The sequence below is a fragment of the Rhinoderma darwinii genome, chromosome 1, assembly GCF_050947455.1.
Source record: "Rhinoderma darwinii isolate aRhiDar2 chromosome 1, aRhiDar2.hap1, whole genome shotgun sequence".
NCBI classification, from domain to species: Eukaryota; Metazoa; Chordata; class Amphibia; order Anura; family Rhinodermatidae; genus Rhinoderma; species Rhinoderma darwinii.
This window is the reverse complement of record NC_134687.1, coordinates 235,417,148-235,561,326: the sequence shown is the minus strand read 5'-3', so window position 1 is coordinate 235,561,326 and position 144,179 is coordinate 235,417,148. Positions and strand designations below refer to the sequence as shown.

General features: G+C 44.6%; 1 protein-coding gene across 4 annotated transcripts; it reads left to right on the top strand.

Annotated features, from left to right (window-relative positions):
• Window positions 1-84,123: 84,123 nt before the first annotated feature.
• On the top strand, window positions 84,124-143,672 carry FZR1 (fizzy and cell division cycle 20 related 1). 4 transcript variants are annotated; one of them, XM_075862775.1, is made up of 15 exons: window positions 84,124-84,271; window positions 90,737-90,900; window positions 115,097-115,222; window positions 118,868-118,931; window positions 120,823-120,950; window positions 121,183-121,265; window positions 121,382-121,442; window positions 128,617-128,682; window positions 130,147-130,249; window positions 131,452-131,636; window positions 131,741-131,974; window positions 140,057-140,161; window positions 140,985-141,077; window positions 142,224-142,272; window positions 142,633-143,672. In XM_075862775.1, coding segments are annotated over exons 2-15 (1,368 nt in total). In that variant the 5' UTR covers window positions 84,124-84,271; window positions 90,737-90,831; the 3' UTR covers window positions 142,635-143,672. The 4 variants fall into 4 exon arrangements, with proteins under 4 accessions (XP_075718890.1, XP_075718862.1, XP_075718880.1 ...); XM_075862747.1 differs by having other exon boundaries at window positions 121,382-121,565; XM_075862765.1 differs by lacking the exon at window positions 90,737-90,900 and having other exon boundaries at window positions 121,382-121,565.
• Window positions 143,673-144,179: the final 507 nt, after the last annotated feature.

Below are 144,179 nucleotides of genomic sequence, written 5' to 3'. Positions count from 1 at the left end.
ATCCTGCGTTGTCACCGCCAATCCTCTGCAGCTTAGAAATATCCCTCCAGGGAGAACTTTTGTTCGGTTGGCAGACAGAAAAAGAATTCTCCGCTGGGGACACAGTTCTAAACTAGCTGGGCACGCCGGTGTCCGTAAGACCCAAGACCTGATCGCTCGTCACTTCTGGTGGCCCACGCTACCTAAGGATGTTCTGGACTTTGTCTCTGCTTGCACGGTGTGTGCCTCTAACAAGGTGGCTCACAGCAAGCCTGCCGGCCTGCTTCAACCCCTGCCTGTACCGAGTGCCCCCTGGCTGCACATCGCTATGGACTTCGTCACGGACCTTCCTCTCTTAGCAAGATGCAACACCATCTGGGTGGTGGTAGACCGGTTCTCTAAGATGGCACATTTTATCCCGCTGACCGGCCTACCCTCTTATCCTCGACTGGCAAGCTTCTTCATTCAGCACATCTTCCGCTTGCATGGCTTGCCTCTTCACATTGTGTCCGACCGGGGGGTTCAGTTTACCTCCAAGTTCTGGAGAGCCCTCTGTAAACTCCTGGATGTGAGTTTGGACTTTTCCTCTGCCTATCGCCCCCAGTCCAATGGGCAAGTTGAGAGGATCAACCAGATCATGGAAAATTATCTCTGCCACTTCATCTCTTCACAGCACGATAACTGGGTACAGCTTCTACCATGGGCGGAGTTTTCTTATAATAACCACACAAGTGAGTCCACCACCTCCACTCCGTTTCACATCGTGTACAGTCAACATCCCAGAGTTCCTCTTCCAGTGTCGACTTCATCTCAGGTACCCGCTGCTGACTCTGCATATGGGGACTTCCTGCAAATCTGGCAACAGACCCGGTCCTCTATTTTGCTGGCGGTAGATCGCATGAAGCGTAAGGCAGATACCAAAAGAAGAGAGCCGCCTCAGTATCTTCCTGGGACTAAAGTCTGGCTGTCCTCTCGAAACATTCGCTTGAGGGTGCCTTCATACAAGTTTGCTCCCAGGTTCCTTGGTCCCTTCGAGAGCCTGCAACAAATTAACCCTGTTTCCTATAAGCTGCGGCTGCCCCCTGAATCCCTAACTCCTTCCATGTGTCCCTTCTGAAACCAGTGGTCCTGAACCGCTACAGCAAGACCTCTAGTTCCACAGTTGCTTCCAGCGGTCCTTCTGATGTATTCGAGGTAAAGGAGATCCTGGACCGCAAGAGGGTAGGAGGAAGGACTTTCTATCTGGTGGACTGGAGAGGGTTTGGTCCTGAGGAGAGGTCCTGGGAGCCAGAAGAGAACCTCAGCGCCCCTACTCTTATTAAAAAATTCCTCTCTCACTCTGGTCCCAAGAAGAGGGGGCGTAAGAGGGGGATACTGTAGCGTCCATGGCCGTCGGGTTCACTCACCTCCCGACGCCCGCAGCCATGGATCTGTGAGCGCTGGCCTCCGTCTCCCTCCTAGGAGATGCCAGCACTCACTTCCGCTCCGTCCGGCTGGCTCCCGTAGAGTGCGCGCGCACGCTCGCGCCCGCTCTTAAAGGGCCAGCGCGCGCACATGAAAACAATGATCATTAACCCACATGATTTCCTGCTCTATAAGAATGCCCACGCCCTTCTGATCCTTGCCTGAGCGTTGTTAGTCTTTCCCAGTCTGTCTCGCAAATGGTCCCTTAGTGTCTCCCGTTCCAGCTGTTACCCATGCCCTGTTACCGTTCCTGTATTTCGCATTGTTCCTGTGCCTACCCGTGTTCAAGTGTCATCTGCCACGTCAAGTGCCATCTGCCACGTCAAGTGCCATCTGCCACGTCAAGTGTCATCTGCCATGTCAAGTGCCATCTGCCACGTCAAGTGCCATCTGCCACGTCAAGTGCCATCTGCCACGTCAAGTGTCTTCTGCCACGTCAAGTGCCATCTGCTCATCGGATACTGCCCGCCACGTCTGGGGCCACTTTCCGCACCTGCCTCCATCCGTGCTGAAGCCACGGCCACCGTCCAGACTATTTCAGGTAGCTAAGCATTACTGTCTGCCATCTTACTTTCACATACACTGTGACCTGATCAGCTGCCTCCCCGCTACGGCGGAGCGGCCTAGTGGGTCCACAAACCCAGTGTCCGTGACACAGTCTAAGGATGCACATGGCCAAGTCACAAGAACGGAGCGCATTCGGCTAGTTACTACAGAGTTGCAAGAATGCTGCTAGTGGAGAATACTTTTGTACGTACGGCATCCGATGGAACATGCCACAATCTCTGTTGGATTCATATGAAATTAGACAGAAAAAACCCTCTATGTGCTTTTGTAAAAAACTGGAGGCATATGGAGTTACAGTGGAGGCCCCAATCACCGCTATAGGAGCCCTATTACAGCTCCGTAAAAAATGCAGCCGTGTGCATAAACCTTAAAGGGTATGTGTCGCTAGAAAAAAAATGTTTTCTTTTTTAGTTAAACAGTTAGTCTATAAGTGATTAAATATTGTTCTAATTTTTTTAATTTTTTCACGAGTCAGGAAATATTATAAATTAGATTCTAATTTATAACATTTCCCAATGCTGGTCACTAGATGGAGCAATTTCCAAAATTGCAGCATTGGCATGTGGTAAAGCAACCACATTGCTTTATGCTGCAAAATTTGAGAAAACTCACTCGCTCTAGTGAGCTCACAGAATCCCCCCTCCTTTATCCTGGCTAGTGCCAGGAGAAAGGAAGGGATTGAACGGTCAAACCTCCTACACTGTGTGTCGCCATTTTTTGAGCTAACACACAGTGTAGTAGGTTTACATACAGTAGTAAACACACAGTAAAACACGTACATACACAGACCTAACTTACCTGCTCCTGCCGCCGCCGCTCCCTCCGTCCGTCCGCTCAGTCTGCTCCCTCCGCTCCAAGTGCACAAGTCCGGAAGTAGTAATCTTACTGTCCGGCCGCGGCTTCCGGTCCACAAGAAAATGGCGCCGGACGTCGCTCGGCCGAAGACCTTCAATTTGGACTGTGTGGGAGCGGCACATGCGCCGTTCCCACACAGACGGCGTACAGCATAGTGGATGGAACGGGCCACGTTCGCATTCACTATGGGGCTGTATGTGCCGTATTCCATGTCTGTATGTGTCGTTAATCGACACATACAGAGATGCAAAAAAAAATGGCAGCCCACATAGACAAGAAAAAGTTAAAAAATAAAAAAAAGTAAAACACAAACACACAAATAAATAAATCATGTTTTAATAAAACACTAAAAGCAAATTGATATAAAAAAATAAAATTTCGTGACACTGGTCCTTTAAGGCTATGTTCAGATGTAAGATAAATTTTCCTTTACGTATTTTGCTGCAAATGTGCAATGAAAAAGCATATTTTAAATGAAGTTTTGGTTGCGGATTTTGCTGCAAATATGTATCGCAAAAAAGTGAAATCAGCTAAAGAATTCAGCAACAAATCCGCAACACATACGGCTTGCATGCCCTAAAATCACTAACAAATCTACCTTGTCTTAAGAATATTAAACCTTAACCAGTTCAGGACCGGGCTATTTTGCACCTTCAGGACCAGACACTGTTTAGCCCTTTTTAGCACGTGTTAGTTAAATGGCTAAACGACCTTTGGGGAACTTTATATATATTTTTTCTTTCTTTTACACCATGTTTTTCAGGGGAAATCAGCCCTCTCATAGTGACGATTGTCACTAACTGGGCTGTGCTGGGTCTAGTAAGACCCAGCAGCAGTCTGTCAGTAACGGCACCCGGCGATCATGTGACCAGTCACATGATCACCGGGAGGAATGGAGACAGCGCCGCTGCTGCTTTCTCTATTCCTATACACAGCGTTCATTGAACGCTGTGTACAAGTCATCAGAGAAGACAGAAGCAGCGAAAGCTGCTTCTATCCTCTCCTCAGGGTCCCCGGCAGTCACTGACAGCCGGAGACCCGACATTCAGCTGCCCGATCGCGCGGGCAGCAAGTTAAAACCCAAGCCGTAAAAAGTCTATGGCTCGGGTTTTAAGGACCCTGACCGCTGGCCGTAAAAACACAGCCAGCGGTCGGGAAACAGTTAAAAATACTTTTACAAAGATCTGCTAATACCATTCACAAATGTGTACAGTATGTAAATTCTACTGGAAGTGTAAAGGATTTGCCTGACAGGAGTGGGAGAACCTATCACAGCCTGGCCAGACGGTTCTAGCTCCCACCCTTGGTCTATGTATACCTGCATTTGCTGCTTGTCCTGTGCCTGTGATTCTCTCTGGTTCCTGGCTCTGCTGTTCCTGCTACTTACAATTGACCTGCTTCATATCGACCCTGGCTTGATTGACTGACTATTCTTCTGCTCTGCTTTTGTTACGACGTACTCTCCTGGTTTGACTCGGCTCGTTCACTACTCCTGTTGCTCACAGTGTTGTCGTGGGCAACTGTCCCACTTCCCTCTCTTCTGTGTATCCTGTCTTGTGTTGTCATATTGAGTGTAGGGACCGTCGCTCAGTTGTACGCCGCCGCCTAGGACGGTCCGTGCAAGTAGGCAGGGACTGGGTTGCGGGTAGATTAGGGCTCACTTGCCCGTCTCCCTTCCCCGTCATTACATAATCACAGGCCCATATACCTTTTCTACCCTGGTCCCTGACACACTATGGACCGCCTTGAGGCCCTGGCTCAGCAACTGCAGGGTCTTTCCGTACAGGTCCAAGACCTGGCTCAGAGGTGCAATCAGCGTGATGCTACCCTGGTAGTGCCCCCCACCTCACCTCTTGAGCCCCACCTCAAGTTGCCTGACCGGTTCTCAGGGGACCGGAAGACTTTTTTCTCCTTCCGGGAGAGTTGTAGGCTCTATTTCCGTTTAAGGCCCCACTCCTCAGGTTCTGAGAACCAGCGAGTGGGTATAATTATGTCCCGGCTCCAGGACGGCCCCAGGAATGGGCCTTCTCCTTGGCTCCTGACGCCCCTGAACTTTCGTCTGTTGATTTGTTTTTTTCTGCTCTCGGGCTCATCTATGACGAGACTGACAAGACTGCCTTTGCCGAGAGTCAGCTGGTGACCTTACGTCAGGGTAAGAGACCCGTTGAGGAGTACTGTTCTAACTTTAGGAAGTGGTGTGTAGCTTCTCGGTGGAATGACCCTTCCCTGAGGTGTCAGTTTAGATTGGGTCTGTCGAACGCCCTGAAGGACCTGTTAGTTGGCTATCCCACCTCTGACTCTCTAGATCAGGTTATGGCTTTAGCGGTAAGTCTTGACCGACGTCTCAGGGAACGACAACTCAAACGTTTTTGTGCCTTCTCCTCTGACTCCCCTATGATGGCTCTAGAGGTTCCGTTGCTTCGTTCTTCCACAGAAAACTCGGATGAACCTATGCAACTCGGGGCCTCGGTGTCTCCCCAACAACGTAGAGAGTTCCGCGGGAAGAATGGTCTCTGCTTCTACTGTGCAGATGACAAGCATCAAGTTAACGACTGTCCTAGGCGTAAGAAAAAGCAGCCGGAAAACTTCCGTGCCTAAGTGACCATCGGGGAGATCGCTTGGGCGCACAGGTATTTCCCGTAAATATGAAGCTGAATAAAATCTTGCTTCCCTTTCAGGTCTCTTTTGGTGGTAGGTCTGCCACTGGCAGTTCCTTCGTGGACTCAGGGTCTTCTGCTAATATTATGTCTGTGGAATTTGCTATGTCTCTAGCTATACCATTGATTGATTTGCCTAAACCTGTCCCGGTAGTGGGTATCGACTCTACTCCACTTGCTAATGGTTATTTTACACAGCATACCCCTGTATTTGAACTCATGGTTGGCTCCATGCATTTGGAGCAGTGTTCAGTGTTGGTGATGCAGGGATTATCGTCCGATTTGGTTTTAGGCCTTCCTTGATTGCAGATGCATAATCCCACTTTTAACTAGAATACGGGGGATCTTACTAAATGGGGTAATGAATGCATGACTTCCTGTTTTTCTATTAATTTGGTTTCTCTCGCTGAGGAGGTGAACACTATACCTGAGTTTATTCAGGACTTCGCTGATGTTTTTTCTAAAAAAGCCTCCGAAGAGTTACCTCCTCATAGAGAGTATGATTGCACAATCGATTTGGTACCAGGAGCTAAGCTCCCTAAAGGTAGGATATTTAATCTCTCTTGTCCTGAACGTGAAGCCATGAGAGAATATATCCAGGAAAGCCTGGCCAAGGGTTACATCCGCCCCTCTACTTCTCCGGTAGGTGCTGGCTTTTTCTTCGTAGGGAAGAAGGATGGTGGTCTTAGGCCATGAATCAATTACCGGAACTTGAATAATGTCACTGTAAGGAACCAATATCCCCTTCCTTTGATTCCTGATCTCTTGAATCAGGTTCAGGGGGCCCAATGGTTCTCTAAGTTTGATCTTCGCAGGGCATATAACCTTATCCGAATCAGGGAAGGGGATGAGTGGAAGACTGCATTTAACACGCCCGAAGGTCTTTTCGAATACCTTGTCATGCCCTTTGGGTTGTGTAATGCTCCCGTGATCTTCCAGAATTTCATAAATTAGGTTTTAAGAGACTACCTGGGGGTATTTCTTGTAGTGTACCTTGATGACATACTTGTGTTTTCCAAGGACTGGTCCTCCCACATTGAGCATGTCAGGTAGGTGCTCCAGGCCCTTAGGGAAAACAAACTCTTTGCTAAAACTGAAAAATGTGCGTTTGGGGTGCAGGAGATACCATTTTTGGGTCAAATCCTCACCCCTAACGAATTCCGCATGGACCCTGCCAAGGTTCAGGCTGTAACGGAATGGGTCCAACCTGCCTCCCTGAAGGCTTTACAGTGCTTCTTGGGGTTCGCTAATTATTACAGGAGATTTATTGCTAACTTCTCGGTCATCGCTAAGCCTCTTACGGACCTTACTCGCAAGGGTGCTGATCTTCTCCACTGGCCTCCGGAGGAAGTTCAGGCTTTTGAGGTCCTTAAGAGGTGCTTTGTCTCTGCTCCAGTACTGATTCAGCCAAACCAAATGGAGACATTCATCGTGGAGGTTGACGCCTCCGAGGTGAGAGTGGGTGCTGTCTTGTCCCAGGGTACTAGGTCTCTCACCCATCTCCGACCCTGTGCCTAATTCTCCAGGAAGTTCTCCCCCACTGAGAGTAACTATAACGTTGGCAACCGCAAACTCTTAGCCATTAAATGGGCATTTGAAGAGTGGCACCACTTCCTGGAGGGGGCTAGGCACCAGGTAACGGTCCTTACCGACCACAAGAATTTGATTTTCCTAGAATCTGCCCGGAGGCTAAACCCGATGTAATGGCAGGAATGAGGTGAAGGGAAAGTGAGCCCTAATCTACCCACCGCCCTGTCCCTGCCTACTTGCAACGACCCACCCTAGGCGACGGGGTACAACTGGGCGGCGGTCCCTACGCTGTCTAAGTGCACGGGAGAACAAACAGGGAACACGCAAGGGAAGGGGCAGTAGCCACGGGCAGTAGCCACGGAACGCCGCGAGGAAACGGCGCGGTGAATGAGTAGTCAGGACCAGGATGAAGTGGAGTATACCAAAGTGAGCATGGAGAAGGAAGCAAGCCAGGGGAAAAGCAAAGCAGGTTAAGTGGAACTGCAGCAAGGCAGAAGCACGGCAGAAGCAGGCTGGAGCAAGCAGCAGTGAGGCCAGGAATCCAGAAGAATTACAAGCACTGAGGAAGAGAACACGGCAGGTAATAAAGGACAGGGGGCGGAGCTAACTCCGACTGACCAGGCCGCGATAGGCTCTCCCACTCCTGAGCCTGCCACCCTGGTTGTCAGTCGAACAGGTCTGGCCTCAGGTGTGGATTGATTAATCCCAGGAGTATACCTAGACGTAGTACCTGGCAGATCCCTAACAGTACTCCCCCTTTTATGAGGGGCCACCGGACCCTTACTAAGAGGACCCGGTTTAGTAGGGAAGAGAAGGTGGAACCTCCTGATCAATACCCCAGCGTGAACATCACGGGCAGGTACCCAAGTCCTCTCCTCCGGCCCGTATCCTCTCCAATGGACCAGGTACTGAAGGGAGCCCTGGACCATCCTACTGTCCATAATCTTGGCCACCTCGAATTCCACCCCCTCAGGGGTGAGAACGGGAACAGGAGGTTTCCTCGAGGGGGACCAGGACGGGGAGCAGCGTTTAAGGAGGGAGGCATGGAAGACGTCATGTATGCGAAAGGATGGGGGCAGCTCCAGACGGAAGGATACAGGGTTGAGGACTTCAATGATCTTATAAGGTCCAATAAATCGGGGAGAAAACTTCCTGGACGGGACCTTAAGGCGCAAGTTCCTGGACGACAACCAGACCAAATCCCTGACACACCGGGGGTTAGCAGAACGTCTACTATCCGCCTGAATCTTTTGTGCGCTCTGGGACGCCTCTAGGTTCTTCTGAACCTGGGCCCAGACAGTGCACAGTTCCCGATGAACATCCTCTACCTCAGGATTATTGGAACAACCAGGGGAAACGGAGGAGAACCTTGGGTTAAACCCGAAATTACAGAAAAACGGGGAGACCCCTGACGAGTTACTGACCCGGTTATTCAGGGAAAATTCAGCAAGGGGAAGGAATGAGACCCAATCGAATTGACAGTCAGAGATGAAACACCTTAAATATTGTTCCAGGGATTGGTTCGTCCTTTCCGTTTGGCCATTAGTTTCGGGATGGAAGGCGGAGGAGAAGGACAGATCAATCTCCAACTTTTTACAAAAAGCTCTCCAAAATAAGGAAACAAATTGTACCCCTCTGTCAGAAACGATATTGACTGGGGCCCCATGGAGACGCAGGATGTGTTTCACAAACAAAGAAGCTAACGTCTTGGCGTTAGGTAGCTTCTTAAGGGGCACAAAGTGGCACATCTTTCTGAAGCGGTCTACTACCACCCACACCACCGACTTGCCCTGAGATGGAGGCAAATCGGTGATAAAATCCATGGAGATATGGGTCCAAGGTCTCTGGGGAATGGGCAAGGAACGTAGTAGGCCCGCAGGTCGGGACCTAGGGGTTTTGGACCTAGCGCAAACCTCACAAGCGGCGACGTAAGCACTAACGTCTTTAGGCAACCCAGGCCACCAATAGTTTCTGGTAATGAGGTGTTTGGTGCCCAAGATGCCAGGATGACCAGATAGAGCGGAGTCATGGTTTTCCCTGAGTACCCTTAGCCGGTATTGCAGGGAAACAAACAGTTTGTCCCCAGGGACGTTCCCGGGAGCTGCACCCTGATCAGCCGCGATATCAGAAGCTAAATCAGAATCCGTGGCAGAAACGATTATACCAGGGGGTAAAATACAAGCAGGATCCTTCTCGGAAGGAGGATTGGCCATGAAACTACGTGACAGAGCATCAGCCTTAATATTCTTGGACCCAGCCCTATAGGTAACCAAGAAATTAAATCTGGTAAAGAATAGTGCCCACCGAGCTTGTCTAGGATTAAGCCTCCGGGCCGATTCTAGGAAAACCAGATTCTTGTGATCCGTAAGGACCGTTACCTGGTGTCTGGCCCCCTCCAGGAAGTGCCGCCACTCTTCAAAAGCCCATTTAATGGCTAGAAGTTCGCGGTTGCCAATATCATAGTTACTCTCCGTGGGCGAAAACTTCCTAGAGAAGTAAGCACAGGGGCGGAGATGGGTGAGGGAGCTGGTACCCTGGGACAAGACGGCCCCCACTCCCACCTCGGATGCGTCAACCTCCACAATAAATGGCTCCTCTTGGTTGGGCTGAATCAGCACGGGGGCCGAGATAAAGCACTTCTTGAGGGTCTCAAAGGCCTGGACGGCCTCAAGGGGCCAATGGAGGACATCAGCACCCTTGCGAGTAAGGTCCGTAAGAGGCTTAGCGACGACCGAGAAGTTGGCAATAAATCTACTGTAATAGTTGGCGAACCCTAAAAAACACTGTAACGCCTTAAGGGAGGCAGGTTGGACCCATTCCGCCACAGCCTGAACCTTGGCAGGGTCCATGCGGAATTCATGAGGAGTGAGGATTTGCCCTAAAAATGGTATCTCCTGTACCCCAAAGACACATTTTTCAGTCTTAGCAAACAGATTATTCTCCCGAAGGACCTGGAGCACCTTCCTGACATGCTCCACGTGGGAGGACCAGTCCTTGGAAAACACCAGTATGTCATCAAGGTACGCAACAAGAAAATTACCCAGGTAAAATCTCAGGATTTCATTAATAAAATTCTGGAAGACAGCAGGGGCATTACACAACCCAAAGGGCATGACCAGGTATTCGAAATGACCCTCGGGTGTGTTGAACGCAGTTTTCCACTCATCCCCCTCTTTGATGCGGATAAGGTTATATGCCCCCCGTATATCGAGCTTAGAAAATCATTGGGCTCCCTGAACCTGATTAAAAAGATCCGGAATCAAAGGAAGTGGGTACTGGTTCCTTACGGTGACCTTATTCAGGTTACGATAATCAATGCACGGCCTAAGACCACCATCCTTCTTCCCCACGAAGAAGAAGCCAGCACGTACAGGAGAAGTCGAGGGGCGAATGAAACCCTTGGCCAGGCATTCTTGGATATACACCCTCATAGCTTCACGTTCAGGACATGAAAGATTAAATATCCTACCCTTAGGAAGCTTGGCACCAGGCACCAAATCGATGGCGCAATCGTAATCTCTATGGGGGGGGCAACACCTCGGAGGCCTCCTTAGAAAACACATCGGCGAAGTCCTGAACAAACTCAGGAAGCGTGTTTACCTCCTCCCGGGGAGAAATTGAGTTAACAGAAAGACATGACATAAGACATTCACTACCCCATTTGGTGAGATCCCCAGTATTCCAATCAAACGTGGGATTATGCAACTGCAACCAGGGAAGACCTAATACCAGATCAGACGATAATCCCTGCATCACCAGTACAGAGCACTGCTCCAAATGCATGGAGCCAACCAGGAGTTCAAAAACAGGAGTATGCTGAGTAAAATAACCATTAGCAAGGGGAGTTGAGTCGATACCTACTACAGGGATAGGATAAGGTAAATCAATAAAAGGCATCTTTAGAGACATAGCAAATTCCACAGACATGATATTAGCAGATGAGCCAGAATCCACGAAAGCACTGCCCGTGGCAGACCGGCCAGCAAACGAGACCTGAAAGCGAAGCAACATTTTATTGCGTTTCACATTAACGGGAAATACCTGTGCGCCCAAGTGACCTCCCCGATGATCACTTAGGCGCGGAAGTTTTCCGGCTTCTTATTCTTGCGCCTGGGACAGGTGTTCAGTAGATGCTTGTCGTCCCCACAGTAGAAGCAGAGACCATTCATTCTGCAAAACTCCCTACGTTGTCGAGGGGACATGGAGGCCCCGAGTTGCATAGGTACCTCCGAGTCCTCCGTGGAGGGGCGAGGAGACGGGACCTCGGGGGGGATCGCAGAAAAGTCAGAGGGGAGCACATTGAAGCGTTCAAGCTGACGTTCCCTGAGACGTCGGTCAAGTCGTACTGCTAGGGCCATAACCTGGTCAAGGGAGTCAGAAGAGGGGTAGCTAACCAGCAGATCCTTCAGGGCGTCAGATAATCCTAACCTAAACTGGCACCTTAGGGCCGGATCGTTCCACCGAGAAGCTACGCACCACTTTCTAAAATCAGAACAGTATTCCTCAACCGGTCTCCTACCCTGACGTAAGGTCACCAGCTGACTCTCGGCTAAAGCAGTCCTGTCAGTCTCGTCGTAAATGAGTCCGAGGGCAGAGAAAAAACGATCAACAGAGGAAAGTTCAGGGGCGTCAGGAGCCAAGGAGAAGGCCCACTCTTGGGGCCCTTCCTGGAGTCGGGATATGATGATACCCACCCGCTGGTTCTCGGAACCTGAGGAGTGGGGTTTTAGGCGGAAATACAGTCTGCAACTCTCCCGGAAGGAGAGAAACGTCTTACGGTCCCCTGAGAACCGGTCAGGTAACTTGAGGTCGGGTTCTTGAGGTGAGGTGTGGGGTACTACTAAGGCAGCGTCACCCTGGTTGACCCTCTGGGCCAGGGCCTGGACCTGTAGGGAGAGGCCCTGCATCTGCTGGGTCAGGGTCTCAAGGGGGTCCATGATAGCGTCAGCGTAGGAGAAATGGTAGACTAGGTAGCGGCAGGAAGGAGGTGTAATGGCAGGAAGGAGGTGAAGGGAAAGTGAGCCCTAATCTACCCACCGCCCTGTCCCTGCCTACTTGCAACGACCCGCCCTAGGCGACGGGGTACAACTGGGCGGCGGTCCCTACGCTGTCTAAGTGCACGGGAGAATAAACAGGGAACACGCAAGGGAAGGGGCAGTAGCCACGGAACGCCGCGAGGAAACGGAGCGGTGAATGAGTAGTCAGGACCAGGATGAAGTGGAGTATACCAAAGTGAGCACGGAGAAGGAAGCAAGCCAGGGGCAAAGCAAAGCAGGTTAAGTGGAACTGCAGCAAGGCAGAAGCACGGCAGAAGCAGGCTGGAGCAAGCAGCAGTGAGGCCAGGAATCCAGAAGAATTACAAGCACTGAGGAAGAGAACACGGCAGGTAATAAAGGACAGGGGGCGGAGCTAACTCCGACTGACCAGGCCGCGATAGGCTCTCCCACTCCTGAGCCTGCCACCCTGGTTGGTGGGAGATGGTGTCAGTCGAACAGGTCTGGCCTCAGGTGTGGATTGATTAATGCCAGGAGTATACCTAGACGTAGTAGCTGGCAGATCCCTAACACCCGAGATAAGTTCGATGGGCGTTGTTTTTTACTAGATTCAACTTTGTGGTCACCTATAGGGCCGGGTCTAAAAATATTAAAGCTGATGCACTGTCGCGTCGTAGCTTCATGGCCAGCCCTACTCCTGAGGAGGATCCTGCTTGTGTTTTGCCCCCAGGCATAATCATATCCTCTGTTGATTCTGACTTAGTCTCCGAAATTGCGGCTGATCAAGGTTCAGCTCCCGGGAACCCTTCTGAGAACAAGCTGTTTGTGCATCCTGGGTACCAAACACCTAATTTCTAGAACCTATTGGTGGCCTGGGTTGATTAAAGACATTAAGGCCTACCTCGCCGATTGTGAAATGTGTGCTAGGTCCAAGACTCCCAGGTCCCGACCAGCGGGATTACTATGTTCTTTGCCCATTCCCCAGAGACCTTGGACCCATATCTCCATGGATTTTATCACCGATCTGCCTCCATCCCAAGGCAAGTCGGTGGTGTGGGTTGTATTAGATCGCTTCAGCAAGATGTCCCACTTTGTACCCCTCAAGAAACTACCCAATGCCAAGACGTTAGCTACCTTGTTTGTCAAACACATCCTGCGTCTCCATGGGGTTCCTGTCAATATTGTTCTGACAGAGGGGTACAATTTGTTTCATTGTTTTGGAGAGCCTTCTGTAAGAAGTTGGGGATTGATCTGTCCTTCTCCTCGGCCTTCCATCCTGAAACTAATGGCCAAACTGAGAGGACTAATCAGTCTCTAGAACAATATTTAAGGTGTTTTATCTCTTACTGTCAAGATGATTGGGTCTCCTTCATTCCCCTCGCCGAATTTTCCCTTAATAACCGGGTCAGTAACTCGTCGGGGGTCTCCCCCTTTTTCTGTAATTTTGGGTTTAATCCACGGTTCTCCTCCGTTTCACCTGGTGGTTACAACAATCCCGAGGTAGATGTCGTTCATCAGGAACTGTGCACAGTCTGGGCCCAGGTTCAGAAGAACCTTGAGGCATCCCAGAGCATCCAAAAGACTCAGGCAGATAAGAGACGTTCTACTGGCAATTTGTTTGTGGTCGGGGATCTGGTGTGGCTGTCCTCAAAAAATTTGCGCCTTAAAGTCCTGTCCAAAAAATTTGCTCCCCGGTATATAGGGCCGTACAAGATCATTGAGGTTATTAACCCTGCCTCCTTGCAGCTGGAGTTACCCCCGTCCTTTCAGATACACAATGTGTTCCATGCCTCCCTCCTGAAAAGATGCTCCCCGTCCTTGGCTACCTCAAGGAAACCTCCTGTCCCTGTTCTCACTCCTGAAGGGGTAGAATTCGAGGTGGCCAAGATTGTGGATAGCAGGATGGTCCAAGACTCCCTCCAGTACCTGGTCCATTGGAGAGGATACGGGCCTGAGATGAGGACTTGGGTACCCGCCCGGGATGTCCACGCCGGGTTATTGCTCAGGAAGTTTCATCTTCGGTTCCCCAACAAGCCAGGTCCACCTAGGAAGGGTCCAGTGGCCCCTCATAAAGGGGGGGGTGTACTGTAAAGGATTTGCCTGACACAGCTTCTGTATCGACGCCCGTGGTTAATCAGCCTGCATCTGTGCCTGGGCTCTGCTAGAGTGACTCGTTCTGCTACCACTCAGGCTGGTAGGCTGAGGAGTGGGAGAACCGATCACAGCCTGGCCAAACGGTTCTAGTTCCTGCCCTTGGTCTATGTATACCTGCATTTGCTGCTTGTCCTGTGCTTGTGATTCTCTCTGGTTCCTGGCTCTGCTTTTCCTGTTACTTACAATTGACCTGCTTCATATCGACCCTGGCTTGATTGACTGACTATTCTTCTGCTCTGCTTTTGTTACCACGTACTCTCCTGGCTTGACTCGGCTCGTTCACTACTCCTGTTGCTCATGGTGTTGCCGTGGGCAACTGTCCCACTTCCCTCTCTTCTGTGTACCCTGTCTTGTGTTGTCTGTCGTGCACATCTTGGGTGTAGGGACCGTCGCCCAGTTGTACACCGTCGCCTAGGACGGGCCGTGCAAGTAGGCAGGGACTGGGTTGCGAGTAGATTAGGGCTCACTTGTCCGTCTCCCTTCCCCTTCATTACAGGAAGTTACTAGAATTTGGGATATGTGAGATAAAGTAGTGATCACCGGGACAGACCTGTTGTTTTTTTGCTTCCTGTAAGTAGTCCGACATAAAAACACAGCAGTCAGCTTCTCCCTAGCATGAAATGACAGGTCCATGATGAACTACAGGCATATTTTATTTCATGTTGTCATTAAAGGGTAACTAAACGTTCAACAAACTTCTGACATGTCATAGTGATATGTCAGAAGTTTTGATTGCTGTGGGTCCGAGCACTGGGAGATCCCCACCAATCGCTAAAACGAAGCGGCAGAAGCGCTCTTGTGAGTGCTAAGCTGCTTCGTTTCTGTTTGGCCTTTTCCGGAAATGAATGTAGCGGTTTACGGGCTCAATAGAAAGTCTGAGCCCCTACTCCGATACATCGGCTTTCCGGAAAAAGCAGAACAGAAACGAAGCGGCTCAGCACTCACAATTCTGCTGCTTTGTTTTGGCGATTGGTGGGGGTTTCAGTGCTCGGACCAACACCAATCAAAACTTCTGACATATCACTATGACATGTCAAAAGTTTGTTGGACGTTTAGTTACCTTTTAAAGGAAAATTCCTGAGATGTCATTGATGGTTCAGTGTGCTCTAACTGTGAAACCATTATTCTTTCCAATTATAATCAATTATCACAAATACGGTGTTTCAAAGTGCTCACCCCCTAAATAAAGTCCAGGCAGTGTTTATCCCTCGTTGCCACTGGACACGTCCTCCAGTAGTTCATGACTCGCCTGTTGAGCATGCACTATTCCTTACGCCTTTCTTTCTTGATGTGAAGGTTTGGATAACATTGCCGCTGATCCGTGCCTGCACGGTTTGCTTGTCCTAACTGCAAAGGGCAGACTTTCGCTTAGAAGACCGCTGTGTCTGACTGCTCGCTTGCATCCCCTGTATTCACTATGTGCCGCTCGGCTATGTGACAGCTGATTGTGTGCAAAAAAACATACACATTAACCACGAATGAAAAAAATGTAAGTAAATAAACATAATGCATTTTTCAAATTTAGCCCATATCCCATATTTATTACATGGTGCGCTGCTCCTGTTGCCACAGAATACCAATGAAACTTTAAGAGGCAATGTTGGGAGTGCACAGGAGAAGGGGGGGTTCATGAAGATGAGAGGAGACGTGGGGAGCTTCTGGTAACTGAAGTTTCTCAGAGGCAAACTGTCAGGTGTTATGCCAAATGGACGGCCCATTTGTCTTTATGTAGAAAGCAGCATGAATGGGAAATAAGGGATGCCAGTAAATGGAAGGGGTGCACCGAGTAAATTAATTTTGGCATGGGGAGACTCTTTCAGATGGTATTACTGTACTGTGTAGCGTCCATGGCGCGGGCCGTCGAGTTCACTCACCTCCCGACGCACGCAGCCATGGATCTGTGAGCAGTGGTCCTCATCTCCTTCCTAGGAGACGCCAGCGCTCACTTCCTCTCCGATCCACTGTGTCCCATAGTGTTCTAAAAGGGCCAGCGTGCGCACATGAAAATCATCATCATCAACACACATGATTTCCTGGTCTATAAGAAGGCCCCAGCCCTTCTGATCCTTGCCTGAGTGTTGTTAGTAGATCCCAGGTCTGTCTTGCAAATGGTCCCTTAGTGTTTCCCGTTCCAGTTGTTACCCGTGCCCTGTTACCTGTTATTGTATCCCGTGCTGTGTCCTTGTTCCTGTGCCTAGTAGTGTTGGAGTCGTGTCCTACTGCAAGTGCTGTCGTTTGCCACGTCCAGTGTCTTCTGCCACGTCCAGTGTCTTCTGCCACGTCCAGTGTCTTCCGCCACGTTTTGTACTGCCTGCCACATCTGGCGCAACCTGCTGCGCCGACCTCCATCCGTGCTGAAGCCACAGCTACTGTCTGGACTAGTTCAGGTATCCGAGTGTTACGAACTGCTGTAGCCTTTCATATAGACTGAGACCTGGTCAGCTGCCTCTCCACTACGGCGGAGCGGCCTAGTGGGTCCACATACCCTGTGACTGTGACAGTACGCTCAGGCCATAGAACCCGCTGGCCAGCCCAAGACCGCAGTCCAGAAGATACAGTCGGAGATGCATGACCTTCGCACACATCAGGATCAACTCCTTGAGGCTGTAAATTCTATCATGGCCCATCTGGATCTACTCACTGTTCCACCTCCGGTTCTTCGTCCTGAGGCTGTTGCTGTGCCACTGCACGTTGCTCCTCCTGTTTGTTCCGGATCCACAGTTCCTCTGCCTCTTCCTCCCCGCTATGACGATGATCCCAGAGCATGTAGAGGATTTATTAACCAATGCACGGTTCATTTTAGGCTATGGGCTCATCTCTTCCCCTCCGAGGAGGCCAAAGTAGCATTTATCATCTCCCTTCTTGCTGGCAAGACCCTCGCATGGGTGAACCCAATCTTGGAGCAACAAGGACCTGTATCCTTGGACCTAGCCTTGTTCCTGCAGTCCTTTTCGTGCCGTGTTCGAGGAGCCGGGTCGAACATCCTCTGCCGCAGCCACTCTGTTGACCCTCAAGCAAGAGGATTCCACAGTAGGAGAGTATGCTATCTCCTTCCGTTCCCTAGCAGCCAAGCTGGCATGGAACTGGTGGCGACCTTCTGGCAGGGACTGTCTTCTCACATCAAGGACGAACTGTCGGCCCGCGACCTTCCTTCTACCTTGGATGCCCTCATCCTGTTAGCCACATGGGATGACATGAAAATCCGGGAGCGTACTCAAGAAGTTCGACAGGAGAGCCGGGTCCACAGACCAGCACCCTGGGTCCAGAGACCACTATTGCCTTCCCCTAGTGCGCTACCTGAAGAACCCATGCAGGTAGACAGAGTCCGGTTGTCTGAACAAGAGAAGCAGCGCAGACGCTCCTCTGGACTATGTATGTATTGTAGCCTTAAGGGTCATTTTGTGCGCCAATGCCCACAGAAACCGGGAAACTCCAGCACCTAGGGTTGGTTGGAGAGGCAACTCTAGGTGGGACGTCTCCAAACGTTAAAACCTCTTCCAAATTATTGATTCCTGTGGCCATCGTCTCCGGAGAGACGTCACATCCCTCCTCCGCCTATCTTGACTCCGGAGCAGCTGCTAATTTCATCCAGCAGGATCTAGTGGATCGTTTACATCTACCCACAGTTCTTCTAGAGAGACCCCTGGCTGTTGCCTCTGTGAATGGTCTACCATTGCCCAATCCGATTATGTTCATCATGGAGCCGTTGACACTACGGGTCGGAGCTCTTCACTCGGAGCAGATTGCCTTCCTTGTACTACCTAAGGCTATCAATCCTATCCTGCTGGGTCTGCCATGGCTTCGCCTACACGCCCCGGTTCTTGACTGGAGTTCCGGAGAGATTCTTCAATGGGGTTCCAGATGCCATAGCCATTGCCTGTCACAAGTTCGTCCTGTTATGCCCCCTCTGCCTCAGTCACTCTACGATCTACCATCTCAGTATGCCAGTTTTGCGGATGTCTGTCCCATTGAACTGGTTCAAAATGCTTCTCTTCCCCGTGGACGAGTATATCCTTTCTCCTTGCCAGAGATTTTATCCATGTCAGCCTATATAAAGGAGAATTTGGAGAGGGGTTTTATACGAAAATCTTCCTCCTCGGCTGGGGCCGGCTTCTTCTTCGTTAAGAAGAGAGACGGATCTCTTCGACCCTGCATTGACTACCGTGGTCTCAACCAGATCACGGTCAAGAACAAATACCTGTTGCCACTTATATCCGAGTTGTTTGATCGCAAACGAGGAGCCCAAAAATTTTCTAAACCAGACCTGCGGGGGGATTATAACCTAATCCGGATTCGCCGGGGTGACGGATGGAAGACGGCATTTAACACCCGTGACGGACACTACAAATACCTAGTGATGCCCTTCGGACTGTGTAACGCTCCCGCAGTCCTTCAGGAATTCGTCAATGATATCTTCCGAGATCTCCTCTATATGTGTGTTGTAGTTTATCTCGATGATATTTAGATTTTCTCCCCAGATCTGATGACCCATCGGAGGCATGTCCGTCAGGTTCTTCTGCGACTACGGGAGAATCGCTTATATGCTAAGTTGGAGAAGTGCGTCTTTGAAAAGAGGTCTTTGCCCTTTCTGGGCTACATCATCTCGGATCAAGGTCTTAAGATGGATCCTGAGAAACGAATGTCTGTCCTGGAATGGCCACGTCCTCAAGGCCTGAGGGCCATACAGCGGTTCCTGGGATTCGCCAATTTCTACCGGCAGTTTATTCCAAACGTCTCATCTCTGGCGGCTCCCATCTCTACCCTTACCAAGAAGGGTGTGAACGCAAAGGTGTGGACTCCAAAGTCTGCGTTTATTAGTCTCAAGAAAGCCTTCACTTCAGCCTCGATCCTCCATCATCCTGACGTGTCTCGGCAGTTCTCATTGGAGGTGGACGCTTCCTATGTTGGTGCAGGTGCACTTCTGTTCCAGAGGAGCTCCAAAGGAAAGGCAGTAGTATGTGGCTATTACTCGAGACTTTTTTGTTCTGCAGAGCCCAATTACTCTATTGGGGATCAGGAGCTACTGGCCATCAAATTGGCTCTGGAGGAGTGGAGACATCTTCTAGAGGGCGCAGCTCACCCCATCTTGGTCTGCACCGACCACAAGAACCTTACCTATCTTGAGTCCGCTCAACGACGAAATCCCCGTCAAGCCAGGTGGTTGCTGTTCCTCACCCGTTTCCAATTTGTGCTCCACTACCGTTCCGCTGACAAGAATGTGAGGGCCGATGCCCTGTCCAGGTCATTTGAGACGGATGACACGGTAGAGTCCCTTCAAACTATCATAGACTCGCCCTGTATTGTCACTGCTAATCCTTTGCAGGTTAGAGAGATCCCTCCGGGGAGGACTTTTGTTCGGTTGGCAGACAGAAGAATTCTCCTCTGGGGACAGAGTTCTAAACTAACTGGGCACGCTTGTGTTCGTAAGACCCGAGACCTGATTGCTCACTTCTGGTGGCCCATGCTACCTAAAGATGTTCTGGACTTTGTCTCTTCTTGCACGGTGTGTGCTTCTAACAAAGTTACTCCAAGCCTGCCGGCCTGCTTCAACCTCTGCCTGTACCCAATTCCCCCTGGCAGCACATTGCAATGGACTTTGTCACAGACCTTCTTACCTCAGCAGGATGCAACAGTCTGGGTGGTGATGGACCGGTTCTCTAAGATGGCATATTTTATCCCGCTGACCGCCCTACCTTCTGCTCCCCGACTGGCTAGTCTCTTCATTCAGCACATCTTTCGCTTGCATGGTTTGCCCCTTCACATTGTGTCCGACTGGGGGGTTCAATTTACCTCAAAGTTCTGGAGAGCCCTCTGTAAACTCCTGGATGTGAGATTGGACATTTCCTCAGCTTATCACCCCCAGTCCAATGGGCAAGTCGAGAGGATCAACCAGATCATGGAGAATTATCTCCGCCACTTCATCTCTTTACAGCACGATAACTGGGTACAGTTTCTTCCATGGGCCGAGTTCTCGTACAACAACCACACAAGTGAGTCCACCACTTCCACTCCGTTTTACATTGTGTACAGTCAACATTCTAGATTCCCTCTTCCTGTGTCGACTAGATCTCAGGTACCCGCTGCTGACTCTGCATTTGGGGACTTTCTGCAAATCTGGCAACAAACCCGGTCCTCTATTTTTCTGGCAGTTGATCGCATGAAGCGAAAAGCGGATACAAAGAGAAGAGACCCGCCTTAGTATCTTCCGGGTACCAAAGTCTGGCTGTCCTCTTCGAACATTCGTTTAAAGGTGCCTTCATACAAGTTTGCTCCCAGGTTCCGTGGTCCTTTTGAAATTCTGCAACAGATAAAACCTGTCTCCTATAAGCTGCGGCTGACTCCTACCCTCAGAATCCCCAACTCCTTTCATGTGTGTCCCTCCTGAAACCTGTGGTCCTGTACCACTAACGCAAGACTTCTAGTTCCACAGTTGTTCCCAGCAATTCTTCTGATGTGTTCGAGGTGAGGGAGATTCTGAACTGCAAAAGGGTAGGTGGAAGGACTTTCTATTTGGTGGACTGGAGAGGGTTTAGTCTTGAGGAGAGGTCCTGGGAGCCGGAAGAGAACCTCAGTGCTCCTGCTCTCATTAAGAAATTCCTCTCTCGCTCTGGCCCCAAGAAGAGGGGGCGTGAGAGGGGGATACTGTAGCATCCATGGCCGTGTGCCGTCGGGTTCACTCACCTCCCGACGCCCGCAGCCATGGATCTGTGAGCGCTGGTACCCATCTTCTTCCCAGGAGATGCCAGCGCTCACTTCCGCTCTGGTCCGCTGTGTCCAGTAGTGTGCACGCGCACGCTCGTGCCCGCTCTTAAAGGGCCAGCGCGCACACATGAAAAGTGGTTTTCCCACCAAAATAGATTAAGAAGTCCGTCGGGGTATTATCAATGTGTTGGGATTATTGTGGTGGAAAAGCTGCAATTCTGCCGTAAAAATCACAAATAAAAAAACAACCATTTTGTGGTTCAAAATTAATTAAACGGAATGGGGGCGTGGCCGGATGTCTGCCTGAGTAGACATGCTTCAAAGTGCTCCTGAGCTCCCTGACTCCTTATCCTGCTGATATCCTTGCCATCCTGCGTTCTAAGTTGCCCAAACGGGCAGGACAAGTGCATCTCTCACCAGTGTATCCTTACATGTCGGTAGTTTTGGGGTCTGGTGCCATGGGGCCCTCCTGGAGAGAGAAGCTGGTCAGCCGGCGGCACTTCCGGTGGAGCACGAGGCGGGCGGAAGTGAAAGGCTGTCTGCAGGAGTCTGGCTCTGTGTCGGTCGCTGCTGCTGGAGGCTGGTGTTGCTGATTGCTGACGGCGGGCCTGTGGATCGGCTGGGAGGCAGAGCTGTGCAGCGGTGTGTGGTGGCTGTCCCATTGCAGGCAAGAGGATCCATCTAAGGAGCGCTTCCCAGGTATTTCACTGGACTGAGCTAGCTGTTCAGGCTCACTACTCACCCTGCATTGGGCCTGGCACTGGGTCCCCAAGATACCTTGCACCCTTAGCTTGTGGACTTGCTCCGTTTGGTGTATCAGACACCCTCCCAGTTCCTATTTATCCTGCATCCCTCCATTTGCATCATGGGAGGCAGTAAGGCTGGAAAGAAGGGAAAAAACGAGGTCCACGCAGGGCAGTTATATTCCCCCATCAGATGAGGAATCACTGGATGAGATGGAGGATGGAGCCTCTGGCTCGGCCCTGGCCAAAATCAAGGCTAATGCAGTAAAGAGGCTGGAGCAATTTACTAGGCCTGAACACCCCCCTGGTTCTCCGGACCCATCTTTATCCCTGTTTGAGGGCTCGCTGAGTCCTCCAAGACCAATTTCGCCACAGGACCTGCCTGTTTCTTTCTCTCATGTGGATACGAAATTTGCTGAGTTAATGTCTGCAATTACCTCCTGTCAATCCTTGTTGGTTACTAAGGTTGATGAACTCCGTCAGGACTTTGTTATCCTGAGGCATGATGTGCAAAAAGTGCGGGAACGTACTGCAGAGGCAGAGCGCAGGATATCGGAGGTGGAGGATATTCTACACCCTATTCCAGCTCAGATCGCTGATTTGAGGAGACAGGTGGAGACCTCGGTCGAACGGGCTGATGATTTTGAGAACAGATTACGCCGGAACAACATCCGCATAGTGGGGCTGCAGAAAAGTCAGAGGGTACAGATGCTGTTTCTTTCCTGGAAAAGTGGCTGAAGGAAACCTTTGATGACACTGTGTTTTCAGCATTCTTCACAATTGAACGGGCTCATCGGGTCCCTGCTAGGCCCGGGCCGCCGGGAGGCCCCCCTCGGCCTATGCTGGCGCGACTGCTGCATTTCAGGGATAGAGATGCTATTCTTCAGGCGGCAAGACGTAAAGGCTCTATCTTACATGGCTCTCAGCGGATCTCCATTTATCCTGATTTTTCGGTCACGATCCAGAAGCAGCGTGTGCGTTTTACAGAGGTCAGGAAGAAGCTCAAAGAAAAGGGGTACAAGTATGCGATGTTATACCCTGCTAAACTGCAGGTGGTTGATGGGCCGAATGCAAGATTTTCCCTTTCCCCTAATGAAGCCTTGGACTGGGTGGCTGCCGCTCCCCGAGCCCCAGGAGTGAACTTCCCCCCATGATTGCTGTGATCCCCTGCTGGGGTAACCCCCCTGATGTTTAATTTGTTGAATTTTCTCTCTCTCTCTCTCGTTGAAAAGTAATTCCTGCACTGATTGGGTTGCTGATTACCTGCTGTACTTACACTGTTACTTAGGAGAGATTATGTGATATGACTGATCTACTGCTTAACCATTTTGTCACTTGTCTTTCACTGTTTAATTTTTATTTCTTTTGCTGATTACCTGCTGTACTTACACTGTTACTTAGGAGAGATGATGTGATATGACTGATCTACTGCTTAACCATTTTGTCACTTGTCTTTCACTGTTTAATTTTTATTTCTTTTGCTCCTTTTCCCCTCTTAATGGGGTCAGGTCTCAGGGCTGTGCTGCTGTTGTAGCTTTTAGCTTAGTCAGGGACCACTGTTCTCAGTTGTAGTTCAGTTAGTGGGTACAGGTCTGCACTAGAAGTCTGGTGCTTGACAGGGACGATTGGGGTTTGTTTTACTGTATTTCAATGTACGGTTATATGTGTTATATGTGGTGTGTCATGAGTGTGTGTGTGAATGTTTATGTATTCTTATCCTCTCCATTCCCATCATATACTAGCTATGGGTCTCCTGCTGTTTTTTGCTCTTCAGGCGTACCATGGCTGTAATTAAGGTCTTGAGCTGGAATGTCCGTGGGCTTAATTCAAAATTTAAACGGTCTCTTGTGTTCAACTTCCTGCAGAAACACTCGCCTCATGTTATCTGCTTACAAGAGACGCATTTAACCGGACAAAAAAATCTGGCCCTTAACCCCTTAAGGACGCAGCCTAGTTTGGGCCTTAAGGCTCAGAGCCCATTTTTTAAATCTGACATATTTCACTTTTTGTGGTAATAACGTCGGAATGCTTAAACCTATCCAAACAATTCTGAGATTGTTTTCTCGTGAGACATTGGGCTTTATGTTAGTGGTAAAATTTGGTCGATATATTCAGTGTTTATTTGTGAAAAATTGCAAAATTTAGATAAAAATTTGAAAAAATAGCATTTTTCAGAATTTAAATGCATCTGCTTGTAAAACAGATGGTTATACCAGCCAAAACAGTTACTAGTTCACATTTCCCATAAGTCTACTTTAGATCGGCATAGTTTTTTGAGCATTATTTTATTTTTCTTGGACGTTACAAGGCTTAGAACATAAACTGCAATTTCTCATATTTTTAAGAAAATTTCAAAAGCCTTTTTTTTAAGGTACCTGTTCAGTTCTGAAGGGGCTTTGAGGGGCCTATGTATTAGAAACCACCATAAAACACCCCATTTTAAAAACTAGACCCCTCAAAGTATTCAAAACAGCATTTGGAAAGTTTTTTAACTCTTCAGGCATTTCACAGGAATTAAAGCAAAGTGGAGGTGAAATTTGCAAATTTAATTTTTCTTTCTGAATTTCAATTTTATTCCATTTTTTTTCTGTAACAAAGAAGATTTTACCAGAGAAACACTACTAAATATGTATTGTCCAGATTCTGCAGTTTTTACAAGTGCCCCACTGCGCTTGTGGACTAAAACACAAGCCCCAGAAGCAAAGAAGCACCTAGTGCATTTTGATGCTTCTTTTTTATTAGCATATATTTTAGGCAGCATGCCAGGTTTGGAGAGGTGTTGAGGTGCCAAAACAGTAGGAATCTCCCAAAACTGACCCCATTTTGGAAACTGCACCCCTCAAGGAATTCAGTTATGGTTATTGTTACCATTTTGACCCCGTAGTTTTTTCACAGCGCGTATTTGAATTGGGCTGTGAAATTAAAAGAATGACAATTTTTCCAATAAGATGTCATTTTTGATCAGAATTTCTTATTTTCACAGGGAACAAAATGCCCCATTTTGTTGCCCAATTTGTCCTGAGTGCGGCAATACCCTGTTTGTGGTGATATACTGCCGTTTGGGCCATGGGAGGGATCAGAAGAAAAGGAGCGCTGTGTGTTCTTTGGAGCCCAGATTTTGCTGGATTGGTTTTCGGGTGCCATGTCGCATTTGCAGAGCCCCAGAGGTATGAAAGCAATGGAAACCCACCATAAGTGACCCCATTTTGGAAACTACACCCCTCAAGGAATTCATTTATGGGTGTTGTGACCGTTTAGACGCCACAGTTTTTTCACAGAATTTATTTGAATTGGGCTGTGAATTTAAAAAAAATTTAATTTTTTAGGCTCAAAATTTCTTATTTTCACAAGGAATAAAATACCCCATTTTGTTGCCCAATTTGTCCTGAGTGCGGCAATACCCCAATTGTGGTGATAAACTGCCGTTTGGGCCCATGGGAGGCCTCAGAAGGAAAGGTTTTGCTGGATTGGTTTTCGGGTGCCATGTTGCATTTGCAGAGCCCCAGAGGTATCAAAGCAATGGAAACCCACCAGAAGTCACCCCATTTTGGAAACTACACCCCTCAAGGAATTTATTTATGGGTGTTGTGACCATATAGACCCCACAGTTTTTTCACAGAATTTATTTGAATTGGGCTGTGAATTAAAAAAAATTAAATTTTTTCCAATAAGAGGTAGTTTTGGCTCAAAATTTCTTATTTTCACAAGGAATAAAATATCCCATTTTGTTGCCCAATTTGTCCTGACTGTGGCAATACCCTATTTGTGGTGATAAACTGCCGTTTGGGCCCATGGGAGGGCTCAGAAGGAAAGGACCACCATGTGGCCTACTGGGAATTTTCTGGTGCTAAGTCATGTGTGCAGAAGCCCCTGAGGTATCAGTACAGTTGAAACGCCCAAGAAGTGACCCCATTTTAAAAACGACACCCCTTAAGGAATTCATCTAGAGGTGTAGTGAGCATTTTGACCCAACAGGTATTGTGTAAAAGATAATGCGCAACAGATGGTGCAGAGTGAGATTTGCAATTTTCTATATATATGCCATGTCAGTGTCCGATATATTGTGCCCAGCATGTGCCACCGGAGACATACACCCCATAAACTGTAATGTGGGTTCTCCCGGGTACGGCAATACCCTACATGTGGCTGTTATTAGCTGACTGGGCACACGGCAGGGCTCAGAAGGAAAGGATCACCATTTGGCCTACTGGAGCTTTTCTGGTGCTAAGTCTTGTACGCAGAAGCCCCTAAGGTACCGGTACAGTTGAAACCCCTGAGAAATGACCCTGTTTTAAAATCGACACCCCTTAAGGCATTCATCTAGAGGTGTAGTGAGCATTTTGACCCCACAGGTATTGTGTAAAAGATAATATGCAGCAGTTGGTGAAGAGTGAAATGTGCAATTTTCTATACATATATGCCAATTCAGTGTCCGATATATTGTGCCCAGCATGCGCCATCGGAGACATACACCCCATAAACTGTAGTGTGGGTTCTCCCGGGTACGGCAATACCCTACATGTGGCTGTTATCAGCTGCCTGGGCACGCAGCAGGGCTCAGAGGGGAAAGATGAGGAGGGGTAAGCTGTGCGAAGTGCATCAGGGCGAGTAAAACTGGGGTAAATTAAAAATAAAGGTATGGATGATAAATTTTAAAACACTCTTTCATACAGAGCTCTGGTTTTTCGGGACACGCGTAACATTGATATATTGTGTCCTTCCTTATCCCCCTCTTATAGCAGGCTTTGCACCTCTTTTGACTTTTTCCCTTCTTGCCAGTTTGGGGAACTTCTCCTAAAAAGTGTTGCCCTGGTACGATTCGTGTGGCCCCGCTTCCAGAAGTACTGTAGGGCTTCAGGACTTGATCTGACACGTCCACCCCTCCCATGTACCTATTGTAGTCCAGGATGCCGTCTAGTTTGGGGGTCTCTGTACTGGTACCTCGTACAGGTACATGGGTACTGGTGTGGCATCTACCTTGTCTTGTACTTGACACACAATATGTTGCTGCTAGAATGTGCCCTGCTCTCACCCCTTCTTGTTTGCCCAAGCAGAGTCTTAGGGAGGCCTCTCAGATTTCTTCTAGCAGTGCCGCATGCCGTCTGGAAGCGAGGCAGTTGAAGAGTGGGACACTGGTATAAAAATTATCCAGGTAGAGGTGGTGACCCTGGTCCAGCAGTGGGTGCACCAAATCCCACACAATTTTTGTATTAACTCCCAGTAAAGGGGGGCATTCTGGGGGCTGAATACTGCTGTCCTTCCCTTCATATATCCTAAATCTGTATGTATACCCTGATGCACTCTCGCACAGCTTATACATCTTCACGCCATACCTTGCCCTCCTACCCGGCAGGTACTGGTGGAATTGAACCCTCCCTTTAAAATGTACCAAGGACTCATCAATAGAAATACACTTCTCAGGGGTGAATGCTTGGGAAAACCGGGCACTGAAACGGTCTAATAGGGGTCTCCGTTTATACAAACGGTCAAAACTGGGGTCATCTCGGGGTGGGCACGGCTCATTATCAGTATAATGTAAGAAGCGAAGTATTGCCTGATTTTTATTTATTTTTTCGTTTCCAGCTCAGTTCTGAAGTTGCTTTGAGGGGCCTATATATTAGACACCCTTATCAAACACCCCATTTTAGAAACTAGACCCCCTCAAAGTATTCACAACAGCATTTAGAAAGTTTATTAACCCTTTAGGTGTTTCACAGGAATTTAGCGCAAAGTAGAGGTGACATTTAATTAATTTAATTTCATTTATTAGGCACCATGTCCGGTTTGAGGAGGTCTTGTGGTGCTAGAACAGTGGAAACCCCCCAAAAGTGACCCCTTTTTGGAAACTAGAGACCTTGGGGAATTCATTGTAGTTTTCTTGGGGTGCATGCGACTTTTTGATCAGTTTTTATTCTATTTTTAAGAGGCGTGGTGACTAAAAAACAGCAATTTTACTATTGTTTCTTATTAAATTTTTTTTACAGCGTTCACCGTGCGCTATAAATGACATATTCACTTTATTCTGCGGGGCAATACGATTACGGCGATACCATATGTTTATAGTTTTATTTTATGTCTTATGGCGTTTGCACAATAAAATACATTTTGAAAAATATAATTTATTTTTTGTGTTACCTTATTCTAAGAGCCATAACTTTTTTATTTTTCCATCAATAAAGCCGTGCGAGGACTTATTTTTTGCGTAACGAACTGTAGTTTCGATAAGTACCATTTTTAGGTACATTAGACTTTTTGATCTCTTTTTATTCCATTTTTTGGGAGATGAAGTGACCAAAGAATTGTGATTGTGGTACGGTTTATTATTTTCTTTTACGGCGTTCACCGCGCGGGATAAATAACGACATCGTTTTGTAGTTCAGGACGTTACGGACGCGGCGATATCAATTATGTATAGTTTATTTGTTTATTTTTATTAATAATATAGGACTGATGAGGGAAAAAGGGGGATTTTTACTTTTAGCACTTTTAAAACTTTTATTTTCTTATTTTTACACAACTTTTTTTTACTTTTTTACACTTTTTTTACTTTGTCCCACTAGGGGACATGAGGGCAGGAGGCTCTGATGGCTATTCTAATACACTGCACTACATGCGTAGCATAGTGTATTAGAGCTGTCAGCTGTTCGCTTCCATCGATGGCGTAGCCAGAGTCTATTGTTAGTACTCTGGTTGCCATAGTAGCCATTGCGGCCCGCTATCGTGTAGCAGGCTGGCGATGGCAGCTTAACCCCTAAGAAGCCGCGATCGCTATTGAACGCAGCTTCTAACGGGTTAATCGGCGGGGACCACCGCGATCGGTCCCTGCACACTAAGCTGTGATAGCCTGCTGTCGGAAACAGCAGGTATCACAGCTCAAACACGCACTGGGGAAAGATGGCGCCGTGTTAACTCAGGTCAGGACTATTACTGAGCTGAGCGCGAACGATGCGCTCAGCACAATGTAATAGTACTGACCTGAGCGCGAAGGGGTTAAACGGGCCTGGATAGCTAGAGGATATCATTCCTCATATTCTAGGGGGGTGTCTGTTCTGATAGCCAAGAGTGTGCGCCTGGAGGTGTTGAAGGTAGCATGTGACCATTTTGGGCGCTATGTCATTATACACTGTTCATCACCCGGGTCCTGTTTTACCTTAGTTAATGTGTATGTTCCCCCGCCCCATGATGCCACACTATTGGACTTGATAGCCCAGAAACTCTCAGAGTTCCCTGCTGGCCCAGTGTTATGTATGGGTGACTTCAATGCAGTCCCTGACATATCAATGGATCGTACTGGAGGTTCGGACCAGTCCTCTGTTCACCTCAACTCCTTGTCCTCAATGCTTCATCTGACAGATGTGTGGCACTGGAAATACCCGTAAGAAAAAAAATACTCCTATTACTCCTCTGCCCATAAAACCTTTTCTAGAATTGACCTTGCTCTGGTGTCACAGGACCTTTTGCCCGCAGTAACTGCTATAGATATCACTCCACGAGGCATCTCAGATCACTCAGCTCTCATTTTGTCGTTTACGGTCGGTCCCCCAGCTGACTCCAGAATATGGAGACTGCATCCGGCCTGGCTGTCCTCTCCTGAGGTTCGGTCAGAGGTGGCGGCCTCGCATGACTCATATTGGGATCATAATTCCTCATTTCCAGACCCTCTGGTAGTGTGGGATGCATATAAAGCTACTCTTAGGGGTGCGTTTATGGCAGGGGTTGCAAGGTGTAGACCAGTGTCCAGAGAGAAGGAGAGGTCGCTGATAGAAGAGAGTCAGAGAGCTGAGAGAGACTATATTGCAGATCCTTGTCCAGGTACGAAGAGTCGGTGGGCTGGGGTCCAGAGGGAACTATACCTTATACAGGTCGAACAAACTAAAAAGCAGGTGCTGCATACGAAGGCAAGGGTGTTTGAGTTCGGTGACAAAAATGGCAAGCTTCTTGCATACTTGGCTAGGTCGGAACGCCCGTGTGCCTCTGTTCCATCTATCCTTTCTTCTGAGGGGACTCTCTGTACTGCCCCTAAAGATTTGAATAACGTGTTTGGTGATTTTTATGCTGAATTATATAGTTCCAGATGCAGTGGGCCTCCGGAGGATATAGAACGCTTTTTAGAAGACCTCCCCCTATGGCGTTTGACTGATGCTCAGGCAAAAGAACTAGACAGCCCGCTTACAGAGGACGATATCACTGATGCGATTCAGTTGATGCCATCTGGTAAGACCCCTGGACTTGATGGCCTGGGGGCTTATTGGTTTAAGGATAGCTGTGAGGTTGTGGTGCCCAGGCTTAAGGAAGTCTATTCTGCTGCCCTGGAGATGGGGTTTCTGCCGGCATCTATGAGAGAGGCCCTAATTGTGGTGCTGTTGAAGCCTGGGTAGGATCCGACTCTTCCGGATTCCTATCGGCCCATCTCGCTGATTAACTCAGATGCAAAGATACTTGCCAAGATATTAGCTACCAGATGAAACAAAGTTATATTATCCCTCATTCATCCTGACCAAACAGGCTTTATGCCTGGGAAGGGTACGGATATTAACGTACACAGGTTGTTTCTTAATATTGATGCTGCACAATACGATACATCCCCTGGGTTTGTTCTCTCTCTAGATACATATAAAGCCTTTGATTCGGTTGAATGGAGGTATCTCTGGATGCTGCTTTCCCGTCTAAATTTTGGTCCCAGATTTCTTGCTCTTGTCCGTCTGTTATATGAGCAGCCTGTCGCTAGGGTGAGAACAAATCTGGATGTCTCTAAGCCCTTCTCTTTAGGTCGAGGTACGCGCCAGGGTTGTCCACTTTCCCCTCTGTTGTTTGCTCTTGCGATTGAGCCTCTGGTGCTGGCAGTTAGGCGTTCCTCTTCCATTATTGGTATCCCTCGAGGTTCACTAGTGGAGAAAATATCCCTGTATGCAGATGATACTTTGGTGTACCTAGCGGATTATGGTCCTTCGTTGTCTTCACTCTTGCAGCTGATCGACACTTTTGGGGCGTTCTCGGGGTTGTCGGTTAATTGGTCTAAGTCGGTTATGTTTCCTCTATGTGCACAGTATCGCTCCCGGCAGGGGCTCCCTGTCCCGTTGCAGGTCGTGTCTCAATTTACGTATCTTGGGGTGCGGATTTCCCTTCATTTGTTACACTTTCGTGAACTTAATCTCTGTCCCTTAGTGGCCTCTACTGAAAAGCAGCTAAACTCTTGGAGGAACCTCCCCCTCTCATTATATGGTAGGATAAACCTTTTTAAAATGATATATCTGCCTAAATTTCTTTACCTCCTACATATTTGTCCGGTTATTTTGCCCAAACAATTTTTTTGCCACCTGGATGGGATTCTACGTGGGTTTTACTGGCAAGGCGGCACACCCCGGTTTAGTCTCAGTCTTCTGCAGGCCCAAAGGAGTGTGGGGGGGATGGCGGCGCCCAACCTTTACTTATATTATTTGGCTTCGCAGCTGGCACTATGTTACGATACTGGCGAACACTGCTGGAATCCTATGGTCAGAAGTGGCGAGCGGAGCACAGTGCAGAACCCGGTGAGACGTCCCCAGGAACAGTGCTTGGAGGGTGGAACACGAGTAGTAGTCAATAGCAAGGAAGTAGGAAAAGTCTGGCAAAGACAGTTCTCAGGAGCAGGAGACTGGAACAAGTCACAATACTCAAGCACTGTTTGGTATTCCATGTGGTCTGAAGTAGGCCCAAACAGGAAACAAGGTGGTTCCACACGATGCAACATTTGCCATCTTGGTTAAGGGCAGGTTTAAGGGCAAAACAGCAGCCTCCAGTGGTAAGGAGTAAAAGTGCAGCACAATTCTTCAAAGTGTAAAACAGCGGCCACTAGTGGTAATTTTGCAGTACAACAACAGAATCCTGACATTACTCCCTCCTTTCGACAGCGGCCTCAGGACGATGTTTGACTTGGTTTATCTGGATATCTTTGGTGAAATTCCCTAGCCAGTCGAGGAGCATTGAGATTGCCTACGGGTTCCCACGAATTATCCTCAGGGCCATATCCTTGCCATTTTATTAGATATTGCAACCGATTTCTGAATATCCTGGAGTCCAGGATGTTTTCAACAGTATAATGTTCTTGTCCATCAACTTCGATAGGATCAGGGGGAGGCAGGTGGCGTCCTGGAAATGGATTTGGAACAACAGGTTTCAGTAGGGATACATGGAACACTGGATGTATTCTCATTGGTCTCGGAAGTTTGAGACGAAAAGCCACTGAGTTTACTTGTCCAATAATCTTGAAAGGACCAATAAATTTTTGGCCCAATTTTGCTGAAGGTAAGTGAAGTTTCAGATTCTTGGTGGAAAGCCATACTTCATCTCCCACTTTGAAGGTTGGAGAAGGTCTACGAGATTTATCTGCTGTTTCCTTATATTTCTCCTGGGCAATTGATAATGTAATTTTTAGCATTTCCAGATTCTGTTGAAGTGGGGTAAACAAGAATAGAAAGAGGAACCTCCAGCTCACCTTTGTTGCATTTGTGGTATTCAATGGTCATGCACGGATCCTCGTGTCGGCACACGCTGAGTAGATAAAACTAGAAAGATCAAGGTTGGATCCAGCACAAAGATTGCGATAAAATGGAAAGGATTTTCCAAGTTTAATGGGCCAGTAGAGTGGCTATTAAAATCAGGACTTGGATACACTGCGTGACATCCTGGTAGTGTAAGGAAGGTTGTAGTGTTGAAGGAAAGCCTACGCGTTTCAGACGCTGCGAGCGTCCTTAATCATGGCTGAAGCTGACTGACTCGAGTGAAAGTGTGTCTTATATACTTCCATCTACGTATGTCTGTCATCAGCCCTAATTACATTCTCATGTGTTTGATCCGTGGCAATGTCGGTAAGTTTGACTTCATTACCAACTGTGGATACATTGGTAGTAGGATGTGACAGGGAAAGTTCGAATTAAAGACAGGAAGATCAAATGTTTGTAGGTAGTATATTTATTCGGAACTAGATCTATATGTAATAGTCGTGATTGTGTATACTAGAGCTGTCATCTTGGAACAATATCCGGTTCGAAGGGTCAATTGTAATTATGCTTGCGTTCCACAGGATATGGTAACGCTGGACCGCACCACCGGAAGTAGGGTCCCTGGCGATAACGATACAAGAGGAACTTTATGGTCTGATCGTAAGTATAATGTATATGAATATATGTGTTTGTAAATTATATACATACTATGTGCTGTGTTAGGATTGAACCTTGATGGTTGGTGTAATTATATAGATGCCAATTTCGGGCTATCTGTTTATTCTGGCAGATATCCTCTTGACTGTTATATTTGTATGGCAGAATAATGAGTTCATCAAGCGTATTTAGTAAATGGGAATGACAGAATTACATGAAGACTTGTGTGAATATAAATGCTTAATTGGGACAGTCAGCTATGAATATAGATAAATCGGATGATGAAGTAAAAGCAAAACTTGTATGTGAAGGTTAAACATAGAAAGATTGGGTAACTGAAATTGTATGAGCCTGTGGGTATATTTGGCAAGTGACTTAAAAATGTGACATGTAATAAGCATATAACATACATGCCACATAGTTAAAACAATGTGGACCTTGGCAGCGAATATAGTTGCCTACAATTTTGTAAATGCTCTGTAAAAATTATCAAATTACGGATAGTAATTAAATAGGATTATTTTATTAGCACCAGTAAGTTATTGGTACCCCACAAGAAATGTTTATATTTTATTCTTTTTTAACCTTTTTAGAGGCGAGGCATGTATCTGTATTGTGGCCTTATTCTATGAATCTAGAATGTTATAATGTTTTGAAATCCTTGTGAGTGGATATACAATATAAGTGATGTAAATGTTGCCACGGTTAATCCAGGTTTGGACACAGAAATGTGACAGGCTTTTTAATAGTGGAGATTTAGATCGTGTCTTATATTGAGGCCGTTAGGAAAACGTGTGTTTAGTTTGAAGATCCAGTAAGCCTCACGTTGGTAAATTTTGTACTGTAGGTCCCCTCCTCTTTTTGGTAAGTGAACTTTTTCAATAGCGTGACATTTGAAAAAATTGGTTGTTCTGTTATGTTGGTGTATAATATGTTTGGCTGCATTGGACACATTAACGATATTTGAATTGCGGATGTAGCTTAAAGGCATGGTGTTGCCAGAAAAACATGTTTGTTTTTTTTTAATTAAACATTTAGTGTGTGGGTGATTAAACATTGTTCAAATTTTTTTTATTTTTTTCACGAGTCAGGAAATATTATAAATTATTTCTAATTTATAATACTACCCATTTTTGGTCACTAGATGGAGCTATTTCCCAAAATTGCAGCATTGCAACATTGGGTTAAAAGCCCTCTCTCTAGTGAGCTCTCAGCATCCCCCCCTCCTTTATCCTGGCTAGTGCCGGGATAAACGAGGGGTTTGAACGGTGTAACCTCCTACACTGTGTGTCGCCATTGTTTGAGCTAACACACAGCGTAGTAGGTTTACATACAGTAGTAAACACACACAAACACGAACATACATTGAAATCTCTTACCTGCTCCTGCCGCCGCGGCTCCCTCCGGCCCGTCCGCTCCGTTTGCTGCCGCTGGTCCAAGTGCACAAATCCGGAAGCCGCGACCGGAAGTAGTAATATTACTGTCCGGCCGCGACTTCCGGTCCACAGGAAAATGGCGCCGGACGGCGCCAATTTCGAATTGGACTGTGTGGGAGCGGCGCATGCGCAGTTCCCACACAGACGCCGTACACTGAAGTCAATGGGACGGGAGCCGTTCGCAGTCCCTATGGGACTGTGGCTGCCGTATTCCATGTCTGTATGTGTCGTTAATCGACACAGACAGAAATGGAACAAAAAATGGCAGCTCCCATAGGGAAGAAAAAGTGTAAAAATAAGAAAAAGTAAAACACAAACACACAAATGAATATAAACGTTTTTAATAAAGCACTAACATCTTTAACATATAAAAAAATAATTTGTGATGACACTGTTCCTTTAAGTGTTCAAGTATTCTGGTTTTAAATTTTCTGCTAGTGCAGCCTACATATTTTAGTTTGCAATCTATGCATTCAATAATGTAGATGACTCCATTTGAGTTGCAGTTAATGTAGTTTTGTATTGCAAAAGTAAATGTGTTATCTGCATTGGAAAAGTTTTTGCTAGGGTAAGTATAAGCACAGGTTTTGCATGGGTGTTGCCCACATTTGAAGAAGCCTTTGCTTTCTAACCACGTTGATTTAGTGTCATTGGGTGAAAATATTGAGGGAGATAGTGAGCTACCAAGTGATGGAGCCTTTCGAGCCACAATTCTTACTCCTTCTTTAAGAATGGAGCGTAGACTGTCGTCTTCGAATAAAACTGGTAAATATTTGTGTATTATACTTTTGATTTCAGGAAATTGATTGCTTTGTTGTAGTATCAGGGTGGGTACCTGGTGGTCAGGTTTTTCGCTTTTCTTCTTATTATTAAATTGATTAAGGAGATTGTTTCTTGCTAGTTTGGCTGTGATGTTGGTGGCCCTATTGAGAGACCAATTCGGGTAACCTCGTTTCTGCAACCTAGAGCATATTTGTTTCTGTTCGATGTTAAATTGTTTGTTAGAACTGCAGTTTCTCCTTGCCCGGTACATTTCTCCTATTGGGATGTTCATGATGGTTTTTTTCGCGTGATTACTTTCTGCGTGTAAGATGGTATTGGCAGACGTGGGTTTTCGATGAGTATTTGATTCAATTAAGTCTCCTTTTGAGCCTTTTAATTCTAGGTCTAGGAAGACAATGTCTGATTTGTTGTGACTGTAAGTGACTCTAAGGTTATGAGAGTTGTCATTTATATATTTCAAAAATTTGGGAATTGCTTGAACATCTCCTTTCCAGATGAACAGCAGATCATCAATATATCTTTTGTACCATTCGATGTGATGTCCAAATGGGTTATTAGTTGAAAAGATAGTATGTTCCTCCCACCAGGCCATAACTAAGTTGGCTATTGAGGGGGAGAATTTGGCTCCCATAGAGACCCCCTTGAGTTGTAAATAGAATATGCCGTTGAATAAATAGTAGTTATGAGTCATGAGAAAAGTTAATACTTCAAGGATATACATCTGGAAATTTCTCGTGTATATGCTGTGAGTGGCTAGGTGGTACTCTAGAGCAATGTGTGCTGTTTGATGAGGAATCGAGGTATATAACGATATTACGTCACATGTAAGCCATGAGTATTCATCTTTCCATACTTTATGTTGAAAGGAGCACAAAACATCTCGTGTGTCTCTTAGAAATGCTGGGGTTTGTTGAGCTAATGGCTGTAATAAGGTATCCAACCATTCGGATAGTCTTTCCAGAATGGAACCAATGCCTGAAACAATTGGGCGCATGGGCGGGGGTTTTGTTTGTTTGTGAATTTTGGGTAGAGCGTGGATTATTGGTGTAATTGGCTGTTCGATGTAGATATATTTTAGTTGTTTCTGGCTGATATGTCCATTATTGAGACCTTCATTGAGAAGCTGTTTCATTTTCTTTTGGATGATCTCCGTGGGATTGTTTTCCAGCTTTCTATATGTTTGATCATCTGATAGTAGGTTTAGTATAGATGTTTTGTAATCAGATTTGTCCATGACAGCTACTCCTCCCCCTTTGTCGGCCATTTTGATTATAATTTCTTTATTATTTTCAAGAGATTTTACTGCATTTTTGAGTCTTTTGGACAGATTTGATTTATATATAATCTGGTTGGTTTTGTTGGATAGTGCTTGTAATTCTTTTTCAAGGAGAGTTTGAAAGATGTCCATAGAGTCGGTCCTTGATTTAATAGGATAATAATGGATGTTCGTTGTAGAGAAATTGGATAATTGGTTAATGGTTTTATTCTCCTGGTTGATGTTGTCAATACAAAGACTATCCAGACACGAGATGGTTTGTAGTTCCTGAAAGGAAAGAGCCAATGTGGATTGGTCTTTAATGCTCTGCAATGATGTGAATGGATCCGTTGTTTCCATTGAAATGTGGGTGAGAGTCGCTGAGGGATCTTCATTAGGACTCAAATTGGTTTGTTCAATGGTTGAAGAAGGCAATATAGAGGTGGGGTTCTCTTGTGAGACTCTGTAATTGCTGGAAATAGAGTCTGGCAACATCTTGGTGTTTGTGGTTTGAGAGTCAGACATAAGAAAGTGACGTTTGACAGTAAGGTTTCTTATAAATTTGTTGATATCAAGGATCGTATGAAAGATGTCAAAGTTATTGGTTGGTGCGAAGTTTAAACCCAAAGATAGAACTTCATTTTGTGCCGGCGTAAGTATAGTCGATGATAAATTGACCACATTCGAATTTATAGTTGGTATTTCCGTGATCGGAGGTGACGGCTCTGGTTTTGTTCCAGCCTTCCTATGTTTCCTGCCGCCCCTCCTTCCTCGTTTTTTGATAACGTGTACTGGTTGGCATCAGATCTCTGTTGGTATTTTGGACGAGTTCCATAATTTTCATCTTCAGAGAATCCCTCTGTTGATTCCGGCTCGGTGGAGCTAAAACTCACTCTATTTGATGTAACTCTGTATCTATTTTGCCGTTGGTGACTTTGATTTTTTAAGATGGGTTTGGGTCTTGTTCGGTTTGGATCCCTTCTACTCCAATTGTACACTTGGTTGTTCTTGTAGTCTCTTGTATCTCTTAGAAATTTGGTTTTCTTCGATTCTGCTAAGGACCGATCAAGTTTGTCTATATAGGTTGAGGTTCTGGTATCTAGAAATGCAAGTTCAGGTGAGCTGGGAAGGTCATCTATTTTGGTTCTTATTTCGGTTATTGTGACCTCTAGTTCTGTTAATTTGATTTCTTCTTCTTTAGTTATGAGTTTCATCAATTTGATGGAGCATTCTGTGAGTGTCTGGTCCCAATTTTTGTTGAAGGTGTCTGAATAGTTGAATGTGGGTAATTTTTTGATCCTGAGGCCTCTTGGAATCATGTCTTTTTCTATGTATGTTTTAAGAGTGGTCAGATCCCACCATATTTTGGCTTGTTGGGTCATACATTTTTCCATATCATGGAATAAATTTTCTATATCTTGGTTGTGGATAGTTAGACTTTCGTGGTTACCAAACACTTTGGCTGCCATCTGTGCCCTGGATGCTTGTGGATTACTGGTCATGGTAAAAAGTTGATCCTAATTTTCAATGTCTCATGAATTGTGTTTCTCAGACTAGTAAGGCAAAAGATATTTTTTAGTGTCCAAGGTTCTCATGTGAGTGCAATAAAAACATGGAAAACATAGAAGATACAGCCACTATATTCGTATAATTATTGCAAGGTATAATTTACCAAGATGGCTTTTATTTGCGAATGGTATTCAACACTAAAAAGATATTTTTCCTTTTGACACTAGTTCACACAACATTTGGATGCGTTATTTCATGCGTTATTCAATGGTATTGTATCTGTTGAAGTGATTGTATTCTGTCAGTCACTGCAGGAATAAAAGTTTCTCTGGGAAGATTAGGAAGAATACTGGGATGGTAACCCAAATTTGCAAAAAACGGTGTTTGTTTAGTGGAGGCATTATGAGAATTATTGTAGGAGAACTCCGCCATTTGAAGCAAATCGACCCAGTCATCCTGTAAATGGCAGATGTAGCATCGGAGATACTGTTCTAACGTTTGATTTGTGCGCTCAGTCTGACCATTAGACTGGGGATGAAAAGCAGAAGACAAACTGACATTTATGTCGAGTGCTGTGCAAAAACTCCGCCAGAATCTTGATGTGAACTGTACTCCGCGATCCGAAACCACTTCATCTGGTATTCCATGAAGACGAAACACATTCTGAATTATAAGATCAGCCGTCTCTTTAGCAGAAGGTAGTCCAGGGCAAGGAATAAAATGGGCTGCTTTAGTGAGCCGATCAACCACTACTAAGATGGAATTCTTCCCTTTGGAGACTGGTAAGTCGACAATAAAGTCCATAGAGATAGATCCCCAAGGACGAGATGGAATTGACAGAGGCTGCAATAATCCCATGGGTGAGGTACGAGGAGTTTTGTACATGGCACAGGTGTTGCAAGAAGAAACATATTTCTTCACATCTTTTTGATAATTGGGCCACCAAAAGAAGCGGGAAAGAAATTCTTGTGTTTTCTGAATCCCCTTGTGACCTGCTAGTTTAGAGTCATGCATTAATTTTAGCACGTTTAATCTTACAGTTTCTGGAACGTAAATGCAGTGCTTGTTAGTCCATACTTGATTTTTGAAAGTTAGGGACACTTCATCTGGTGGGTGCAAAAGAATTGGGTCGGTCTCATAGGCTTCCTTTATCTCATCAAGCAAGTCCTTGCTATGGATCACCCCCAGGAAATTGGACTCGGAAAGAATAGTTGTTGGTGGTACTGTCGAGGAGGAGTCATTGGAGAACAACCTAGATAAGGCATCGGCCTTACCATTTCGGGAACCAGGCCTGTAAGAGATCACAAAGTTGAAACGATTTAGAAACAGACTCCACCGGGCTTGGCGGGGAGACAAACATTTGGCAGATCTAACAAATTCAAGGTTACGATGATCAGTTAGAACCACTATTTGTTGAGCTGTGCCTTCTAAATGATGTCTCCATTCTTTGAAAGCAGCAATGATGGCTAGGAGTTCCTTGTTCCCCACGCCATAATTCTTTTCAGCAGAAGTCAAACTTCGAGAAAAGTAAGCACAAGGGTGCAGCAAATCTTTCTCTCCAGTTCTCTGTGATAGAATAGCCCCTATTGCACCGTCTGAAGCATCCACTTCAACAATAAACGCTTTTTCAGGGTTAGGATGAACCAGTATAGGGGCTGTTGTGAATTTTGTTTTCAGATTGAGAAAAGCATCTTGTGTCTGAGGAGACCACACAAAAGGTATCCCTTTCTTTGTTAATTGGGTAATTGGTGTAATAATGCCCGAAAAATTCTTGATAAAACGTCTGTAGAAATTAGCAAATCCTACAAATCGTTGGACCTCTTTCACATTTTTGGGAGTTGGCCAGTCTCTAATTGCTTGAATCTTGCTAGAATCCATGTGTAACCCTAGGGGAGAAATGATATAACCCAAGAACTGTATTTCCGTTTGATGGAATTCACATTTCTCCAACTTGATATAGAGTTGATATGCTTTCAGACGCTCCAACACCATTCTCACATGATTCTGATGTTCTTCTGCAGAATTAGAAAAGATTAATATGTCATCCAGATAGATGACTACGAACTGATCTAACAAGTCCTTGAAGATATCGTTAATAAAATGCTGAAAGGTTGCAGGAGCATTGCAAAGTCCAAAAGACATGACTAAATATTCATAATGTCCATAACGTGATCTAAACGCTGTTTTCCATTCATCACCTGGTCTAATGCGAACCAAAATTATATGCACCTCGAAGATCTAATTTGGTGAATATTTTAGCTTGACGAACTCTATCCAGCAACTCCGGAATCAATGGCAGAGGGTAACGGTTTTTAATTGTGACTTTGTTTAATTCTCTATAGTCAACGCAAGGTCTAAAAGAGCCGTCTTTCTTTTTAACAAAAAATATAGGTGCACCTGCTGGCGATGAAGATGGACGAATAAAACCTTTAGCTAAATTTTCATCTATGTATTCTTTAAGAGCCTTCAGTTCCGGCTCTGCTAATGGGTAGATGCATCCAAAAGGTATAGCTGCTCCAGGCAACAGTTCAATCGGACAATCGTAAGGTCGATGTGGAGGAAGTTTATTAGCATTCTCTTTGTCACATATATCAGTAAATTCATCATATAGAGGAGGTAATTTAGGAGATACTTCAAGCTCCCCTTCAATCTTTTCGTGAGATTGTTCTGGTAAAGACTCTGAGGAGGGGACCTCCGATGGAAAAGACACTTCTTTGGTTTCCCAGTCAATTGTAGGGTTCTGAGCCTGCAGCCATGGTAGTCCAAAAATAATTGGAAAATGTGGGGATGAAATTAATAGGAAAGATAGAACCTCATGGTGATTAGGTCTCATAATTATCTCCAATGGTTCAGTCTCTTGATCAACTGGACCTGAGTTCAGAGGGGATCCGTCTACAGTTTCCATAAGAATGGGTGACAGTCTCTCTTGAAATTTTACACCATGTTTATTAGCAAAAGAAATGTCCATAAAGTTCCCATTTGCTCCAGAGTCCACCATGGCAGAGGCGGATATCCATTGAGAATCAATTCTAAACTTGATGGGAATAAAGCAATGAGTGTCTTTGTGTTCTTTTTTAATATTGGGTGCTGTGCAGGAGACTGAATGAATAAGTGCATGCACTGGTGGCACTTGTTCAGAAGAAACAGATTCTACATCAGAGAAGTCATGATCTGCTACTACCGCCACCATCTTGCGTTGACGACATGGACAATTGATAAGGAAGTGATCAGTCTTACCACAATAGAAGCATTGATTTTCTCGAAACCTTCGTTCTCTTCTGTCGGCACTTTCACGCTTTTGTATACTGTCAATTTGCATAGGTTCAGCTTGGTGTTCTTGGTAATTCTTTGTTTCAGAGTCTCTAGGAGTGGGAGCTGAAGCAGACGAGTAATAGTTATTATTACGGGACCAGGTAGAACCCCATTTTTCTTGTCGACGCTCTGACAGCCGAGTGTCTATTCGAATACAATGGTGTACAAAATCATCAAACTCTGTGGGAGCTTCCGCCCGTGCTAACTCGTCCTTAAGTGCACTAGATAGTCCTTTTTTAAAGAATGTTAATTTTGCAGCATTATTCCACTCAGTATCCATCACCCACTGTCTGAAATCTGTGGCATATTCGGCAACAGAGCGTCTGCCCTGACGTAGAGCCATCAACGCTGCTTCTGCTGTAGTACACCGGTTAGGATCATCAAATACTTGGCTCATGGCTGCTAGGAAGGCGTCCAAGTCATCAAGCCGAGCATCGTTGGTTTCAATAAGAGGGCTTGCCCAGGCTACAGCCTTGTGTGTCAGAAGCATTATAATACACAGCACCTTTGAATTATCAGTAGGGAAGTGAGCAGGATGTGCACCAAAATATAACTTGCATTGGTTTATAAATCCACGGTATTTGTCACGATCCCCACCAAACCTGAATGGTGGAAGCGGCAGGGTAGATAAAGAGGCTGGGGTCACAACTCGATTCTGAAGTTCCCGGATCAGCTCTGCTTGCTGAGCCACCATGCCTTGTAAATCCTGTGTAGCTTGTCCATAAATTTGAACATCATGGGTTGTTTGATTTTCAAACGCCAAATATTTAGTCTTTAAAGTTTGCATGTCAGCAAAGATGTTAGTAAGCAAACAGTTCATATTGTTCACACAAACCTCCAAACTTGCTTCTCTGGCGGATTCCATGGAAATGGCTTGAGTATCCTGTTACGATACTGGCGAACACTGCTGGAATCCTATGGTCAGAAGTGTCGAGCGGAGCACAGTGCAGAACCCGGTGAGACGTCCCCAGGAACAGTGCTTGGAGGGTGGAACACGAGTAGTAGTCAATAGCAAGGAAGTAGGAACAGTCTGGCAAAGACAGTTCTCAGGAGCAGGAGACTGGAACAAGTCACAATACTCAAGCACTGTTTGGTATTCCATGTGGTCTGAAGTAGGCCCAAACAGGAAACAAGGTGGTTCCACACGATGCAACATTTGCCATCTTGGTTAAGGGCAGGTTTAAGGGCAAAACAGCAGCCTCCAGTGGTAAGGAGTAAAAGTGCAGCACAATTCTTCAAAGTGTAAAACAGCGGCCACTAGTGGTAATTTTGCAGTACAACAACAGAATCCTGACACACTAGCTCACTGGTGGATTGACATTGACTTAAGTAATGCAGCCACGGCGCTGGCTGGAGCACTCATGACTTCCTATGAGAGTCTTACCAACCTCTTAGATAGGTTTAAATCTTCGTGTCGGGCGCTCTTACCGTTAAAGACTATTGCGAATGCCTGGAAGAAGGCACAACTCTTATTAAAAGATACTACGGATTCTTCCGTTTCCCCTAGGACTCCGTTATGGAACAATCCATGGCTGCCTCACCTGGTGTCCCTGCCGGGAGCGATGATGTGGGCTGGGGTAGGGGTTCGATTTTTAGGCCAAATATACTCTGTGGACAGTGGGTTTGTCTCCTTTTCTGAGCTAGAGGAGAGGTTTGGGGTCTCGAGGAAGGTTTTTTATCATTATCTCCAGTTGAGACATGCCTGCTCGGCTCAGTTTGGATCTGTCACGCCAGCTTTGGGGTTTTCCGGTTTGGAGGACCTGCTCGACACCCCAGACCTTCCTAAGACCCTTACTCAGACGTATGCCCTGTTGCTGTCCTCTGTAAAATGTCCCTTTGATAAGGCGTACCTGGGGTGGAAGAGAGATATCCTTGATTTGTCGGAGGAGTGGAGGGAGGTGGAGCTTTCCTTCTTTGATTCCGTAGTTAGTGCTCGAGACTTTTTAATACAATCGCGGTTTCTACACACAATTTACTATACTCCGGTTAGACTTAAGAGAATTGGGGCCTCTGGGTAGGATAGCTGTTTTAGGTGTCAGTCGGATGTTGGCACGTACCTCCACTGTGTCTGGTCCTGCCCTAGGATTTCACTATTCTGGTCAAGGGTTGTAGAGTTTCTGCATGATAACTTTGAGTTTCCCCGGGTTCTCTCCCCTCAGGTGTGCCTTTTGGGCATTATGAATGAGTTAGTACAAGGCTATTATGACAAAGTCTTTTTCCGATTTGTTTTGTTCTATGCGCGGAAGGTTATAATTATGGAATGGTAGGCCACGGTGTGTCCTAGTATAGAACATTGGTTGCAATTGGTAAATAAGTATATACCATTATATCAGAAGTTATACATTAGCAGAGGGTGTCCTGACAAATTCGGGAAGATATGGGCTAGATGGATGGAGATTTCGGACACTGCTGTCTGATAGACAGGTGTGAGTGAAGTGTGACTGGTTGTCTGTTTTGGCAATAATGACGGTCAAATGTTGATCCTGTTTTCTTCGCAATACACTTAGGGTATGTTCACACGATGAGAGGCATTTACGTGTGAAAAGACAGACTGTTAACAGCTGCCTCGTTTCACACGTAAATGCTCCTCCTCGCATTTTGCGAGCCGTCTGAGACGCTCGTAAATCTTGAGCTGTGCTTCATTGAGTTCAATGAAGAACAGCTCAAATTACGTGGCAAAGAAGTGCCCTGCAGTCCATTTACGCGTCATCGTTTGACAACTGTCAAACGACGACGCGTAAATTACAGGTCGTCTGCACAATACGTCGGCAAACCCATTCAAATGAATGGGCAGATGTTTGCCGACGTATTGTAGACCTATTTTCAGGCGTAAAACGAGGCATAATACGCCTCGTTTACGCCTGCAAATACGTCGTGTGAACCCAGCCTTATATGCACCTGTGATCCGTCAAGTTTTCATGCTGGCCTTTGCACTGTAACTGTATTTTTCTCTATGATGATTGTTATTGCCAACTAGTGCGGTTGGACAGTATGCTATGTATGCTATGTATGTTTTTGTGCGCAATTTTGCGCTTTTGTACATTTGTATTTTGAGAAAAAGTTAATAAAGAAAACCTTTTAAAAAAAATTTTATTAAACGGCTAATGCCTGCCCCTGGGCATTGTTTTCGTCCAGGCCCGCCTCCTGGGGTGACGTTTCATCCCATATAACTGCTGCATCCAATCACAGGCTACAGCAGTTATATGGGCTGCAGCGTCACCCCAGGAGGCCGGGCTGCATGGAGAACAGAGGGACGTGTAGCTAAGATGTTATGGCCGTGGTCGCGGACCGCCGGCATTACTCACCTGATGACGGCCCTGACCGCAGACCCACGAGCTCATGCCAGCATCTCCCTCCTCTGAGACACCGCCACACTGTACTGTCTTTGGTTGCTGTTAAAGGGCCAGCGCGCGCACCTACAAAAATCTTCCTATCCAATCCCTACTCACCCTGCTGTATAAAAAGGACTCTGCCCTCTTCGTCCTTGCCTAAGTGTTGTTGTGTCTGCCCATGTTCGTTATTGCAAATGGTCCTTTAGTTGTATCCTGTAACCCGTTTCTAATAATTGTGGTTGTTCCAGTGTGAAATCTAGTGTCGGATTCCAGAGTGTCATCTGTGCCAAGTGTCATCTGTGCCAAGTATCATCTGTGCCAAGTGTCTGCTATGCCACGTGTTAACTACGCCACGTGTTTGCTACGCCACGTGTCTGCTACGCCAAGTGTCTGCCACGCTGAGTTTTTGCCAAATCTTCTACCCAGGTACTCTTGTCCTAAAGACTATCGTTGTTTGGCCAGCTGCCACTCCGCTACGGCGGAGCGGCCTAATGGATCCACATACCCCTCGACCGTGACAGTACGCTCAGGCCATGGATCCCTCTGGTCAACCCAAAACCGCGATCCAGCTGATGCAGGTGGACATGCGTGACCTCTGGGCACGCTCCTACAGGCTGTAAACTCCGTAATTTACTGTTTGGATCATCCTTCTGTTCCTCCTCTGACTGCTACTGGTGCTCCACCACCTGCTATCCCTCCTGCCTGTCCTGGGTCTTCAATCTCGTTGCCTCTACCTCCTCTCTACGACGGGGATCCTAAGACCTGTAGAGGTTTCACTAACCAGTGTGCGATCCACTTCAAGCTGCGTGCCCATCTCTTCTCCTCTGATGAGGTCAAGGTCGCTTTTATTATTTCTCTCCTCTCTGGCAAAGTCCTGGCATGGGCGAACCCCATCTTGGAACGAGAGGGTCCGGAATTCTCTGATTTGTCATTGTTTTTAGAGACTTTTCTTGTAGTGTGTTTGAGGAACCGGATCGAACATCCTCTGCAGCTGCCTCACCGCTGACTCTTAATCGAGGAGAATCAACTGTAGGGGAGTATGCCATCTCGTTCTGTACACTGGCAGCGAAGCTAGCTTAGAATAACGAGGCTCCTGTGGCAACTTTCCAGCAGGGACTATCTCCACGTAAAAGATGATCTGGCAGCTAGAGAGCTTTCCTAAACTTTGGATGCTTTGATACTGCTAGCAACCCGGATCGATATGAGGATCAAAGAGCGCACTTGTGAAGTTCGCCAAAAAAAGAGATCTTGTCAGTTGGCACCTAAGTTTCAAAGACCTCTTCTGCCTTCTCCTGTGTCACAATCCATGGGTATGGATAGCGGAGTAGCAGCTGGCCAAACAATAGTCTATACAAAGTCCTAGTACAAGAGTACCTGTGATAGTCCAGACAATAGCAGAGGCTTAGGCACAGATGGAACTTGAAGGTAGATGACGCCACACGTAGCGGGTGATATCAGGCGTGGCAGATGACACCACCAGACGTGGTGCATGACAGCAGGCATGACAGGTGGCACAACACGACTCCAATATTCTGAGGCTCAGGAACAAACAGCACAGGACACAGGATACAGGTAGCAGGGCACGGGAAACAACAGGAGCAGGATAACACTAAGGGACCATTTGCTAAGACTAACATGGGCTAACACAACAACGCCCAGGCAAGGAGTGAAAGGGCAGAGCCCTTTTTATCATCCAGGGTGATCATGGGCTAATTAGTAATATTATACATGTGCGCGCACAGGCCCTTTAAGGCCGGGCACGAGCGCGCACACCCTACGGGACACAGCAGAGCGGAGCGGAAGTGAGTGCTGGCATCTCCTAGGAAGTCCCATGAGTCCATGGCCACGGCCATAGGGGGTGAGTAGGAACGACGGTCCACGTCCGTGGACGTTACAGCATACCCCCCTCTTACGCTCCCTCTTCTTGAGACTAGAGCGAGAGAGGAATTTCTTAATGAGGGTAGGGGCATTGAGGTTCTCCTCTGAACAAAACCCCTTCCAATCCACTAGATAAAAAGTCTTTCCCACTATTCTCTTGTAGTCCAGGATCTCCTTCACTTCAAACACATCGGAAGAATCACTGGGAGCAACTGCAGGGCTAGAAGTCTTACTGTAGCGGTTCAGAACCACAGGCTTCAGGAGGGACACATGAAATGAGTTGGGGATTTTGAGAGTAGGAGGCAGATCTCGAGCGGCAAGCTTGTCTTTAAACTCAGAAGACAGTCCCTGCCAGAATGTAGCCACCAAGGCCTCGTTTTTCCAGGTTAGTTCTGGAGCCAGAGTGCTGAACTGAATAGTGTACCCACCCACGGAGATGTCTCCCTGGCAAAGGGTTAGCAGAGATGCAGCAGCAGAAGAAACTCTCCCAGGTTTCTTAAATATTCTACAGAAAGTCTGTAAGAAACACTGTCATGGGTCTCTGGTCCCTGACGTTCCGAAATCCTGTTCGCCCATGCCAGGACCTTACCAGTAAGGAGAGAGATTATGAAGGCGATACTTGCGTCGTCAGAAAGGAAGGCCTTTGCATGCAACCTGAAGTGGATCTGGCATTGGTTCAGAAGTTCCCTGCAGGTTCTCGCTTCTCCGTCATAGCGAGGAAGCAGTGGCAGAGAGAATCGGGAGTCGCCACTGGTACTGACAGGAGGTGTAGCAGGAGGAACAGCAGGAGCAACAGGAACAGGTGCTGTGACGACTGCAGCTTGTGCATCAAGCCGATGTGCAATGGCATTCACCGCCTAGAGGAGTTGGTTCTGTCGTGACCGAAAGTCTCACATGCATGACTTGTGACGTCGTCATGGTCTTGGGTAGACCAGCGGGGTCTATGGCCTGAGCGTACTGTCATGATCCATGGGTATGTGGACCCACTAGGCCGCACCGCCGTAGCGGAGTAGCAGCTGCCAAACAATAGTCTATACAAAGTCCTAGTACAAGAGTATCTGTGATAGTCCAGATAGTAGCAGATGCTTAGGCACAGATGGAACTTGAAGGTAGATGATGTCACATGTGGCGGGTGATATCAGGCGTGGCAGGTGACACCAGATGTGGCAGATGACACCAGATGTGGTGTATGACAGCAGGCGTGACAGGTGGCACAACACGACTCCAACACTCTGAGGTCAGGAACAAACACAGCACGGGACACAGGATACAGGTAGCAGGGCACAGGAAACAACGGGAACAGGCTAACACTAAGGCACCATTTGCTAAGACTAACATGGGATAACACAACAACGCTCAGGCAAGGAGTGAAAGGTCAGAGTCCAGGGTGATCATGGGCTAATTAGTAATATTATACATTACCCTTTAAGGTCGGGCACGAGCGCGCGCGCACCCTACGGGACACAGCAGAGCAGAGCGGAGCGGAAGTGAGTCCATGGCCGTGGCCATCGGCGGCTGTGGACGTTAAATCCTGTTGTACCTCTAGAGGAGCCAATGCAGTTAGGCAGACTCAGACTGTCCGACCAAGAGCTGCATCGCAGACGTTCTTCTGGATTGTGCCTATACTGTGGTCACAAGGGACATTTTATGGGCCAATGCCCTCAGAAAACTGGAAATCTCTAGCACCTAGGCTTGATTGGAGAGACAACTTTAGGTGAATCTACCCCTGCTACTAAATTCTCTCCAAGACTGTCTATTCCTGTGTCAATTGTCACCAGTGAAGGATCGCACGGTGTGCCTGCTTACTTGGATTCCGGAGCGGCCGCAAATTTTATCCAGCAGGACATGTTAGACCGTCTCCTCTCGGCCAATGTCCCTCTAGAAAAACCTCTGGCAGTCGCTTCAGTTGATGGACAGCCCCTGCCGTAGCCTATTCTGTCTATCACTAAGCCACTGAGACTACAGATAGGAGTCTTCCATTCTGAATTAACAGCCTTCTACGTCCTAACCAAAGCTATTCACCCCCTCCTGCTGGAATTGCCATGGCTTCGTCTGCATGCTCCAGTCCTCGATTGGAATTGCAGAGTGGTCCTCCAGTGGGGACCCCAATACCTTCACCGCTGTCTGCCTCAGGTTCGACCTTTGTCTCTCCTCTGCCTCAACCACCCTCTGGACTACATGCACAATATGCTTGTTTCCAAGATGTTTTTAGGAAAAAAGGAGGCAGAAATCCTCCCTCCTCATCGTCCTTATGACTGTCCTATTCAGCCACTTCCTGAAGCCTCTCTCCCTCGTTGACGGGTTAATCATCTCTCCTTACCGTAAACCCAGGCCATGTCGGAGTATGTCAGGGAGAACCTAGAGAGGGGTTCATCATGAAGTCTACTTTGCCAGCTGGAGCTGGATTTTTCTTTGTGGAGAAAAAGGATGGATCTCTTCGACCATGCATTGACTACTGTGGGTTAAACCAAATCACGATCAAGAACAAGTACCCCTTGCCGCTTATCTCCGAGTTCTTTGACAGGATTCGTGGAGCCAAGGTCTTCACTAAGCTGGATCTACGCAGGGCCTATAACCTGATTCTTATCCGCAAGGGTGACGAATGTAAAACAGCATTTAACACCCGAGACGGTCACTCTGAATATCTTGTAATGCCCTTTGGATTGTGTAATGCTCCAACTGTTTTCCAAGAATTTGTAAACGACATCTTCCGTGATCTTCTGTACGCCTGTGTGGTGGAGTATCTGGACGACATCTTGATCTTCTCATCTGATCTGATGACACATCAGAAGCATGTACGCCAAGTCTTGTTGCGGTTAAGGGGGAATAAACTATATGCGAAACTCGAGAAGTACGTATTTGAAAAAATATCCTTGCCCTTCCTGGGGTATATTATTTCTGATCGTGGCCTTCAAATGGATCCAGAAAAGGTGAAGTCCGTCTTGGAGTGGCCACGTCCTCAAGGTCTCTGAGCTATCCAAAGATTTCTCAGATTTGCTCATTTCTATCGTCAGTTCATCCCAAATTTCTAGTTTCTTACTGTCACAAACAAATACACGGTAAACAGTGAGGTCCCTGTTCTTGCCAAACCTCTGTCCCTACCTACTTGTAGGACCCGACCTAAACGACGGCGCACAACTGGGCGGCTTTCCCTATACTAGTACAAGTGAAACTGACAAACGGATAAGACAGAGACAGTACGAAATAACAAAGGGTCACCTGGGAAGTACATGGAGGGAGAGGCAGGGCAATTGCGCCACGGACAAGTCCGTGCGCTAAAGGCGGAGTCAGGCAGGCAGGGTCAAAATCGGGAGAGTGCGGAAAAACAAAAAGTCAGAAGGCAAAGAAAAGTCAGGAGTCCAGCTGGGGTCAGGGGTCACAAAGGAGTCAAAATGCAAGTCACTCAGGGGAGTCTGAAACAAGGGAAAGCACCAGGCTAGGTAACTCTAATTACAGGCAAAGGCCTACTACCCCAGGCTGAACTAAATAAGGAAAGGGCGGGAGCTCAGGAACATCAGCCAAGCTTTGATAGGCCTGACGCTCCTGAGCTCCTATTGACTGCAGACTGTCGGGCCGGGCGACGCCCGAGCGAGTAACTCTCGACCTCCTGGAGACCGAGGGAGCCGCAGGAAGGGAGTACGTGACACTTACTGCCCCATCTCTGCCCCTACCAAGAAGAGAGTAAACGCCAAGGACTGGACCTCTGAGGCAGATTCGGCATTCTTCAACCTCAAGAACGCCTTCACTTCTGCCTCTGTTCTTCATCATCCTGATGTGACTCGACAGTTTTCCTTGGAGGTTGATGCCTCTTGCATTGGTGCTGGAACCCTCCTGTTTAAAAAGAATACAAAGGGTAAGGCAGTATCATGCGGATTTTTCTCCAAACTCTACTCTCCTGCTGAGCGCAACTACTCCATTGGGGACCGAGAATTGCTCACTGTCAAGTTGGCCTTGGAAGAATGGAGACACCTGCTGGAGGGGGATAATTATCCCATCATCATCTATACAGATCACAAGAATCTTACATATTTGCAGTCCGCACAGCGACTAAATCCTCGTCAAGCCAGATGGTTGCTGCTCTTCACTAGATTTAGATTCCTTCTCCACTTCCGCTCTGCAGGCAAAAACATTAAGGCCGATGCCCTGTCCCAGTCATTCGACACTGATGACTCTGAAGAAAGTCCTCAATACATCATTGATCCCTCTAGGATTATTGCCGTAAACCCTCTACAGATCAAGGACATTCCTCCTGCAAAAATTTTTGTCCGTTCTGCTGACAGGAAAATAATTCTTCGCTGGGGGCATAATTCCAAAATGGCTGGGCACTCTGGTGTCCATAAGACTCGGGACTATATTGCTCGTCACTACTGGTGGCTGTCACGTAGGGTTCGTGGACCCACTGGGCCGTACCGCCTAGGCAGCAGGTAGACGTCAGGCGTGGAGAAGCAGGACAGGCGTGGTATACAGCACAGCACGGCTACAGCTCAGCACGGCACTAGATCAGGATACAGGTTACAGGAAAAGGGAACACTGGGAGCAGGAAACACTAGGAGACCATTTGCAAGACAAACTTGGAATAGGACAACAACGCTAAGGCGTGGGAGGATGGGGCTCTGGGAGCCATTAGCTCAATCTCCAACATGCGTGCGCTCTGGCTTCTAAGTCTGGACTGAGCTCGTGAGTGCACTCTGGTGGTCACTGTGGAGCAGAAGGGTGTCGACTGGATGGAAGGAGTTCGTGGTCAGCGACCACGGATGTTAGAGTAGCCCACGCTACCCAAAGATGTCATAGACTATGTTTCTTCCTGTACGAACTGTGCCCAAAACAAGGCTAACCATTCTAAACCTGCAGGCCTGCTCCTACCTCTGCCAGTTCCTGAAACCCCCTGGCAACATATCCCTATGGACTTTGTTACTGACCTACCGCTTTCTGCTGGATGTACTACTGTCTGGGTCGTGGTGAACCGCTTCTCCAAGATGGCACATTTCATCCCTTTAACTTGTCTTTCCTCTGCTCCTCGTCTGGCAAGTTTGTTTATCCAACACATTTTTCATCTGCATGGCCTTCCCTCCATATTGTGCCAGATCAGGGTGTACAATTCACATCTAAGTTCTGGAGAGCCCTGTCTGACCTTCTGGATGTGAAATTGGACTTTTCTTCCTCTTATCACCCGCAGTCTAACAGCCAAGTTGAAAGGATCAACCAGGTACTTGAAAATGACCATTGTCATTTTGTTTCAGCTCAACAAGACAATTGGGTATAGCTTCTGCCATGAGCCGAATTCTCTTACAACAATCATACTAGTGAGTGTCACGTTGGGTACGTGGACCACTGGGCCGTACCGCCTTGACGGTAATGCAGCTGGCCAACAAGATGCAGGTCACAGTCTTTAGTTCGTATAGTGTACCTGTGGCAGCTCGGACAGTAGCAAGAAAGGCTCAGCTAGGACTAGGCAGCAGGAAGACATCAGGCGTGGTGTAGCAGGACAGGCGTGGTATACAGCACAGCACGACTTTAGCTCAGCACGGCACTTGACCAGGATAGCACGGGATACAGGTACAGATAGCAAGAACGGGGAACACTGGGAACTGGGAAACACTAGGAGACCATTGGCTTAGACAAACTTTGGGTACGAAAACAACGCTCAGGCATGCGAGGAAGGGGCTGAGCCCTTCTTATAGTCCAGGGTGCTCATGGGCTAATAGTGACATTAACTCAGGTGCGCGCTGGCCCTTTAAGAGCGGGCACGAGCATGCGCACGCACCCTACGGGACTCGGCCGAGGTAAGCGGAAGCGAGTGCTGGCGTCTCCTGAGGAGGAGACTGGGGCCAGTGCTCGCAGACCCATGGCTGCGGCCATCAGGAGGTGAGTGAGCCTGATGGCCCGTGGCCATGGACATGACAGTATCCCCCCTCTTATGCCCCCTCCTCTTGGGGCCACAGCGAGAGAGAAACTTCTTCAGAAGGGTAGGAGCATTGAGGTTCTCCTCTGGCTCCCATGATTTCTCTTCGGGACCAAACCCCCTCCAATCCACCAAATAGAAAGTTCTCCCTCTTAGTCTCTTGGTATCCAAGATCTCCTTAAAGGGAACATGTCACCAGCATTTCACCTATTGAACTTTACTTATCCCTCACTGGCCGCTGCTATCAAAAGTTCATTGCCGTTATCCCCTCTCCTAAACTCCTCCTCCGACTGTAAATAACGGTCTGCAAACATTTTGCGCTTTTTATTGTAATAATCCGGTGTCCCTTTGTGCACACACCCGAGAAGAGGACATCAATGCACAAGCGCAGGATTTTGTGTGCTGGGGGAAGGTGAGGAGCTGTCAATCAAAAGTAAGGAGGTAGGGTAAACTCGGAAAGCCTTGAGGAATGAAGATCTGACTCTTTTCAAACGAAGATTTGACTCTTTTATACCCATTAGCATATGGTGTGGGAACACTAAAAAACTGAATACCAAAGCTACAGAGCCGACTAAGAAGACAATTATAGGTTATATAGAAATTATTTTTCACTAACTACCACCAGGTATTGCTGGTTTAATAGGTGAAATGCTGGTGACAGGTTCCCTTTAACCTCTGAAGGAGCGCTGGAGGCAACCGCAGGGCTAGGAGTCTTGGTATAGCGGTTCAGAACTTCCCGGCTTCAGGAGGGAGACATGAAAGGAGTTGGGGATCTTGAGGGTAGGAGGCAGCCGAAGCTTGTAGACGACAGGGTTGATCTGCTGTAGGATTTTAAAGGGTTCCGAAGAACCTGGGAGCAATTTGTATGATGGCACCCTCAGTCTTATATTCCTGGAGGACAGCCAGACCCTCGTGCCATGGAGAAATTGAGGAGGTTCTCTTCTCCTTGTGTCTGCCTTACGTTTCATGCGGTTGACTGCCAGTAGGATGGAGGATCGGTTCTGCTGCCAATGACCAAGGCAGAGGAGGCTGAGCCGAACTAATCAGTGCCAGGCAACGGTTAAGACACTCGAGACCCCACTGGCGAACCTCTCCAGAGTTCCAGTCCAGGACTGGGGCATGTAGTCTGAGCCAATGCAGACCCATTTACCCATGACCCAGAGGTAGTCCATTTACAGATGCAACCATTATCAGGATCTCCAGAGGCGCAGTGAGTAATTGGAGAAGATCCAGCAGGTCTCTATGAATGAAATTAGCAGCAGAACCAGAGTCCAGATACGCAGAGACCCGATGCGTTTTTTCGCCGGACATTATGGTCACGGGAATGGACAATTAAGATTAAATTCCTTCTTTATCCAAGGTTGTCTCTCCTACCAACCCTAGGCTTTGAGGCTTTTGGGGACACAGACACACAAGATGGCTTCCGGGGCCGCAATATAGACAGAGTCCTGAGGTGCGTCTGCATTGTCTCTCCTGGGTAGATAGCTTAAACTGGTCCATCCTCACAGACTCCTTAGGAGGGTCGGCATCTGAGGACAGCAGGGGTTGCTGCAAAGTAGGGACCGAACTAGGGAGACCTCCATCCCAACAAACTTCTTGGAGCCGTTCTCGGATCCTTATATCAATCAGACGAAAATGCCCTTGCATACAGGCTGAAGGGGATCTGGCACTGGTTCAAAAATCCATGACAGGTCCCTGCGTCTCCATCATAGCGGTCAGGAAGTGGCAAAGAAAATTGGGGATCAACACTGCCAGGACGTGTAGTCAGAGGATCAATATGACCAGGAGGTGTAGTAGGAGGAACAGCAGCTTGCACCTCCTGCCGACGTGCGATAATGTTCAAGGCCTGGAGGAGTTGGTCCTGTTGAGACCGGAGGTCTAGCATATCCGTCCGCATCTCTTGTGACGTCATCTTGGTCTTGGATCGACCAGCGGGGTCCATGGCTTGAGCATACTGTCACGTTGGGTAGGTGGACCCACTGGGCCGTACCGCCTTCATGGTAATGCAGCTGGCCAACAAGATGCAGGTCACAGTCTTTAGTTCGTATAGTGTACCTGTGGCAGCTCGGACAGTAGCTAGACAGGCTCAGCTAGGACTAGGCAGCAGGCAGACATCAGGCATGGTGTAGCAGGACAGGCATGGTATACAGCACAGCACGACTTCAGCTCAGCATGGCACTTGACCAGGATAGCACGGGATACAGGTACAGATAGCAGGAACGGGGAACAGTGGGAACTGGGAAACACTAGGAGACCATTTGCTTAGACAAACTTTGGGTACGACAACAACGCTCAGGCATGGGAGGAAGGGGCTGAGCTCTTCTTATAGTCTAGGGTGCTCATGGGCTAATATTGACATTAAGTCCCTACGGGACCCGGCCGCGGTAAGTGGAAGTGAGCGCTGGCGTCTCCTGAGGAGGAGACTGGGGCCAGCGCTCACAGACCCATGGCTGCAGCCGTCAGGAGGTGAGTGAGCCTGACGGCCCGTGGCCATGTACATGACAGTGAGTCTACTGCTTATTCTCCATTCTTCATTGTGTGCAGTCAACATCCACGTGTTGCTCTTCCTGTGCCAGATACGTCTCAAGTGCCTGCAGCCAATTCTTCCTTCTGAGGTTTTCTTCACATCTGGCAGCAAACTAAGTTCGTGATCCTTCAGGCAGTTGATCGTATGAAGCGATATGGGAAAAGAACAAATCCTCTTCAGTATTCTCCCATAGTCCAGGTCTGGTTGTCTTCCAAAAACATTTGTCTGAAGATCCTTTCCCACAAATTTGCTCCTAGATTCCTCGGTCCCTTAGAAATATTGCAACAAATAAACCCTGTGTCCTATAAGCTTCGGCTACCTCCTACCCTCAAAATTCTCAGCTCATTGCATGTGTCCCTTCTAAAGTCTGTGGTCCTGAACCGATTCAGAAAAACCCCTGGTTCTACTGTTGCTCCCTGTGGTTCTTCTGATATCTTTGAAGTAAGAGAGATCCTGGATTTTAAGAAGGCAGGAGGGAGGACCTTCTACCTCGTGGACTGGCAAGGGTTTGGTCCTGAGAAGAGGTCATGGGAGCCTGAAGAAAATTTGGATGCTCTTGCTCTCATCAAGAAATTTCTCTCACGCTCTGGACCTAAGAAGAGTAAGGAGGGGTACAGTTATGGCCGTGATCACATTATCGCAAATAAAAAAAAACAACAACCATTTTTCGGTTCAAAATTAATTAATGAATTAATTTCATTTACTGAGGACCTCTGACACAAAATGTAGGCAGAACACCATTGATATGATTAGTCTTTTGTTTAGGACGTTGTATCAGATTACCTATAAAGGAAAATTCTGAGCTCTGCTGAATGGAAGTCACTGCTTCTTAATTAAGGAAATCAGAGGAGGTCTGAACTACGGCATTTACCATTGTAATCAAATATGTCTCAATAACATCCTTTGGGTGGATTTTTCCTTTAAATTGTTTCAGGTCACTTGTAAGAGACAAGACCTGTATATGTGGATGGATTGTAGACTGCAAATTTATATAGCAGTGTACCTTTCTTGGGAATATCATGTGCAAAGCTTGTATGCACAATACTTTGGGAGAAGAATTGAGCAATCAGTTGTGGGACATGTTTTGAGACCGCGGCTGACCATCCAGAGCTGTAGCCAGGGGCAGATTGGCTATTGTAATTAACGGGAAGATTCCCAGTGGGCTGCCTGTCCAGACCATCCCTCCTCTGCGCTCACATTTATTTGTGTTTTCTCTGCCCAGCCCAGGCATGCATTGTCCTGGACAGTGTCAGAACATTATGAGCGGCCCTGCCCCTGATGCTGTGGCACACACAACAACCTGGTCAGGCCAGCGTCAGGACATTCTGTGCGGAGCTAGCGCTGCCATCAGCTTCCCTCTCTCCTAACCCCCGTTGGCGCGCGGCATTCTCGGCTGAGCGGCCACCTGGGCATGCCATGACTTCTTGCATTTGAGAAGAGGGCAATAGACAGAGGCCGCAGAGCTGTCAGTCAGAGTTTAAAGTGTGAGTAATAATTTGTGTGAGTGTGTCTTTTGGCTGATAAAGATATCTATGGGCTTATGGGCTGACATGATCTCTGCACTAGGGGTTGATAATCAGCCCCACCCCTAAGGCTACATAAGTGACAAGTCTCCCTAGTACAGAAATCATGGCTGATTACTTATGTATGGGCTGACATCATTTCTGTACCAGGGGCTGATATAACATGGAGCCTAGGGGTTGATTATCAGCCCCTAGTACAAAAATCATGTCAGCCCAGGATAGGGGATTCATGTGTGATCGCTATCTTATCTATTGGATTAATCCAATAGATAAAGGCCAGTATACTAACCCTTCTCCCTCCCGGCGCCACTGCACTTGGTCTTAACTCTGTGTTTGATGTCGGTCTGATATTAACACCTTCCTGTCTGGCCCTCTTAGATGAAGAGGCTACTGGTGCAGTGTCTGCTATTTTATGTGCTCTGTTTGATGCCGCTGCTTCCTTTTACGCAGGGTGCCAACTAAACTAAAATTCCCTGTAAAGGTCCATTACACATTGCAGTTGTGAAAGTGATTAAAATAATGTTTAAATGATTTCATTTTGTGCAGCGGCCATCTTGTCTGGAGTCCCCATCTTGTTTCTTTTGTAATGAATAAGAAAGTCTTTACTCCTTTAAGGGCCGGTTCACATCAGCGTTGACTTTCCGTTCAGAGGTTCCGTCTGAGGTTTCCGTCTTGGAACCCCTCAAAGGAAAGTCAAACGGAAACCTTAGCTTCCGTTTGCATCCCCATTGATATCAATGGTGACGGAAACATTGCTAATGGTTTCCGTTTGTCACCATTCCGGCAGGTTTCCGTTTATTCAACTAAATCAATAGCGCAGTCGACTGCGCTATTGATTCCAGCAAAAAAAACGGAAACCTGCCGGAATGGTGACGACTGGAAACCATTAGCAATGTTTCCGTCACCATTGATATCAATGGTGATGCAAACGGAAGCTAAGGTTTCCGTTTGGCTTTCTAATAATACTACATTACTATAACAATAGCGCTAGATTTAAACTTAACGGAAATTTGCGAGATTTCTCCACGTGCTTATTTCAACAATCCAGTTTTACAGTTTAAGTTTCGCTAAATGCAGTGCGGTAGCTCAGTTGGCAGCGTTTGGCAGACACACAAATGACAAGATTAGGCAGCCACTTTTTAGATAGTGCCACAGAGCCCGCTGTAGATACTACCACAGTGCCCTCTATAGCTAATGCCACAGTGCCCTCTGTAGATAATGCCACAGTGCCCTCTGTAGATAATGCCACAGTGCCCTCTGTAGATAATGCCAGTGCCCTCTGTAGATAATGCCACAGTGCCCTTGGTAGATGCTGCCACAGTGCCCTCTGTAGATAATGCCACAGAGCCCTCTATAGATAATGCCACAGTGCCCTCTATAGATAATGCCACAGTGCCCTCTGTAGATAATGCCACAGTGCCCTCTGTAGATAATGCCACAGTGCCCTCTGTAGATAATCAAAAAACAAGAAGAGGACCCAGGTATCTGGTGGGCTGAGGTACACACAAAAACACATCAATATCGCCAAAGGCAAAAAGATTAGCCCTTGTTTTCCAGACACCTATTGAATGCTTACTAGTATTGTGGCGTATAGCTTTAGGCCTTATTCACACGATAGTGAAAAAAAATATCCATTAAAAACTGATCAACTGTCAGTTTTTCATGGCCATTTTGCATCAGTTTGTCTCCAAATTTTCATCCATTTCCAGTCCATCTGTCCGTTTTTAATGGCCGTTTGACATCCATTTTGCATCAGTTTTTCATGGCCATTAAAAAAACTGATGAATTTCATTGCTCAGGCTTTTTTTGTCCCAGCCCCCTGAAAACACCCAAAGGAAGGTCACATGTTCACCTAGACACTATTTACAGCCTCCCTGTATATGATGCCACACCAGCCTCCCTGTAGGTGATGCCACACACCTCCCTGTAGATGATGCCACACCAGCCTCCCTGTAGATGATGCCACACCAGCCTCCCTGTAGATGATGCCACACCAGCCTCCCTGTAGATGATGCCACACCAGCCTCCCTGTAAATCGTGCCACACCAGCCTCCCTGTAGATCGTGCCACACCAGCCTCCCTGTAGATCGTGCCACACCAGCCTCCCTGTAGATCGTGCCACACCAGCCTCCCTGTAGATCGTGCCACACCAGCCTCCCTGTAGATCGTGCCACACCAGCCTCCCTGTAGATCGTGCCACACCAGCCTCACTGTAGATGCCACACCTGCCTCCTTGTAGATGCCACACCAGCCTCCCTGTAGATGATGCCACACCAGCCTCCCTGTAGATGCCACACCAGCCTCCCTGTAGATGCCACACCAGCCTCCCTGTAGATCGTGCCACACCAGCCTCCCTGTAGATCGTGCCACACCAGCCTCCCTGTAGATCGTGCCACACCAGCCTCCCTGTAGATCGTGCCACACCAGCCTCCCTGTAGATGCCACACCTGCCTCCTTGTAGATGCCACACCAGCCTCCCTGTAGATGATGCCACACCAGCCTCCCTGTAGATGCCACACCAGCCTCCCTGTAGATCGTGCCACACCAGCCTCCCTGTAGATCGTGCCACACCAGCCTCCCTGTAGATCGTGCCACACCAACCTCCCTGTAGATCGTGCCACACCAGCCTCCCTGTAGATCGTGCCACACCAGCCTCCCTGTAGATCGTGCCACACCAGCCTCCCTGTAGATCATGCCACACCAGCCTCCCTGTAGATGCCACACCAGCCTCCCTGTAGATGATGGCACATACTCACGGGTGCAGCGCCGTCTCTTGTCTTCTTCAGGAGTGGTCACTCGTCTGCACGGGATCTGGCAAGGCAGCGCGACGGGGCGATGACGTCATCGAGGCGCCTTCAAACCCGTGAAGACGACTGACCACACTTGACGAAGTGCTGCAACAGTGAGTATGCCAACGATAGCCAGCAAGGGAACTAGTTGTTCCCTTGCCAATACCCATGTAACAGATCCGTTTTTAACGGTTGTTACATGTATTGACAGCCGTTAAAAACGGATCCATTGACTTCTATGGGGGCCGTCGGGCCGTTAAAACGGCCCAAAAATAGGACATGTCCTATTTTTTGATGGCCATTATTCACGGGCCGTTAAAAAAACGGCCGTGTGAATGCACCCATAGAATATCATTGCTCTGAAAACGGCCATGTGAAGGCCGTTAAAAGGACAGCCATCACACGGCCATTTTTCACTGTCGTGTGAATAAGGGATAATTATGGATAACTATAAGCATACAAATGAAGATTAACCCCTTAATGACCAGGCCATTTTGCGCGTTAATGACCAAGGATTAATTTTTGTTTTTTCACGGTGGCATTCCATGAGTCGTAACTTTTTTTTTATTCTGTCGACATAGCCGTATAAGGGCTTGTTTTTTGCGGGACAAGTTGTATTTTGTAATTGTACCATTTTTAGATGCTTATAATATATCGATTAACTTTTATTAACTTTATTTTAGGAGAAAATTGAAAATAAGCAGCTATTCAAGAATTGATTTTCACGTTATAAATTTACGCTGTTTACTATGCAGCGTAAATAACATGTTAACTTTATTTTATGGGTCGGCACTATTAAGGGGATACCAAATATGTAAAGGTTTTATATGTTTTCCTACGTTTGCCCAATAAAAACCCTTTTAGAAAAAAATTACTTGTTTTTGCATCGCCGCATTCCAAGAGCTGTAACTTTTTTATTTTTCCGTCAATGTGGCCGTATGTGGGCTTGATTTTTGCAGGTGAAAGTGTAGTTTTCATTAGTACTATTTTGGGGTACATAGGACTTATAGATTAACCTTTATTTAATTTTTTATTGGGGGAATGGGAGAAAAGAGAGAATTTTGCCGTTGTTTTTTGCATTTTTTTGGGATGCATTTCATCCGGTGGTTTAATTAATGTGTTCATTTTATTGTTCAAGTCGTTACAATTGCGGGGATACTATATATGTGCATGTGTTATTTGTTTTGACATTTTTACTAAATAAAACCACTTTTTGGGCAAAAAAAAGTTTTATTTTATTTTGAATGTAAATTTTTTTTATTTTTTTTTTCACAAACCTTATTTAACTGCTTTACATTTTTTTTTTTAGTCCCACCAGGGGACTTCACTATGCGATCTGCTGATCGCATATATAATGCTTTGGTATACTTAGTATACCAAACCATTGGCCTCTGGCATGGCCTAATAGGCATTTGCTGAAGGCAGACCTGGGGGCCTTTGTAAGGCCCCCGGCTGCCATGGAAACCCGACGGCACCCCATGATTTCTTTGCGAGGGCGCCGATGGGGTGACAGAGGGAACTCTCTCCCTCTGTCAAACACATTAGATGTCGCTGTCGCTATTGACAGTGGCATGTAATGGGTTAAACTTCCGGAATAGGAGCGCGCTTCGATTCCGGCAGTTGCGGCAGGAGCCAGGCTGTGTATAACAGCTGTGCTCCTGCCACTGATCGTGTGGGTACACTGGCAGTACCCACGCGATCAGAGGACATATTTAGCCATCCTTTTGTGGGAACTAGCACCTGCACAGGATGTATATATCCGTCCTTCGTCGTAAAGGGGTTAAAAGCGCAATGTGAACTGAAAAGTCTCCATACAATGATAGTAATGATAAGTGCAAAGTCAAACCACCCTCTCTAAAGGCCGCATTGCCTATATAAAACACCTAAGATTCACGGCTGCAGTCCGCTTGAGTAGGGACTTAGAATTATCAGAACACATTGATTTAAAAATTGAAAAAGCCCCCCCAACATGCTTCACCACCGAAGTGGCATCCTCAGGGGAAAATGGGGCTAATGGCAGCGAATGCGGCTGAGACTTATGACCTCACTTCTGACGTCATCTAAACTGATGCTACCAATCACGATGATCCTCATAAGAATGGCCCCTAAACGAAAACATATGCCCCAATCAAGTACAGCTAACGTCCAGGAAATGAGGGACTCGCTATCGCTCCTGTGGTGAAAATGATTGACAGAAAAATGCTCCAATCCCGATATGATACTACCCGGCCAATCGGAAACTAGATTTCGCGCCTGCGCAATGGAAGGAGATTACGCTAGATAGACAAGTATGAAAAACAGTTCACTGCGCATGTCAGTGAACTTAGATCTTGGGGTACGATCATATTATGAGTATAACAAAGATATCTATCCCAGGAACACCAAGTAGAGAGAGAGAAAGAAAGTCACTGTAAGTATCGGTGGACTTGAAAGACAAAAGACAGTGGAAAAGACAGATTTATTTTTTTTTAGGAAAATAGATTGTAATAAGAGATAACAATAATCTACTGTCAATAAAATTCATATCAATATCCATCTCAATGGTAGAATATCTAACAATCCTTAGTAAGGAGATATAAAAAATATATTAGTCAATGTACAAGTGGAACTCAACTTGATGGAAAGACTGTCAGGAGTATAAGAAGAGACCATAATAATAACAACAATATCTACAATAGATTATAATATGTAGATGAAAAAGAGGAGAACTTCATGTAGAAGTATATGTATAGAAGTTTTTTTTGAGGATCTGAGAATAATCTCACAAGAATTGAAACACCAGCGATGTATAAATATATTTCAAGACAAGACATCAGTAGAGTTTTCATATGCAAAAACTCTGTCCATACACAGTGATGTCAGGGGCAACCCCAGAGCCGGTGTCCCAGAGCGGAGCACTATAATAAGCTCTGCTCCGGAACTCTCGGGAAGCCACTGACATCAGTATCCATATATGGACAGTGATGTCAGGGGTTTGCCAAGAGCTGGAGTCCTGGAGCAGAGCCGCTTCTAGCACTCTGCCTGGTAGTAGCGCTCCTACAGGGACTTCAGGTGTGCTCCTGACATCACTGTCCAGCTCTGGGGAAGCCCTAGACATCGCTGTCCATATGTGGAGCCTATACTACCGCTCTGTCCGGGACTCCGCTCTGGGGAAGACCCTGACAACACTGTCCATATATGGACAGCGATGTCAGGGAATTCCACAGGGTCCCGGAGCAGAGCCTATACTAGCGCTCTGCCTCGGACTCGGCTCCGCATGCGGCCCGCGGGATTGAGACCCCTGTCTTAATGTATCATTCAGTCCCATTGTCACAAGTGTATAAAATCCAGCACCCAGCCATGTAGTCGCCTTTACAAACATTTATAAATGAATGGGTCATTCTAAAGAGCTCACTCAATTCCAGCGTGGTCCTGTAATAGGATGACACCGGTGCAACAAGTCAGTTCATTCAATTTCTTCTTTCCAAGATATTCCACGATCAACTGTGAGTGATATTATTACAAAGTGGAAGGGTTTAGGAAACCCAGCAACTCGCAGACCTCGTAAAGTTACAGAGCGGGGTCACGGAGTGCTGAGGCGCATAGTGCCTAAAAGTCATCAACTCTGCTGACTCCATAACTACAGAGTTCCAAACCTCCTCTGGAATTAACATCCGCACGCAAACTGTGCGTCAGGAGCTTCATCCGCAGCATATCCGACCAAGAACCCGCAGGGAATTCCGACTGAAAGACCACTCCAAATTGTGGTGCAGATCTTCAGTTGGATTCGCCGGAAAGCAGAGGCGAGAAAAAAAACAAATCCCTACTTAAACCGCCAGAGGCACGTCCTAATAGTTTTACAATGACAGGCAATAATGATCTGGTATACTAAGTATACCAAAGCATTATGTCTGCAATAAAAAGATCGCATAGTGAAGTTCCCTAGTGGGACTGAAAAAATAAGTAAAAAATGTTAAATAAAAATTATTAATAAAGATTACAGTAAAAAAAAAAAAAAAAAAACATTTTTTCCATTAAAATGTGGTTTTATTTAGTAAAAGTGTAAAAAAAGAAATAAAAGTACACATATATAGTATCGCCGCGACCGTAATAACTCAAACAATAAAGTTAACATGTAATTTAAACCGCAAGTTGAACGCCGTAAAAAAAAACCGCAAAAAACGATGGCGGAATTGCTATTTTTTTCCATTGCCACCCAAAAAAGTAATAATAAAAGTTAATCAATAAGTCCCATGTACCGCAAAGAAGTGCCAATGAAAACTATGTCTCGTCCCGCAAAAACAAACCCACATATCACTATATTGACAGAAAAATAAAAAAGTTATGGCTCTTGAAAAGCGACGAAGCGAAAACAAATAATTTTAGTTCAAATGTGTTTCTAGTTTTTATTGTGCAAAAGTAATAATACATGAACAACCTATACATATGTGGCATCGTCGTAATCGTACTGACCCATAGAATAAAGGTAACATGTTATTTACGCCACATGGTGAATAGCGTAAATTTGAAACGCATAATGGCGGAATTGCTTTTTTTTTCTATTCCCCCCCCCAAAAAAAGTTAATAAAAGTTAATAAAAAAATTATATGTACCCCAAAATGGTGCCATTAAATAATACAACTAATCCCACACAAAAAAAAGTCGTTATACAGCTTAGTTGACGGAAAAATAAAAAAGTTATAGCTCTTTAAATGCAACGATGGAAAAGCGGAAAAAAAAAATGCTTGGTCATTAAGGCCTAAAATAGGCTGGTCACTAAGTGGTTAAAGGCTGAGAACTATTCAGAGAATCAAAAATCTATGCATTTGGGTTTAACCCCTTAACGACATCCAACGTAATAATACGTCGTTGTTGTTAAGGACTTACACCCTAGAGTTCTTAAGGAGCTTAGTTCAGTTATTTCTGTCCTCCTCTTCATAATATTTAGAGAGTCTCTCATGACTGGTATAGTGCCAAGGGACTGGCACAGGGCAAATGTGGTGCCTATTTTCAAAAAGGGCTCTAGGTCTTCGCCGGGTAATTATAGACCAGTAAGCTTAACATCAATTGTGGGGAAAATGTTTGAGGGGCTATTGAGGGACTACATACAGAATTATGTGACAATAAATAGTATTATAAGTGACAGCCAGCACGGTTTTACAAAGGACAGAAGCTGTCAAACCAACCTGATTTGTTTTTATGAAGAGGTAAGCAGAAGCCTAGACAGAGGGGCCGCTGTGGATATAGTGTTTTTGGACTTTGCAAAGGCATTTGACACTGTCCCCCATAGACATCTAATGGGTAAATTAAGGACTATAGGTTTAGAAAGTATAGTTTGTAATTGGATTGCGAATTGGCTCAAGGACCGTATCCAGAGTGTTGTGGTCAATGATTCCTACTCTGAATGGTAACCGGTTATAAGTTGTGTACCCCAGGGTTCAGTGCTGGAACCACTATTATTCAACTTATTTATTAATGATATAGAGGATGGGATTAATAGCACTATGTCTATTTTTGTAGATGACACCAAGCTATGCAATATAGTTCAGACTATGGAAGATGTTTGTGAATTGCAGGCAGATTTAAACAAACTAAGTGTTTGGGCGTCCACTTGGCAAATGAAGTTTAATGTAGATAAATGTAAAGTTATGCAAAACCTTAAAAAACGAAATACATTTGGTATTTCCATAATCGTATCGACCCGCAGAATAAAGTAAAATTGTCATTTATAGCCCACGTGAACGCTGTAAAAAAAAAGAATAAAAAACATTGTCAGAATTGCTTGTTTTTGGTCACATTGCTTGCCAAAAAATTGAACAAAAAGTGATCAAAAAATCGCATGTACTCCAAAATGGTACCAATGAAAACTACAGATTGTCTCGCAACAAATAAGCCCTCACATAGCTCCGGTTGAGAAAAAATAAAAAATTTCTGGCTCAGAATATAGCGACACAAAAGCGCATAAGATCGGGCACCATTTATCAGTGCGACACTGGCCACACATCTGTGAATTATTATTTATTTACCCCATTATTATACCCCGATGTTCTCCGCACAGCTTACATATGTCCCCACATTCTAAACTGAAATATCAGCAAAACCCCAAACAGAACAACTACCAAGCAAAATCTGCGCTCCAAAAGCCAAATCGCGCTCCCTCCATTCTGAACTCTATAGCGTGCCCAAACAGCAGTTTGCGTCCACATATATGGCATCGCCATACCCGGGAGAACCCGCTTAAAATTTTATGAGGTATTTGTCTTCGGTGGCACAACATATGTGCACTAAAATGGCATATCAGCGGAAAATTGCAATTTTCACTTTGCACCATCTGCATGAAAAAACACCTGTGGGGTCAAAATGCTCACTACACCCCTTAAAATGCCTTAGGGGGTGTCGTTTCCAATTTACTATTTGACCTCAGAGACCTGCAATTGTGGGCCAATGGTGTGAAAATCACCAAAATAGACCTCAAATGCGCATGGTGCTCTTCACTTCTGAGCCCTGTCATATGTCCAGTCAAATGATAAATGCCTTGAAGGGTGTAGTTTCTAAAATGGGGTCACTTCTTGGGGGCTACCACTGTACTCTGGTACCTTAGGGTTTTGCAAATTCAACATGGCGCCCAAAAACAAAGCCAGCAAAGTCTGCACACCAAATAGCGCTCCTACCTTCCTGAGCCCTGCCGTTTGTCCAAACAGCAGTTTATGACCCCATATGGGGTATTGCCATAATCGGCAGAAATTGCTTTTCAAATATTAGGCTGCTTTTTCTCCTTTATTCCTTGTAAAAATTTTACATTTCCATATTTTATCAGAAAAAAAGTAATTTTCAATTTCACAGCATAATTCCACTAAATTCAGCGAAAAAAACTGTGGGGTCAAAATGCTCACTATACCCCTAGATAAATTCCTTCAAGGGTGTAGTTTCCCAAATAGGGTCACTTTTGGGTGGTTTCCACTGATTTGGTCCCATAGGAGCTTTGCAAATGTGACACGGTGCAACAAACCATTCCAGCAAATCTTGAGCTCCAAAAGCCAAATGGTGCTCCTGCCCTTCTAAGCCCTGCCGTGGGTCCAAACAGAAGTTTATCACCACATATGGAGTATTGCCGTGCTCAAAAGAGTTTGCTTTACAAATGTTGGGGTACTTTTTTCTCCTTTATCTATTGTGAAAATTGAAAAGTCTGAGCTAAAACTACATTTTATTCGAAAAAACGTAGATTTTAATTTTCACGGCCTAATTCCACTAAATTCAGCAAAAAACCTGTGGGGTCAAAATGCTCACTATACCCCTCAATAAATTCTTTCAGCGGTGTAGTTTCGCAAATGGGGTCACTTTTGGGTGGTTTACACTGATTTGGTTCCTTAGGGTCTTTGCAAATGTGACATGGCACCCGACAAACATTCCAGCAAAACTTGAGCTCCAAAAGCCAAATGGTGCTCCTTCCCTTCTGAGCCCTGGAAAAATAAAAGAATGCTCAAAAAATGATCCCAATCTAAAGTAGACATATGGGAAATGTAAACTAGTAACTATTTTATGTGGTATTACTATCTGTTTTACAAGCAGATACGTTTAAATTTAGAAAAATGCTTATTTTTGCAAATTTTCTATAAATTTTGGTATTTTTCACAAATAAACACTGAATGTATCCAGTGGCGGATTATTATATGGACGGTTTGGGCGACCGCCCGGGGCCCGAGGCTCCCAGGGGGCCCAAGGCAGCCCGAACCGCACATAGTCTTATAAAACTATTCAGCGCGCTAGCGCTGCTAACTGTCGCTGCAGAGATGGGGAGAAGGAGCAGGAAATTGGCCGGGATAGTGGTAGGTAGCAGGCGTTAAGCACGTCTGCTAGTGTTTAGGACTCGCCTCTCTGTGGGCGCCGCCATTGAGTAACAGAACAGCGACCCTGTCACAAAGCTGGAAGAGAAGAGCAGGGCGGTCACCGTCGGTGAGGTAAGTGGTACTGGCTGCCGGTTTATCCTCCTGCCTTACTAACATTAACCCCTTAATGACCAGCCTATTTTAAACCTTAATGACCAAGCCATTTTTTACGTTTTTCCATCGTCGCATTCCAAGAGCTATAACCTTTTTATTTTTGCGTCGACATAGCTGTATAAGGTCTTGTTTTTTGCGGGACAAGTTGTATTTTTTAATACCACCATTTTGGGGGACATATTATTTATTGATTAACTTTTATTAACTTTTTTTTGGGGGGGAATAGAAAAAAAACTGAAATTTCGCCACTCTTTTTCGCGTCTTAAATCTACGCCGTTTACCGTGTGATATAAATAACACAATAACTTTATTCAGCGGGTTGTTACGATTGCAACGATACCAAATTTGTATAGTTTTTGTATGTTTTACTACTTTTACACAGTAAAAACACTTTTTTTTCAAAATTATTTGTTTTTGTGTCTCCATATTTGAAGAGCCGTAACGTTTTTATTTTTTTGCCGATGCGGTTGTGTGAGGGCTTTTTTTTTGCGGGAAGTTTTTATTGGTACCATTTTGGAGTAGATGCGACTTTTTGATCACTTTTTATCAATTTTTTTTAAAGTCAGGATTCACAGAAAACAGCAATTTTTCCATAGTTTTTTATTCCATTTTTTACGGCGTTCACCGTGCGGGTTAAATAATGTAATATATTTATAGTCGGGGTCGTTACGGACGCGGCGATACCAAATATGTGTAACTTTTTATCTTTATTTTGTTTTTTTAATAGTAACGCATTTTGTAAGGGGAAAAGCTGGGTTTTTCATTTTTTTTCAAATTTTTTTTTTTAATTAACTTTAATAAACTTTTTTTTTACTTTTTTACTAGTCCCACTAGGGGACAATAATATGCGATTCTGCGATCGCTATTATAATACACTGCAATACTTTTGTATTGCAGTGTATTACTGCCTGTCCGTTTAAAACGGACAGGCATCTGCTAGGTCATGCCTCCGGCATGATCTAGCAGGCATTCATTAATGGCAGACCTGGGGGCCTTTATTAGGCCCCCGGCTGCCATTAGAGACACAGACACTCGGCGATCGTATCGCCGGGTGTCGGTGGGGGAGAGAGGGAGCTCCCTCGCTTTCTCCAAAACCACTCAGATGCGGTGCTCGCTATTGTGCACCGCATCGGATGGGTTAAACGGGTGAGATCGATACTAATATCGATCTCACCCGGCAGAGCAGGGACGTTCCCAGCCCTCAGCTGCCTCTAGCAGCTGAGAGCAGGGAGATTTGACGCTCCCTGCTCTGTTTACTTTATCCTGATGCAGTGCCCTAAAAAGGCATATCCATCAGAATAAAGCCCGTTAGTGGCCGCCGTTAAAAGGCGTATTGGTGGTCACTAACGGGTTAAAGTCATTGGCCGACGCTAGGTGGGGGATTATGCAGTAAGGGGGGGGGGTCTAACCATCTAACTAACTGCAGCTGGCTCTATGGGTGGGATAATAGTTTCCCCCCATAGAGCTCTCTTCAGTCAGGTAGACGCTCAACCCCCCCCCCCCCCTTGCAGTATAGTAACTACTGAGGACCCTATGGGGGATGGGGGATTATTCCTAGAGCCCTCTGCCTGCAGTCAGATGGTTAGACCCCCTTGCAGTATAACTCCCCCGCCCCATAGAGCTCTCAGTAGTTATTAGATTATTTTTTTTATCAAAATGTGTGTTTGGTGCAACTTTGTAATTACATTTTATTAAAAAATATTTTTACTTTTTGAGATACAGCTGCTTTGTATCCTATATCCGTTAGCGGGACTGACGGGATCAGTGTATGAGGCTGACCCCGGAGTCCGTGGTGCTAGCGACAGCCACATTCACTTGTATCTGCGTCCTCAGAACACAGATACAAATGAATGCCATAGGTTGCAGGCCACGTTAGGCCTGCAGCCTATAAGGCGCTGGGAAGAATCCCTGCGCAGGTCACCTTGATGACGTCACTGCATCACGCTGGTCTGCACATGCGGCCCGCCTGGAGGATGTGTAGCGCTTTATCCGTCGCGGGAACAGGGCAAGGTAAGTACAATATTTTTTTTTAATTATATATATATATATTTTTTTTTTGGAGGGGGGTTCCGGTGTAGCAGGGGGTGAGCGATGTGTGGCACTGTATGCAAGGGGGGGGGCCCTGTGTGACACTGTATACAAGGGGGAGTGCTGAGTGACACTATACAAGGGGGGAAGCTCTGTGTGGCACTATATACTTGGGGGGAGCGCTGTGTGTCACTAAAAAAAAGGGGGAGAAGCGCTGTGGGGAACTATATACAAGGGAGAAGCGCTGTGGGGAACTATATACAAGGGGGAGCGCTGTATGGCACTATATACAAAGGGGGGAGTGCTGTGTGGCACTATATACAAGGGGGAGCGCTGTGTGGCACTATATACAATGAGGAGCACTGTGTGGCACTATATACAAGGGGGAGCGCTGTATGGCACTATATGCAAGGGGGGGCGCTGTGTGGCACTATATACAAGGGGGAGCACTGTGTGGCACTATATACAAGGGGGAGCGCTGTGTGGCACTATATACAAGGGGGAGCGCTGTGTGGCACTATATACAAAGGGGGGGAGAGCTGTGTGGCACTATATACAAGGGGGAGCGCTGTGTGTCAATATATACAAAGGGGGAGAGCTGTGTGGCACTATATACAAGGGGGAGCGCTGTGTGGCACTATATACAACGAGGAGCACTGTGTGGCACTATATACAAGGGGGAGCGCTGTGTGGCACGATATACAAGGGGGGGGGGGCGCTGTGTGGCACTATATACAAGGGGGAGCGCTGTGTGGCACTATATACAACGAGGAGCACTGTGTGGCACTATATACAAGGGGGAGCACTGTGTGGCACTATATACAAGGGGGGGTGCTGTGTGGCACTATATACATGGGGGAGCGCTGTGTGGCACTATATACAAGGTGGAGCGCTGTGTGGCACTATATACAAGGGGGAGCGCTGTGTGGCACTATATACAAGGGTGGGTGGCACTATATACAAGGGGGGTGACTGGCGCTATCTACAGGGGATGTGTGTGGCGCTATCTACAGGGGGCTGTGTATGGAGCTATCTACAGGGGGGCTGTGTGTGACGCTATCTACAGGGGCTGTGTGTATGTGGTGCTTTACTTTACAGTGTTTGGTACAATTTTATTCAGGGGCACAGTGTGTGGCACCATGATAATTCTATCTTAGTCTACAGGTGTGGAAATGTTGGAAAAGTGAGGAGCCGAAGACTTCTGAGTGGCAAATTGCAGAAAAGGGTCGTGGCCGGGAGAAGTCGTCATGAATTCTGGACCGGATGGAGAAGAAAATAGGAAAAAAACTGCTAGTATCTGAGAAGTAGTCACCTGTGAGTCACTAGATTTATAGAGAATCTGTCACCTCTCCTGACATGTTTGTTATAGGAAATTCTTGTATTTCACATAAACACTTTGTGCCGTCCAAGACTGATAGACAAATGCATATTACCATTCCCCTTGTCAGGTGGATGTGTCTCTGCACAGTGTGATACTGTCAGCGATGGTTGGAGACTGTCAGTATGTAGGGACACAGCCCTGTGACAAGGGGAATAGTAACACCCATTTGTTAATGCTCGCACAAAAAGGTGGTGTTAACAATAGATACGGTGATGGGGTAGAGAAGGGGGGCTCAAGTTTGGGTAACAGCCCAGGGCCTATGGTCTACTTAAGTGGCCTATGGTCTACTTAAGTGCCCTATCTGCTACATAATCTGATCGGCGCTGTAATGTAGATAACAGCAGTGCTTTTTATTTTGAAAAACTATCATTTTTGAGCAAGTTATGTGCAATTTTAGATTTAGTTTCTTAACCCCTTTAGGACACAGCTTGTTTTGGCCTTGTGGACACAGATGATTTTTTAAAATCTGACATGTATCACTTTATGTGGTAATAACTCCGGAATGCTTCTACCTATCCAAGCGATTCTGAGAATGTTTTCTCGTGACATATTGTACTTTAAGTTAGTGAAAAAATGTGGTTGATAAAGTCAATATTTATTTGTGAAAAACACCAAAATTTACAGAAAATTTGTAAAAATTAGCAGTTTTATCTACTTGTAAAACAGATAATAATACTACACAAAATAGTTACTAGTTAACATTTCCCATATGTCTACTTTATGTTTGCATAATTTTTTGAACGTCCTTTTATTTTTCCGGGACGTTACAAGGCTTAGAACTTTAGCAGCAATTTCTCACATTTTCACGAAAATTTCAAAAGCCTATTTTTTCAGTGACCAGTTTAGTTCTGAAGCGGCTTTGAGGGCCTTATATATTAGAAAGTGCCAATAAAATGCCCCATTTTGAAAACGGCACCCCTCAAAGTATTCAAAACAGCATTCAGAAAGTTTAACCCTTTAGGCGTTTCACAGGAATTAAAGCAAAGTACAGGTGAAATTTACAAATTTTTATTTTTTTCCCGAAATTCATTTGTAATACATTTTTGAATGTAACACAGAAGGTTTTACCCAAGAAATGCAACTCAATATTTATTGCCCAGATTCTGCAGTTTTTAGAAATATCCCACATGTGGCTCTAGAGCGCTAATGAACTGAGGCCTCAGAAGCAAAGGAGCACCTACTGGATTTTAGGGCCTCCTTTTTTTTTTAGAATATATGTTAGGCACCATGTCAGGTTTGAAGAGGTCTTGTGGTGCCAAACCAGTGGAAACCCCACAAAAGTGACCCTATTTTGGAAACTACACCCCTCAAGGAATTTTTAAAGGGGTTAGCTAGCATTTCATCCCAACAGTTTTTTTGCAGAATTTAGTGGAATTAGTCTGTGAAGATGAAAATCTACTTTTTTTCTGAAAAAACATATAATTTGTTCATTTTTACAAGAAATAAAGAAGTAAAATCACCCCAACATTTATAAAGCAATTTCTCCCGATTACGGCAATACCCCATATGTGGTAATAAACTGCTGTTTGGACTCACAGCGAGGCTCAGAAGCAAAAGAGCGCCTTTTGGATTTTGGAGCGCTGATTTTGATAGAATAGTTTTTGATGCCATGTCATGTTTGCAATGCCCTGGAGGGACCAAAACAGTGGAAACCCCCAAAAGTGACCCCATTCTGGAAACTATACCCCTCAAGCAATTTTTCTAGCGGTATAGTTAGCATTTTGTCCCCACAGTTTTTTTGCAGAATTTAGTGGAATTAGTCTGTGAAGATGAAAATCTACTTTTTTTTCTGAAAAAACATAGAATTTTTTCATTTTTACAAGGAATAAAGAAGAAAAAACACCCCAACATTTATAAAGCAATTTCTCCCGATTACGGCAATACCCCATAAGTGGTAATAAACTGCTGTTTAGACCCACGGCAGGGCTCAGAAGGGAAGGAGAACCATTTGAAGCACAGCTTTTGCTGGAAAGGTTTTCGGGTGCCATTGTAATGACCGGGATAGGGAAACAGACAAGTGAGCCCTAATCTACCCGCCACTCAGTCCCTGCCTACTTGCAACGACCCGCCCTAGGCGACGGGGTACAACTGGGCGACGGTCCCTACACTCAATAAGTGCACGACAGACAACAGACAAGGAAACACAGAACAAAGGGAAACGGGGCAGTTGCCCACGGCAACACCGTGAGCAACAAGAGTAATAAACGAGCCAAGTCAAACCAGGAGAGTACGAGGTGCCAAACGTAGAGCAGGAGAGTAGTGAACAAGCCGAGTCAAACCAGGAGTGTACGAGGTACCAAACGCAGAGCAGAAGAGTAGTCAGTAAGCCAGGGTCAATACGAAGCAGGGACAAGTAGTTCAAGAAGCTGCAGCAGGGCCAGGAAACCAACAGAGAAGAATCACAAGCAAGGAGGAACAGGAAAGGCAGGTATAAATAGACAGAGGGTGGGAGCTAGCTCCATCTGGCCAGGCTGTGATAGGCTCTCCCACTCCTAAGCCTGCCATCCTGAGTGGTGGAAGATGAAGTCAGTCTCACAGACATAGAAGCAGGTGCAGACTGATTACCTATGGGCGTGGATACAGAAGCTGTGCCTGGCAGATCCTTAACAGTACCCCCCCCCTTTTATGAGGGGCCACCGGACCCTTTCTAGATGGACCTGGTTTATTGGGGAAACGACGGTGGAATCTCCTGACCAATACCCCAGCGTGAACATCCCGGGCGGGTACCCAAGTCCTCTCCTCAGGCCCGTATCCTCTCCAATGGACCAAGTACTGGAGGGAGCCTTGGACCATCTTGCTGTCCACAATCTTGGCCACCTCGAATTCTACCCCCTCAGGGGTGAGAACGGGGACAGGAGGTTTCCTTGAGGGAGCCAAGGACGGGGAGCAGCGTTTAAGGAGGGAGGCATGAAACACATCGTGTACTCGAAAAGATGGGGGCAACTCCAGTCGGAAGGAGACAGGATTGAGGACTTCAATGACCTTGTACGGCCCTATAAACCGGGGAGCAAACTTCTTGGACGGGACTTTAAGGCGCAAGTTCTTTGACGATAGCCACACCAGATCCCCGACCATAAACAAGGGGTTAGCAGAACGTCTTCTATCTGCCTGAGTCTTTTGTATGCTCTGGGACGCCTCTAGGTTCTTCTGAACCTGGGCCCAGACTGTGCACAGTTCCCGATGAACGACCTCTACCTCGGGATTGTTGGAACTGCCAGGTGAAACGGAGGAGAACCGTGGATTAAACCCAAAATTCCAGAAAAACGGGGAGATCCCTGACGAGTTACTGACCCGGTTATTAAGGGAAAATTCGGCGAGGGGAATGAATGAGACCCAATCATATTGACAGTCAGAGATAAAACACTTTAAATATTGTTCTAGAGACTGATTAGTCCTCTCGGTTTGGCCATTAGTTTCAGGATGGAAAGCAGAGGAGAAGGACAGATCAATCTCCAACTTTTTACAGAAGGCTCTCCAAAACAAAGAAACAAGTTGTACCCCTCTGTCAGAAACAATATTGACAGGGAGCCCATGGAGACGCAGGATGTGTTTGACAAACAAGGTAGCTAACGTCTTAGCATTGGGTAGTTTTTTGAGGGGCACAAAGTGGCACATCTTACTGAAGCGGTCTACTACAACCCACACCACCGACTTGCCTTAAGATGGAGGCAAATCGGTGATAAAATCCATGGAGATATGGGTCCAAGGTCTCTGGGGAATGGGCAAAGAACGTAGTAAGCCCGCTGGTCGGGACCTGGTTGTCTTGGACCTAGCACAAACCTCACAAGCGGCGACGTAGGCCTTAATGTCTTTAGGCAACCCAGGCCACCAATAGTTTCTGGCAATGAGGTGCTTGGTACCCAGGATGCCTGGATGACCAGATAGTGCGGAGTCATGATTTTCCCTAAGTACCCTTAGCCGGAATTGCAGGGGAACAAACAGCTTGTTCTCAGGAAAGTTCCCGGGAGCTGAACCTTGATCAGCAGCAATTTCAGAGACTAAATCAGACTCAATAGAGGAAATGATTATACCTGGAGGCAAAATACAATCAGGATCTTCCTCCGAAGGAGGGCTGGCCATGAAGCTACGCGACAGTGCATCAGCCTTAATATTTTTATTTTTATTTATTTTATTTTTTTTCAAATCTGTTTTTTTATTTTCAAAAACAAACAATACATACAGAAAGAAATAGAAAAATAACTGTGCCCATGTGCAACATGGGTATTACATACATCACAAGATTAATCGCTTTGAACAGCTGTACATTGTCTCATAACAAACCTTTCGGATATATGGCAGTACATATTCATATAAATACAATTCGAGGGCACATCAGGGAGGGGAAACAGAAATAAGGGGGGGGGGAGGGGGTGGGTTGTAAGGTTGTGCATTATGCAGTCAGTTATCAAGTATACCCTGTCCGATTTAGTTAAAGCTAGAATATTCACTAGGAGCCACATTTTAGGAGGAGATGTGTGCGTCATCATTCAATGTACACCAGTTTTGTATCTTATCCATGGTTCCCAAATGTTTGAAAAATGTGTGTGAGTGTGGTCTTGCCAACTGGTCAGATCCTCCAAACTACATATTTGATGTACTCTATCCAGCCATTGTGTTTTGGCTGGAGGTGCCGTCTGGAGCCAGCAGAGGGAGATTAAATATTTAGCTGCCGCTATTAAGTGGGTTGCTAGCTGCGCTTTAGTGGGTTTAAAGGACTGCGAGGGCAGCGCCAGAGCTATGAGTTCTATGGAGAGGTGAATCTTAGAACCACAAATTCTGTTTATCTCTAGGGATACTTCCTTCCAGAAGTCTGTGACCAGCGGGCAATACCACCAGATGTGGGACAGTGTTCCTACTTCCCCCCGACATCGCCAGCACATTCTGGAGGTTGATAGGCCCAAATGGTACAAGCGTTCCGGCGTCTTGTACCACCTTGTTAGCAATTTATAGTGGTTCTCCTGGAGCTTGACACACCTAGAGAACCCATGAGAGTGTCTCAAAATCCATTTCTGTTCCTGATCCGTGAACTTCTTGTTTAACTCCATTTCCCAGGACAATATAAAGGTGGGGGTGTCAGGTGAGTTCATGCTCAGTAACATCGGATATAATCTAGATAGTTTGCATTTAGTCACTGGCTTAGTGAGGAGTAGTTTCTCTAAGTCGCCTAGGTCCCTGTTGCCTTTCTGAGAAGAGAGGAATTTCGTGCAAATATGTTGTATATGGGTCAGTTGGAGAAAGTTGAGTGAGTTTGGCGATACCAGCAATCTAATTTTAGCCGGTGAGGGGACCGTATTGTTTTCTAATAAATCTGAAATGGTAGTTTTACGTAGTAAACTCCATATGTCATCTGGTGGGGGGTCCCCATGCTCCATAGTGTAAGGCAACAGGGAGGCAGGCATAATCGGCGAGGACATCAAGGGGGGTGTGTTCCTGGCTCTGTGTGATCTCCAGACCAAGAGTGTTCCCTTCAGCAAGGGGTTACTAAGTGATTTTAAGTCCCCTTGGTCTGCTAGCCACAACAGTCGTATAGATTCCCTTCCCAGGGGTGCTGTCTCAGGCGCTACACACCAGGCCATCTCCCCAGGCGAGATCAGGTCCAACCAGCTCTGTAAATGAATTGCCCTATAATACACCTCCACGTCCGGTAATCCCAAGCCGCCTCTATCTTTTTTTTGCGACATTGATTTATAAGACAAGCGGGGCCTGCGTTGGTTCCACAAGAAGGAGGAAAACATACGCCTCACTAGAGTAAAGAAGGACTTAGGCAGGTATATAGGGACCATGGTCATTACATACAAGAGTATAGGGAGTATGTATGTCTGTAAAAGGTTTTTCCTACCCATCCATGACATGAAGGGAATGTGATAAGCAGTGAGTTGTGTGGATAATTTCTTTAATAGCGGTTGGTAGTTGAGCTTATATAGATCTTGCAGTTGACTCGGGATTTGGACCCCAAGATACGTGATACAGTGGGAAGGCCATAGGAAGGGTGAGTCTCGTTGCAGATCTTGTGCCAGAGATGTTGAGTATTTCAGATTTGCTGTAATTGATCTTGAAATTGGAGACCCCCCCATATTCTGCAAAGATATGTTGTAGCCTTGACAGCGCTTGTTGCGGGTTAGTGACCATAAGTAGAATGTCATCTGCAAAAGCCGCCACTAAGTGTGTATGGTTGCCTATTTGTATCCCTCTTATGAGAGAATCTGATCTGATTTTTTGCAGAAGGGTCTCCAAGGTCAAAACAAAGAGAGTGGGGGACAGCGGGCATCCCTGTCTAGTACCATTTGTGATGGAGAAGGACGGAGACAGGACCCCATTAACCCGTACTCGTGCATGTGGTTCTGTATAGAGTGAGAAGATTGCCGTTATAAATTGAGGTGGAAATAGAAATTTAGCTAGCACATGTTTCATGAAATCCCAGGCTACCCTATCGAACGCTTTCTCAGCATCAGTCCCCATAAGTATCAAAGGCAGTTTAGAATATTTAGCGTAGTGTATCGAATTTATCAGTCTCATCGCATTATGTCTTCCCTCTCTTCCCCGCACAAACCCCATCTGGTCAGGATTTACAAGTTTGGGTAATAAAGCCCCCACACGCAGCGCCAAAAATTTGGCCCATATCTTCAGGTCGACATTCAATAGGGATATCGGCCTGTAGCTAGCACAGAGGGAGGCATCCTTCCCCTCCTTCGGTATAATAGTAATGAATGCTTCCAAGGATTGTTTCGAAAAGGGGGTGCCTTCTAATAGTGCGTTACACATGTGAGTTAGGTGCGGCAACAAGAGGTCTAGGAATTTTTGGTAATAGATGAGAGGGAAGCCATCCGGACCCGGGCTTTTGCCTGGCGGAAAGGAGGAAATTACATTCCTCACCTCCTCCACCGTGATAGGGCGCAAGAGTGTGTCGGCCTCTTCAGCTGAAAGGGTAGGCAACTGGAGAGACCCCAAAAAATCTAATATTCGTGCCTCCTCCTGACCAGGTTGGGTTTTAGTTCCATCTTCCTTGATATTATAGAGGGAGGAGTAGAAGGACCTGAATTCTTAGGCTATATCGGACGTGGAGGTGTGTATTGTTCCATCTGCTCCCCTGATTTTTGTAATAAAAGATTTTTCTTTTCGTTTTTTAATGAGAGCCGTCATAAGTCTACCTCCTTTGTCTCCATGTGCATATATTTTCTGTCTATAGTGCATCAAATTTTTGGCAAGTTTCAGGTTGAGTAAATCTTTTAGTTGCACTCTCAGGGTATGCAATTCCATCTGAGCGCCCTGGGCTGCTGATTTTTTGTGAATCTTTTCTAGTGCAGCAATTCGGGTCAATAAGGAACTAATTTGTTTTGATCTTTCTTTTTTGACTTTAGAACCCATGGAGACCAAGAGACCCCTTATGTAGGCTTTGTGTGCTTCCCATGTACATGTGGCCGTGACATCCGGAGATGTGTTAGTATCGAAATAGAATTTCAACTGTTCTGTTAAATAGGTTATATGTGTCTCTCCATCCAGGAGAGTATCGTTTAGTCGCCATGACCATTCTCTAATGGGTATTCCCGCTAGAGGCAAAATTATGCTAACCGGTGAGTGATCCGAAACCGTCATTGGACCTATCTGAGCTGATTTTAGAGCTGAAATTAAACTTTCATGAATGAAAAGATAGTCGAGTCTCTGATGTGACCTATGCGTTAAGGAGTAAAATGTAAAATCACGAGTCGAGGGGTGTAACACTCTCCAGGCATCTGCCAATTGTAGGCCCTGAAATTTCCTTTTAATTCTCCCAAGTGCAGCAAAGGATAAGGCAGATCTGTTAGTAGAGGAGTCCTGGAGAGGGTTTAATGTAACATTCAGGTCCCCACCTAAAATTATAGGCCCCTCCGCGAAAATAGTTAGAGTGTCTAATATCTTGTCAAACCATCCTGTCTGTGATTTATTCGGAGCATATAGATTTGCAAATGTGTACATAGAGTTACATATATGTCCCTTCAAAAACAATGCTCTGACATCAGCAGTATTATGTTGTGCTACTAGAGTAAACGGAAGGTCTTTGTGAAACGCAATAGACACCCCTCTTGCTGCTGAGCTATTTGATCCAGAGTGGTACCACTTATTAAAATAATGTGTTGGTAATCTAGGTATCTTTCCCTCCTTAAAATGAGTTTCTTGTAAGAATGCTATAGAGGCTTTCTCCCTTTTAAGTAGCGTCAAGACCTGATTTCGTTTGTTAGGGGAGTTCAAGCCTCTAACATTATAAGTGAGTATGTTAGTTAACGCCATGAGGTGTTAGAGTATCGTGGCATCCTAGTGAACTTTGGCAATATTCCATCTATCTTGTAGGAATCGGGGTGGGAGGTAGAGGTAACATAGGGGATTATATAAAAAGGGAAAACATCGAGGTAACAATGAAAGGAAGTGCAGCCAGAGACCAAGGATCAATCCCCCCTGGGGGAGTACACGACCCTTAGGCCCTGGGGCATCCAAATGTGCATATCTCACAGAAGGCACAGCACCAAGTATCATAATGCAACACAAACCACGTATAACATTAAAGGTGCCATGTCTCTTCTCAGAGTCAGGGGTACAGAGAACCATCAATCCTGAACCGATACCTGGTCCAGGACCACTATAGCAACATACATATTCTCAGTATTACTTTTTAAGGCACTATGCAATATAAGGAAAGTATATACATGTCGCATTAAGGGAACTCAATATACCAGTTATGACATACTCACTGTTCCCATGCCTAATATACAGAGAGCAAATAGCTTATACCAGGCCCATGTGGGGTAGGAATGGAAGTCCATACTCAGGCGAGGTCTCCGTCTTCATTTCTCACTTGCCCCTTCTTAGATCAGGGTGATCTCATCTTTCCCGCTGTCGCCCACAGTGTGATCTGCGGTAGATTCGGCAAATGGAGGTCCGTGTGAGCCGGCATCCAGGAAGGGATCTCTATAGGAGCGATTCCTAGCTTTTCCCAAGTATCTTGTAAGTCCTCTGGCGTGTGAATGATGAGGCGTTTACCATTTTTCAGTATGGCTAGGCCAAAGGGGTACATCCAATTATATGTGAGTCGCATGTCCTGCAATTTAAGAAGAAGAGGTCGCATCATTCTGCGTTTTGCTAGTGTGGAGGCTGCGATGTCCTGGAAGAGCTGGATTTTCGCGCCATCTAGCACGACGTCCGCACGTGTTCTGTTGGCCTGTAAAATGGCCGAGGTATCCACAAAGCTCAGTAAGCCACATATCACATCTCTTGGTGGTTCCGACGTTCTCGGTATAGGGCGGAGTGCCCTGTGGATCCGCTCAATAACAATTGCGGAAGCACGTTCCTGGCCCAACAGCTCTGCAAATATTTTCTTGGCCACCGCCTGAAGTGCCTCTGGAGCCACTGATTCAGGTATGCCTTTGAATCTTACATTCTTCCTCCTGCTCCTGTTTTCTTGATCCTCCAGAAGCGTCATCACTTTATTGAGTTGAGCTTCTTGATGTTGTACTTTGTGTCCTAGTGAATCACAGAAACTGACCGAGTCTGTGACCACAGTCTCTAGGTGCTCTACCCGATTTCCAATATGGCGGACATCCGCCTTGATATCAGCTAGCTCCTTCATCATAGGTGTTAAAGCTTGTAGAATAGTTTTCTTTAAGTATGCTCGGGATATCGGAGCCCTCTCCTGGCGTGAGGAGGAGGAGGCAGCGACGGACTCCCTATCACTATCGTCGTCTGATTCTTCCTCTTGTCTGGGCTCTATGGCCGCGGGCGGCGCCATTTTGGTTTTCTGGGACGGCTTCATTTTTAAGAATTTGTCCAGATCTGCCTGTCCTTTGGGAGTTTTTAGCGTCCCTGGGTGTTCTCTGTTATCGGGCTTGCCCATTTTTACCATTTTCTAGTTCGTGCCTTGTTGCCCTAGTGGTCCCGGACCATGTGTGTGAGGAGCTGAAAGATTATGCTGCCATCACTCTCCGCGGTCAGGCTCCGCCCCCCAGCCTTAATATTTTTAGACCCAGCCCTATAGGTAACCAAAAAATTGAATCTGGTAAAAAATAACGCCCATCGAGCTTGTCTCGGGTTTAGCCTCCGGGCCGATTCTAGGAAAACCAGATTCTTGTGGTCGGTAAGGACCGTTACCTGGTGCCTAGCCCCCTCCAGGAAGTGGTGCCACTCCTCAAATGCCCATTTAATGGCTAAGAGTTCGCGGTTGCCAATATCATAGTTACTCTCAGTGGGCGAAAACTTCCTGGAGAAGTAGGCACAGGGACGGAGATGGGTGAGGGACCTGGTACCCTGGGACAAGACAGCCCCCACTCCCACCTCGGACGCGTCAACCTCCACGAAAAATGGCTCCATTTGGTTGGGCTGAACCAACACAGGGGCCGAGATAAAGCACTTCTTAAGGACCTCAAAAGCCTGGACAGCCTCAGGAGGCCAGCGAAGGAGATCAGCACCCTTGCGAGTGAGGCCCGTAAGAGGCTTAGCGATGACCGAGAAGTTAGCAATAAATCTCATGTAATAATTAGCGAACCCCAAGAAACACTGTAACGCCTTCAGGGAGGCAGGTTGGACCCATTCCGCCACAGCCTGGACCTTGGCGGGGTCCATGCAGGATTCATGAGGAGTGAGGATTTGACCCAAAAATGGTATCTCCTGCACCCCAAACACACATTTTTCGGTCTTCGCAAACAGTTTGTTTTCCCGAAGGACCTGGAGCACCTTCCTGACATGCTTAATGTGGGAGGACCAGTCCTTGGAAAACACAAGTATGTCATCAAGGTACACTACAAGAAATACCCCCAGGTAATCCCTTAAAATCTCATTTATGAAATTCTGGAAGACCGCGGGAGCATTACACAACCCAAAGGGCAAGACAAGGTATTCGAAATGACCTTCGGGCGTGTTAAACGCAGTCTTCCACTCATCCCCCTCTTTGATGCGGATAAGGTTATACGCCCCCCGTAGATCAAACTTAGAGAACTATTGTGCCCCCTGAACCTGATTAAAGAGATCAGGAATCAAAGGAAGGGGATACTGGTTCCTTACAGTGACCTTATTCAAGTTACGGTAGTCAATGCATGGCCTAAAACCACCATCCTTCTTCCCTACGAAGAAGAAGCCAGCACCTACCGGAGAAGTAGAGGGACGAATGTAACCCTTGGCCAGGCATTCCTGGATATACTCTCTCATGGCTTCAAGTTCGGGACAAGAGAGATTAAATATCCTACCCTTAGGGAGCTTAGCTCCAGGTACCAAATCGATAGCGCAATCGTATTCTCTATGAGGAGGTAACACTTCGGAGGCCTCCTTAGAGAAAACATCAGCGAAGTCCTGAACAAACTCAGGTAGCGTGTTCACCTCCTCAGGGGGAGAAATAGAATTAACAGAAAAACATGACGCTGACTATCTGACGCTGACTAACTGACACTTACTGACAAGTGATGCGACTGACAGTAATGGATTGACGCTGACAGCGGACACTGACTGACACTGACTAACTGACACTTACTGACACTTACTGACAAGTGACACGACTGACAGTAATGGATTGACGCTGACTAACTGACACTGACAAGTGACGCGACTGACAGTAATGGATTGACGCTGACTAACTGACACTGACAAGTGACGCGACTGACAGTAATGGATTGACGCTGACAACGGATTGACGCAGACTAACTGACAACGGACACTGACTGACACTGACTAACTGATGCGACGAATTGACGTAGACGAGCAACTACCTATGAACTAAATCAAATTATTATTTGTGATCAAAAAAGAGAAAAAATATCTCCCTTATACACTGGGAGGCGATGGGGAACAGGGGAAGTGAAAATTAGGGGTTATTCTCTATTTTCACTGACTACACGATACAGGCTCCGATCTCTCCAACTACTAAACACCAACTAAGAGATCAGGGCCTGTATCCTGTATTTTTCAACCGCCCTGCAACAAAACGCACTGTGATTGTTGGGTCTGAACAGACCCACCAATCACAGCTCTCTCCGGCAATGGACCAATAGCAGCAGTCCATTGCCGGTCACATGGGACATGGGGGAGGGGGGAGGGACATGGGGGAGGGGGAGGGACATGGGGGAGTGATGGTGGGAGTACAGGAACAGTTTTGAAAACTTTTCAAAACTTTTCCTAACTTTTATGGAGGATGGGTGTATCTGTACAGATCCACCTATCACATCAATCGCCGGCATTGGACCGCTTTTACGGGTCCGTTGCCGGTGACTGACATGTGTTAGCTTTCGGGTGGGGGCATTTTTAACCCCTCCCTGGATAAAAGTGCACTGAGATTCGTGGGTCTGAACAGACCCACCAATCACAGCTCTAGTCGGCAATGGACCAATAGCAGCAGTCCATTGCCGGTCACATGGAACATGGGGGGAGGTAGGTGGAGCTTTGTAACCGTTCCCGGACTTAACTATGAGTCCCGGGAACGGTTTTAAAATCTTTTTACCGTTATAGCAATGTGATCGGTGGATCTGTACAAATCCACCGACCACATCGATCGCCGGCATCGGACCGCTAATCGGGGTCCATTGCCGGTGACTCGGGAGTGTTAGGTGTCAGGGACAGCTTCTATCCCGGTTCCCGGCGCACACAGCCACGGGCTGTGTACACCGGCAACGATTCAGTAACTGTACGTCCTCGTGCGGGAAGTAACCTCCCTCAACGACGTACAGTTACTTCCTCGTGCGGGTAGGGGTTAAAGACCAACTGGGCGTGTTTTTGCTTTTGACCAAGTGGGTGTTGTACAGAAGTGTATGAGGCTGACCAATCAGTGACCAATCAGCGTCATACACTTCTCATTGTTCCAGCCCAGCATGATCCACAGCCCAGTGTGATTGTGCAGTGAAAGAAGCTGGGATGGAACAATGAGAAGTGTATGAGGCTGATTGGTCACTGATTGGTCAGCGTCATACATTCCTCTGTACAACGCCCAGTTGGTAAAAAGTAAAAACACGCCCAGTTGTCTATTGAGAAACGAAATCTAAAATTGCTCATAACTTGCTCAAAAATGATCGTTTTTCAAAATAAAAACCACTTCTGTTTTCTACATTCCAGCGCCGATCAGATTATGTAGGAGATAGGGCACTTATAATCTGGTGACAGTCTCTTTAAAGTCCAATGTGTCACGAGAAAACAATCTCAGAATCGCTTGAAAAAATAAAAGAATTCCAAAGTTAGATTTTAAAGAAATGGCCTGGTCCATTAGGTGAAAACAGGCTTGCAAAATAAGAAACTGCAATATTCATATTCTACCCATTCCACTCCTCGTCTCCGCCACGCTTCGTGTGTCCACTACCAATCTTTTTTTTAACGTTCATGCACACTGATGTTGTGTCTAGTATCCAAAGTGACGTCGCTGCTACAGACAGAGATTGGCCACCTCGGTAATCTGATGTGTCGTCACTACGGACATAACGTCAAAGCGCATGGGGGACAACAAGAGGGCAGAAAACACGCCAGACTGTAGGTGGGGAAGTGGAAACCTAAAAGTAAAGTTTGCAAGGTTTGTTAAAATTCATAGGTTATTAAATGACAGCAACCTGATCTTCCAAACGTCACATTGAGAAATCAGGGCACGTGATGACATAAACGCGTCTCCAGAGCTCCCAATCCACGAGCCAATTGGATCTACAGGTTAGATCTAAATGGCCGCTTTCTGCGCATGTCTGGTTTCCACAGCGACGCGTGTGCCTGCCTTTCCTGTATTCATTCGAAAGCCGTGACGTTGCGAGCACTTCCCGACGTGCAATGCGGGGACCAAATCTGAAAGGGGGAGGGGAGAACCAGATACAGCAGCGCCGCCATATTGGCACCGCAGAGTAAACGGAAAGCTGGGAGACCGGGGATCAGGCAAGTGGGGAATAAAATTGGGTGAGGGCGTGATCTATATGGGAAAGAGGGCACAGCAGGTTACCCGTCAGCCGTTTTAGGTGGTGGTTTAACTGCCTCTCCCGGCCTCTTACAAGCCCCAGCGCATAAAGCACAGTATACGGACCCCGAACAACCGATCGTCCGCTAATAATCGGTTACTCCCCCGTCGCATGTCCCGTCATGTCTGCCCTGCTGTCTCTCCCAGTGGCGATCGTGCTGGATGTGCCTGTCCGGAGGCGGTGATCATGTCCGCGCTCCCTGTGCCATCTGTTGTGTCTCTCACACTCGGTGTCCAGATTCGTTTCCAGTATGATGTATATCGGTCACGGCCCCGTACACCGGCATCTTGTATTAGTGACGTTTGGCAGGTCTGGGGAAATCGCAGTGACCAGGGATTGACACCGGAATCTGCTTTGTTTTTTGTCTATTGACGTCTGAGATTCTTGCTGGCCACTAAAAAATCTCACAACCTGGTCCTACAGTCTGCGGTACTTGTCCACCCCTCTGCGCTGTCTGAATGGGTAAGATCAGGGTAGATTTGGGTCACGTTCCAGCTGAATCACAGTCTGGATCTATATAGAATGGATTTCAGGTTCACTTTTGGCCAATTTAATAAAATACAATTTTTATTCTCCTATTCTATTCTTGGGGCTGAAGAATCGGGTGAAGCGTTTCGCTGGTGCAGTCTTGGTGGCCTGTTCACACTTGCATTAGTTTTCTGTCAGGTTTCTGGGGCTTTTTGATGGACAGAATAGCATAGTATGTTCCTATATACAGTATAAATACCTGGCCCGTTTTCTGTCAGTTTGTATGTTGAGGTCATAGCGGATCTGTCATATCCATCATGGCTCTTGTAAAAATGGAAGCCATAATGTCAGTGTGAACAGCGCCTCACACCAGCATCATATGTATGGAAATTCTAGGTCCTCTGATGGGTCTGTGTGGTTCTCTGCTTCCGATGCCAACATCAAGTATAAGGGCTTGTCCACACACAACGGAATTGCTGCAACCAAAACGCACCATTTCCTGCGTTTTTTACGGCAGAAAATGTTGCGTATTTTGCTGCGTTTTTTACAATGTTAGATGGAGACATCTCCTGAAAAACGCAGCAATTCTGGCCCAGCAAGGAATTGATTTGCAGCAGGCCGAAATACACGCACCGCAGGTCAATTTCTGCTTGGAAATTTGACGCAGCGTGTGGATGAGATTTCTCTCATCCACTATGCTGCTACTGTATTCTGCCGCTTTGTTTCCGGGAAAAACGCAGCAATTCTGCAGCGTGTGGACGAGCCCTAAGAGTAGATTCACCTGCTGCAGATTTTGTTGCAGAAATTGACTGAAAATCCGTTCCGTTCTTTGTATGGTGGTGTCCTGGCGACGTGCACATGGATTTCTGCAAGTTTTATTCAGTCACAGAAATTTCTGCTGCAAAATCTGCCACATGTGAATGCACCCAATATGGATTCTTGGTGTTTTGCTTTATTTATTTTCTTATCGGTGAAGCGACGAGCGCTTAAAAATCAAAATCAGAATGCACAGCTAAAATGCCTGGGAAATTTTTCGTATTTGTTTACAATTGTAATCTGTCAGTACAGTATTAGGAGCAGTTCACACTGAGTCTTTTTACGCTGATTTTGATGCGGAAACTGCTTCAGAGTCCGCTGTGAAAAACATCCGAATCTGCCACTTATTGATTTCAATAGGAGGCAGAGGCGTTCTCTTCTGCGGCGGTTTTTAGTGAAAAAGTGTCGGTTTTGTTGTTTTTTTTGCTGTGGTTCCTCCTTTGAACTCAATGGGAGGCAGAGAAAGCGGTTTTCGCTGCGTTTTTTTTCCCCCGCAGGCAAGTCAAAATCTGCCTTCAAAAAACTGTGTGAACAGGGCCTTACAGGGCTCCCTGCACTGCGTTCGGTCCGGGACTAGCGGCCGAAATACGTCCGTCAGTTACGGACGTAATGACCTCGTGTGAACATACCCTAACAGTCAAGTGGATGAGATTTTATCAAATCTTATCCACATTCCGTGGAAATGTTCTGTGCAGCAATTGACCAGCGGAATGAGCCCAGATCTGTGGCAGATCTTCCCAACGGAGTTCAATGGAGAAGTTAAAATCCACAGCAAAATCTTCAGGTGTGGATAATCATTTAAAGTAAAATTAAAAAGCAGCATACTGACCCCACTAATCCTCTGGAGCGCCCGTGGTGCCTTTTCCCTAGTCCCCGCTGTTCACCCAGCTCCAGCGTGTTACCGCTACAGAGATCGGCAGGGAACCAGGGGGCAGCGACGCCATGGGAGCAGCTGGGGCTTGGTATGGTTAGTATACTGCTTTTATTTATTTTTTTTATTTTAAACCTTCATGACCAAGCAATTTTTTAAGTTTTTCCATTGTCTTATTCAAAGAGCTAGCGGTTTTGCCAAAAACGTGTTAAAAACCGCGTCAGAAATTGTGTAAAAAAAAAAAGCGTTTATTTCCATCACCCGTTGATTTTAATGGGGTTTTTGAGGCGGAAAACGCCTTTAGGTAGGGCATGTTGCTTCTTTACGCTCGCGGGGAAAAAAAACTCCTCCACCTCCCCATTGGAATTAATGGGAGTCAATTTCGGCAGTTTTTGCCACGGCAATAACCGTGGCAAAAAAACTCTGTGTGAACAGGGCCTTAAATTTACACCATTTACCGTGTGGTATAAATAAAATAACTTTATTCAGCGAGTGGTTATGATTGCGGCGATACCAAATTTATATAGGTTTTTTTTATGTTTTACTACTTTTACACAGTAAACACTTTTTTTTCCAAATTATTTGTTTTTGTTAGCCATTACTTTTTTTAATTTTTCTGCTGACATAGCTGTATGAGGCCCCATGCACATGACCGTAAAAATCGTCCGTAATTGCGGACTGTAATTACGGTCCGCAATTACGGACCCATTCACTTCTATTGTCCACGGACACCTTCCAATTTATTTACTCGAACATTTCTAGAGCCCGGACGTGTACCGCAAAAGACATGTCCTATCTTCTGCGTTTTACTTTGTATGGGAGCACGGGCCGAGAATGCGGGCGGCTGTCGGAGGTCGTCCGTGCCTGCAATCGCGGCCCGTGATTATGGGCACGGCACTGTACATGGGGCCTGAGGGCTTTTTTTTTTGTGTGACGACTTGTAGTTTTTATTGGTACCGTTTTGAAGGACATGCAACTTTTTATCAAATTTTTTTAAAGGCAGGATGAAAAAAACCCAGCAATTCTGCCATTTGTTTTGCATTTTATTTTTTACGGCGTTCACCATGCGGGTTAAATAATGCAATCGTTTTATAGTTTGGGTCATTACAGATGCGGCGATACCAAATATGTGTAACTTTATCCTTTTTTTCCCATAAAGTATTTTGTGAGGGGTAAAAGTGGCTTTTTAATTTTTTTTTTTTTTACTTGGGGAACTTCACGTATGTATTACAAACGTTATTAGACTTTTTTTAGTCCCACTATCGGACTTCAATATGCGATCTTTTATAATACACTGCAATACGGGCTTATTCACACGAACCTTGTATATGTCCCCGTTAAAACATGTATTTCAATGGGGCCCTTCACACGGCCGTTGTTTTAACGGTCCATTGAAGAATAGAACATGTCCTATTTTCTTCCTTTTTCATGGATCCCTCGATAGACTCAAGTCTGAGGGATCCGTGAAAACGGGTCCTGTGCGAGTGCAACTCGGACGCGAAAAACGTCTGTTTTTATCATCCGAGTTTGTGTAAATAAGCCCCACTTCTGTATTCGTGTATTGTGCCTGTCAGTGTAAAACTGAAAGCCATCTGAACAGGCATTCACTAGAGGCAGACCTGGGGGTCTTTGTTGGGCCTCTGGCTGCTATAGAAACCGTCGGCACCATGCAGTTGCGTCACGGGGTGCCAATGGGGTGTAAGGGAGCGCTCTCCCTCTAAAACCATTCAGATGTGGCGGTAGCTATTGACCGCCGCATCTCAGGGGTTAGATGTGATCGGAGACCACTGCTAGTGGTCTCCGATCGATGCCCTGAAGCCCAAGGCGGTTAGCAACAGCCTGGGCTTCAGGACCACCCTGCCCGATATGGAAAAACTTCTTCTGAAGTGCCGACGTAAAAAAAAACGCCCCGTAAAATGAAGTGCATGTCAATTCTTGAGCCATTTTTCATTGTGTCGATAGAAAAACAGCTCCAAAAACGGCCGCAAAAAAATGCCTCAAATGTTTGCGGTTTTAAAAACGGCTGAAAGTCAGAGGCTGTTTTCCCTTGGAAACAGCTCTGTATTTTAAAGCCGTTTTACATGTGAATATACCCTAAGAGGCATCGCATATATATAGAGCGAGATCGTCTTTTATGTTTCTTCATCCGTCCGTCCCGTCCCGTCCCCGTTAGGAAAAGTGGCATAATTACAATGGTGTTAAATAGCATTTTCTTGTTAGGCCTCATGGACACTTCTATCACTGTTTTCACTGCCGTTTTTCAAGGATCCGTGTGTCTGTGATTGGATCAGTGTGGTTCCTGTGTGTACTGTTTCTGAGCGCCGCACATGGTACTCGCTGTCCAGCGGTAGTCACTGTCCAGGGTGCTGAAAGAGTTAGAGGCTCTGTCACCACATTATGAAAGTTACTGCCGATCAGTGCAGCCCCTTCTCTCTGTCCAGCACTTAAAGAGGCTCTGTCACCACATCTACCTCCTATATATGGAGATCGGCGCTATAATGTAGGTGACAGTAATGCTTTTTATTTAGAAAAACGATCTATTTTAAACCACTTTGAGCGATTTTTAGCTTTATGCTAATGAGTTTCTTAATGCCCAAGTGGGCGTGTTTTTACGTTAGACCAAGTTGGTGTTGTACAGAGGAGTGTATGACGCTGACTAATCAGCGTCATGCACTTCTCTCCATTCATTTACACTGCACTAGCGATATAGTTATATCGCTATGTGTAGCCACATACACAAACACTAACATTACTACAGTGTCCTGATAATGAATACACATGACCATCCAGCCTGGATGTGATGTTTATTCAGAATCCTGACAGTTCTGAATCTTTTCTTTGAGACTCCAGCAAGGCAATCGCTTGATTACGTTTGCCTTGCTGTAAATCTCATAGAGACGCTACAGACGTGTCACGATTCTGAATAAACATGTCCAGGCTGGTAGTGATGTATATTCATTATCAGGACACTGCAGTAACGTTATAGTGTGTTTACGTGGCTGCACATAACGATATAACTATATCGCTAGTGCAGTGTAAATGAATGTAGAAAAGGGCATGACGCTGATTGGTCAACGTCATACACTCCTCTGTACAACACCAACTTGGTCTAACGTAAAAATACGCCCACTTGGGCATTAAGAAACTCATTAGCATAAAGCTAAAAATCGCTCAAAGTGGTTTAAAATAGATCGTTTTTCTAAATAAAAAGCATTACTGTCACCTACATTATAGCGCCGATCTCCATATATAGGAGGTAGATGTGGTGACAGAGCCTCTTTAAGTGCTGGACAGAGAGAAGGGGCTGCACTGATCGGCAGTAACTCTTTCAGCACCCTGGACAGTGACTACCGCTGAACAGTGAGTATCATGCGCGGCGCTCCCAATATAGATTTCTAATGTTTCCTACAAAAACCCCAACTCAGAAAAAAAATAAGTTCATACTTACCCAGAACTCCCTGCTTCTTCCTCCAGTCCGGCCTCCTGGGACGACGTTTCTTCCCATGTGACCGTAGCAGCCAACCACAGGCTGCAGCGGTCACATGTACTGCCGCGTTATCCAGGGAGGTCGGACTGGATGTCAAAAGGGGGACGCGTCACCAAGACAATGGCCGGGCTACGTATGAACTGCTTTTTCTTTCTATTGATGCAGATGCTCTGCCCGAAAGGGCTGCCCCTTCCCTTTATCCAGCACTGATGGAGAGAAGAGGCTGCCGATCAGACCTGGATAGAGAGAAGAGGCTGCTTTCTTCTTTACTTCTGCCTGCCCTAGGCAACGGCTCCATCACACACGGACGGCACACGGATGCGTTCCGTGTGCCTTCAGTTTTTTTGACGGCCACATTGACTTGTATGGGCCACACGGTCACGGAATCTCGGACCAAAGTAGGACATGCTCTACTTTTGTCGGAACGGAACAACGGTACCGTCCAAAAAACTGTAGTGTGCATGGCCCCATTGAAATGAATGGGTCTGGGTGCTAGCCGTCAAAAAAACGGCTGGCACCCTGAAGGAAAAAAACAGAAGTGGGCATGGGGCCTTAGGCTGGGTTCACACGTTATGGTCAAAATGTGTTTTTGGCAGCGAATCCCTGAAATCAAGCCGTTTTGCAGCATGTGATCCTTTTTGCCTTATCTATTCTATAATAGGAAGATGGCTGTTCAGTTAGAGAGTGAAGTACAAATGAAAATAATTTCTATGGCTTTTTTATTAATATTTGTTTTTATGCAGCTCTCTGCCATAGGCATTAGGTGGACGCTACCCACCAGAGCTGAACCTCGTGGTCAACTCTGTCCCCATTTCCGATTCTACACTTTGCTGTCATTATGGACCAAGATTATGAAAGGCGACTTCTGCGGCAAATCAACCTCCAGAATGAGAACACTATGCCGTGTGTAAGTTGCATGATTCTTGTCCGCTTTCCACTGTGACAATGGCTCTTCCAGTATAACTTATTTAATCTCACATGAATATTCCTGACCTTTGAAAACATATATTTAGTAATGGCATTGAAGGGAATGTCTCACGTATTTAATTTTATCTTATAATTTTTTATTTTTTTTTAATACAGCCTTTTATTTTAAATTCTTGAAAACTTGAAGGGGGCTGCCATATTGGAGTCACACACTTCCTTCATGCATTGATTGTGTAGACAGAGCAGCGTGTGAGACAGGGGAGATGTGATGTATTCAGAACTTCAGATGTGACGGATTTGCAAAAAAAAAAAATGTTTTGCCAAATCTTAACTCGCCCTTATTTGTTTGCATTATTTACTCTTTTCTGTGTGCGGTGTATGGCGACACGTCATAGCAGCTAGACTGTGCCCATTGTGGTGCTGAGAGAATTAGAGAGGGGGCTTACAGAGGGGAAAACTGCTGAAAAATGCCATATAATGGTCAAATAGTGTGATTCCTCATGTACACCCCTGACAGGTCATTCTAGAACAATAGGTACGCTTTAACCCCTTTCCGACATTTGTCGTATGGACACGTCACGGAAAGCCAGTGCTTCCCGCGTTTTGCCGTATCCATATGACAAATGGTGGATACCGGCTCAAAAGTGGAGTCGCTGCCACCATCCCTAGGTGTCGGCCGCATGTTACAGCGAACACCCTGGGGTAATGGCGGAGACCGAAGTTCGCTCCGATCTCCGCCATTAACCCCTTAAATGCAGCGGTCAAAAGCAATCGCTGCATTTAAGGGGTTTTCAGCTCATCGGCATCCCGGCAGTTAAATTGCCGGGGTGCCGGTGGCTGCAAAGGCAACCGGAGGCCTAACACTAGCCTCCCGGTATGCCTAGTACGAAAACCTTCCAGGCCTTGTCCGGAGGCATGGCATAAAAGGCTTCCGTAGCAGTCAGCACGATGGCACCGGCTCAGGAGCTGAGCCGGCGTCACCCGCGGTGGATGTCAGCTGTATGTTAGGCCTCATGCACACGACCGTGGTGTTTTTCTGGTCCGCAAATTCCAGGACCGTGTTCCGTGGAATGTCATCCGCAGTTCATCCGTATGTAATCCGCAGTTCATCCGTATGTAATCCGCAAAATGCGGATGAAAAAAAAAAAGCCTAGGTAAAACAGGATGACGACAGAACTCATTCCCGGTCGTCGCCTAGCAACATTTCCGCAAATCCGCAAACTGCGGATGACACACGGAGGTGCATCCGCAATTTCCACGGGCCCATTGACTTCTATTGGCATGTCCGCAGCGCATTTGCGGCCCGTAATAAGACATGTCCGGAGTTTCTGCGGCACGGATGTGCGGACATGCGGAGAGCCGTGAAAACACGGATAGTGGGTATGGCCACATAGAAATGAATGGGTCCACAATTAACCCGTGGATTTGCGGTGGAATTGCGGACGCAAAAACACGGTCGTGTGCATGAGGCCTTACAGCTGACGTCCACCTGTAATGGCAGGAACCGGAGCTAGCTTCCATTCCTGCCATTAACCCCTTAGATGCAGCGATCGCTGCATCTTGTTGGTTGGCAGCAGATGGGCAGCCCTGTGCTTCCTAACAATGGCCTCCGCTCTGCTTTTACGGAAGCCGATTAGGCCCCTCCTGGAGGCAAAGCCTAATCGGCTATCTGTCAGTGAATGACTGACAGGTCTAATACATTGCACAACATAGGTAGTGTAATGTATTAGAAAAAAAAAATACTGACAGTTGGACCTTCAAGTCCCCTAGGACTAAAGTGGTAAAAAATATAATAAACTTTTCAAGTAATAAAATAATACTCAATCGCCCCTTTTCCCTTATCAAGTTTTTTTTATTGAAAATAAATAAATAAACCATATATATTTGGTATCGCTGCATATGTAACGGCCTGAACTATAAAAATATTATGTTATTTGTCCCGCACAGGGAACATGGTCACTTTGCCCTACAAAAATTGGAATAAAAAAATGATGAAAAAGTCGCACGTATCCAAAAATGGTACCTGTAAAAACTATAGCTAGTCTCGCAAAAAACAAGCCCTCATACAGCTCCGTCGACGAAAAAATTAAGTTATGGTTCTCACAACTTGGCGACAGAAAAAATCCATTCTCTTTACAAAAGTAATTTTATTGTGCAAAACGTTGTAAAACATAAAAAAGTGCTATAAATTAGGTATCGCCGGAATCGTACTGACCCGCAGAATAAAGTTTACATAATTTATAACGCATGGTGAACGCTGTATAAAAATAACACTGTCAGAATTGCTGTTTTTTGGGTCACCTTGCCTCCCAAAAAATAGGATAAAAAATGATCAAAAAGTTGCATGTACCCCAAAATGGTACCAATAATAACTACAGCTCGTCCCGCAACAAACCAGCCCTCATACCGCTACGTCTATGAAAAAAGAAAATTAGTTATGGCTCCAATAAGTCAGAAAATAAAAAATATGCAGTTGTGCAGGCCCGAGGGGAACATTTCTTCTGTTTCAAGATGCGAATTATCAAGGCCCTAAAATTAGGAAGTGTGGGGCCCAAACATATCCGCTGGAAGCGACGGTGCCTGTATTATACCAGGACAACACTTCCCAGCAAAATTCCCCAAACTGCAAAGGAGCGAAGTGTGGACCAAAAGGGGATAAGAAAGGACATTTGAGTGCGACACCGGCCTGTGCAGAAAGGATTGCTTCACAGCGTAACACATCTATGGATCATTTTACCCCATTATTATACCACCTGACTATGCCCCTGATGTACTCTGCCCAGCTTATGTTTGCCCCCCACGTTATAAACTGCAATACCAGTAACACTCTAAATAAAACTACTAGCAAGCAAAATCCATCGCCATGCCCAGGAGAACCCTTTTAACAATTTTTGGGGTGTCTCCAGTGGCACAAGCTGGGCACGACATATTTCCCACTGAATGGCATATCTAGGGAAAAATGTAAATTTTTACTTTGCACCATCCGCAGCGCAATCATTTATGGAAAAGACCTTTGGGGTGAAAATGCTCACTACACCCCTTAATAAATGCCTTGAGGGGTGCAGTTTCCAAAATGGGGTCACTTCTCGTATTTCCTAAAACTGCAGAACCTGGGCAATAAATATTGAGTTGCGTTTCTCTGGTAAAACTTTCTGTTACAAAAATTTTTTAATAAAAATTCATTTCTAAAAAAAATGGTATTTGTAAATTTCACCTCTAGATTGCTTTAATTACTGTGAAACGTCTAAAGGGTTAAAGAGGCTCTGTCACCACATTAGAAGTGCCCTATCTCCTACATAAAATAAGCAATTTTAGATTTATGGTAATTAGTTTCTTAATAGACAAGTGGGTGTTGTAAAGGGAAGTATATGATGGTGACTAATCAGCGTCATACACTTTTCTCCATTCATGTCCATTTGTACTCAGCACAGCGTGATCTCTTTGATCATAAATACAATTGGAAAAATGTCTATCTAATTAGAACTTCTGTGTTCCCGGCAGGGAGCAGGTTAACAGAATCTATAATCCATTATATACTGCATGCACTAACATCCAACCTCTGCCCGTCACCACCTCAGCCAGTCTCAGACATTGCAGGTAAGGGCAGTCTAAATTGCAGCAGGGCCGGGCAGATAGCGCCGAGCGGGCACTCTGGGGAGAGATTACATTATAGTGTCTGAAGTCTGAGCAGGACCCTGTCAGTACTGACCCCACGTTGGGTGTTAAATAAATGACTTTAAAGAGGCTCTGTCACCAGATTTTCAAACCCCTATCTCGTATTGCAGCAGATCGGCGCTGCAATGTAGATAACAGCAACGTTGTTTTTTTTTTCAAAAACGAGAATTTTTGGCCAAGTTATGACCATTTTTATATTTATGCAAATGAGCCTTTCTTAAGTACAACTTTAAACATGCCCAGTTATGTCCAACTGGGCGTGTCTTGTGTTCGTTACATCGGGGCGTTTTTACTTGTTTTACTAGCTGGGCGTTGTGAATAGAAGTGTATGATGCTGACGAATCAGCATCATCGTGTGTGTGTGTGTGTGTGTGTGTGTGTGTGTGTGTGTGTGTGTGTCACACAATTAGTTTCTAGTAACAATTATTTGTACTTTTCTTTTTGAGGTGAAGCTGCTTTGTATCCTGTATGCAGACCAGCGTGAATGCGGGTTACACGCAGGATCCACTAGTTATCCATCACATCTAAGTTGATAACTTGGATGTTATAGATTACAGAGAGATCCTGTGTGTCAGAGACAAGTAGGACCTGCTGACACTGAACCAGTCAGGCCCATGGGACTGACAAATTCAGGTCTTTGCGAAAGATACAGCTGCTCTGTATACAGGATACAGAGCAGCTGTAGCTCAAGAAGTAAAAATAATTTTTAATAAAGACTAATTGTGAAGTTGCACCAAACACACTGACCTATTCATTAAAAAAAAAAAAAAACTATCAGAAATGCAAAGCTATAACAATTCTCAAGATACATAAACAAACGTGGTATTCAATAGAGGATATACATGTAAGGTTAATAATGATCTGACTGGAAAACACAATCAGAAGTATGTAACATGTATATCGTGTATGGTCTCCCTGGGTCATTCAGAGCTTGTACACGCGTAATGGATTTGCTGTGGAAAATTTTAACTAGCAGACAGTCTGCTGTGGTAAATAGTCACCGTTTTAATGTTTTGTTTTTTTTTGCTGGGGATAATAGTGCAGAATTTTTGCTGAGGTCTTTTGGTGCATTTTTTCAAGGGCTGTGTGATGGTGATATTTCTTCTTCCTGTGATGTCATTTCCACCTCCTGCAAGAAATTCTGGAGCTTTTCCGCGGCACGTTGTAGTTTGCTTCGGAATTTTTGTTCCATATTGATTTCTATGGGGGAAAAAAACGCAGGAAATCGGTCATCTTTTCGCAACGTGTGGATGCTATTTGTTAGATCACTCCCACTTTGCTGCTACCGTATTACTCTGCGTATATTCCGTCTGCAATTCCGCACGGAAAGTACGCAGCAATTCCGTTACATGTAGACCAGCTCTTACACATGCTTTTTAAAATTTCTCTCCATACACGAAACCGTATGATTGCGTACTTTTCTGTTAACGACAAGCATCCAAGAAAAACATATATACGAGATCTTCAAATTATTTTTTCCCGCTGAGCATCTTCGGGTATGATAACGACCATTACGTCTGAAATTACTGAGCTGTTTTCAGGAGAAAACAGCTCCTGCATTTCAGACGTGATTGCTCGTACTCTCGTTTTGCGAGGCGTCAATTACGGGCGTAATTTGGAGCTGTTCTTCATTGTCCTGCACTTCTTTGACGAAGCTGTTATTTTCCGCGTCGTCTTTTGACAGCGCCGCGTAAAATTAAAGGTCGTCGGCACAGTACGTCGGCAAACCCATTGAAAGCAATGGGCAGATGTTTGCCGACGTATTGGAGCCGTCTTTTCAGGCGTAATTAGAGGCGTAAAGCGCCTCGTTTACGCCTGAAAATAGGTCGTGTGAACCCAGCCTTAATTGCAAAAGTTATCTGAACATTTTTTGGGGGATCTTGGCTAAATAGTCCCATGTGTGGCCATTTATAGATTTCTATAAATTTTTATTTGGGCGAAATTGCAGAAAAAAAGCAGTTCCGCTGCAGTTTTAATATTTTTTTAATATATTTTCTTCACTGGACCCTGGGCTGTCTGGCCATATGAGTTATGGGCTTTGATCGCATCACAGTTATATTCTGTGACGCGATCAAAGTGCAGTCCCTCCTCCTTGAACGCCGCGATCAGCTTTCATCGCGGCGTTCAAAGGGTTAACGGCGGAGAGATGATGTTGCTCTCCTCTCCGCTGTCAGAGCGGGGCCGTGGCTGTGTATTACAGTCGTTGCCCCGCTCTCGATCACGCGCAGAGACGGCTGTCACACAGGACGAGAATGCTCGTCCTAATGCGCAAAGTACTTGCCGCTCATGACGAGCATTCTCGTCCTGTGTCGGCAACCAGTTAAAGGGGTATTTCCATTCATTTTTTTTTATTTTTTTTTTTTACTTTGCTTTGTGTTTTAAAAACTGAACTAAATGTGGGAAATACACACACCGCACACAACACTCTCCCATAATATCCTCTTCTCCTTGGGGCTAGATGCACACAACATTTTTTTTTTTTGTTGGCATTTCTCATTTTAGGTTCAAAATCTGCAGCCAAATGTTACTGAAAGGTTATAGTGAAATATAAAATAAAAAAAAATACAAAGTTTTGTTTTTTTGGGTCCGGCAGTTTTTATGCTGTGGTATGGCTATTTTCTATAGTTATTTTTTCCCAAAAGGACTTATTAAAAAATAAATTAAAAAAAAGCCAGAAAAAAATGCACATAAGCGTGTCCATTTTGCGTGCGCAAAAAACGCTGCGTTTTGCATGCGCGAAAGCTCAGTGTGGCATCTGTATATGGTGCGTGGCTGCGTGATTTTCGCGCAGCCGGCATCATTATGATACTCTCTGTTTTTATATTTTCAAACCTAAAAGCAGAAGGTGCTTTTCTGGTTTTATTCATTCTTTTTACTACTGTTGCGCGAATCACGCGTGGCACCCGGAAGTGCTTCTGTGTGCCGTGCTTGATTTGCACACACCCATTGACTTCAATGGGTGCATGCTGCACGGTACACGGGCAAGTATAGGACATGTCGTGAGTTTTTTACGCAGCGCACATATGCTGCGTGAAAATCACTGACAGTCTGAACGGCCCCATTCACTTACATAGGTCCGTGAAAATCACGCGCGTATCACGGACATATAACACGTTCGTGTGTATAAGGCCTTTGTCTATATTCTGGTAATTTTTTTTTTTTTGTATCTGTATTTGAAAGTCAAAGCCAGCAGTGGTTCCAACATGCATAAAGTGATACAATTATTTCCATTATACTTTTTGCTTTACTCCTGGTTTTCGCCTCCACATACTGATGTTAAATACTGCTGTGTGAAAGTGGCCTAAGACCCCATGCACACGAACGTGCTTTTGCGGCCGCAATTCCCCCGAAAATCCACGGGAGAATTGCGGCCCCATTCATTCCTATGGGGCCATGCACACGACCGTAGTTTTTACGGTCCGTGCATGGCCCGGGAGCCCGCACCGCAGAAAGAACGGACATGTCTTATTACGGCCGTCTTCTGCGGTCCGGGGTCATTGAAAATAATGGCCGCGGCCATGTGCATTTCACGCAATTTTCGGCTGACAGTCCGCTGCCGGCCGACCCGAAAATCACGGCCGTGCACATGGCTACAGTCGTGTTCATGAGGCCTTAGCGATACGGAGGAGAAAACTGCTTAGAAATGCAGAATACAAGTTATATAATGATCAGAAATATTGTTGTTCCTCATGTACACACTTATGACCGCTTATCCTGAAAAGTTAGGTACACTTTTAATGTCTTTTACGTGTAGTTGTCAAAGCTAAAAAATACTAAACGTAGAAAATACACTACCGTTCAAAAGTTTGGGGTCACCCAGACAATTTTGTGTTTTCCATGAAAACTCACACTTATATTTATCAAATGAGTTGCAAAATGACTAGAAAATACAGTCAAGACATTGACAAGGTTAGAAATAATGATTTTTATTTGAAATAATAATTTTCTCCTTCAAACTTTGCTTTCGTCAAAGAATGCTCCATTTGCAGCAATTACAGCATTGCAGACCTTTGGCATTCTAGCTGTTAATTTGCTGAGGTAATCGGGAGAAATTTCACCCCATGCTTCCAGAAGCCCCTCCCACAAGTTGGATTGGCTTGATGGGCACTTCTTGCGGTCCATACGGTCAAGCTACTCCCACAACAACTCTATGGGGTTGAGATCTGGTGACTGCGCTGGCCACTCCATTACAGATACAATACCTGCTGCCTGCTTCTTCCCTAAATAGTTCTTGCATAATTTGGAGGTGTGCTTTGGGTCATTGTCCTGTTGTAGGATGAAATTGGCTCCAATCAAGCGCTGTCCACAGGGTATGGCATGGCGTTGCAAAATGGAGTGATAGCCTTCCTTATTCAAAATCCCTTTTACCTTGTACAAATCTCCCACTTTACCAGCACCAAAGCAACCCCAGACCATCACATTACCTCCACCATGCTTGACAGATGGCGTCAGGCACTCTTCCAGCATCTTTTCAGTTGTTCTGCGTCTCACAATTGTTCTTCTGTGTGATTCAAACACCTCAAACTTCGATTTGTCTGTCCATAACACTTTTTTCCAATCTTCCTCTGTCCAATGTCTGTGTGCTTTTGCCCATATTAATCTTTTCCTTTTATTAGCCAGTCTCAGATATTGCTTTTTCTTTGCCACTCTGCCCTGAAGGCCAGCATCCCGAAGTCGCCTCTTCACTGTAGACGTTGACACTGGCGTTTTGCGGGTACTATTTAATGAAGCTGCCAGTTGAGGACCTGTGAGGCGTCTATTTCTCAAACTAGAGACTCTAATGTACTTGTCTTGTTGCTCAGTTGTGCAGCGGGGCCTCCCACTTATCTTTCTACTCTGGTTAGAGCCTGTGTGTGCTGTCCTCTGAAGGGAGTAGTGCACACCGTTGTAGGAAATCTTCAGTTTCTTGGCAATTTCTCGCATGGAATAGCCTTCATGTCTAAGAACAAGAATAGACTGTCGAGTTTCACATGAAAGCTCTCTCTTTTTCTAGCCATTTTGAGAGTTTAACCAAACACACAAATGTAATGCTCCAGATTCTCAACTAGCTCTAAGGAAGGTCAGTTTTATAGCTCCTCTAAACAGCAAAACTGTTTACAGCGGTGCTAACATAATTGCACAAGGGTTTTCGAGTGTTTTCTAATCATCCATTAGCCTTCTAACACAGTTAGCAAACACAATGTACCATTAGAACACTGGAGTGATGGTTGCTGGAAATGGGCCTCTATACACCTATGTAGATATTGCATTAAAAACCAGACGTTTGCAGCTAGAATAGTCATTTAGCACATTATCAATGTATAGAGTGTATTTCTGATTTAATTTAATGTTATCTTCATTGAAAAAAACTGTGCTTTTCTTTCAAAAATAAGGACATTTCTAAGTGACCCTAAACTTTTGAACGGTAGTGTACATTAAAAAAAAAAATCTATATCCCAGCATTTCCCCCATTCATCTCCTTTCATTTGTTCCCATTTGTCTCCTATTACAATTTAAAACTGAGAAATTTATATAAAAATCTTCTTTGTGTCCCAGAAGCTAGGACTATGGAGTCGATAAGCCAAACTTTCCACGACTCTATTTTTCCACCGTCCGACTCCTATTCCTTTATCAGTGATTGTAGTAAAATTGGGCATCTCATAATCACCGTAAATAATCCGGCTACTTGGATAGAACATAAGTTCTGAGCTTTTTTTCCCCCTATATTCTGGTTAATAAATGTGCAACACACTATATTTAATACATCAATACAGTACTAATATTTAATTTTTATTGAAAAGTTGGAGTCGGTACATTTATCTGACTCCACAGCACTGCCAATAAATCAGTCATGTCCCCCTTCCTGACCTTTCTTCCCTGTCTGCAGTAGGGCAAAGAGAGAATGTTGGGGTTCGTTCACATGTTGCGATTAAGCTGCGGTTGGAACCAAAAGAACAAAATGCATCCGAAAACCGCATGCGTTATTAGGCCTCATGCACACATCCGTTGCCCGTCGTACGGCCGCTAATGTCGGATCCGTGAAACACGGACTTCACACGGATGGCTTCCATGTGCAGTCCGTTGTTTCAACGGACCAATTGAATGAAATGGCCGAGACTGTACCGTCAAAATCAGACCGGAGTAGCAACTGTCCTATTTTTGTCGGAACGGCCACACGGTTCAGTTAAAACAACGGAGGTGTGCATGGCCCCGTAAAAATTAATGTGTCAATGTGCTAGCCGTTAAAAAAAACTGAAGTGGGCATGAGGCATTTGGTGCATTTTCCTATGCGGTTGCGTTTTTACTGCAAATGCATCAAATCACGGTAAAAACGCATGCGCTTTTTCTATCCTTTTTTTTTTTTTTTTTTTTTCCAATGCGGTTCTAACTGCACCGCAACGTTTGGATGGGTCCTTAAGCTCCACTCCCTGAGCAGTTCACTAAATGGAACTGATGAGTAGAAAATAACCCGTGCTCTCTGAAGGATTTTCTAAAAGACTTAGTTTCAGGAACATGTAGAAAAGCTTTCTCCCCGAGTTTGGTCTAACTCCCATTTGAGATTTATAAAAAATATTGGGAAATTTTGTTGCCGGAACTATTGGTTTTATATGAGGAAGCATTTGAGGTTGGTCTTTTACCTGATTCTATGAGGGCACCAATGATAATACTTATTCCAAAAGAGCGAAAGGATCCTTTTATCTTTGGATGCGTATAGACCAATCTCATTAACCTCTTCACGCGCTGCTCCGCAATAGTACGTCCTGCACAGGGCTTGCTTCCCGCATCCCGACGTACTATTGCGGAGTAGTTCCCGGCGCACACTGTCCGAACGGACAGTGTCCGGGAACCGGGAGGTCAGCTGTCCCCGACAGCTGACACTCCAGCCTTGCCGGTCAGCCGACCATTGCCGCTGATTTCGGCAATTAACCCCATAAATGCGGCGACGGATTGCCGTCGCCGCATTTAAGTGGTTTGAAGCACATCGGCAGCCCCCACGAAGTGATCGTGGGGGGTTCCGATGCTTGTCGTGGCAATCGGAGGTCAGACAATGACCTCCGGGTTGCCATGTACGGAAGCCTCGGAGGAGCAGCCGCCTGCCGGTCCTCCGAGGCTTCCTGTCAGTGTGACTGTCACGTCACAATGACAGTAAGAGTACATTACACTACATGTGTAATGTACTCCAGCAGCGATCAAAGCTGCAAGTCTAAATGTCCCCTAGTGGGACAAGTAAAAAAAAGATAATAAAAATGTTTTCAAAAAAGTGTAAAAATAAAAGTTATAAGTGATATAAACAAACACTGCATTTTTTTCCCTATAATAAGTCTTTCATTATAGGAAAAAAATGAACACGTTAAAAAAAGTACACATATCTGGTATCACCGCGTTCGTAACGACCCCAACTATAAAACTGTTATTTTTCCCGCACGATGAACAGCCCAAAAAAAAATCAATAAAAAACGACAGCAGAATCGCTATTTTTTGGTCACCACCCCTCCAAAAATAGAGAATAAAAAGTCGCATGTACCCGAAAATAATATAAAAACTACAACCCGTCCCGCAAAAAACAAGCTCTTACACAGCTTTTTTGACTGAAAAACAAAAAAGTTACGGCTCTCAGAATATGGTGACAGAAAATAAATTATTTGATAAAGTGATTTTATTGCGCAAACGCTGCAAAACATAAAAAAAACTATATACATCTGGTATCGCCGTAATCGTACCGACCCGCAGAATAAAATATAATGGTCATTTATAGTGCACGGTGAACGCTGCAAAAAATAAACTAAAAAACATTGTCAGAATTGCTTGTTTTTGGTCACCCGGCTTGCAAAATTTTTTAATAAAAAGTGATAAAAAAATATTGCATGTATTCCAAAATGGTACCAATGAAAACTACAGATTGTCCTGCAACAAATAAGCCCTCACGCAGCTCCGAAGGTAAAAAAAATAAAGAAGTTCTGGCTCCCAGGAATATGGCGATGCAAAATGCAGTGTTTTCTAAAAGCGGGTAACATCCGACACCATTTATCAGTGCGACACCGGCCACACATCTATGAATTATTATTTATTTACCGCATTATTATACCCTCTTATTATGCCCTGATGTTCTCTGCACAGATTACATATGTCCCCACATTATAAACTGAAATACCAGCAAAACCCCAAACAGAAAAACTACCAAGCAAAATCTGCGCTCCAAAAGCAAAATGGCGTCCCTCCCTTATGAGCCCTGCAGCGTGCCCAAACAGCAGTTTGTGCCCACATATATGGCATCGCCATACCCGGGAGAACCCGCTTAAAGCTTTATGAGGCATTTGTCTTCAGGGGCACAAACTGGGCACGACATATTATGCACTAAAATGGCATATCAGGTGGGAAATTGCAATATTCACACCATCCGCTGTGCATTAACCCCTTTGAGCACTATGACTTAATAGCACGTCATGGTGCGGGGGTGATGTATGGAGCGGGTTCACGTGCTGAGCCCGCTCGATACTCTGCGGTTGTCGGCTGTGTATTACAGCTGACACCCGGGACTAACGGACAGGAACAGCGATCGCTCTGTTACAGGAGTCTGTAAAAATAACAATATACTGCAATACATTAGTATTGCTGCATATTGTACCCGCGATCCAATGATCGCTGGTACAAGTCCCCTAAGGGGACTAATAAAATGTGTAGAAGAATTAAAGTTATTAGTAGTGAGAAAGGAAAAAAAAGTTTTAAAAAAAAAACCTTTTCCCATTTTTCTTCAAAAATATCAAAACATAAACAGAATTGTTATCGCTACGTCTGTAAAAGGCCGAACTATTCCAATATACCATTATTTAACTCGCACGGTGAACACCGTAAAAAACTTAAATAATTGAAATTGCCAAAATCGCTGTAGTTTTCGTTTTTACCGCACGGCAAAAGCTGGAAAAACGAAAACCCCCAAAAAATGGAATCAGATTTTTTTCCTATATTACTATATTTTCCTATTTTATTTTTTTTCAGTTTCCCAGCACTTTTTATGGCACTTTAAATGGTATCAATAGAAACTACAATTCCTCCCGCAAGAAATAAGCCCTCACATCACTCTACTGACGGAAAAAGAAAAACGTTATGGCTCTTGGAAGTCGGGTAGTGAAAAACTAAAATAAGAAAGCAAAAAATGGATCAGTCCTGAAAGGGTTACTTCATTTCTAATGAAAAAAAAATGTATGACCCCATGTGGGGTATTTCCGTACTCGGGAGAAATTGCTTTATAAAAATTGGTTGTTTATTTCTCCTTTTATCCCTTGTGAAAATGAGAAAATTCAACATTTTAGTGGATAAAAATTGTGATATTAATTTTCTCCGCCTAATTCTAGAAAAATTCTGCAAAAGACCCGTGGAGTCTAAATGCTCACTATACCCCTAGAAAAATTCCTTGAGGGGTGTTTCCAAAATGGGGTAACTTGGGGGGCTTTCACTGTTTTGGTCCCTCCAGGGCGTTGCAAAGGTGGCATGGCAACGAAAAACAATCCAGCAAAATCCGTGCTCCAAAATCCAAATGGCGCTACTTCTCTTCTGAGCGCTGCCATGAGTCCAATCAGCAGTTTATTGCCACATATGGGGTATTTCCGTAATCAGGAGAAAATGCTTTACAAATGTTGTGGTTCCTTTATTCCTTGTAAAAATTTTAAATTTTTATGCTTTTTCAGAAAAAAGTTGATTTTCATTTTCACTGCCTAATTCCACAAAAAACCTGTGTGGTCAAAATGCTAACTATACCCCTAGATAAATTCCTTGAGGGGTGTAGTTTCCAAAATGGGGTCACTTTTGGGGGATTTCCCCTGTTTTGGTCTCTCCAGGGCGTTGCAAATGCGACATGGCACCGAAAACCAATCCAGCAAAATCCGTGCTCCAAAATCCAAATGGCGCTCCTTCCCTTCTGAGCCCTCCTGTGGGTCCAATCAGCAGTTTATTACCACATATGGGATATTGCCGTAATCGGGAGACATTGCTTTACAAATGTTGGGGTGCATTTTCTTTATTATTTCTTGTAAATATTAAAAATTTCTATGATTTTCATTTTTACAGACTAATTCTAATAAATTTAGCGAAAAACCTGTGCGGTCAAAATGCTAACGCCTAGATAAATTCCTTGAGGGGTGTAGTTTCCAAAATGGGGTAACTTTTGGGGCGTTTCCACTGTTTTGGCACCACAAGACCTCTTCAAATCTGACATGGTGCCTAAAATATATTCTAAAAAAAAGGAGGCCCAAAATCCACTGGGTGCTCCTTTGCTTCGGAGGCCGGTGCTTCAGTCCATTATCACACTAGGGCCACATGTGGGATATTTCTAAAAACTGCAGAATCTAGGCAATAAATATTGAGTTGCATTTCTCTGGCTTCTGTGTTACAAATTTTTTTTTTATTAGAATTGAATTTCGGCAAAAAAAATAAAATTTTTTAATTTCACCTCTACTTTGCTTTAATTCCTGTGAAACACCTAAACGGTTAAAACACTTTGTGAATGCTGATTCGAATACCTTGAGGGGTGCAGTTTTCAAAATGGGGTGACTTCTGGGTATTTTCTAATATATAAGGCCCTCAAAGCCACCTCAGAGCTGAACTGGTCCCTGAAAAAATAGCCTTTTGAAATTTTTTTTAAAATATGAGAAATTGCTGCTAAAGTTTTAAGCCTTGTAACGTCCTAGAAAAATAAAAGGACATTCAAAAAACGATGCAAACAAAGTAGACATATGGGAAATATAAACTAGTCACTATTTTGTGTGGTATTACTATCTGTCTTACAAGCAGATACATTTGAATTTAGAAAAAATGCTAATTTTTGCAAATTTTCTCTAAATTTTGGTGTTTTTCACAAATAAATATTGAATTTATCGACCAAATTATTTCACTAACAAAGTACAATATGTCACGAGAAAACAATCTCAGAATCGCTTAGATAGGTAAAAGCATTCCGGAGTTATTACCACATAAAGTGACACATGTCAGATTTGAAAAAATGGGCCTGGTCCTGAAGGCCAAACCAGGCTGGGTACTGAAGGGGTTAATGAATACAGGTGCTAAAATCTTGGCTATGGTTCTGTCAACAAGATTAAGATAAATAGTGGGGATCTAATCCAGAGTGATCAGGCTGGTTTTATGATGGGTAGATCTACAATGGATAACCTAGCCAGACTATACCGGAATATTCAGCTGATGCCAGACAATCCGTGGGAAAGCGTAATATTGTCGCTGGATCCAGCCATGGCCTTTTATTCTATGGAGTGGGATTTTATGTGGAATGTGTTGAGGTATATGGTAATCGGTCCAAAATTCCTAAAGTGGATAAAATTGTTACCGTATATGTCGGCGTATAAGACGACTGGGCGTATAAGACGACCCCCAACTTTTACCCTTAAAATATAGAATTTAAGATATACTCACCATTTCGTGCAGGAGCGCTTCACTATGGCCATCGGCGGCAGGACCCAGGACTCTCTGTCTCTTTGAACTCGCGCATGCGCAGATAGGCTGCTTCATCGCGCGAGATCTGAGAGGCAGGGAATGAGAGGAAAGGGCGGGCCAGAGCATCTTACAGAGATGTTCCCTGGCGGCTAATACCGGCTTCCCTCAGATCCGTGGCGGATTCCGTGCATCCCGGGAGCCTGTGTACCGGACTGCAGGCTCACAAGGTAACACACAACCTGTGTGTAGACAATATGTAGACTAGGGATGTCACGATACCAGAATTTGGACTTCGATACCGATACTTCGTTTAGTATTGCGATTTCGATACCAATTTCGATACTTTTGCCAACAGTAATAAAAAAAAAATTCTTCCGTTTTCTGATGTGAGGCGCGACGTGTGATGAATTTTGAACGCGCCTCACATTAATAGTAATTAATCCCATCATGTTTCTCAGTCATATTGGGTTAATGTGCGAGGTACATGATGGGGTTAATTACTATTAATGTGAGGAACATGGAGGGTAAATTCATCGCACCTCATGCCTCACATTAATAAGTGAATGAAAGCCGTGTTTATTTCATTTTTTTATTTTAATGTTTATTGTAAAAAAGGTGAAGGTGTATTTTTTTTAAAATTTAACAATACTTTGTTTTTACTTTATTTTTAAACTTTAATGTACTGACATATATCAGATATGTGCCAGTACATTAACCTGTGGACGGATAATACACAGGCAGTTGTTAGGACATACTTGGGTATGTCCTAACAACATGAAATATGGTAAGACAGCCCTGGGGTCCGTCAATAGACCCTGGGCTGTCTGCCCATATATGGTATGGCCCTCGATCGCGTCACAGGAATTCCCTGTGACGCGATCCAGGGGCATCCCCCCTTCTCACTTTCCCCTGAATGCTGCAGTCAGCTGTGATCGCAGCATTCAGGGGAATAACGGCGGAGATGAGAGGTTTCTCTGATCTCCGCCGTTATAGCGCGGGGCTGCGGCTGTGTAATACAGCCATTGCCCCGCTCCTGACAGGAAGTGCGCGCGCGGTCAGCATGAGGTGATGCGGCCGGCGCTGCACTAATGAGCGGCAGTTCAGGCACTGAAGACAGAACATGGGGGTGTTTTGTAGCGCGCCCGCCATGTTCTGTCTCCAGTGCCGCCGCTCATTAGTGCAGCGCTGGCCGCATTGCATCATCCTGACCCCGCGAACTTATCATGACTCAGGAGCGGGGCTGTGGCTGAATTACACAGCCGCAGCCGCGCTCCCATACATTCATGTGTCACTATACTGAGCCGTGCGGCTGCAACGTGCATCCCTAATGTAGACAATATCCTTCATATAAGACGACCCCACACTTTTGACATTTTTTTAAGGGTGTAAAAAGTCGTCTTGTACGCCGATATATACGGTATATACTGGAACAATTGCAAGGATGTCTATAAGTGGGACGATATCGGATCCATTTTAAGGTTGATAGAGGAACTAGACAGGGCTGTCCCCTATCCCCTTTGCTCTTTGACCTAGTAATTGAGCCATAGGCAAGTTATATAAGAAAAAGCCCAGAAATAGTGGGTTATAGGTATGGAAGGGAGGAAGAGAAAATAGCATTGTTCACAGACATTGTTTTTGGGTACACCCGATTCTATTGGGATTATCTTTAACCTATTGGATGAATTCGATAGAATTTCAATTGTTTGTATTAACTGGGGAAAATCTTCTATCTTACCGATTGATGAAAAGGCGCATATTCCGGGAGGGCAGTTAAAAAGAATAGAAAAAAAGATTACTTTAAATATCTGGGGATTAACGTCTCTAGTGATATAAAGGAGTATGAAAAGTTAAATGTAGCCCCACTCTTGACATATATGAGAGAAGGTTCAGATATGGCAAAAACTGGATATATGGTTGGCTGCAAAGGTGGCGCAGATTAGAATGATCTTATTACCAGAAATGTTATAAGTTTAGTCCGATTTGGTTGGCAGAAGCGATATTCAAGACTTTTGATAGTTGATTTGGAGGGGCAAACGTCCTAGAATAAAACTTGAACAGCTGAAACCAGTTGATGGGGGTGGTTTGGCAATTCCAGCAATGAGACTATTTTTTCACTACGCAAGTTAATAAGATTCTTAATATAAAAACTGATTATGTTTGGGTTATAGGATATAGATTCCCAATCTGGCAGAATTATACCATGCTTGAAATTCTGGAATGGAGAGAAGATACAGGATTGAGTTTCCCTCTTTGTATATGTATACTATGGTATGGAAAGTGGTAGCTAAGAGTCTGGAAGCGAATGGTTACTATAGTGGCACGTCTATATGGGGGAATACAAATATAGGAGATGATTATTTTACTAATGAGTATACATTTTGGAAGCCGAAGGGGATATATAAATTAGGACAGATCCTTAAAGAAGGACCAAAAGTTCCCTGAGCTACTAGGGAATATGGATTTGAGGAGAAAGATAGATTAAGGTTCTTACATCTCAGACATGCGCATGGTCATAATTGGAGGGAAATGACCGAGGACTTGGAGGAGAACCCATTTGTAACCTTGATGTTGGGAATAGAGGAATGTGGTAGGAAAAGGAGACACTCAAAGATATATAAAGTAATGAGTGATCAAGTCAAACTATTCTAATCCCTGCTCGGGTGAGATGGATACAGGATATGGGGAGATAGAGTTCCAATGGAGGAGAATACTTGGAAATATTCCTAAACTATCTCATGGACCCCCGCTTAGGGTCACACAACTCTTCATTGTTAATCGGGCACATTATTCTCCATATAGGTTGGCTAAAATATTTAAAGATCGGAAAGCAACTGTATTAAATGTGCAGGGGAAGAGGCAGACTTAATCCATATGTTGTGGTCATGTCCTCAAAGCGATTCTGGGAGGATATCCTTAAAGGGAATGTGTTGCCAGCAAAACATGTTTTGTTTTTTTTAGTTAAACAATTAGTGTGTAGGTGATTAAACATTGTTCTAATTTTTTATTTTTTTTTCACGAGTCAGGAAATATTATAAATTGGATTCAATTTATAATATTTCCCAGCACTGGTCACTAGATGGAGCCATTCCCAAAATTGCAGCATTGCATGTGGTAAAGCAACCACATTGCTTTATGCTGCAAAATTGGGTAAAAATCCCTCGCTCTAGTGAGCTCTCAGAATCCCCCCCCCCCCTCCTTTATCCTGGCTAGTGCCGGGAGAAACGAGGGGTTTGAACGGTCTAACCTCCTACACTGTGTCGCCATTTTTTGAGCTAACACACAGTGTAGAAGGTTAACATACAGTAGTAAAACACACTGAAACACGAACATACATCGAAATCACTTACCTGCTCCAGTCGCCGCCGGTCCATCCGATCCGTCTGCTGCCGCTGCTCCATGTGCACAAGTCCGGGAGCCGCGACCGGAAGTAGTAATCTTACTGTCCGGCCGCGACTTCCGGTCCACAGGAAAATGGCGCCGGACGGCGCGCATTTCAAATTTAACTGTGTGGGAGCGGCGCATGCGCCGTTCCCACACAGCGGCGTACACGATAGTGGATGGAACGGGCCCCGTTCGCAGTCCCTATGGGACTGGAGCTGCCGTATTCCATGTCTGTATGTGTCGTTAATCGACACATACAGAAATGGAAAAAAAAATGGCAGCCCCCATAGGGAAGAAAAAGTGTAAAAATAAAAAAAAGTAACACACAAACACACAAATAAATCCAAACGTTTTTAATAAAGCACTAACATCTTTAACATATTAAAAAAAAATTTGGGGTGACACTGTTCCTTTAAAGAGACTCTGTCACCAGATTATAAGTGCCCTATCTCCTGTATAATCTGATCGGCGCTGTAATGTAGATAACCGCAGTGGTTTTTATTTTGAAAAACGATCATGTTTGAGCAAGTTATGAGCTAGTTTAGATTTATGCTAATGCATTTCTCAATGCACAACTGGGCGTGTTTTTACTTTTTACCAACTGGGCGTTGTACAGAGGAATGTATGACGCTGACCAATCAGTGACCAATCAGCGTCATACACTTCTCATTGTGCACCTATTTAAAAAAATATATATGTTTCCCCCCCTAGAGCAAAATAAACAAACAGAATTGGTATCACCGCGTCCGTAAAAGTTTGAACTATTACAATATATCATTATTTAACCCGCACGGTGAACACCGTAAAAAAAATAAATTGTAAACCCCAGAATCTCTTTTTTTTTGGTCACCTAATCTCCCACAAAAAATGAAATAAAAAGTGATCAAACCGTCGCATTTACACCAAAATAGTATTATTAAAAACTACAGCTTATCCCGCAAAAAATAAGCCCATACCACTTAATCGACGGAAAAATAAAAAAGTTATGGCTCTTGGAATTTGGCGACACAAAATAAATTTTATTTTTTACACTTAGGTTTTTACTTGTAGTAAAATATAGAAAAAACAATATATACTTGGTATCGGCATAATCGTATTGACCCACAGAATAAAGTTAACATGTTATTTTAATTGCACGGTGAACAAAAAACATGGAGGAATTTCTGTTTTTTTTTTATTTTATACCCCACAAATATATATTTTTTCCTGTTTCCTAGTACATTATATGGCACAATAAAGGGTGCTACGAAAAACTACAACTCGTCCCGCAAAAATCAAGCCCTCATAGTACTATATAGACGGAAAAATAAAGACGTTATGGCTTTTGGAAGGTGGGGAGGAAAAAATGAAAATCTGAAAAAGGGCTGCGGCGGGCAGGGGTTAGGGGGTGATAATTTAGAGAGAAAAGAAAGTCTAGATAAATGGGGGGACAATTTAAGGGTGGGTTTAGAGGTCTGAAGGGATCCTTATTATGGGGAAAGGGTGTATTTGGTTCGGTGACTAGTCCCATTCCCATATCCCCCATATAGATTCAAAATGTATAGGAAGGAAACTAATGATTCCTTCTGTAAATGGATGTACTACATGTTGTCTTGTATTGCATGCTTAGGCCTCATGCACACGACCGTATTTTTGTCCACCCGTAAATACGGGTCCTTGGTCACACTTATTCGACCTGTATTGCACCAGTATTTATGGACCCGTGCCCGTAAATACTGGTCCGGTGTCGCCCGTATTCCACCCGTATTTACGGGCACGCTTTTGGCTGCAAAATTAAATCGGCAGCCCCTTCTCTCTATCAGTGCAGGATAGAGAGAAGGGACAGCCCTTTCCGTAATAAAAGTAAAAGAAATTCATACTTACCTGGCCGTTGCCTTGGTGACGCGTCCCTCTCGACATCCAGCCTACCTCCCTGGATGACGCGCAGTCCACGTGACTGCTGCAGCCAGTGATTGGCCTGTGATTGGCTGCAGCAGTCACATGGGCTGTAACGTCATTTACAGGTTGATCTATATTGTGATCGGTAGCCGCTGTCCCTGGTGCTGAAAGAGTTACTGCCGATCGTTGAACTCTTTCAGCATCCTGGACAGTGACTATACACTGACGTCGCCTAGCAACGCTCCCGTAATTACGGGTGCACACACGTAGTCACTCGTAATTACAGGAGCCCCATAGACTTCTATGGGCCTGCCCGTGCCGTAATTACGGCCTGAAATAGGACATGTTCTATATTGTTCAACGGCCCGGGCACCTTCCAGTAAGCATACGGGGAGGTACCCGTGGCCAATAGAAGTCTATGGGCCCGTAGTTACGGGCCGTGAATACGGGCGTTTTTACGTTCGTGTGCATGGGGCCTTACCGATCTGTATTTTAAGCAATATTATGATAATCAAGGAAAAAACGGCTCCCTGCAACTGTGGGGGCACATATATCTGCAGTTTACTTTTACCATTCATTTCTGGGTTTAGTGTTCCTTTAAACTGTAGCAAAAGGCAAGTCTGAACCCAGCGTTGGGGAGCACTGCATCGAAATACTGTATCCAAAAACCGCTGTTTTACCACAATTTGGTGCATTGTTTTGATGTGGTTGCGTGTGTTTTTTTTTTGTTTTTTTTTTTAACCGCAATCACATCGAAAAACACATCAAGTCACTGTAAAATGTGTGCGGTTTTACGATGCGTTTCTAACTGAACTATGAAAATTGTTGAACTTTACTTTGGGCTAAACGGTGGCAGCATTTCTTTGCGCTTTTCAATGGGAAATACTTAGAGCAATTGCCCTGAACATTTTTACTGAGATTTGGAGTGGTGACAAGGATTTCTGGATCGTTCTTTACAAAGGCAATGGTTCTCTACACAAATTCCCTTTTCAGTCCTTAACCCCTTCCTGTTGTCTTATCTGCATCCCCATCCCCCAATTCCCTCCATTCCCAGCTTTCTCCCTCCACCACCACTTAACTACACCCCTTTCCAGCTGCCGGCTTCTTTATATTCAAGGAACCATCCTCTTGTTTTTGGTAAAGACAAGAGAACTTCACCCAAGTCTTCTCTCTGTAGAATCTACATTGTGAGCACCAGCTGTAGGTTTGCACATGGTGATCTACTCGGAGGACAACAACTGACTTACAATGAAGAGACACCATTTTACTCCACTCGGTGAAGTTCAGAACTGTAAACTATGGGTAACTATTGAGACCAAACCCAGGCGTGCGTTTAATACCCCTGTACTCTCTGAAAGTTTTGTGTTTTTTGCTGGTCTCTAGAGAATCCATACTACAAGTTTCTAGTGCTGCGTTTGAATTGAAATGTTTTGGGTATTTTGCTTTGTATGTGATGGGGTTTTATCTAAAACTTGCTGTTTTCATGACCTTCTCACTATTTTGGGGTGTCAGTATTGCCTTCCCTGCCGCTTGCCATAGCTTTACTCTTTGCGCTGTGAGCCTTAGGCCGGGTTTACACGAGCGTGTGCGTTTTGCGCACACAAAAAACGCTGCGTTTTGCGTGCGCAAAAGGCACTTAACAGCTCCGTGTGTCAGCCCCGTATGATGCGCGGCTGCGTGCTTTTCGCGCAGCTGCCATCATTGACCAACGTTTGAATGTTTGTAAACAGAAAAGTACGTGGTGCTTTTCTGTTTACATTCATAGTTTTACAGCTGTTGCGTGAATCACGCGCGTCCCACGCACCCATTGATTTCAATGGGTACGTGATGCGCAAACAACGCACAAATATAGGACATGTCGTGAGTTTTTCGCAGCGGACTCACGCTGCGCAAAAATCACGGACTGTCTGCATGCCCCCATAGACTTACATAGGTCCGTACGACACGCGTGAAAATCCTGCGCGTTGCACTGACGTAATACACGTTCGTGTAAACAAGCCCTTAGTCTACTATTGCTAAAGTGTGAGATTTCTGAAAAATGATGCGCCAGTTTTCTGGCCTAAAAAAAGTTCCTCGCTGGCTTAGGTTTCTGGCGCGTCTTACTCCAACGTGTTTCAGATTTGGACTGATGTATGAAACGCCGGTCTTAATCATTTGCCCCTATGTGTTTATACTTTGCACTTTACATTGGGAGCATGCACGAAAGTTGCGCAGAGGAAACCCTGTTTAGTTTTGGTGTACTTTCCCTATAAGTCATGCAACAAGTGTAGGATGTGTAAGGGTATGTTCACACGGCTTATTTTCAGCTGTTTTTCGGGCCTTAAACGCCCTGAAAAACGTCTAAAAATATGGAAGCTGAACGCCTCCAAACATCTGTCATTGATTTCAATGGGAAAAACTGCGTTTTGTTCCCACGGGGCTTCTTTTATGCAGCAGTTTGTAAAAACGGTGTGTAAAATGCCCCTTAAAAAAAAAAAAAGTGCATGTCACTTCTTGAGCCGTTTTTGGAGCAGTTTTTCATTTTACGGCCGTAAATAAACGATTGATGCTTTAAAAACGGCTGAAAACCAGAGGCTGTTTTCTCTTGAAAACACCTCCCTATTTTTTATGGTCGTTTTTCGTTTGCCGTGTGAACATACCCTAAATCTGTAAGCAGCTGATTCATTGTGGCCCATTCCTTCCCTGACTTTGAAAACTCAAATGTTGCGATCTGCTGGATTTTTTGACTACACTGTACTGCTTTTTCTCCAGCCATAAAGCAAACCTCTCTCTGCGCAACGTTTATTGAACAGAGGCCTGACTGCTTATAACTGCTGCTGTCCCACTGTCCGCATGGGTGACACAACTTCTGCTGTCGGCCACCGCATTGAAAAGTGGAGCGATTTTTGTTCGATTCTTCCCCGCTCTGTTAATGGTTGTCTTAATAGTCACAATGTTCAAATGTGTGACGCAAGTCACCTCCTTGGTGGTCAGCTTGTAGTTTGTTTGTTTTTTTTGTGTGTTCCTTTGGTAAGGGGGTGATGCTGGCAATAGAATAAATTGTAATTTAATGAGGTCCCGCAACAAGGGAAAGTAATTATATCAAACCTTAAAGGCTAAGTAAATGATATGATAGATCTATATAGATCCATGGATGCAAAGATAGATATATTTTAGAATAAAACATTGATTTATAGCACGTTTTGGATTGGGTTTTACGTTTTGAGATACAGCTTCTATGTATCCTGGATACATAGAAGCTGTACCTTGCAGTCACAGCCAAATACGTCAGGTCAGCGGGACTGACGGCTGCGGTGAGCGCTGTATCTCCAAAAGTAAACTTTTTTTTTTTCTTTTTTTATGAAAGGGCCTGTTTACATCAAGGTCCATTTCCGTTTTTGGCTTCTGTTCATCCATTCCGTGAGAGGATCAGATGAACGGAAAGGCGAACCGATGCTATAGTTTCTGTTTGCATTACCATTGATTTCAATGGTAATTCTTCTGTTGCAGTTGGTTTCTGTTTGTTTTCGTTCCGTAAAGTTTTTTGTTTTTTTTTAATGGAAACTATAGCGTAGCCATTTAAAATGCAATAAAACATTGGTTTTTCACCAAGATTTTCAGTTGTACTTTGTTAAATGAAAAATTCTATTAACCACAGCATACCTGATGTTCTGACTTTTGTGAAAGTAATGGCACATGTGAACCCTTACTGGTGAAGAGTAGTTTGATACAGAGAGATTGTAATGTCAAATGCCTATATAGGAGTACAATTTAATATCGAAATGTATTTTAAATCGTTGCGATGAGGCCATAATATGATCTTTTTATTTTTCTCTATGCAGGTATCTGAAATGAGAAGGACGTTGACACCATCCAATTCTCCCATGTCTTCTCCAAGTAAGCATGGAGATAGGTTTATTCCATCTAGAGCTGGAGCAAACTGGAGTATTAACTTTCACCGAATAAATGTGAGTAAAATAATAAAGCTATTATGTTAAAGGGAATGTGTTGCCAGCAAAACATGTATTTTTTTTTTTTTAGTTAAACAATTAGTGTATAGGTGATTAAACATTGTTCTAATTTTTTTTATTTTTTTCACGAGTCAGGAAATATTATAAATTGGATTCAATTTATAATATTTCCCAGCACTGGTCACTAGACGGAGCAATTCCCAAAATTGCAGCATTGCATGTGGTAAAGCAACCACATTGCTTTATGCTGCAAAATTGGGAAAAAATCCCTCGCTCTAGTGAGCTCTCAGAATCCCCCCCTCTTTTATCCTGGCTAGTGCCGGGAGAAACGAGGGGTTTGAACGGTCTAACCTCCTACACTGTGTGTCGCCATTTTTTGAGCTAACACACAGTGTAGAAGGTTTACATACACTAGTAAAACACACTGAAACACGAACATACATAGAAATCACTTACCTGCTCCAGTCGCCGCCGCTCCCTCCGCTCCGTCTGCTGCCGCTGCTCCATGTGCAGAAGTCCGGAAGCCGTGACCGGAAGTAGTAATCTTACTGCCTGGCCGCGACTTCCGGTCCACAGGAAAATGGCGCCGGACGGCGCGCATTTCAAATCGGACTGTGTGGGAGCGGCGCATGTGCCGTTCCCACACACACGGCGTACACCATAGTGGATGGAACGGGCCCCGTTCGCAGTCCCTATGGGACTGGAGCTGACTATTCCATGTCTGTATGTGTCGTTAATCGACACATACTGAAATGGAAAAAAATATGGCAGCCCCCATAGGGAAGACAAAGTGTAAAAATAGAAAAAAGTAACACACAAACACACAAATAAATATAAACGTTTTTAATAAAACCCTAACATAAAACTGATATAAAAAAAAAATGTTGGTGACACTGTTCCTTTAAGACCTGTCCAGAACTGCATCTAGACATTGCCGCGGAATGATAGGGCACCATGTGCACATGAATCGACAGATTTGTGAGGCTTTGTATTTTTTTATTTTTTTTATTTCTTGTTTTTTGCAGGACAACTACTTTTTATTTATGTGGCGTTTTTGGATGCAATAAAAAACAATTCCGCTGCAGTGGCGGTTAACAGTATTACAGCCTTCTATTATTGAAGTGAATGGGAAAAGACTAAGGCCTTATTCACACGGCCGTGTTCGGTATGTGATATAAGAACCGCATGTCGGCCGCATTTCCTGGACCGAACACAGTTCAGGGTGGCGGGCTCCAGGCATCATAGTTATCTATGACGCTAGGTGTGACTGCCTACCCGCGGGAATACTGTCACGTCCAGAAACATGTTTTCAGTACGGGACAGTATTCCCGCGGAGAGGCAGGGACACCTAGCTCGTACAAGCAGGTCGGCGGGAGTGTTGGGAGTAGGACCCCAAACGCTTTTAGTGTAAAAAAAAAAAAACTCCAAACGAACGGCACGTTTTTTTTCCACCTCCCGGTGATGGCAATAAATGTTTAGAAGCGGAAATCGCTTTAAGATAGGGCATGACACTTTATTTTTTCCCCCCTTGCCTCAAAAAAAGTGCTTCTGCCTCCCATTAAAATCAGTGGAGGGAGATTTGAGGCGTACTTTTGGCGCTGATTCCGAAATGGTTTGGCTTTGTGGTTAAAAACTCACACATTGATTTAAGATATATAATTTTGGGGAACTTGTTTGTTCCACATAATCTTTAACCTCTTAACGACGAGCGACGGATATATCCGTCACAAGCAGGTGCTACTTCTTGCATAGAGACTGATATATCCGTCCTCATTTCGTGGGTACTGCCAGTGTACCCAAGCGATCAGCGGCATCAGCACGGTTATTATACACAGCCAGGCTCCTGCCCCAATTGCCGGAATCAAAGCGCTCTCCGGTTCCGGCAGTTTAACCCATTAGAAGCCTAACAAAGGCCCCCAGGTCTGCCTTCAGGAAATGCCTATTTGGTCATGCCAGAGACATGGCCTAATAGATTGCCTGTCCGTTTTACACTGACCGGTAATAATGCTTTTTTATACTATGTATACCAAATCATTATATAAGCGATCAGCAGATCGACCGTTAAATAAAGTTTCTGGAAAAAAAAAGTGGTTTTATTTGGCAATTGTAAAAAAATAAATAACATACACACATATGGTATTGCTGCGATCGCAGCAACTCAAACAAGAAAGTTAATACATAAATTAAATCGCTAGGCGAACAGCATAAAAAATAAACTAGCAAAAAACGTCAAAATTACTTTTTTCCCTCACATTCCCCCCCATACAAAATAAAAGTTAATCAGTAAGTCCCATGTACCCCAAAATACTACCCATGAAAACTACCCCTTGTCCCACAAGAAACAAGCCCACATATGGCCACATTGCCGGAAAAATAAAAAAGTTACAGCTCTTGTAATGCGGCGATACAAAAACAAGTAATTTTTATTTTTTAAGGGCTTTTGTTTTGCAAACCTAGGAAAAACTAAAACCTTTAAGTATTTGGTATCCCCGTAATTGAGCCGACCCATAGAATAAAGGTAACATGTTATTTATGCCGCATAATGAACGGCGTAAATTTATAACGTGAAAAACAATGCTGGAATAGCGGTTTATTTTCAATTCTTTACTAAAATAAAGTTAATATTATATGCAGCCAAAAATGGTGCAATTGAAAAATACAAGTCGTCCAGCAAAAAACAAGCCGTTCTACAGCTATGCCAACGGAATAAAAAAAAAGTCATGACTCTTAGGCCCCATGCACACGAACGTAAAAACGGCCGTAATTACGGGCCCATAGATTTCTATTGGCCACGGGTACCTCCCCGTATACTTACGGGAAGGTGCCCGTGGCGTTGAAAAATATAGAACATGTCCTATTTCAGGCCGTAATTACGGCACGGGCAGGCCCATAGACGTCTATGGGGCTCCCGTAATTACGGGTGACTACTTGTGTGCACCCGTAATTACGGGAGCGTTGCTAGGCGATGTCAGGGGATAGTCACTGTCCACTATGCTGAAAGAGTTAACTGATCGGCAGTAACTGTTTCAGCACCAGGGACAGTGACTACCGATCACAATATAGATCAACCTGTAAAAAAAGACGTTCATACTTACCCAGAACTCCCTGCTTCTTCCTCCAGTCCGGCCTACTGAGATGATGTTACAGCCCATGTGACCGCTGCAGCCAATCACAGGCTGCAGCGGTCACATAGACTGCCGCGTCATCCAGGGAGGTCGGACTGCATGTCGAAAGAGGGACGCGTCACCAAGGCAACGGCCAGGTAAGTATGAATTTCTTTTACTGCGGAAAGGGCTGCCCCTTCTCTCTATCCTGCACTGATAGAGAGAAGGGGCTGCCGATTAGTGCAGTGCAATTTTGCAGTGAAAACGTGCCCGTAAATACGGGTGGAATACTGGTGACACCGGTCCCGTATTTACGGGCACAGGTCTGTAAATACTGGTACAATACGGGTCGAATACGTGTGACCAAGGACCTGTATTTACGGGTGGACAAAAATACGTTCGTGTGCATGAGACCTGAGAATGTGACGGTAAAAAAACAAAAACATAATCCTTTGACATTAAGGCGCAAAAGGGCCTGGTCATTACAGGGTTAAAACGACGTATGTCATATTTTTTTTTTTTTTTTTTTTCTTTTCAGGAAAATGAGAAATCTCCTAGTCAAAACAGAAAAGCCAAAGATGCCACATCTGATAGTGGAAAAGGTAAGAAATTACATACAATTTTTTTTATTTTTATTTTTTTAATAATCAAACTTATAAGGGGTGTTTTGATTGACAGCTCCTCACCTTCCCCCAGCACACAAAATCCCGCGCTTGTGCATTGATGTCATCTTCAGGTGTGTGCGCACAAAGGGACACCGGATTATTACGATAAAAGGCGCAAAATGTTTGCAGACCGTTATTTACAGTCAGAGGAGGAGTTTGGGAGCGGGGATAATGGCAATGAACTTGTAATAGCAGTGGCCGGTGAGGGAGAAGTAAAGGTCAATATGTGAAATGCTGGTGACAGGTTCCCTTTAAGTATGAAAACATGAGGAAGGAACAGAACAGCAGCCGAGCTTCAGATGAGACGGGGAGTGTTTGTCTGTCAGACTCCATTAGACAACGCAGCTAAACTGCAGTCACTGACCATAACTGCTCTTAGACTGGGTTCACACCGTGCGTTTTTAGTAAAGCGGTTTTGGTTTTTTTCCGTTTTGGTAGACAAACTCCCATGTCTCTCAATGGGGATTCATCAACTAAAAAAATGCATGCTTAAAATGTACAGTGTGAACCCAGTCTAATGGAGCAGAACTGAAAGACGTCCATAACTGAGGAAGATAAATAGCAGGTGATCGTAACCAATGGGGTATTTACTTAAAATAAACTGCTTTGTCTAGATCATTACAGTATGGCAAATAAATAATTTTTAGCTATTTACCTTTTAAAGGCTATGTATGTAAACCTTTTGGAGGGCACTTTTTTTTTTTTTATAATGTTAGTCCGTGTAATTGGTGCAACTTTGTAAATAGTTTTTATTAAAAATTGTTGAGCTACAACTGCTTTGTTTTCCCTATACAGAACAGCTGTATCTAGCTCTGAATCTTTTACCCGACTGACGGATTATAGAGAATACAAAGCAGCTGTACCTTAGATGCCGCAGTCGCTATTGACCGCTCCATCTAAAGGGTTAAACTGCCAGAATCGGCGTACGCTTTTTGATTTTGGCAGGAGCCTGGCTGTGTATAACAGCCGTGCTCCTGCCACTGATCTTGTGGGTGCAGTGGCAGTACCCACGAGATACGAGCGATGGATATATCCGTCCCGAAGCAGATCTAGCAGTTAAGGGGTTAAGCTGGTTAGTAATATATATTTTTTTCCATTCTAACTGGAGGTACGCTTTAAAGGGATTCTTTAGACAAACTTTACTTTCCACCTCCAGAGCTAGAGACTCTTTGGCCTCATGCACACGACCGTAGCCATGTGCACGGCCATTGAAATGAATGGGGCCGCAATTCACCAGCAGACTTGCGGGTGAATTGCGGCCGCAAAAATACGTTCGTGTGCATGGGGCCTTTGTTACAGCTCTCCACTCTGGCCAAGAGAAAAGGGATCCTGAACGTGGTATTCCCTTTATGAACTCAAAGTTTATTAATCCGGAAATCGGCTTTAAGGGCCAGTTCACACAGTCTTTTGACGCAGAAACCGGGTCGGAAAACGAGCCAAAAAAACGGCCAAAAATGCCTCTCATTGATTTCAATGGGAGGCGGAGGTGAAAAAAGGGACATTCCCTTTCTTCTGGCATTTACGCTTCTGACCTCCATGTCAATGGGAGGCAGAAGAAGCATATTTCGCAGCGTTTTTTGCCCGCGGCGCTCATTTTCGCGGCGTGCAGGCAGAGCAAAATTTGCCTCAAAATTCCAAACGGAATTATAAGGCAGTTTTTCTGCCTACAATAAACACCATGTGAACCCAGCCTTAAAAAAATAATTTTATAAATATTTATTTGCAAATAGTTTTATACATGACATCATTATTTAGATTGGATTTGCAATTGTGGTTTTTATTTTTAGTTGCACCTCATGTTTCTTTGTGTTTTTTTTACTTTTTACAGATGGCTTAGCATACTCTGCTTTGCTGAAGAACGAACTGTTGGGTGCTGGAATTGAAAAAGTTCAGGACCCCCAAACTGAAGACCGCCGCCTTCAACCATCCACACCTGAAAAGAAGAGTCTTTTCACGGTAAACCTAATCATATCATATACGGACATCTCCATTATTCCCTTGGATTTTGCTTTAGTCCGTTTTTTATGCTGTGAAACGAAGTAGTGCCAGAGCATCGAGTGAAAATGGGGAAAGAAATAAGCGAGAATCCGGTGTTGTAGCTATTCAAACAAATATAAAACTATTATATAGCATTTATTGGGAAGCCTTTAATTCTTTTTTTTTTTTTTTTTTTTTTTTTTATATTCAGTATTCCTTAAGCTCAAAGCGATCAAGCCCTGATGATGGAAATGAAGTGTCTCCATATTCTTTGTCACCTGTCAGTAACAAAAGGTAAGCATGTCATTTATTGTTTCAGAAGTTCTTAGATAGTTTGACAGTATCATTACATTATTTTTTTGAACTTTTTTATTTTTTTTTGTTTTTGTTTTCCCCCCTTTACTCCACAGTCAGAAACTTTTGCGCTCGCCGCGAAAACCTACACGGAAGATTTCCAAAATTCCATTTAAGGTACTTGATGCTCCAGAACTGCAAGATGATTTCTACCTCAATCTCGTGGACTGGTCATCTCTGAATGTACTGAGTGTGGGATTGGGGACCTGTGTATATCTATGGAGTGCATGTACAAGCCAAGTAAGTAAGAAGAGCCGTGTGTGTACTGTAACTACATGTAACTTGTATGGATAAAAAACAAACCACATAATACTCTTCTCTCATCTTGGCCTGTCCCATATTATGTCCCATAATAGTTTCTAGATAAAATAGAGGCTGTTAAGAGAAAATTCCTGAAATTAGGGATGTGCACGCGAGGCAGATTAGTTGTGGATTTTCCATAACTGATTTCATTGCGGAAGATCAGTAGCCCGTTACTGCAGCAGCAAAGTGGATGAGATTTGAACAAATCTCTGCCACTCGCTGCAGAAAAAAATCAGCTGAGAAAACATGCATCAATTGATCTGCGGTGCGGATTTTTAATCCGCGGCATATCCACTTGTTCCTTGTAATCATAGCACTTTTGTTGCAGATCTTCCCCGTTAAATTCATTGGGAGGTAAAAATTGGAAAAAATAAAAATAGCAAATGTTTTCCCTGTTTAAATTGAATAAAAAAAAATAAGTTCATACTTACCTACCTGACATTGCCATAGCGACTGTAACTTGTTTCCCGTTTCATCCCATGTGACTGCTACAGCTAACCACAGGCTGTAGCAGTCACATGGGCTGCAGCGTCATCACAGAAGCCCGGGCTACACGGAGACCAGATGTTTGGGGGGCAGGGATGTCGCTATGGCAATGCCAGTGAGGTAAGTATTGTTTTATTCTGTTTTTTTTTTTTTTTTTTTTTCCGGATGGAAATCTGCACCAATCTGGAATTCCTTCCGGGTTCTAGGTTTCGATAAGCTGCATGCTTTTCTGCAGCGTATCCGACCTGTGTGAACATGTGACTTTACAATTGGCAGGTGTCCTTGACGACACTGCTATATTTTCTACTAAAGCGAAATGAAAGCATAATCTCCATTTTCCAAGATTTTTTTTTTTTTAATTTAATTTTTAGCTACAGGCTAGAAGTTGATGAAATGACCGTTTAAAGTGTCACTATAAAAGGGGCAGTTCGTAGTCTCTTACCAAGGAGCAAATCTTAAATGACATGAGACACATCTCAGTGATGTAGTAGTGTAATGTTCCCTCAGATTTTGTTCTTAACCGGTTAAGGACTAGGCTGTTTTACAGCTAAATGACCAGAGCAAATTTCACAATTTTGCTATGCGCTTCTTTACATGACTATAACTCAGCAGGTGAATAAAGTTCATCTTTGAATTTTACACTCTTTTTAAAGGACAGATAGGGCTTTGTTTTAGTGGCATTTGTCAGTATATATCATTTTTTTTTTTTTCACTAAAGTGGGCAAAATTGGAAAAAAATGCAAGAATTTAACAATTGCGTCGGTTTATGCTAGCATTTTTCACACACGGTATGAACCACGGCCAAAATTAATCTCCTTTCACATTCTTCCACTTCTCCCGTGCATGGGGATACCAAATATGTGAGCCTTATTCACTGTGCGGGCATGTGCCAGGGCTTGGCATAAAAGGAGGCTTTTTGGCCTTTTCGGTCCAGGAATTTTGCATTTGATTTTATAGCCGCATACTGTTTTCTGGGGGGCCTAATGCTGCTGAAACATTAGAAACACCCCATAAATGACTTCATTCACACAAGTAGACCCCACAAGGTTTCCTTCAAGGGGTTTATCATATTTTTAGCAAGTCCAGTTATCTTCTGAAAGTTTCTTGAATAAGATGGAACAAAATAAAATCAGCACTTTTTTAGCAAATGCGTCAGTTTAGGCTAGTATTTTTCACACACGGTATAGACCACGGACAAAATTCATCTCCTTTCACGTTCTTCCACTTCTCCCGTGCATGGGGATACCAAATATGTGTGCCTTATTCACTGTGCGGGCATGTGCCAGGGCTTGGCATAAAAGGAGGCTTTTTGGCCTTTTCGGTCCAGGAATTTTGCATTTGATTTTAGAGCCGCATACTGTTTTCTGGGGGGTGTAATGCTGCTGAAACATTAGAATCACCCCATAAATGACTTCATTCGCACAAGTAGACCCCACAAGGTTTCCTTCAAGGGGTTTATCATATTTTTAGCAAGTCCAGTTTTCTTCTGAAAGTTTCTTGAATAAGATGGAACAAAATAAAATCAGCACTTTTTTAGCAAATGCGTCAGTTTAGGCTAGTATTTTTCACACACGGTATAGACCACGGCCAAAATTCATCTCCTTTCACGTTCTTCCACTTCTCCCGTGCATGGGGATACCAAATATGTGTGCCTTATTCAATGGGGGGGCATGTGCCAGGGCTTGGCATAAAAGGAGGCTTTTTGGTCCAGGAATTTTGCATTTGATTTTATAGCCGCATACTGTTTTCTGGGGGGCGTAATGCTGCTGAAACATTAGAATCACCCCATAAATGACTTAATTCACACAAGTAGACCCCACAAGGTTTCCTTCAAGGGGTTTATCATATTTTTAGACCAGTTTTCTTCTGAAAGTTTCTTGAATAAGATGGAACAAAATAAAATTACCTTTTTTTTTTAACAATTGCGCCAGTTTATGCTAGCTTTTTCACACACAAAATGGACCACGGACAAAATTCATCGCATTTCACATTCTTCCACTTCTCCCGTGCATGGGGATACCAAATATGTGTGCTTTATTCACGGGCATGTGCCAGGGCTTGGCATAAAAGGAGGCTTTTTGGCCTTTTCGGTCCAGGAATTCTGCACTTGATTTTATAGCAGCATACTGTTTTCTGGGGGGCCTAATGCTGCTGAAACATTAGAAACACCCCATAAATGACTTCATTCACACAAGTAGACCCCACAAGGTTTCCTTCAAGGGGTTTATCATATTTTTAGACAGTCCCGTTTTCTTCTGAAAGTTTCTTGAATAAGATGGATCAAAATAAAATTAGCAATTTTTTAGCAAATGCGTCAGTTTATACCAGCATTTTTCACACACGGTATAGACCACGGTCAAAATTAATCTCCGTTCACATTCTGCCACTTCTCCCGTGCATGGGAATACCAAATATGTGGCCTTATTTATCACATAGAGATGTAGGAGGGCGGACGATAGAAGAAGATTATTTCACAAATCGCTTTTTTTCAAAGCTGGTTTTACAAAACTCAGAGTTTCTATAACACTTCCAAAATATCTGCTCTTGAAGCAGAAATCCCAAAATATTCATCTAGCGGTATAATGGGAATTTATTTTTTGGGGTTTTCTAAAATAAGAAATTTCAGGTTAATGCAAATGGAGCTCTCCAGCAGATGAACTTTAGAAAACATCAAACATGACATCCACCCCCCACCCATTCCCTCCCTCACCCTTGGAGTAAAATCAGGGGAAAAATAAAAACGTAATGTAGGGCAAATATATTTTCAACAAATTAACTAAAATCTAATAATTCAGAACAGTGTGGTATTTTTTAAAACATGGCTCAATGCACAGGCCTGGTTGCGAGGGACATGAGGGACAGAAATATCGGGAATCTTTGCGGTGCCCGTCTTTTCTGCAGACGCGGCACTTTTTCTGGGGGTTGCTTCTGGTTGCTGTTGGGGGAATCCGACTGACGAAGTGTCTTTCAGTCAGTCGCGTGACATCCTCAGACTGGGGGCATTCTCGGGTGTCCTGAACATCAAAAATGAGGCCTTCAATAATTTTCTCCTGGAAATCCAGGTATGTGTCTCTGCCTCTGTTTTTTTTATAGAGCACAAATGAGTTGTGGATTGCCACCTGTAACAAATAAATGGCCACCTTTTTGTACCAGGTTTTAGTTTTGCGTTTTACTAAATAGGGCTGTAAAACCTGGTCGCTTAAATCCACCCCCCCCATGTACTTGTTATATTCGGACACACTCACTGGTTTGTGCTTGTCCGATGTTGCCCCCCTTTCCCTCACTGCCACTGTTCCTGCGGTATGAATCGTGCTTGGCACATACACATCTTTGCGATCCCTGAACTTGACCGCCAGCAATTCCTCAGATGCATAAGCACAGGAGTCCCCCTTTACCATGCGCTTCCCCACTAATTGCTGTGGAAAACCAATTCTGTTTTTGCGCATGGTACCACATGCCCCAGTCCTTGCAGCATGCAAATGCCTAAACAGGGGCACACTGGAATAAAAATTATCACAGTACAGGTGGTACCCTTTGTGAAGCAGAGGCTGCATTATCTCCCACACGATCTTACTGCTGGTGGAAAGATCAGGGGGGCATCCAGGAACATTTATTGTGCGGTCCCGCCCTTCATAAATCCTGAAGGCGGTGGTATATCCTGACCCGCTTTCACACAATTTGTAGAGCTTAACGCCATATCTTGCCCTTTTTGAAGGTAGATATTGGCGAAAGCTAAGTCTGCCATGGAAGTTGAGGAGGGATTCGTCCACACTTACATTCTGCTCAGGGGTGTAGAGTTGCAGAAATAAATTATTCAGGGAATTTATTAGCGGTCTTATTTTGAACAACCGATCCCGGTTTGCATCGGTACTTGGGGGGGCCTGTGCGTTGTCATTGAAGTGGAGGAACCTCATTATTGTCTCATAACGAGACCTGGGCATTACTGCAGAATATACTGGGGTGGCTTGGGCGGGTCTTGTTGACCAGTAAGACCTAATGGAGGGCTTTTTGACAATACCCATATTTAGGGTGAGCCCCAAAAAATTTTTTAATTCCTGCAAATTGGTGGGCGTCCAATCTCTGGCATGGGTGGATGAAGGTTTCTGCCTTATATATTGCGTGGCATATAAATTTGTTTCGTGGACAATCTGATTTAGGATGTCGTCCGTTATAAATAAATGGAAGTAATCCATTTGGACAAAATTTGTATTGTCCACGGTTATGCCAGGAGTGGCCGTAAATCCGTGGATTCTAGGCCCAAAAGATGGGGCAGGTGCCCATACAAGAGCCTGGACTGGAGGGACCAGGCTGTCCCGTGCTACAGCGCTACTTGGCCCTGCACTTTCATGTTCTGCAGTTTCGACTGCATCAGGGACAACGTCCCCTGAAGATGAACCTGAAGTGACGCTGTCATCGTCACTACCTAAAACAGGTTCCATCTCGGACGCCATCTCTGATGCGGTCTCCGACTCAGACCACAGCATGGCGTATGCCTCCTCGGCGCTAAACAACTTCCTCGCCATAACGTAACTAACACTAACACTAACTAAACAAATTTTTTTTTTTTTTTTTTTTTTATAAAACACACAAACTAACTGCTATATATATCTACACTACCGCTAACAAAAAAATAAACCGCTATTGCTATATATATTATATATATGTGGATATATATATAATTATATACTCCCTACCTGCCTATTCTAATAGAATAAAAGAAAGAAAGGTAGATAGATAGAAAAAAAGATAGATGGATAGATAGATTGTATAGATAGATAGAAATCTATCTATACAGAGAATGTTTTAGTGTAACTGTATTTTTTTTCACTGTATTCTTCTGGCAGCAATTCTCCCGAGTCTCTTCTTCTCCTCAAACTGAAACAATGTTTGAGGAGAAGAAAAGAGGCAGGAGATTTACTGCCAGAAAAGTCAAAATAAAACAAATGTGGTCGCTGTGATAGGTTTTCACAGCGACCACATGATCAGGGACCATCAGATTGGTCCCTGATACTCTGCCCAGTGCCCAGAGCTGTTGGTAACAGCGAGGGCACAGGGCTGTGTGCACGCGATCGCGTGCACACTGTTTTCTATGCAGAAATGCATGTGATCGCTGTGATTGGTTGTCACAGCGATCACATGTTCAGGGGCCAAAAGATTGACCCCTGACATTCTGCCCAGTGCCCATGGCTGTTAGCAACAGCCAGGGCATAGAGCTGTGTGCACGCGATCGCGCGTGCACAGTCTCTGAAGTGCGGCCGTATATATACTATACGCCGGACTTTAGAGACCCTGGCCGCTGGCCGTATATTTACGGCCAGCGGTCGGGAACCTGTTAAAGGCTATGGACACCTTTACTTAGAAAGTTGCTGAATTTCAGGGCAGTCTTTATTCAAAACTTCCTACCCTTTTTCTGCTGTAGAGTCTGTGTAACTCCTTCACCTAGCTGGTTGTCCTGTTGTTTCTGACAAAGATCCGATAGAATACTACTGGCTGTGTCGGCCCTTTTGCTCTCCTCCTAGCTTCTCCGCGTTCGAGATAGCAGCAGCAGCAAGAGAGAGAAGGTTGTACAGGGCAGGTCAGCGTGTGGCGAGGGGGTGGAAAGCATCCGAGCTTTTAGTATCAGAGTGAAGATGGGGAGGAGAACACGCATGGCAGACTCTGCAAGGGCAGGAGAGAGACAGGTCACTTAGGCTGTGTAGAGAGAAAGGAGAGCACACAGGGCAGAGGAGAAAAGTCTTCAACGTTTAGTGTATGTGTCTGCACAAGGAAGAAGAATCCCCTCATGGGACTGTAGAAGGAGAAAACAGTACAGGAATGCAGCTGTGCTGATGCAGGAGAGCTAGTGAAAACACCAGCGTCCTGGGCACACATAGCTCACATCCAGCATATATTACTGGGAGAGGGAAAAAGTCTATTGCCTGCACCTTGTTTCAGACTTCATTTGTGGGGGTTTGAAAATCAATGAAGATTCCAACCCGTAGCGTAGTGCACTTTCTTTAAAGGGGTTATGTGGGGACTAAAGTATTCGCAGTGTATTCACTATATACATTGCATTCCCCTGTCGCACTGATTGAGATTTTTATAGCGCTTGTAGGCGACCGGATATCTAGTGGCACAGTCTTCCTTCTTGACGACACGTCTCTCCGTCATTTGACCGGCCCGTTGTACTGTGTTATCACTGTGCTACTGTTTATACATATAGTACAGCGGGGCCGATCACATGACAGAGCCGTATAGTCATTCAAAAAGGCTGTGCCACTAGACTTCCGGTCCCTCGCCAGCGCTATAAAAATCTGTTAATCTTAATCAGCGCGACGGGGGACTAGAATGTATATTAGCGAGTGTACTCGCATACTGCCGTGACGACACTGCTAATACTTTTCGGTCCCCACATAATCTCTTTAACTCCAGATAACCACTAACAAATATAAAAATCATGTTGCATTTGGTATTTAAATCGGCATTAGATTATAACTTGGTAAACATCATATTTTATTTTCAGGTAACAAGACTCTGTGATTTATCAGTGGAAGGGGATTCTGTGACGTCAGTAGGTTGGTCTGAAAGAGTGAGTAAGGTTAAGATTCATGGTTATGGGTCTTGTGATTGTGTATTTTTACAAAGCTGGAAACTAATTGTTTCGTACATGTTCTGTATATAGATGCCCTATTTTACAGTTATTTAACCCCTTGCCCCTGCAGCTGTTTTTGGGGTTTTTGTTTTTTCCTCCCCACTTTCCAAATGCCTGGGGGAAAAAAAAAACCTGTAAAAATGACATGTTAACTTAACAACTATCCATAGAAACTTTAAGCATGTAAACAATGGAGTGCTACAAAGTGTCTCCAACTAAGCCAAGTATTATTAGATTAAATACAATATGCTTTAAGTATTTTACTAATGTACTCAATGGTAAGCTTCGTGTCAAACATTTTATCTGGATATGTATGACCGCCTTCATATTCCCCGGGGATAGATGATAGCTGATCTTTGGGGGTTAAAGGGGTATTCTGGGAATCCACAATTATCTCCTATCCACGGGATAGGTGACAATTTACTGATCACTGGGGGCCCCACCGCTCGTGAGAGAGGGGAGTCCTGAACCTTTAGATTTTCCTCCCTGCCCCCCCCCCCCTTCCTCGCAGTGAGGAGGAACTTGAATTGAGCGGCAGACGAGCATGCGCCCGCCGCTTCATTTATAGTCTGAGAATGACGTAAACAGCTGAGCACTGCTTTTTACGTCATTCCCATAGACTATGAATAGAGCAGTAGCGCGCATGCTGGACCGCGCTCCATTTAATGTCTTCACTGCGGTCAAGCAGTGAAGAGAAACGGGGTTTGGGACCCCTGTTCTCACGATTGGTGAAGGTACCAGCAATCAGGAAATTGTCACCTATCCCAAGGATAGGTAATTTTTTGTTCTGGCACAACCTTTATAAAGCAGCTGGGGATGCTGCCGTTAGGGGTTTGTAAAGATGGGACAAACCCTTGAAGTGGAATAGGTTAGTTGTTCAGATTTTATCAAATCGCTTTTAATACGGAGGGAACGGGGGATTTAGAGCTCCGTATCGAATAAATGGTGCTCCTACCGCTAATGAATTTAATTAGTAAAATGCTTTAAAGGATTCACCAGGACTATTACATTGAATTGCCTATCCTTGGGATAAGCCACCAATGTTTGATTGTTGTGGGTCCGGACTCCGTTACCTACATCAATCAACACATTGAAGGGGGCCACAGCATTGGTGAGCACCAGATCTCTGCAGCTGCCTCCCCCCCTATTCACTTGCGCACGTGACCGCACATTGTGTTGATTGGCGGGGGTTCCCGAGGTATGACCCCTGCTTACCAATAAGTGCTGGCCTATCCTAAGAATAGCCCATCACTGTTCTAGTCCTGAAGAACCCCTTTAATGGATGCTAATAATATACTTCCAGCGAACATTTTATTTTGCTGACAAAATCATTGATCGTTATTCTTTTTTATGTCTCATTCTGTTTAGATAAATTCTATATTCATGTTATTTTGTTTGCAGGGAAATCTGGTTGCTGTAGGGACTCATAAAGGTTTTGTACAGATTTGGGATGCGTCTGCTGGGAAGAAGCTCTCCACTCTAGAGGGGCATACAGCCAGAGTTGGTAAGACTAGTTTTAATGTCATGGCTGTATTGTGTACTGGTCAAGTGTTTCTTTATTTTTTCTGCATATTCCATAGCTACTTTTCTCCGTTAAGTGTTAATAAAAAAAAAGTTTCCTTGTGTTAAAAGGAGAAAAAAAAGTGTAACAGATGAAGCCGTTCCTCCATGTTGATGCTGCAGTGACTGTAACCCCTTAATGACTAGGCCGTTTTGCGCGTTAATGACCAAGGATTATTTTTTGTTTTCTCACGGTCGCATTCCAAGAGTCGTAACTTTTGGTTTTTATCCCGTCGACATAGCCATATAAGGGCTTGTTTTTTGCGGACGAGTTGTATGCTTTAATTGCACCATTTTTGGATGCTTATAATATATCAATTTTAACTTTCCTATTAACTTTTATTTTAGCATTATCCAGCATTGATTTTCACGTTCTAAATTGACGCCGTTTGCTATGCAGCGTAAATAACATGTTGCCTTTTATTCTATTGGTCGGCTCGATTAAGAGGATACCAATTATATAACGGTTTCCTACGTTTGCACAATAAAAATTCCAGGAGCCGTAACTTTTTTAATTTTTCCGTCAATTTAGCCGTATGTGGGCTTGAGTTTTGCGTGCAAGGTGTAGTTTTCATTAGTGCTATTTTGGGGTACATGGGATTTATTGAATAACTTTTTTAATTTATTTTTATGGGGGGGGAATGAGAAAAAAAAAGAAAAATCGCAGTTATAACAGCCGTGCTCCTGCCGCTAAAGTGGCAGTACCCGCGCGATCAGAGGACGGATATATCCGTCCTTATGCGGGAACTAGCTTCTGCATCCATCCTTCGTTGTAAAGGGGTTAAAAATAATTCCTCATAATGGCAATAATTTGTTAAAGCCTTGTATCCACTTTAACACATCTAAGGCTCTGTTCACAATAGGATCAAAGCTTCCCCTTATACAGGATTCATGATGGATGCGCCAGATTTGTTTTGCAGCGCATCCTGACTGAACAGATTTGATTTACTTGCGTTTGTCAGGTTTACGTCCATTTTTACTGAATAAAATTGCGATCTATGCAACATGCAAACGCAAATCTGACAAAAGAAAAATAACAAGTGTGAACAGAGCCTTAGGGCTCATGCGCACGGCTTTTTAGTATGATCATAGATTTATTTATACCAGCTTTCCTTTTAACAGTGTTATTATTTCTACCCGTTATAGGTGCTTTGGCTTGGAATGCTGATCAGCTGTCCTCGGGAAGTAGGGATCGCATGATCCTACAGAGAGATATCCGAACTCCACCTGTACAGTCTGAAAGGAGGCTACAAGGGCACAGGCAAGAAGTTTGTGGCCTCAAGTGGTCCACTGACCATCAACTGCTTGCATCAGGAGGGAATGACAACAAGGTATTTTTATAAAAAAAATATAAAAATTTGGGTAAATGTCAATACTGTGAGAATTTTTTGCCGAATTCCATGTCAAATTGTAAAATGTATTCTGTTTCTTTCAGCTCCTGGTATGGAATCACTCAAGCTTGACGCCTGTCCAGCAATATACAGAGCACCTAGCGGCAGTGAAGGCAATTGCTTGGTCACCTCACCAACATGGCCTGCTTGCTTCAGGAGGGGGCACAGCTGATCGTTGTATCAGATTCTGGAACACACTCACTGGTCAACCACTTCAGTGTATAGACACTGGTTCACAGGTCTGCAATCTGGCCTGGTCAAAGCATGCTAATGAACTGGTAAGGGCATAGTATGTTACCCCTAAGGGACAATTCACTATATATTTGTATGTGTATAGGCGACGTTCACCTGCAGTGGACAATATGAAACTGCATATAGGGATCAGAACAGCTATACTATTTAGCTTTTGTTTTTTTTTTGCATGTAACAGCAGTGTTAACCCCTTCCTGACATTTGCCGTACATGTACGTCATGGAAAGCATTGACTTCCCGCATCTTGCCGTACATGTACGCCGAATGTTTGGGACCGGCTCAGAAGCTGAGCCGGTGCCATCATCACCGGATCTCAGCTGTATCTTACAGCTGACATCCGGCTGTAACGGCGGGGACCGAAATTAGTTTCGATCCCCGCCATTAACCCCTTAAGTGCAGCGCTCAAACGCGATCGCTGCACTTAAGGTGTTTGCAGCTCATCGGAACCCCAGTAATGAAATTGCCGGGGTTCCGGTGGCTGCAATGGCAACCGGAGGCCTAATACTGGCCTCCCGGTCTGCCTAGCACCGAAGCCGGTCAAGATCCGCCCGGCGGCGGAGCCTGATCGGCTTCCGTAGCTGCCGGCAAGATGGCGCCGGATCAGGAGCTGATCCGGCGTCATCAGCGGTGGAAGTCAGCTGTACTGTACAGCTGACATCCACCTGTAACGGCAGGAACCGGAGCTAGCTCCGATCCCTGCCATTAACCCCTTCGATGCAGCAATCGAAAGCGATTGCTGCATCGTAGCGGTTACTAGCAGATCGCCAGCCCTGACAGGCAATCGGGACTGGCGATTGCTGTTATGGCAACAGGAGACACAATGGTCTCCTGCTCTGCCATTACAGAAGCCGATTTAGGCCCCGCCGGGAGGCGAAGCCTAATCGGCTTGCTGTCAGTGAATGACTGACAGATCTAATACATTGCACTACATAGGTATGTATTAGAAAAAAAATAAATCTGACCGTTGAACCTTCAAGTCCCCTAGTGGGACTTGAGAAAAAGTGTAAAAAAAAGTGCAAAAAATAAAAGTTTGAAAACAATAAAAGTTTCAAGCAATCAAATAAAACACAATCCCCCTTTTACTCTTATCAAGTCCTTTATTATTGAAAAATAATAATAAACCATATGTATTTGGTATCGCCACGACCGTAACGACCGGAGGTATCAAAATATTATATTATTTATTGCACGCGGTGAACAGCGTAAAAAAAAAACGTAAAAAACGTTACCAGAGTTTCTGTTTTTTGGTCACTGCCCTACAAATATTAGAATAAAAAGTGATCAAAAAGTCGCACGTATCCAAAAATGGTTCCTATATAAACTATAGCTCGTCCCGCAAAAAACAAGCCCTCATACACCTCCGTCGACAAAAAAATTAAGACGTTATGGTTCTCACAACTTGGCAACAGAAAAAATACATTCTTTTTACAAAAGTAATTTTATTGTGCAAAAAGTTGTAAAACATAAAAAAGTGCTATAAATTAGGTATCGCCGGAATCGTACTGACCCGCAGAATAAAGTGAACATGTAGTTTATAATGCGTGGTGAACGCTGTATAAAAAAAACCCGAAAAAAGCTGGGCCAGAATTGCGTTTTTTTGTTTACCTGGCATCCCAAAAAATGGGATAAAAGGTGATCAAAAAGTTGCATGTACCCCAAAATGGTACCAATAATAACTACAGCTCGTCCCGCAACAAACCAGCCCTCATACCGCTACGTCTATGAAAAATAAAATAAGTTATGGCTCCAATAAGTCAGGAAATAAAAAAATATGCAGTTGTGCCCGAGGGGAACATTTCTTCTGTTTGAAGAGGCGATTTATCAAGGACCTAAAATTAGGGAACCAGGAAAGGGAGAGCCCAAACATATCCGCTGGAAGCGACGGTGCCCGTATTATACCAGGACAACACTTCCTAGCAAAATTCCCCAAACTACAAAGGCGCGGAGTGTGGACCAAAAGGGGGATAAGAAAGGACGCCATATATCAGTGCGACACCGGCCTGTGCAGAAAGGATTGCTTCACAGCGTAACACACATCTATGGATTATTTTATTGTTTTTTTTTTACCCCATTATTATACCACCTGACTATGCCCCTTATATACTCCGCCCGGCTTACATGTGCCCTACATTATAAACGGAAACACCAGTAAGACTCCAAACAAAACTACTACCAAGCAAAATCCACGCTCCAAAAGCCAAATAGCATTTCCTCCCATCTGAACCCTACAGCGTGCCCAAACAGCAGTTTCCTTCCACATATATGGCACCGTCATACCCGGGAGAACCCTTTTAGCAATTTTTGGGGTGTGTGTCTCCAGTGGCATAAGCTGGGCACGACATATTTGCCCCTGAATGGCATATCTAGGGAAAAATATAAATTTTTAATTTGCACCATCCACAGTGCATTCATTTATGGAAAAGACCTGTGGGGTGAAAATGCTCACTACACCCCTTAATAAATGCCTTGAGGGGTGCAGTTTCCATAATGGGGTCACTTCCCAGGGGTTTATTTTTATTATTTCACATCTGAGCCTCTGCAGTTGTGAACCAATACTTTGTAAATCGCCAAATTAGGCCTCAATTTTACATGGTACGCTTTCACTCCTGAGCCTGGTCGACTGTCCAGGCAAGAGATTAGGGCCACATGTAGGGTGTTTCTAAAACCAGGAAACCCAGCATAATAATTAGAGAGCTGTCTTGTTATGGTGGCACAAGCCGGGCACCACATATTGTCCACATATCTGTGGAAAAAATCCCATTTTCACTCTGCAACATCGAGTTCACACTAATTTCTACAAAACACCTGCAGGGTTAACATGCTCACTACACCCCTAGGTAAATGCATTGAGGGGTGTAGTGTCCAAAATTGGGTCACTTCTGGGGGGTTTCCACTGTTTTGGGCCCACAGGCGCCCAGAAACCAATCCAGCAACATCTGCACTCCAAATGGCGGTCCTTCCCTTCTGAGCCCTGCCGTGTGCCCAAACAGCAGTTTATGACCACATATGGGGTATTGCCGTACTCGGTAGAAATTGCTTTACAAATGTTGGGTTCTTTTTTTTCCTTTATTTGTTGCGAAAATGAAAAAAATTTGCGCTAAAGCTACGTCTTATTGAAGAAAAAGGATTGTTTTTATTTTCACTGCCCAATTCTAATAAATTCTATGAAACATCTGTGGGGTCAAAATGCTCACTACGCCCCTAGATGAATTCCTCAAGAGGTGTAGTTTCCTAAATGGTGTCACTTTTTGGGCGTTTTCATTGTTTTTTCCCCTCAGCGGCTTTGCAAATGTGACATGGCCGCCGCAAACCATTCCTGCTCAATGTGATCTCCAAAAGCCAAATAGCGATCTTTCCCTTCTAAGCCAAGCCGTGTCTCCAAACAGCCGTTTATTACCACATGTGGGGTATTGTTTTACTCGGGAGAAATTGCTTTACAAATTTTGTGGTGCTTTTTCTCCTTCAGTTCTTGTGGAAATGAGAAAAAATAAGCCTAACCTACATTTCTTTGAAAAAATGTAGATTTTTATTTTCAGGGCCTACTTCCAATAATTTCTGCAAAAAAACTGTGGGGTCAAATCGCTCACTATACCCCTAGATAATTTCCTCAATGGGTGTAGTTTCCAAAATGGGGTCACTTGTGGGGGGTTTCCACTGTTTTGTCCCCTCAGGGGCTTTGTAAATGTGACATGGCCTCCGCAAACCATTCCTGCTAAACTTGAGCTCCAAAAGCCAAATAGCGCTCTTTCCCTTCTCAGCCCTGCCGTGTCTCCAAACAACCATTTATTACCACATGTGGGGTGTTGTTTTACTCGGGAGAAATTGCTTTACAAATTTTACGGTGCTTTTTCTCCTTTAGTCCTTGTGGAAATGAGAAAAAAAATCGCTAAACCTACATTTTCTTTGAAGAAATGTTGATTTTAATTTTCACGGCCTACTTCCAATAATTTCTGTAAAAAACCTGTGCGGTCAAAATGCGCACTACACCCCTAGATAATTTCCTTGAGGTGTGTAGTTTCCCAGATGGGGTCACTTTTGGGGGATTTTGACTGTTTTGGCACTGCAAGAGCCCTTCAACCCTGACATGGTGCCTAAAATATATTCTAACAAAAATAAGGCCCCAAAATCCTCTAGGTGCTCCTTTGCTTCTGAGGCCGGTGCTTCATTCCAGTAGCACGCTACGGCCACATGTGGGATATTTCCTAAAACTGCAGAAACTGGGCAACAAATATTGAGTTGCATTTCTCTGGTAAAACCTTCTGTGTTATAAAAAAAATTGTACTAAAAATTTATTTCTGCAAAAAAATATGAAATTTGTAAATTTCACCTCTACATTGCTTTAATTCCTGTGACATGTGTAAAGGGTTAAGACATTTTCTAAATGCTGTTTTGAATACTTTGAGGGGTGAAGTTTTTAAAATGGGGTGACTTTTTGGGGGTTTCTAATATATAAGGCCCTCAAAGCCACTTCACAACTGAACTGTGGCCCCTGTAAAAATGGCCTTTTGAAATTTTCTTGAAAATGTGAGAAATTGCTGCGAAAGTTCTAAGCCTTGTGAGGTCATAGAAAAATAAAAGGATGTTCAAAAAACGATGCCAATCTAAAGTAGACATATGGGTGATGTTAATTAGCAACAATTTTGTGTGGTAAAACTGCCTGTCTTACAAGCAGATACATTTAAATTGAGAAAAATGCTAATTTTTGCAATTTTTCGCTAAATTTTAGTGTTTTTCACAATTAAATACTGAACATATCGAGCAAATTTTGCCAGTAACTTAAAGTCCAATGTGTCACAAGAAAACAATCTCAGAATCGCTTGGATAGGTGAAAGCATTCCGGAGTTATTACCACATAAAGTGACACATGTCAGATTTGAAAAATGAGGCTCGGTCAGGAAGGTCAAAAGTGGCTAAAGAGGGAAGGGGTTAATGACCAAAGCTGACATCCATTGTATAAAAACAGATACTTTTTTTTTTTTTTTCTTCAAAGGAGACTTAAAGTGTAGCTAAACGTTTGACAAACTTCTAACATGTAATAGTGACATGTCAGAAGTTTGGATTGGTGGGGGTCCGAGCACTGAGACCCCCACCAATCTCTAGAACGAAGCTGCTGAAGCGCTCGTGTGAGCGCTCAGCCGTTTTCGTGTCTGTTCGATACATTGGCTTTCTGGAAAAAGCCGGAGTACGGGCTCATAGACTTTCTATTGAGTCCGTACACCGATACATTTATTTCCGGAAACAGCCGAACAGACACGAAGCGGCTGAGCGCTCGCACGAATGCTTCAGCTGCTTAGTTCTAGAGATTGGTGGAGGTCTCAGTGCTCTCACTGACATGTCAGAAGTTTGTCAAACGTTTAGCTACACTTTAAAGAGGTTGCCCAGTTTGAAGGCTGTTTCTTATACTGCTGACCTATCCACAGGATAGGTCATCAGTATATGATCGGTGGGTCTCCGACACCTGGACCCTGCATTTATCATCTTTCCCAGTTCGCTTCCGGAGCCTGGAGACATGCAGGAGTTGGTGCCGGAAGCAGATGGCTCAAGGCAGAGTATAGCAGCTGTGCTTCAGTACTGCAGCTCTGCTTTGATTGAAGTGAATAGCTGCTCTGTGACCGGAGCCATCTTCTGGAACAGCTGATTAGTGCAGGGTCCTGGTGTTGGACGCCCACTGATCATATACTGATATCCTGTCCCGTGACCTTTTTTCGTGGAGAAGTCATCCGTATAAAAAACCGCACCCAACCTGGACAACTCATTTAAATATTTTTCTTAAAGGGAATGTGTCGCTAGAAATATTTTTTTTTTTTTTAGTTAAACAATCATTATTTGAGTGATTACACATTGTTTTAATGATTCTAGATTCTAATTTATAACATTTCCATGTGCTGGCCATTAGAGGGAGCAGTTCCCAAAATTGCAGCATGGTCAATGTGGTAAAGCAACCTCATTGCTTTATGCTGCAAATTTGGGGTAGACATTCTCGCTCTAGTGTCCTCACACAATCCCCCCTCCCTTATTCTGGCTAGTGCCAGGAGAAGGAGGGATTTGAATCTTCAACTTCAAACCTCCTACAATGTGTGCCGCCATTTTCTGAGCGACTGCACAGTGTAGGAGGATTAGATACAGTGCTAATCAGACAGTATAACACTAACATACACAAACATAATACACACATCACATACACAAACATAACTTACCTGCTCCTGCCGCCTACGCTACTATTCCTTGCGCCTTCGCTTCCTTTAACATATGGCTGGAAGCCGCCATCTGACTGTCCGGCAGCAGCTTCCGGTCCACATGAAAGTGGCGCTGGATTTCGCTCTGCTAACGAACTTTGTTTTGGTCTGTGTGGTAGCGGCGCATGCTCCGTTCCCACACAGACTGCGTACGCTGCAGTGACTGGAACGGCTCCCGTTCGTATACAGAGATGAACAAAAAAAAATGGCAGCCCCCATAGAGAAGTAAAAGTAAGAAAAAAAAAAAAAATAAGTAGAACACATGAACACAAATAAATTAAATTTATTTTAACCCCTTAGTGACCAACAATACGCCTTTTCACGTTAGTCACTAAGGGGTCTTAGGCTAGGCTGACGCCTTTTCACGTGAGCCTAGTCTAAGTCCTGCACGGGTCCCCCGTGCAGGCAGGAGCCGGGGCTCTGCTGTCTGAAGACAGCTGAGCTCCTGCTCCAACGCCCGCGATCGACGTTTAATTTGATCGCGGCCGTTTAACCCGTTAAATGCCGCCGTCAATAGCGACAGCGGCATTTAACTAGTTTACAGAGGGAGTGAGCTCCCTCTGACACCCATCGGCGGCCCGCAAATGCAATCGCGGGACTCCGATGGGGTGTCATGGCAGCCGGGGGCTTGATAAAAGCCCCCAGGTCTGCCCTGGACATATGCCTGTTAGGACGCGCCGGAGGCACGTCCTAATAGATTGCCTGTCAGATTTACACGGACAGGCAATAATGCTCTGGTATACGAAGTATACCCAAAGCATTATAGCAGCGATCTGAAGATTGCACAGTAAAGTCCCCTAGTGGGACTAATAAAATAAGTAATAAATGTGAAATAAAGATTAATAATAAAAATTACAGTAAAAAAAAACAATTTTTTTCCATAAAAAGTGGTTTTATTTAGTAAAAGTGTAAAAAATAAATAAAAGTACACATATATGGTATCGCCGCGACCGTAATGACTCCATTAATAAAGTTAATATGTAATTTAAACCGCAAGGTGAACACCGTAAAAAAAACCGCAAAAAACAATGGCGAAATTGCAATTTTTTTCCATTGCCCCGCAAAAAAGTAATAATAAAAATTAATCAATAAGTCTCATGTACCCCAAAACAGTACCAATCAAAACTACGTCTCGTCCCGCACAAAACAAGGCCAAAAAATCACTACATTGATGGAAAAATAAAAAAGTTACGGCTCTTGGAAAGCGACGATGCAAAAACAAATAATTTTAGTTCAAAAGTGTTTTTATTGTGCAAAAGTCGTAAAACATAAAAAACCTCTACATATGTGGTATCGCCGTAATCAGACCGACCCATAGAATAAAGGTAACATGTTATTTACACCGCAAAGTGAACGGCGTCAATTTAAAAACGCATAGAACAATGGCGGAATTTCAGGGTTTTTTATAATCCCCCCCCCCCCCCCCAAAAAAAAGTTAATAAAAGTTAATTAAGAAATTATATGTACCCTAAAATGGTGCTATTAAAAAGTACAACTAATCCTCATACAGCTATGTAGACGAAAAAATAAAAAAGTTATAGCTCTTTGAATGCGACTATAGAAAAACTAATAAAATAGCTTGGTCATTAGGGCCTAAAATGTGCTGGTCACTAAGGGGTTAATATCACACGAAAAGCAATATTTTATATATATATATATATATATATAGATAGATAGATATAAAGAAAATCATGACCCCTTCCCTTTAAGGAAGTTTTACTGTATAACAAGTTCAGACCAAATGTGTATTTTTGTCATATGTTGTTGTGATAAAATACCTAGATGCGTTCTGTATATAGCTTGTTCATGCTTTGTGTGGATAATGTGGCCCATAAAATGCTTTAATCGTACGCTGTCTTTTTTCGCATGCAGGTGAGCACACATGGCTATTCTCAGAATCAGATCCTAGTGTGGAAGTATCCATCTCTTACACAGGTGGCAAAATTGACCGGACACTCTTATAGAGTTCTTTATCTTGTAAGTGCTTTTTGGTTTTGCCTTTTACAATTCCTTTTTTGTTGCAAGGGTAACCTGAAAAATAAGCTGCTCAAAGGTAGTCCCACATCCTGGGTGAGAGGCTTTTTGTAGCCACTCATTATTGGGGCTAATTGATGGGGGTCTCGAATAGGGGGACCCCTTCTATTAACTCAGATTGCCCCAATTGAAAGTGGGTCACCTAAGGACCCTTTCGCACTGCGTTTAAGGTTTCTCTTTGATGTATACGCCGGAAAATACTCCCAATGTATACAGTGATGGATGACCGATATTGGCATCCATCACCAAGTGACTATTATGGGATCCATTAAACGGATATGGTGTGAACTATCGTTACCTTTAATGACATCCGTTAAACAAATCCCATTATCTAGGGGTGACGCAAGCCACAGTTAGGCATCTCATTTACCCGTTTAACGGATACGGCGTGCAAAGCTATTAAAAATCTCATGACCTACAGGTTAAACGGATGCCTTTGATGGATGCCGTACAGTGGCATACTCCCCTTCCCTTCCCTATGAGCCAGAGCAGAGAGCTGCTGAGTAACAGCGGACCCAGCCTGTCCTGGTATTATACATTTATTTGACGCACCTTCTGGCAATAACAGCTGATCACTGGGGGTTTAAGAAGCTAGCTTCATTGTTTGTTTTGTTTGTTTTCTCCATGATGAGACAACTTATGGATTGTGTACATTTTTTTTTTTGTTTTTTTTGTGTCCTTGTATGGTGTCTATATAGTATGTTGTGCTTCATTTATTGGATTTATTAGATTTTTTCAATTTTTCTGTACTTTTTTTTTTTCATAGGCCATGTCTCCCGATGGTGAAGCAATTGTCACAGGTGCTGGAGATGAAACGTTGAGATTTTGGAATGTTTTTAGTAAAACACGATCTACAAAGGTGAGGAAAATCTAACTTTTTTTTTTTTTTTTTCGTTATGAATATTGCTTAAAAAGTGACTGCACTTTGACATATCAAAAGCTTGATTATAGAGACATCTCAAAATTTTGGATGGGTCAGGGCACGTAGGTGCTGAAGTGCTCGGCTGAGCGCTTTGCACCTGGGCTGGGATCAGCACTCCTCATCCTGATGACGGCTCTCAGACTTTCTATGTAGGCCGTCTTCAGCATGACAATGAGCACTGATGACACCCAGAGATGACAATCGCTTCCCTGAGTGCTTCTGCACCTTTGTTTCAGCAACAGTGGGGGTCTCTGCACCCGGAACCCCACCCATCCAAACTGTTGATATGTTTCTGACATACCAAAAGTTTGAAAGTGTAGTTACTCTTAAATTTTACATTTAAGCGGTTTTCACATTAGTAAATGTACCAGTTTGTCAAGACGACCTAAATTTTGGAGGACCCTGTGAGATCATGCATTACATGTACACACCATCGATTTTAAATTGGTGCATGACATGCACTCTCTGCATTCTGCAACATTTTCAAATCTATAGCATGCCCTGTGTTGTGAAATCCGCTGCCAAGTCTACAGTACATTGAAATCGGCATGTATTGCATACAGGTTTTGGTGCAGATTTTGAGTGAACTAATGCTTTAGGAGGGATGAGGACTTTGTAGCGGTTCGGTTACACCATCACCATATATGAACAGTGACGTCAAGGGATTTCCCAAGACAGGAGTCCCCGGCAGTGACGTCCAGGGGCTTTGGCCGTGGATTCCGCTCCTAGAGGGAGCCCCAGTGGCGCTATCTACAGGGCGGTGGGGCACATTCTACATGGGCACTGTGGCACGATCTACATGGGCACTGGTGTTTTCAGTGGGTTGGGATGAAAAACCCTGACAAATGAAATTCATCCTCAAATGTTTGTTTTTTTCAACGGTCACGAAAAAACACATGACAAACGGCGGTTAAAAACGGTCAGACGGATCGGATGAATGGATGAAAATTCGGAGACACACTGATGCAAAACGACCATGAAAAACCAACAGTTGATCTGTTAACTGGCCTTTTTTTTTTTTTTTTTTTTTTTAAAGCGTCGTGTGAATGTAGCCTTATAGCCCTCTTCACTCTTCCCTCACAGCGTTCCAGGCGGACAGAGAGAAGACTAATTGTTACAGAGCTGCAACTGTGTGTGTATTACAATTACCCAAAAAGTGTTTTCGTTTTTTTTTCACATTTTTTGTGATTTGTCTGCTTATATTAAAAAAAAACAGTTTTTTTAATTAATTTAACTAATCTAGAAAATGGAAGCCTCCATATGACTTGTAAAAAATATTGTGATATTCAAAGCGGTTGCAAAGATATTATCGCTTAAAGAAGAGCATATCAGAAATTTAAAATTTGACCTGGACACCGGGGCATCAATGACCCTTGGTCACGAAATAGTTAACAAATCTGCTTTATAGTAGGCAAACTCTATCAGTCTTACATTATACTGTTGAAAGTTGTCAAAACGTTGCATGGAGTTCATTTCTACTTCTCTCTTCTAGGAATCGGTCTCCGTTCTCAATCTCTTCACCAGGATACGATAAACAATCTCCTTCATTCGCTGACCGTTTCCTTCTTCTTTCTTCACGGAGCCTGGAATTTATTGCTTTCCAAGCCACCCAAGAGACTAATGTTCTGTGTACAGTTCAGGGTTTCATCAGAAGCCTATACAGGCATGGGAAGCATTAAATAACACTGTTCTATCGCATTCGTTTTTCCATCGTTGGTGGAAGGAGGAGCCGCGTGTTTTTCATAGAATGGGCAGTGGGTATAAGCAACCCTACTGATTCATGTTCTATAGATATATATTTAAGTGCGTGTATATAAATGCTTATCTATATCTTATTGTTTGGGATTGACCCCGCCCCCGAGGAATGGGTTGCAGCACTGTCTAGCAGCTAGAAAGTTACCATCAGAAGGCCTATTTTACACTTTTTTGGGACCACGCTTTATTTTATAGAGGCACAGAGAATCCCCATACAAAACTGTCTTGTTTGCATGCAAAGGATATGATATAAGATATATAGTACCTACTCATTACAACTCTACTTGCAACTTTTCACATAACTTTTTTATTTGTGAATATATCTGTGCTCAGTCTGAGGTGTGGTGGGAGGGTGTAAAAGGGGGGGGCTTATTTTATGAAAGTGTGGATGAAAGATGAGTCTCATTGTAGAAAAATATCTGTTTAGTTTTGTGCAGTTTCTTTTTTATGGTTGTTCTGTATTTTTAATGTTAATTTAAAATATCCTTTTCTAGATCAGTCTAACAAATTGCCTGATCTTCTTCCCTGCTATATCTTTTATTTTTTATTTTTTGCATCGTTTTGCACGACGGAGGACTTTAGAGAAAGAAGAAAGTCTGCAAGCACTTAGTTTTGGAGTTATAATATTAACAGTAAAAGGGTTGGTGTAAGACCATGTTTGATGCCGTTATGCTAAAATTGGGGTCCTCCATTATTTTTTTTTCTCCCCAGAAGTGGGGCATGTAAATTTAATTCTTCTTTGTTTTTAAAGAAAAAAAAAAAATGCCACTTGTTGAACTGTGAAGGATGTGTTTTTTTGTAACTGACAATTTATTTTTGTAAGTGAGTCAAATGGTCCATCTAAGATGTTGTAGTACCATAGGGCTAAATTTATATTAGGTAATACTGCAGTTGGGGATACACAGACTTTATTACATCTGTGTCATATGTTTCCTTTACTAATGAACAACAATAATCTATAATGGTATTTATTCAACTATATAACAAAAGGAAATTTTCATTTGCAGTGAATGACAAAAAAAAAAAAAATCTTATGTACATAAGTGGAATTTTTACTCCGTCTTTAAAGGGTATTCTTAACTCCTTTAAACACATTTATGGTATATCTGTAGGATATGCTATCAATGTCTGATAGATGCAAGTCTAAGCTTTGGGACACACACACCCTCCCCTACACGCACGCCCACACACGCACGCCCACTTCCTACACACACACACACACACACACACACACACACACACACACCCCCCACCCCTCGGTGGCAAGGTGGTTGGTAGTACAGA

Excerpts from the sequence above, each read along its gene's own strand:
- FZR1 (XM_075862747.1), top strand. The coding sequence starts at position 90,832 with ATGGACCAAGATTATGAAAGGCGACTTCTGCGGCAAATCAACCTCCAG. Across the intron at positions 120,951-121,182 it reads AAAAGAAGAGTCTTTTCACG|TATTCCTTAAGCTCAAAGCG; the intron begins GTAAACCTAATC and ends TTTTATATTCAG. Across the intron at positions 128,683-130,146 it reads CAGTAGGTTGGTCTGAAAGA|GGAAATCTGGTTGCTGTAGG; the intron begins GTGAGTAAGGTT and ends TTTTGTTTGCAG.